This window comes from Coregonus clupeaformis, unplaced genomic scaffold, assembly GCF_020615455.1.
Source record: "Coregonus clupeaformis isolate EN_2021a unplaced genomic scaffold, ASM2061545v1 scaf0641, whole genome shotgun sequence".
Lineage (NCBI taxonomy): Eukaryota > Metazoa > Chordata > Actinopteri > Salmoniformes > Salmonidae > Coregonus > Coregonus clupeaformis.
The window spans coordinates 12,501-140,000 of NW_025534096.1; the positions used below are offsets into that span (position 1 = coordinate 12,501).

At 45.8% G+C, this 127,500-nt stretch overlaps 3 protein-coding genes and 1 pseudogene across 3 annotated transcripts; 3 read left to right on the forward strand and 1 right to left on the reverse strand.

The window, feature by feature from the left end:
- Positions 1-21,553: 21,553 nt before the first annotated feature.
- LOC121546385 (mitogen-activated protein kinase 6) lies at positions 21,554-46,660 on the forward strand. The gene is given in 9 exon segments (XM_041857623.2): positions 21,554-21,669; positions 28,477-29,381; positions 30,070-30,387; positions 43,688-43,832; positions 44,634-44,798; positions 45,208-45,403; positions 45,546-45,669; positions 45,768-46,379; positions 46,381-46,660. Coding segments are annotated over 8 exon segments (1,986 nt in total). The 5' UTR covers positions 21,554-21,669; positions 28,477-29,144; the 3' UTR covers positions 46,570-46,660.
- Positions 46,661-65,268: 18,608 nt separating this feature from the next.
- Positions 65,269-66,474, forward strand: LOC123485271 (putative ubiquitin carboxyl-terminal hydrolase 17-like protein 23). Its single transcript, XM_045216225.1, has 2 exons — positions 65,269-65,323; positions 66,231-66,474. The coding sequence occupies exons 1-2, from the start codon at positions 65,304-65,306 to the stop codon at positions 66,472-66,474; spliced, it is 264 nt and encodes an 87-aa protein (XP_045072160.1). The 5' UTR covers positions 65,269-65,303.
- A 523-nt stretch (positions 66,475-66,997) lies between these two features.
- Positions 66,998-72,598, forward strand: LOC121566656 (putative ubiquitin carboxyl-terminal hydrolase 50). The gene is made up of 5 exons (XM_045216226.1): positions 66,998-67,169; positions 68,666-68,893; positions 69,705-69,847; positions 71,072-71,204; positions 71,568-72,598. The coding sequence occupies exons 1-5, from the start codon at positions 67,059-67,061 to the stop codon at positions 71,754-71,756; spliced, it is 804 nt and encodes a 267-aa protein (XP_045072161.1). The 5' UTR covers positions 66,998-67,058; the 3' UTR covers positions 71,757-72,598.
- Positions 72,599-79,127: 6,529 nt separating this feature from the next.
- On the reverse strand, positions 79,128-106,042 carry LOC123485269 (annotated as a pseudogene).
- Between the last annotated feature and the right edge of the window lie 21,458 nt (positions 106,043-127,500).

Genomic DNA, 127,500 nt, shown 5'->3' on the forward strand with positions numbered 1-127,500 from the left:
CTAGAAACAGTATGGTTCATCACTAGAAACATTATGATTCATCACTAGCCTGTAGAAACATTATGGTTCATCACTAGAAACATTATGGTTCATCACTAGAAACATTATGGTTCATCACTAGCCTATAGAAACATTATGGTTCATCACTAGAAACATTATGGTTCATCACTAGAAACATTATGGTTCATCACTAGAAACATTATGGTTCATCACTAGAAACATTATGGTTCATCACTAGAAACATTATGGTTCATCACTAGCCTGTAGAAACATTATGGTTCATCACTAGAAACATTATGGTTCATCACTAGAAACATTATGGTTCATCACTAGAAACATTATGGTTCATCACTAGAAACATTATGGTTCATCACTAGAAACATTATGGTTCATCACTAGCCTGTAGAAACATTATGGTTCATCACTAGAAACATTATGGTTCATCACTAGCCTATAGAAACATTATGGTTCATCACTAGAAACATTATGGTTCATCACTAGAAACATTATGGTTCATCACTAGAAACATTATGGTTCATCACTAGCCTGTAGAAACATTATGGTTCATCACTAGAAACATTATGGTTCATCACTAGCCTGTAGAAACATTATGGTTCATCACTAGAAACATTATGGTTCATCACTAGAAACATTATGGTTCATCACTAGAAACATTATGGTTCATCACTAGAAACATTATGGTTCATCACTAGAAACATTATGGTTCATCACTAGAAACATTATGGTTCATCACTAGCCTGTAGAAACATTATGGTTCATCACTAGAAACATTATGGTTCATCACTAGAAACATTATGGTTCATCACTAGCCTGTAGAAACATTATGGTTCATCACTAGAAACATTATGGTTCATCACTAGAAACATTATGGTTCATCACTAGAAACATTATGGTTCATCACTAGCCTGTAGAAACATTATGGTTCATCACTAGAAACATTATGGTTCATCACTAGAAACATTATGGTTCATCACTAGAAATATTATGGTTCATCACTAGAAACATTATGGTTCATCAGTAGAAACATTATGGTTCATCACTAGAAACATTATGGTTCATCACTAGCCTGTAGAAACATTATGGTTCATCACTAGAAACATTATGGTTCATCACTAGAAACATTATGGTTCATCACTAGAAACATTATGGTTCATCACTAGAAACATTATGGTTCATCACTAGAAACATTATGGTTCATCACTAGAAACATTATGGTTCATCACTAGCCTGTAGAAACATTATGGTTCATCACTAGAAACATTATGGTTCATCACTAGAAACATTATGGTTCATCACTAGAAACATTATGGTTCATCACTAGAAACATGATGGTTCATCACTAGCCTGTAGAAACATTATGGTTCATCACTGGCCTGTAGAAACATTATGGTTCATCACTAGAAACATTATGGTTAATCACTAGAAACATTATGGTTCATCACTGGCCTGTAGAAACATGATGGTTCATCACTGGCCTGTAGAAACATTATGGTTCATCACTAGAAACATTATGGTTCATCACTAGAAACATTATGGTTCATCACTAGCCTGTAGAAACATTATGGTTCATCACTAGAAACATTATGGTTCATCACTAGAAACATTATGGTTCATCACTAGAAACATTATGGTTCATCACTAGAAACATTATGGTTCATCACTAGCCTGTAGAAACATTATGGTTCATCACTAGAAACATTATGGTTCATCACTAGAAACATTATGGTTCATCACTAGAAACATTATGGTTCATCACTAGAAACATTATGGTTCATCACTAGAAACATTATGGTTCATCACTAGCCTGTAGAAACATTATGGTTCATCACTAGAAACATTATGGTTCATCACTAGAAACATTATGGTTCATCACTAGAAACATTATGGTTCATCACTAGAAACATTATGGTTCATCACTAGAAACATTATGGTTCATCACTAGCCTGTAGAAACATTATGGTTCATCACTAGAAACATTATGGTTCATCACTAGAAACATTATGGTTCATCACTAGCCTGTAGAAACAGCAGGATCCTGATCACAGTACAGCTACTGATCTGATCCCCTTACATCAATGATCACATTCACACTCAAACCAACCAGCACAACACTGACCCTGACCTAGACTGACCCATACTGTACCAGGAACACAAGACAACACACACACACACACACACACACAAAATCAACAAACACACAAACACGCACATGCAAGCATTTGCACACACACAAACATGCATGCAAGCAAGCACACACATGCAAACTCAAACGCATAAACACTGGTCCACAAGCACACTCACAGACACATTGATAGATTAGGAGTGTGGTGTGTAGAGAGTTGGCATCCCACTCTGAAGCTTGTCCTGGGGCGATGAGCAGCCGGAACAGTTACATCACTGAGACAGGCTAGCACAGAACACAACCATCTCCTCTCCTCTCCTCTCCTCTCCTCTCCTCTCCTCTCCTCTCCTCTCCTCTCCTCTCCTCTCCTCTCCTCTCCTCTCCTCTCCTCTCCTCTCCTCTCCTCTCCTCTCCTCTCCTCTCCTCTCCTCTCCTCTCCTCTCCTCTCCTCTCCTCTCCTCTCCTCTCCTCTCCTCTCCTCCCCTTTGTCAGACCAGACACACCATAATAACCATGTTGTTGGTATAAACCACAAATGTAGAGGTTTATATTAACAACCACACTGACAGTGCGTGGATTCTAATCCGACCAAATCACGCAAAGCAGAGACACACACACACACACACACACACACACACACACACACACACACACACACACACAGAGAGAGAGCTGAGATCCTGAAGTGAACGTATTGTGCAGTTACTTATTTCTGCTGTAAGACTGCTATAACTATACAGCTGTGATGCTCTATGCGTGTATATGAGAGACTCTGCTGTGACCTACCAGTGCCCTGACTGCCCTGTGGCCTGGGGGAGAATGCAGTAGGATGCCTTTAGCTCTAGCTAGCATCTGCTCTGTAGCTTTAGCCTGATTAGCTTGTTTACTTTCTCCCTAGCCAAGGCCGAGTGCCAAATGGCACCCTATTCCATTTTATTGCGCAATACTTTTGATCAGATCCCTAGGGGCCCTGGTCAAAAGTAGTGCACGAGATAGGGAATGGAAGGTGCCATTTGGGACGCAGACCAAGTCTCATAGTGTCAGCTCGGGTTCCAAGACTGCACCCTATTCCTGCTCTCTCTCCTTGACCCCAGATCTAGGATCAGATCACTCCACCTCCAACCCCAGGCTCTACCATCTACCATCATATAGATCTGACCTTAGATCATTGATGGTTGATGATCTAAGGTCAGATCTGTACTCCTGAGTGGCGCAGTGGTCTAAGGCACTGCATCGCAGTGCTAACTGTGCCACTAGAGATCCTGGTTCGAATCCAGGCTCTGTCGCAGCCGGCCGCGACCGGGAGACTCATGGGCGGCGCACAATTCGTCCAGGGTAGGGGAGGGAATGGCCAGCAGGGATGTAGCTCAGTTGATAGAGCATGGCGTTTACAACGGCAGGGTTGTGGGTTCGATTCCCACGGGGGGTCAGTATAAAAAAATATATGTGTTCACTAACTGTAAGTCGCTCTGGATAAGAGCGTCTGCTAAATGACTAAAATGTAATGTCATGTTTAGGGGCGTGTTTATGTTATATTCCTTACCAATGATGAATGTGTCTAAATGACTCCTGTCCCTAGTATTACATAAGAGTGTTGGCTGTTGGCCCACTAACACCTAACCCTGAGTAACTTAGCTGGCCCACTAACACCTAACCCTGAGTTAACCCTGCGTAACTTAGCTGGCCCACTAACACATAACCCTGAGTCACTCAGCTGGCACAGTAATACCTAACCCTGAGTTAACCCTGAGTCACTCAGTTGGCCCAATAACACCTAACCCTGAGTTGGTCAGCTGGCACAAACATTTTACATTACATTTTAGTCATTTAGCAGACGCTCTTATCCAGAGCGACTTACAGTTAGTGCATACATTATTTTTTTATCGAACCCACAACCCTGGCGTTGCAAACGCCATGCTCTACCAACTGAGCTACATCCCCTGCCGGCCATTCCCTCCCCTACCCTGGACGACGCTGGGCCAATTGTGCGCGCCGCCCCATGGGTCTCCCGGTCGCGGCCGGCTATGACAGAGCCTGGATTCGAACCAGAAATACCTAACCCTGAGTTAACCCTGAGTTACTCAGTTGGCCCACTAACACCTAACCCTGAGTTAGCCCTGAGTTACTAAGTTGGCCCAATAACACCTAACCCTGAGGTAACCCTGAGTAACTAATCTGGCCCACTAACACTTAACCCTGAGTTACTCAGTTGACCCACTAACACCTAACCCTGAGTTAACCCTGAGTTACTAAGTTGACCCACTAACACCTAACCCTGAGTTAACCCTGAGTCACTCAGCTGGCCCACTAACACCTAACCCTGAGTTAACCCTGAGTCACTCAGTCAGTAGAACACACACGTAGGGCTCTGGTCAAAAGTAGCACACTATATAGGGAATAGGGTGTGCACTACTTTTGACCAGGGCCCATAGGGTCAGAAGTAGCACACTATATAGGGAATAGGGTGTGCACTACTTTTGACCAGGGCCCATAGGGTCAGAAGTAGCACACTATATAGGGAATAGGGGTGTGCACTACTTTTGACCAGGGCCCATAGGGTCAGAAGTAGCACACTATATAGGGAATAGGGTGTGCACTACTTTTGACCAGGGCCCATAGGGTCAGAAGTAGCACACTATATAGGGAATAGGGTGTGCACTACTTTGACCAGGGCCCATAGGGTCAGAAGTAGTGCACTTTATAGGGAATAGGGTGTGCACTACTTTTGACCAGGGCCCATAGGGTCAGAAGTAGCACACTATATAGGGAATAGGGTGTGCACTACTTTTGACCAGGGCCCATAGGGTCAGAAGTAGCACACTATATAGGGAATAGGGTGTGCACTACTTTTGACCAGGGCCCATAGGGTCAGAAGTAGTGCACTTTATAGGGAATAGGGTGTGCACTACTTTTGACCAGGGCCCATAGGGTCAGAAGTAGCACACTATATAGGGAATAGGGTGTGCACTACTTTTGACCAGGGCCCATAGGGTCAGAAGTAGCACACTATATAGGGAATAGGGTGTGCACTACTTTTGACCAGGGCCCATAGGGTCAGAAGTAGCACACTATATAGGGAATACGGTGTGCACTACTTTTGACCAGGGCCCATAGGGTCAGAAGTAGCACACTATATAGGGAATAGGGTGTGCACTACTTTTGACCAGGGCCCATAGGGTCAGAAGTAGCACACTATATAGGGAATAGGGTGTGCACTACTTTTGACCAGGGCCCATAGGGTCAGAAGTAGCACACTATAGGGAATAGGGTGTGCACTACTTTTGACCAGGGCCCATAGGGTCAGAAGTAGCACACTTTATAGGGAATAGGGTGTGCACTACTTTTGACCAGGGCCCATAGGGTCAGAAGTAGTGCACTATATAGGGAATAGGGTGTGCACTACTTTTGACCAGGGCCCATAGGGTCAGAAGTAGCACACTTTATAGGGAATAGGGTGTGCACTACTTTTGACCAGGGCCCATAGGGTCAGAAGTAGCACACTATATAGGAATAGGGTGTGCACTACTTTTGACCAGGGCCCATAGGGTCAGAAGTAGCACACTATATAGGGAATAGGGTGTGCACTACTTTTGACCAGGGCCCATAGGGTCAGAAGTAGCACACTATATAGGGAATAGGGTGTGCACTACTTTTGACCAGGGCCCATAGGGTCAGAAGTAGCACACTTTATAGGGAATAGGGTGTGCACTACTTTTGACCAGGGCCCATAGGGTCAGAAGTAGCACACTATATAGGGAATAGGGTGTGCACTACTTTTGACCAGGGCCCATAGGGTCAGAAGTAGCACACTATATAGGGAATAGGTGTGCACTACTTTTGACCAGGGCCCATAGGGTCAGAAGTAGCACACTATATAGGGAATAGGGTGTGCACTACTTTTGACCAGGGCCCATAGGGTCAGAAGTAGCACACTATATAGGGAATAGGGTGTGCACTACTTTTGACCAGGGCCCATAGGGTCAGAAGTAGCACACTATATAGGAATAGGGTGTGCACTACTTTTGACCAGGGCCCATAGGGTCAGAAGTAGTGCACTTTATAGGGAATAGGGTGTGCACTACTTTGACCAGGGCCCATAGGGTCAGAAGTAGTGCACTATATAGGGAATAGGGTGTGCACTACTTTTGACCAGGGCCCATAGGGTCAGAAGTAGCACACTTTATAGGGAATAGGGTGTGCACTACTTTTGACCAGGGCCCATAGGGTCAGAAGTAGCACACTATATAGGGAATAGGTGTGCACTACTTTTGACCAGGGCCCATAGGGTCAGAAGTAGCACACTATATAGGGAATAGGGTGTGCACTACTTTTGACCAGGGCCCATAGGGTCAGAAGTAGCACACTATATAGGAATAGGTGTGCACTACTTTTGACCAGGGCCCATAGGGTCAGAAGTAGCACACTTTATAGGAATAGGGTGTGCACTACTTTTGACCAGGGCCCATAGGGTCAGAAGTAGCACACTATATAGGGAATAGGGTGTGCACTACTTTTGACCAGGGCCCATAGGGTCAGAAGTAGCACACTATATAGGGAATAGGGTGTGCACTACTTTTGACCAGGGCCCATAGGGTCAGAAGTAGCACACTATATAGGGAATAGGTGTGCACTACTTTTGACCAGGGCCCATAGGGTCAGAAGTAGCACACTATATAGGGAATAGGGTGTGCACTACTTTTGACCAGGGCCCATAGGGTCAGAAGTAGCACACTATATAGGGAATAGGGTGTGCACTACTTTTGACCAGGGCCCATAGGGTCAGAAGTAGCACACTATATAGGGAATAGGGTGTGCACTACTTTGACCAGGGCCCATAGGGTCAGAAGTAGTGCACTATATAGGGAATAGGGTGTGCACTACTTTGACCAGGGCCCATAGGGTCAGAAGTAGCACACTATATAGGGAATAGATTGCCATTTGGGACACGGACTCAACCTTTTTGGAACCGGCACCAACTTGGTCTTCGGTCCTCACCCCTTCTGGTCCTCTGTGGTCCTCTTGGTCTTCGGTCCTCACCCCTTCTGGTCCTCTGTGGTCCTCTTGGTCTTCGGTCCTCACCCCTTCTGGTCCTCTGTGGTCCTCTTGGTCTTCGGTCCTCACCCCTTCTGGTCCTCTGTGGTCCTCTTGGTCTTCGGTCCTCACCCCTTCTGGTCCTCTGTGGTCCTCTTGGTCTTCGGTCCTCACCCCTTCTGGTCCTCTGTGGTCCTCTTGGTCTTCGGTCCTCACCCCTTCTGGTCCTCTGTGGTCCTCTTGGTCTTCGGTCCTCACCCCTTCTGGTCCTCTGTGGTCCTCTTGGTCTTCGGTCCTCACCCCCTTCTGGTCCTCTGTGGTCCTCTTGGTCTTCGGTCCTCACCCCTTCTGGTCCTCTGTGGTCCTCTTGGTCTTCGGTCCTCACCCCTTCTGGTCCTCTGTGGTCCTCTTGGTCTTCGGTCCTCACCCCTTCTGGTCCTCTGTGGTCCTCTTGGTCTTCGGTCCTCACCCCTTCTGGTCCTCTGTGGTCCTCTTGGTCTTCGGTCCTCACCCCTTCTGGTCCTCTGTGGTCCTCTTGGTCTTCGGTCCTCACCCCTTCTGGTCCTCTGTGGTCCTCTGTGGCTCAGTTGGTAGAGCATGGCATTTCTAACACCACGATTATGGTTAACAAAAACATGCACACATTTTCAAATGGGTGGCCCCCAGCGGGAATCGAACCCACGACCTTTGGCATTGCAAACGGCCTACCACCTGAGCCACACAGGTTCACTATACTCATGGATCTACACTCTGTTGTTCCAAGCTAGACGGGAGAGAGTTCTGTCTCTCTCTCGCTCTCTCTCTCTTTCACTCTCCCTCTCTACCTACCTACCTACCTACCTACCTACCTCTCTCTCTTCCTCTTCCTCTCTCTCTCTCTCTCTCTCTCTCTCCTTTCCTCTCTCTCTCTCTCTCTCTCTCTCTCTCTCTCTCTCTCTCTCTCTCTCTCTCTCTATCTCTCAACAGAAAACTGTGAAATACAATGGAGGTAATAACAGCACGGTAGAGATTCTTGTGTACTTTAATGTGACTGGGTAATGTAGGTTGAGTCAGTTACTTGACAAATACCATGTTGTTGAATCACTTCACTACATTTTTATGTTATAGAACATTAGATTAAAGTTACATTAAGTATGATCATACTGTACTATAGTTATTATATCTTAATGGTATATAGAAAGACATTATATGATGAAACGTTGCTGTGTACCAGCAGTGTGTATCGTTGTGTAATCTCTGTTATGTAAAGACTACAGTACTGTAGTTCATTAATCTCTGTTATGTAAAGACTACAGTACTGTAGTTCATTAATCTCTGTTATGTAAAGACTACAGTACTGTAGCTCATTAATCTCTGTTATGTAAAGACTACAGTACTGTAGCTCATTAATCTCTGTTATGTAAAGACTACAGTACTGTAGTTCATTAATCTCTGTTATGTAAAGACTACAGTACTATAGTTCATTAATCTCTGTTATGTAAAGACTACAGTACTGTAGTTCATTAATCTCTGTTATGTAAAGACTACAGTACTGTAGTTCATTCATCTCTGTTATGTAAAGACTACAGTACTGTAGTTCATTAATCTCTGTTATGTAAAGACTACAGTACTGTAGTTCATTCATCTCTGTTATGTAAAGACTACAGTACTGTAGTTCATTAATCTCTGTTATGTAAAGACTACAGTACTGTAGTTCATTCATCTCTGTTATGTAAAGACTACAGTACTGTAGTTCATTCATCTCTGTTATGTAAAGACTACAGTACTGTAGTTCATTCATCTCTGTTATGTAAAGACTACAGTAATGTAGTTCATTCATCTCTGTTATGTAAAGACTACAGTACTGTAGTTCATTAATCTCTGTTATGTAAAGACTACAGTACTGTAGTTCATTAATCTCTGTTATGTAAAGACTACAGTACTGTAGTTCATTAATCTCTGTTATGTAAAGACTACAGTACTGTAGTTCATTCATCTCTGTTATGTAAAGTCTACAGTACTGTAGTTCATTAATCTCTGTTATGTAAAGACTACAGTACTGTAGTTCATTCATCTCTGTTATGTAAAGTCTACAGTACTGTAGTTCATTAATCTCTGTTATGTAAAGACCACAGTACTGTAGTTCATTAATCTCTGTTATGTAAAGACTACAGTACTGTAGTTCATTAATCTCTGTTATGTAAAGACTACAGTACTGTAGTTCATTAATCTCTGTTATGTAAAGACTACAGTACTGTAGTTCATTCATCTCTGTTATGTAAAGACTACAGTACTGTAGTTCATTCATCTCTGTTATGTAAAGACTACAGTACTGTAGTTCATTAATCTCTGTTATGTAAAGACTACAGTACTGTAGTTCATTAATCTCTGTTATGTAAAGACTACAGTACTGTAGTTCATTCATCTCTGTTATGTAAAGACTACAGTACTGTAGTTCATTAATCTCTGTTATGTAAAGACTACAGTACTGTAGTTCATTCATCTCTGTTATGTAAAGACTACAGTACTGTAGTTCATTCATCTCTGTTATGTAAAGACTACAGTACTGCAGTTCATTCATCTCTGTTATGTAAAGACTACAGTACTGTAGTTCATTCATCTCTGTTATGTAAAGACTACAGTACTGTAGTTCATTAATCTATGTTATGTAAAGACTACAGTACTGTAGTTCATTCATCTCTGTTATGTAAAGACTACAGTACTGTAGTTCATTCATCTCTGTTATGTAAAGACTACAGTACTGTAGTTCATTAATCTATGTTATGTAAAAGACTACAGTACTGTAGTTCATTAATCTCTGTTATGTAAAAGACTACAGTACTGTAGTTCATTCATCTCTGTTAATGTAGCAGTCGCTGACAATGTTTGGACCTGCTTTGTGTTACAAAGGTACACACACACACACACACGCATGCATACACACACGCTTGAGACACACAGCATGTGCACGCGGACGTGCACACACACACACACACACAGAGGTCTTAGCAGGAGCAGCAGGGGATCTGAGTTGTGGAGGTTTAGGGGGAACAGAGGCTCCTTGGTTTTAATGAGGTCAACAATAGCAGCATTCACACAAACACACACACACACAAACACATACACACAAACAAACACACACACACACGTCAGTCTGTCAGTCTGTCTACTCCTGCTCATGTCCAGTCTATCAGTCTGTCTACTCCTGCTCCTGCCCTTGTATCTGGACTGATAAGATGGCAGTCTCAGCAGCGATGTCACAGAGGTGCTAGGGTGAGGATTACTCAGTATGATTCAGATTAGAGAGAGAGAGAGAGAGAGAGAGAGAGAGAGAGAGAGAGAGAGAGAGAGAGAGAGAGAGAGAGAGAGAGAGAGAGAGAGAGAGAGAGAGAGAGAGAGAGAGAGAGAGAGAGAGAGAGAGAGAGAGAGAGAGAGAGAGAGAGAGAGAGAGAGAGAGAGAGAGAGACAAACACCATTGTAAATACAACCCATATTTATGTTTATTTATTTTCCCATTTGTACTTTAACTATTTGCACATTGTTACAACACTGTATATATACATAATATGACATTTGAAATGTCTTTATTCTTTTGAAACTTCTGAGTGTAATGTTTACTGTTAATATTTATTGTTTATTTCACTTTTGTTTACTATCTACTTCACTTGCTTTGGCAATGTTAACACACGTTTCCCATGCCAATAAAGCCCTTAAATTGAATTGAAATTGAAATTGAGAGAGAGAGAGAGAGAGCTTCTGTTGTTTAGAACAGTAGATCTGAATCAGAGCCATGTAGTCTGAGTGTAGCTACGGTGCCTTTGACATTATGGGGTATTGTGTGTGTAGGCCAGTGACAAAATCTAAATGTAATGTATTTTAAATTCAGGCTGTGACAAAACAAAATGCGGAAAGAGTCAAAGGGGGGTGTGAATACCTTCTGAAGGCACTGTATGCAGGGCATTGGTTGACCTGGTGTTGTGTGTGTGTGTGTGTTGTGTCGTTGTGGAAAATAAACACCATACTTTATTTCAAATAAGGTCTTACAGAGTTTTTGTTGCATCAAGAAATGACTTTATTGAAAGTTTTTAACAAAGCCGATACCCGTCTGCAGAGGGGCACCCATTCTTAAGGTCTCCCTCCATCTTATATAGTCCTCTTCAGTTTTCCCGCTCTTTTATTGCTCCGCCCACTTCCTTTGTCCCTGAGGACGGCTGAACTATTACTCCAACCCAATCACCCGCTCCCTGTGCCTCACCCCCTCAACCTGTAATCAATCAAGAAGATACCAAGGAGACAAAGGTCTAGCCCAAACTCTATTCAACCCTGGTGCCGCTCCTCTTCACTGTGTTTGAAGAGAGAGACAAAAACAAACGGCCCAATTCAGTTAGCCACAAAGAATTTTAACTATATGTTCATGATTAACTCAATTTCATCTGATAATCCATTAAAAATACACATCACATCAGGAGGAAAAGTATATGGATATATTGAAGTTGAAGTTAAAGCTTGGTCGCAAATGGGTCTTCCAAATGGACAATGACCCCAAGCATACTTCCAAAGTTGTGGCTAAATGGCTTAAGGACAACAAAGTCAAGATATTAGAGTGGCCATCACAAAGCCCTGACCTCAATCCTAGAAAATGTGTGGGCAGAACTGAAAAGCGTGTGTGAGCAAGGAGGCCTACAAACCTGACTCCAGTTACATTAGCTCTGTCAGGAGGAATGGGCCAAATTCACCCAACTTATTGTGGGAAACTTGTTGAATGCTACCAAACGTTTGACCCAAGTTAAACAATTTAAAGGCAACGCTACCAAATACTCATTGAGTGTATGTAAACTTCTGACCCACTGGGAATGTGATGAAAGAAATAAAAGCTGAAATAAATAATTCTCTCTACTATTATTCTGACATTTCACATTTAAAATAAAGTGGTGATCCTAACTGACCTAAGACAGGGAATCTTTACTAGGATTAAATGTCAGGAATTGTGAAAAACTGAGTTTAAATGTATTTTGCTAAGGTGTATGTAAACTTCCGACTTCAACTGGTTATATCGAACCAGAACAGATACCACATGATAAAAGCAACTCCGCACTGCCCTTCACAAAATAAGAGTTTTATGGAAACTAATATGGTAGGATTATACAGCAACCTCACTTCTTATACTTGAAACTCTCTCTCACACATGCAACTAACACAATCGCATGAAGATAAGCAAGTCATAAACTCTGTGTTGTCAGGAAGCAGCAGAGAGAGAGAGAGAGAGAGAGAGAGAGAGAGAGAGAGAGAGAAGAGAGAGAGAGAGAGAGAGAGAGAGTAGAGATAGAGAGTATAACTGTGCAGTGGTCTAACAGGCAGTGTGGACACAGTGACAGATCTAACCATATTCAGCTTAGTCTCCTCCTCCTCTCTCTCCACTCTCCCTCCCCTTCCTCTCTCTCTCCTCCCACCTCTGTCTCCCCTCTCCCTCTCTCCCCCTCCCTCCCTCTCTCCTCCCCCTCCCTCTCTCTCTCTCCTACCTCCCTCTCTCTCTCTCCTCCCCCTCCCTCTCTCCCTCCCTCCTCTCTCCTCCCCCCTCTCCATGTCCAGCCTATATCTGCTCTTTCATAGAGCTCCACCTCACAACCCAGACCGACTCACATAGAGCAATACAACATATCACCAAGACTGTGACAATCCTATTTCTACACAGTACTGTATCACTCCACAGGCTACCAGTGGACTGTCTGTCTGTTCTAGCAACTGTCTACTTCCCTTTGCCTGGCTGCTGAAGGGCCTACTGCTAAGCCCTGTGGACTGTGGACTAGCTGTGCTGGTTCGTTGGATATTGGTCTCTTTCTTTAGTGCATAACTGTATGGATTAACTGCTGTTCTGTACCATGGCGTTCCTGACACTCCGGGAGGATTTCAACCCCTGGTAAGAGAGATAGATGGCTGGGGGGTTGATATAATGACTTGATTTGACTTGCACATAACGTTACAGAATAAGTTGAACAAGGCAGAAGAACAGTAGAAGTGAGCAGAGTGAGGAACTGAGTTGAAGTGTTCTATGGGCATGTAGGAGAGTCTAAGTGAGACAGGTGTGTTCTATGGGCATGTAGGGAGAGTCTAAGAGACATGACAGGTGTGTTGGCTGGGCAAGTGGCTGTGACTGTCTGTTTCAGCCGAATAGCAATTGAGTTTTTGACGATTTCTCTCTCTTTCTCTCTCTCTCTGTGGTGAGATATGGTGAGCTGGAAGCATGAGCAGAGGCTGAGGCAGGCAGACAGACAGACAGACAGACAGACAGACAGACAGGCAGACAGACAGGCAGACAGGCAGACAGGCAGACAGAAAGACAGACAGACAGACAGACAGGCAGAAAGACAGGCAGGCAGGCAGGCAGGCAGACAGACAGACAGACAGACAGACAGACAGGAGGAGGCAGACAGACAGACAGACAGACAGACAGGCAGGCAGACAGACAGACAGACAGACAGACAGACAGACAGACAGACAGACAGGCGGGCAGGCAGGCAGGCAGGCAGGCAGGCAGGCTTGTGAGAAGCTTCCCTTGATTATTCTCGGTGTCATCATCACAGCAGCAGAGCGGCAGACGGATGTAAACAGAATTTTCACATCTCCTTGGAGACACGGCAGTCAGAACCACTCTGAGGACAGAGAACATTCTTGTGCAGAGGAAATAACACTGAATGATGTCCCAAATGGCACCATACTCCATACATAGGGGCATAGGGGTGCCATTTGGGCCGCATTGGGACTCCTGAGAGGGGTTTCTCAGCCGTGAAAGCACCGATACAAAGGGGTTCTGTAGTAACAGTGTAGACACAGGTTTGTTGTCACTATGTGCATGATGATAGAGTTTCAATTTGATATCAAAGTCACAGCAGGGTTGTTTTGTCAAATACAGCTCCCACTATCAATGGTACTACTTCCTACTGACCATCTGAGTAGTAATATGGCTTCAGTTTCAACATTAGTTACATAAGCTAGTGTGATTGGTATCCTACGACTTTAGCTCCTCAGCATGTTGACACAATCATGTACAATAAATTTTTTGAGAGGGAGTCAAAAGGGCCTCATCAAATGATACTGTAGACTGACCTTGCAATAGAGGAGAGGAGGAGGAGGAGAGGAGGGGGAGGAGAGGAGGAGGAGAGGAGGAGAGAGGGGAGGAGAGGGGGGAGTGGAGAGGAGGAGGAGAGGAGGGAGGAGAGGGGAAGAGAGGAGGAGGAGAGGAGGAGGAGAGGGGGAAGAGAGGAGAGAGGGGAGAGGGAGGAGAGGGAGAGAAGAGGGAGAGGGGGAGGAGAGGGGAGAGGGGGAGGGGGAGGGGGAGGAGAGGAGGAGGAGAGGGAGGGGGGAAGAGGAGAGGGAGGAGAGGGAGGGAGGAGAGGGGGGAGGAGGAGAGGAGGAGGAGAGGGAGGAGAGGGGGAGAGGGAGGAGGAGAGGAGGGAGGAGAGGAGGAGAGAGGAGGAGAGGGGGAGGAGAGGGAGGAGAGAGAGGAGGAGGAGAGGAGGAGGAGAGGGGGAAAAAGAGAGAGAGGAGGAGAGGAGGAGGAGAGGGGGGAGGAGAGGAGGGAGGAGGAGAGGAGGAGGAGAGGGGGAGGAGAGGGGGAGAGAGGAGGAGGAGAGGGGGAGGAGAGGGGAGGAGAGGAGGAGGAGAGGGGAGGAGAGGGGAGGAGGAGGAGGAGAGGGGGAGGGGGAGGAGAGGGGAGGAGAGGAGGAGGAGAGGAGGAGGAGAGGGGGGAGGAGAGGGGAGGAGAGGAGGAGGAGAGGGGGAGGAGAGGAGGAGGAGGGGAGGAGGAGAGGAGGAGGAGAGGGGGAGGAGAGGAGGAGGAGAGGGGGAGGAGAGGAGGAGGAGAGGAGGAGGAGAGGGGAGGAGAGGAGGAGGAGAGGGGGAGGAGAGGGGAGAGGAGAGGAGGAGGAGAGGGGGAGGGAGAGGGGGAGGAGAGGGAGGAGGAGAGGAGGAGGAGAGGGGGGAGGAGAGGAGGAGGAGAGGGGAGAGGAGAGGGAGGAGGAGAGGGGGAGGAGAGGAGGAGGAGAGGGGGAGGAGAGGGGGAGGAGAGGAGGAGGGGGGGGGAGGAGAGGAGGAGGGGGGGGGTAAAGTGTGAGGACTACTACACTGGGGACATTTTCAGCAACTTTGATTGACCTATGTCATAGTTATTGATCTATGTATTACTGTAGTGATTGATCTATGTCTTACTGTAGTGATTGATCTATGTATTACTGTAGTGATTGGTCTACAGTCGTGGTCAAAAGTTTTGAGAATGACACAAGTATTGGTCTTCACAAATTCGCTGCTTCAGTGTTATGAGATATTTTTGTCAGATGTTACTATGGTATACTGAAGTACAATTACAAGCATTCCATAAGTGTCAAAGGCTTTTATTGACAATTACATTAAGTTTATGCAAAGAGTCAATATTTGCAGTGTTGACTCTTCTTTTTCAAGACCTCTGCAATCCACCCTGGCATGCTGTCAATTAACTTCTGGGCCACATCCTGACTAATGGCAGCCCATTCTTGCATAATCAATGCTTGGAGTTTGTCAGAATTTGTGGGGTTTTGTTTGTCCACCCGCCTCTTGAGGATCGACCACAAGTTCTCAATGGGATTAAGGTCTGGGGAGTTTCCTGGCCATGGACCCAAAATGTCGATGTTTTGTTCCCCGAGCCACCTTATGGCAAGGTGCTCCATCATGCTGGAAAAGGCATTGGTCATCACCAAACTGTTCTTGGATGGTTGGGAGAAGTTGCTCTTGGAGGATGTGTTGGTACCATTCTTTATTCATGGCTGTGTTCTTAGGCAAAATTGTGAGTGAGCCCACTCCCTTGGCTGAGAAGCAACCCCCACACATGAATGGTCTCAGGATGCTTTACTGTTGTCATGACACAGGACTGATGGTAGCGCTCACCTTGTCTTCTCCGGACAAGGTGTTTTCCGGATGCCCCAAACAATCGGAAAGGGGATTCATCAGAGAAAATGACTTTACCCCAGTCCTCAGCAGTCCAATCCCTGTACCTTTTGCAGGATATCAGTCTGTCCCTGATGTTTTTCCTGGAGAGAAGTGGCTTCTTTGCTGCCCTTCTTGACACCAGGCCATCCTCCAAAAGTCTTCGCCTCACTGTGCGTGCTGATGCACTCACACCTGCCTGCTACCATTCCTGAGCAAGCTCTGCACTGGTGGTGCCCTGATCCCACAGCTGAATCAACTTTAGGAGACGGTCCTGGCGCTTGCTGGACTTTCTTGGGCGCCCTGACGCCTTCTTCACAACAATTGAACCTCTCTCCTTGAAGTTCTTGATGATCCGATAAATGGTTGATTTAGGTGCAATCTTACTAGCAGCAATATCCTTGCCTGTGAAGCCCTTTTTGTGCAAAGCAATGATGAAGGCATGTTTCCTTGCAGGTAACCATGGTTAACAGAGGAAGAACAATGATTTCAAGCACCACCCTCCTTTTAAATCTTCCAGTCTGTGTTAACGAGAGAATCACTGACATGTTGGCAGCTGGTCCTTTTGTGGCAGGGCTGAAATGCAGTGGAAATGTTTTTGGGGGGATTAAGTTCATTTTCATGGCAAAGAGGGACTTTGCAATTAATTGCAATTCATCTGATCACTCTTCATGACATTCTGGAGTATATGCAAATTGCCATCATCAAAACTGAGGCAGCAGACTTTGTGAAAATTAGTATTTGTGTCATTCTCAAAACGTTTGACCACGACTGTATATATTACTGTGGTTATTGATCTATGTCTGACTGTAGTTATTGATCTATGTCATAGTGATTGATATCTGTCTTTCTGTAGTTATTGATCTATGTATTTTGTTTAGTTATTGATCTATGTATTACTGTAGTGATTGATCTATGTCTGACTGTAGTTATTGATCTATGTATTTTGTAGTTATTGATCTATGTCTGACTGTAGTTATTGATCTATGTCGTTCTGTAGTGATTGATCTGTCTGACTGTAGTTATTGATCTGTCTGACTGTAGTTATGATCAGTCTTACTGTAGTTATTGATCTATTTCTGACTGTAGTTTCAGAAAAGTCCTGCAACCTTCATGACAGCTAGGCCCAAGTCCAACCTTACAACATAACATGGTGATACGACACTAATGAAGAAACCTGGTGTGTGTGTATGTGTGTGTGTGTGTGTGTGTGTGTGTGTGTGTGTGTGTGTGTGTGTGTGTGTGTGTGTGTGTGTGTGTGTGTGTGTGTTTTGTGTGTGTGTGCATAGGCTATTTGTAGCATTGGTCAGAATTCCATTCAGCTATTTTCCTTTTCCCCTTTACATGGAACAGAGGTAGAGAACACTGAGCTGATCTGTAGCCTGCTCCTTTATATGGAACAGAGGTAGAGAACACTGAGCTGATCTGTAGCCTGCTCCTTTATATGGAACAGAGGTAGAGAACACTGAGCTGATCTGTAGCCTGCTCCTTTACATGGAACAGAGGTAGAGAACACTGAGCTGATCTGTAGCCTGCTCCTTTACATGGAACAGAGGTAGAGAACACTGAGCTGATCTGTAGCCTGCTCCTTTACATGGAACAGAGGTAGAGAACACTGAGCTGATCTGTAGCCTGCTCCTTTACATGGAACAGAGGTAGAGAACACTGAGCTGATCTGTAGCCTGCTCCTTTATATGGAACAGAGGTAGAGAACACTGAGCTGATCTGTAGCCTGCTCCTTTATATGGAACAGAGGTAGAGAACACTGAGCTGATCTGTAGCCTGCTCCTTTACATGGAACAGAGGTAGAGAACACTGAGCTGATCTGTAGCCTGCTCCTTTACATGGAACAGAGGTAGAGAACACTGAGCTGATCTGTAGCCTGCTCCTTTACATGGAACAGAGGTAGAGAACACTGAGCTGACCTGTAGCCTGCTCCTTTACATGGAACAGAGGTAGAGAACACTGAGCTGATCTGTAGCCTGCTCCTTTACATGGAACAGAGGTAGAGAACACTGAGCTGATCTGTAGCCTGCTCCTTTATATGGAACAGAGGTAGAGAACACTGAGCTTATCTGTAGCCTGCTCCTTTATATGGAACAGAGGTAGAGAACACTGAGCTGATCTGTAGCCTGCTCCTTTATATGGAACAGAGGTAGAGAACACTGAGCTGATCTGTAGCCTGCTCCTTTATATGGAACAGAGGTAGAGAACACTGAGCTGATCTGTAGCCTGCTCCTTTACATGGAACAGAGGTAGAGAACACTGAGCTGATCTGTAGCCTGCTCCTTTATATGGAACAGAGGTAGAGAACACTGAGCTGATCTGTAGCCTGCTCCTTTATATGGAACAGAGGTAGAGAACACTGAGCTGATCTGTAGCCTGCTCCTTTATATGGAACAGAGGTAGAGAACACTGAGCTGATCTGTAGCCTGCTCCTTTATATGGAACAGAGGTAGAGAACACTGAGCTGATCTGTAGCCTGCTCCTTTACATGGAACAGAGGTAGAGAACACTGAGCTGATCTGTAGCCTGCTCCTTTATATGGAACAGAGGTAGAGAACACTGAGCTGATCTGTAGCCTGCTCCTTTACATGGAACAGAGGTAGAGAACACTGAGCTGATCTGTAGCCTGCTCCTTTATATGGAACAGAGGTAGAGAACACTGAGCTGATCTGTAGCCTGCTCCTTTATATGGAACAGAGGTAGAGAACACTGAGCTGACCTGTAGCCTGCTCCTTTATATGGAACAGAGGTAGAGAACACTGAGCTGATCTGTAGCCTGCTCCTTTATATGGAACAGAGTTAGAGAACACTGAGCTGATCTGTAGCCTGCTCCTTTACATGGAACAGAGGTAGAGAACACTGAGCTGATCTGTAGCCTGCTCCTTTACATGGAACAGAGGTAGAGAACACTGAGCTGATCTGTAGCCTGCTCCTTTACATGGAACAGAGGTAGAGAACACTGAGCTGATCTGTAGCCTGCTCCTTTACATGGAACAGAGGTAGAGAACACTGAGCTGACCTGTAGCCTGCTCCTTTATATGGAACAGAGGTAGAGAACACTGAGCTGATCTGTAGCCTGCTCCTTTATATGGAACAGAGGTAGAGAACACTGAGCTGATCTGTAGCCTGCTCCTTTATATGGAACAGAGGTAGAGAACACTGAGCTGATCTGTAGCCTGCTCCTTTATATGGAACAGAGGTAGAGAACACTGAGCTGATCTGTAGCCTGCTCCTTTATATGGAACAGAGGTAGAGAACACTGAGCTGATCTGTAGCCTGCTCCTTTACATGGAACAGAGGTAGAGAACACTGAGCTGATCTGTAGCCTGCTCCTTTATATGGAACAGAGGTAGAGAACACTGAGCTGATCTGTAGCCTGCTCCTTTATATAGAACAGCGGTAGAGAACACTGAGCTGATCTGTAGCCTGATCCTTTATATGGAACAGAGGTAGAGAACACTGAGCTTATCTGTAGCCTGCTCCTTTACATGGAACAGAGGTAGAGAACACTGAGCTGATCTGTAGCCTGCTCCTTTACATGGAACAGAGGTAGAGAACACTGAGCTGATCTGTAGCCTGCTCCTTTATATGGAACAGAGGTAGAGAACACTGAGCTGATCTGTAGCCTGCTCTTGGGACATGGTCACAAAATGCTCACCTCACCATGTCTGTGGCATAACAGGCTAAGCATCCTTCCAGTCTCTCCATCCCACTAGCCTACATAATCACCCCAGGTAACGTTCTGCAGCATTCTCAGGCACATGGCTCTTTCACATGGTCTGCTGGCCATGCTGATGCACACTGCAGCTGATGGGAGCAAACCTACCATACTGCTCCTGCTGCTCCCAGGTCCCGCCTCCTCCGGTCCTCTCATTAAACTGGCGATTCTGTTGCTCGTTCATTCATCAACATATCCTACAGGTCTGGTCCATCCCCCCTTGCCTCTGCTCTCCCCTGCTCTGGTGCTGCCTATGCTGATGTTGTTACATCACTGGCTCACAGACTGACTGCTGAAGCTCCTGCAGAGCCGACAAGGACCCCAGACCAGCAGAATCTATCTGAATATCTCTGGATCCGATTTTTGGCTATTCTGTTTTATTTCTGTGTGATTTTTTAGTCGGAATATTAATTTCGGGAGGATGTAGGTAGATCGCAGTGCGAGAGATTCCACATACCGCTAGTCGAAAAAAAGGCGACAAAAAAAATACAACAGAAAAAGGCGACAAGCCCTGTGCATGATGACAGATGGACTATCTAAATCCTCACGCATCACCAGTAACCTTTCCGAGGGACTTTTCTCTCTAACGCGGCTAATAATGCAGTACTGTGTACCATAATCTGAAAATAGCATTTAGGCAACGCTGCCTTCTCAGAAAACACCGCATTGCCGCTGAAGGATGAAAACAACGGCAGCACTTCCGCAGTCCTCTGAAAGCAGAAGAATTTCCAAAACAAGTTCGTCTGTCTTGTCTTGACTGACTTGCTTGGCAGTTGACACCAATATTAGTCTCTCTCTTGAGTGTTAATATTGAATATTTATTTTGAAAACATAAAGGAATTGAAAATATAATTTTTAAAGGGAATTTTCTCCTTCGTCTCAACAGCTGTGTTTGACATATGTTCCGAACGTAAACAGGCATTGCACCTGTGCCCAGTCTATAACAGGTAAAAATACATGCGAGAGAAATACAGAAAACTATAGCTCATGATTGATTTTGATTTGAAGATACGTTTATACCGCCTATCGGTCCTTGTTTTACTTTAAGCTTAATACATGAGGATTTCTTTGAGACTCAACCGCCTAGTCTGTGTGTTTACTATAAACATAGCCTATAGGCTTTATATATAGGCTCAACATGATTGATTGTCAATTAGGCCTATAGGCTATGCATTATTTTAGGCTATAGGCTTTATATAGGCCTATAGGCTGAACATGATAGATTGTCAAGTAGGCCAATGCATTATTTTATATACAGGCCTACATCTAAAAACATTTACCTTTTGAATTAACTTAATCCTAACTGTCAACAGTTTAATAATGAATTTGATGTTAACTGTTTCAATGGACGTTAATTGATTGTAACTGTTTTAACGACTGTTACTTAATGTTTAACTGTTTTGCCTTTGAGGTTTCCCAAGGCTGCTTTGATCCTCCATTCAATAGTGATGACGGCCTATTAGTGTTTTTCCTTTGTATTGGGGCTATCTATTTAGGATAAGATCCTGCCTGGCTGTCAATAACTTTAGGGCCCACACCATAAAATAACACCGTTTATTCGAATACCAGGCTATTTTTAAACATAAGGGAAAAAAATCAAACAAACATTATAAAATAGAATCGCCCTAAATATTTACGTTTTATTCCGATGTTTTGAATTTACCGCCCGATTTTCCATACTCGCGATTCTCCACGTCTCTTGAATGACTGTGACGCAAGCAGCCAGCCAGTCTGAATGGCGGTTGTAACAGGCTCGCAGGGCAGAGCGAAAGGAGCGCAGCCCGACCTTATATCGCTGTGAAAAACATAGCTATATCAAATGAAACGGACGACAACAGTAAGTGATTCAATACTATTTCGGATAAGTGTACGGGTTATCTGGGAAGGTCGTGTTATGTTTTTAAACGGCAGATTCTGTTCACATTCGACGTCTGTTTGGCAACGGCTTTGTGTTAAGAGGGAGTAGGATCCGTCTTTTATACCTCAGTGGTACGACCACGTAGCCGACGAAGCTAGCTAGCGACTGGTTTGTGAGGTTAGCCAGCTAAGCTAAAGACCCTCAAGCCAACAACAGGCGCCTTTGTTCATGTCACGGGATCGTTGGCCAGCTCTGTATCAACCAAATATGTGGATAAACGTTAGTCATTTGATTCATTGTAATGTTATCTGGGTAACGTTATATCGAAGCCATTGGATGAATATCAATGACATTTCCTTTTACCTGTAAGCTAACTAGAAAGCTAACAGTCATTTCGGGGAACAGTCCCTAGTTATCTAGCCACACATAGGAGTCGGACTTCGCTCGCTCCGAGGTTCACGACTTTAATGGGGGGCGATCACATGGTTAACTTGGCTAGCAGTAGCCATCTGAAAAAGCCACAAAATAACATATAGTCATCAATACGGCGAATGTGTTTTGTTGGCTAGCTGCTATCGCCATGTTGTTCAAATTTAAACAACTCTGTGTGTTTTCTGGCTAGCTCCGTTTTGGATAGAAAGTGTGCAGTTAGCAACCTAACGAACGATGCTACAGTAGCTAGCTTGCTAGCAGGTTAAACTCAACTCCACGATCTACTATGGAGTTGAGCGGCGCGGTGTTGACAACTATTTTTTTTTAAAGGAAAGTAGCTTTTGTCCCTAGATAAACGTTTATGCTGTCCCTCAGTCCTCTCATGCGATGAGACATTCTCCAAAGCAAAACTAAATAGGATGATTGAAGGAGAACAAAAAGGACCCGATTAAATCATTAAAATGCACATAAAAAACAGTATAAAAAAATAAATAATAGTATACACTTTATTTTTTTACTTTTTATTATTGTTATTGTTTATGCCTTGGAGAGCTGTGGTGTCATTTAATAAGGAGCCGATTTAATAAATTAACTTCACTCGCTGCAGCAGAGGGGAGAGGACCGAGAGGCTGGAGGACCGAGAGGCTAGAGTGGGGCTACCTCAGTGGAGCAGAGAGGCAGGGGAAGAGGCAGCACAGCTGAGCTTAGCCAGGCGGGCACACAAACACGGAAGTCATTAACCAAAAGTCGCTGGGGCAGCCTTAAAAAGTAGCTACATTTGTCTCTACTCTTTTACCAATGAAAGTCGCTGGAAGGGTCTGAACTCGCTAAATCTAGCAACAAAGTCGCTAAATTGGCAACACTGGAGCGCTGACAAGTTTTTATGAAAAGCTACTGATTTCAGCCCCCAAAGAATAGCCTGCAATTACATACATTGTTCTGTGTAATTGCAGGCTAACGCTATTCTTTGGGTGCTGAAATCAGTAGTTTTTATAAAAATGTAATTTTATGTGAGGTCGGAGGTCCAGTCCGCCCACACTTAAGCCAGTACACTACACGACTTTGCCCCCCGATTTAGCTGTCCCCAGACTGGTCTCGTAGACTAGATGACGTAAAATAGTAAAAGTAAATCCGGGACACTCAAATTAGTATGATATGTTACGTTTGGTATGGTTACATAAGATGGGTTACTTAAGGCAAAAATGTAAGGAGCGTGGTTGGGTGGGCATGTAACGCAAACTTATAGCAACCCAAAGGTTGCATTTTAGCTAATTAGCTACTTTGCAACTACTTAGCATGTTAGCTAATCTTAACCCTTTTAGCTAACCTTTCCCCTAACCCCTAGAGCTAACGTTAGCTAGCTAACATTAGCGTTAGCCACCTAGCTAAAAATGACCACAACAAATTGGAATATCATGTTTAGCAAATTTGTAACATATTGTACGAATTGCAATTCCTAACATTGTACTAATTGCAATTTGTAACATATCATCCACAAATGAATGCATACCACACTAAACGTAACATATCATACTAAATGGAGTGTCTCGGATTTACGTACAGAATAATATGAAATACTCTGAGACCACATTGCTGTCCCAGACAAGTTTTTGAGATCGGAGACAAAATCCCCATGTTGTTGCCTACTCGGGGCGCGCGGCCGTCACCGACGCTCATTTAATGTGAGCGGGTCAGAGATGCAATCTGAGGGTTTCCGATCCCATCTTTGAGCAGTCCCAGACTTCCCAATATTACATTTTAACGGCACAAAATCTGCAAGGCTCTTGTAGTGTGAGATGTGCAACGACAAGTTTTGACTGAGAATGGTGATTAGCAATAGCCAATGAGAGCTCGCTAGAGAAGCCAGTGAGATGATGACGACGTTTCGCATCATCCAGAATGTGTAGACTCGAGCAGGAGCGATGACTACTACTAGTATGCGTTTGTATTTTCCCTTTAACCAAAGCTAAAGTGTAAAATCGTCTGAAGTTCACAATCAATGTTATTCAATTCAAAATGTTGGCTAGATATTTCAACTCTGTATGGAAAGTGTGAATGTCTGACTGAAAACATTTGAGGCTGCTTTGAGCCACAGCTCGTCCTAGCTACATTAACAATCTAATCACATAATTGTTTTCGCGAGACAGTGTGGTATGGAGAATCCTCACAACGAAGTGAAGAATTGTGTAGTGTGTGACCCCGTCTGCTACAGCATTTAGTGTGTCCACCACTATTTTGGCAAGACAAAGAAAACTACAGGAAAGACAGTTGTTTAATTTGAGGCTCAGCGATGTTAGGATTTTGAAAGTCATGTAGTGTACACCCGGCATTACACTAGTCTCCGCTCAACTTTTAGTGGACTACTAGCTAGCTAGCTAGCTAGCTAGCTAGCTAGCTAGCTACTGATTTGGCTCACTCTGCTATGTAAACATGGCATATAATAGGTAGCTAGTTAAGTATTTGAATCCTTAAGAGTCTAAGCCGGAGGGGTTAGGGGTTCTACTAAGCTAACATATGGAATTGTTTTAAGATGGTCCTACCAAGGATCATTTAGCTATTTGATTTAGAAATTTAGGACCCCTTTAGGTATAAAAATATATATATATATATATATACACTACCAGTCAAAAGTTTGGACACACTCAAGGGTTTTACTTTATTTTTACTATTTTTTACATTGTAGAATACTAGTGAATACATCAAAACTATGAAATAACACCTATGGAATCATGTAGTAACCAAAAAAAGTGTTAAACAAATCAAAATACATTTTATATTTGAGATTCTTCAAATAGCCACCATTTGCCTTGATGACAGCTTTGCACATTCTCTCAACCAGCTTCATGAGGTAGTCACCTGAAATGCATTTCAATTAACAGGTGTGCCTTCTTAAAAGTTATTTGTGGAATTTCTTTCCTTCTTAATACGTTAGGGGGTATACAGAAGATAGCCCTATTTGGTAAAAGACCAAGTCCATATTATGGCAAGAACAGCTCAAATAAGCAAAGAGAAACGACAGTCCATCATTACTTTAAGACATGAAGGTCAGTCAATCCGGAAAATTTCAAGAACTTTGAAAGTTTCTTCAAGTGCAGTCGCAAAAACCATCAAGCGCTATGATGAAACTGGCTCTCATGAAGACTGCCACAGGAATGGAAGACCCAGAGTTACCTCTGCTGCAGAGGATAAGTTCATTAGAGTTAACTGCACCTCAGATTGCAGCCCAAATAAATGCTTCACAGAGTTAGTCACAGACACATCTCCACATCAACTGTTCAGAGGGGACTGCAAAGAAACCACTACTAAAGGACACCAATAATAATAAGAGACCTGCTTGGGCCAAGAAACACGAGCAATGGACATTAGACCGGTGGAAATGTGTCCTTTGGTCTGGAGTCCAAATTAGAGATTTTTGGTTCCAACCGCAATGTCTTTGTGAGACGCGGTGTGGGTGAACGGATGATCTCCGAATGTGTAGTTCCCACCGTAAAGCATGGAGGAGGAGGTGTTATGGTGTGGAGGTGCTTTGCTGGTGACACTGTCTGATTTATTTAGAATTCAAGGCACACTTAACCAGCATGGTTACCACAGCATTCTGCAGCGATACACCATCCCTTCTGGTTTGGGCTTAGTGGGATTATCATTTGTTTTTCAACAGGACAATGACCCAACACACCTCCAGGCTGTGTAAGGGCTATTTTACCAAGAGAGTGAGTGATGGAGTGCTGCATCAGATGACCTGGCCTCCACAATCCCCCGACCTCAACCCAATTGAGATTGTTTGGGATGAGTCGGACTGCAAAGTGAAGGGAAAGCAGCCAACAAGTGCTCAGCATATATGTGGGAACTCTTTCAAGACTGTTGGAAAATCATTCCAGGTGAAGCTGGTTGAGAGAATGCCAAGAGTGTGCAAAGCTGTCATCGAGGCAAAGGGTGGCTATATATTTTGATTTATTTAACACTTTTTTTGGTTACTACATGATTCCATATGTGTTATTTCATAGTTTTGATGTCTTCACTATTATTCTTCAATATAGAAAATAGTACAAATAAAGAAAAACCCTTGAATGAGTAGGTGTGTCCAAACTTTTGACTGGTACTGTATATTTGATGAAACATTGAATTTGGCCTTACTGCTATTAGCATTGAATAACAAATACCTACATGGAAAACAGATAGTCCAAAAAGAAATCAAAGGTAAGTTTGTTTTTGAAGTGTCTGGCCTATATCTGATATATATATATATCTATATAAAAAAGAATTTGACCAATATTTAACCCCCTTTTTTTGGCACTAAACTACTTCCATATATACTTCCATACTTTAAAAAAAAACTGGTACCGGGCTGCCTTCAGACGAGTCTTGTTAGGCTTGTGGGCATCCTAGAGCAAAACCGACATGTTCGTTAGTCTCAACTTTCCGTAGAGGGTCCTATTAGTGTGTAGCCCAAACTGTTCGGATGCTACAGACAGAAGTTGGCAGATCGGATGTACCGACTTCACGAGTCCCGTGACACTTCTGGGGGTCGTAGAGCAAAATGGAGAACACCGTAGTGTTCGTGAGAGTCTCATCTTTCCATAGAGTCATCGTATTAGTTTGTATACCAAACCGTTCAATGTTTTTTGTGAGAATACCGATTTTCGGGATGTCTCATGGTCTGACAAAACACCGCTCTAGCTCGGCCAACTTCCACCGCGGATGCGGAAGGCCGCCATTGGCGGATGCGGTGGAATGCGACGCAGCCCATGCAGATGTCGAGCTTGAACAGGCGGATTTTGATGGGAATTAGTTTATTACGCTAATTAGATTAACGCAGGGGCATGGACCTCGACTCTAGGGGGTTAACTGGCTAATGTTTATAAGGTACACCAATTTTAATGCCGGGTCAGACCCCCCCCCCCTTTGCCTCCAGAACAGCCAGAATTCTTCGGGGCATGGAAACATTGCTCAATTGGTATCAAGGGACCTAACGTGTGCCAGGAAAACATTCCTTGCCATTCTCTTTCGACCTCATCAACGAGCTGTTTTCGCCCACAGGGGGGGAGGGCAGACTTGTTTCCTTCTCATGACATCCGAGAATGTTTAACTTTTCAGGGCTTTAGAGGCGCCCAGACGAGACGTTTAGTTAAACACCCACAAAATCAAAGGTTATCAATTATTTTCACACCTCCAATGTCTTTTCCAAAGTGGAGTCCATACATTCCATGGTTATAGCTGCTGTGTAGATCCGTGCATTAAGACACATCTGTAGGTCTTTCTTGAATCTGAAGTCCGTGGGGAAAAATTGGCACCACACTTTGCACTAATAGTGCCTAAGGTAGTCCTTCAACAAGAGATATAAAATGTCCTCTATAGCCAGGTGTCCATCCCACCTTTATATGCGTGTAAAGTACCTGTCGGATAACAAAATGTCATGACAAGCCTGACGGAAACAGAAAATGTGTCTAAACGTTCCAAATGTTGACTAAACTAAATACGCTAGACAAGGTGGGGTCTTTTTGTCGGTGCAATGTATTGTGGGAGAAATGTCGGTGGGAACGCTTTTATGTTCAAATATTGATATATAATAACAAATCCAAGTAAACTTTGAGTCGCACGATGACACGTGTGGTCCTCCCACTACGACTCGTTGGGAAAGCATGCAGTTTATTAGGCTACAGATTAAATAAATTATGATGAACTTCACAAGGTGGTGAAATTGCATGGTGATGAGCTTGATGCTCTTTTCCAATAAATATCAAGGTTCTTATTCTGGTGACATGATCATCGACGCTTAGCTGCCATTTGACAAATAAAGATAATCTCACTCTTTTGTCCATAATAATCTAATTGTAGGCTATACCCGCACTGTATCTGCGAGCTGTTGTCTAGCGCGCATGTGCCAATACCAGAATGGGGACACGCAATTCTTTTGGTGTGAAAACCATCAATAGAGTTGAAATTGTGATAACTCATTTAACTAGCATTGTTTTATATGGGGATTTAACCGCAAAATGTACTTTTATGCACACTGCATCATCACACACAAGTCAATTTGATGGAAACTCATCTCTGGTGGGAAAATGTGCATGTTGTTTTTATGCAGATGTTAGAATATTTGCATGAAAATCTTGTCGCCAATTGGACGGAAACCTAGTTTGTCACTATTGAAATGTATTAGCTAGCATTTCTCTCTGTGTATTTCTGTCTTGGGTCATCTTAAATTGGACAGTGACAGTCGTTTAGTCCATTCGACGTCAGGCTATAAAACGGTTTAATAGAAATGTGTCAAGTCAGCCAGCCATGGCAGTGTTACTATTGTCTAATTGCTGTCTGATTGCTGACCTAAAGCATTGTGTTGTTTGTCTGTTTCAGGTTACGCCCATGTAAAATGGAGGATAGCTTTGATTGCGACTGCGGTGAGCTTGAGCCACCCGATTGTTGAGGGGGGAGACTACTCTGTAAAGATTAAAAGGCAAGACACCATTTTGGATCAGCGGTGGTTTCAACAGGAAGAAGAAGATTTGAGGAAAATAAAAATAAAAGATTTTACAATTGTAGTGCTTTTTGGCACAATTAGAATCAATGCAGCTACACAGGATGGGTCTATCACTGAATGTATCTGCACTGTGAGGATGCGACGAGATGCTGTTGTAGTTTTTGAATTGGCCTCTGAGTTCATTCCATTACTGCTGGCTGTCAAACACTAAACTTCTAAAAACGGTTTAATAACCGGAGAAGCTATAAGAAAAAAAACGATTTGAAAAAGGAATTCAAATTAGGGGGAAAAACTGGCTCCATTTGTCAGACAAACATGACTTTCTACTCTGGTTGTGAGTCAGAGAGCGGTGTGGTTCTGTGAGGGTTAGACGGGGGGAAACAGTAGTCTTCTGTGTAAGGGTTATATCACCCACATTCACATTTTCACAATATAACACACCAGTTAAGAAATCTATAGATTATTATCAGTCAGTTCATCCATTTTGTATTGAACAATCCCAAAGTCAATAGAAACTTAGTCAAAAGTCCACACCAAATCCAAAATGGCGGAGAAGTTTGAGTCTCTGATGAACATCCATGGGTTTGACCTGGGCCCACGCTTACATGGACCTGAAGCCTCTGGGCTACGGAGGAACGGCCTGGTGTTCTCGGCCGTCGACACGGACTGCGACAAACGTGTGGCGGTGAAGAAGATCATCCTGACGGACCCTCAGAGCGTCAAACACGCCCTGAGGGAGATCAAGATCATCAGGAGGCTGGACCACGACAACACCGTCAAGGTAACACAGGAAATGCAGTAACGAACCATAAAATACCTTTATTGGCCACTCGTATGGAAATGTAATGTTGTTAGGACAGCAGTACAATGGGTCAGTTCCTAACACTGCAGACAGTGGGGGAATTCCCCGGCTCAAGTCACACTGCAACACCAAACTCTGCAGTCATATGACTTGGCCTAAGTAGAACACTACAAGTCACTTCCAAGTGTTGGACTACCTCACACTAATTAGTGCTAAAGCACTTGAGTCATGTACACAGTCAAGAACATACAGACAACGTACAGGTGTATCTGATCATACGAGTTCATATTAACATATTAACTCCTTCCCTCTCCCAGGTGTTTGAGACGCTAGGGCCCAGCGTTCGCCACCTAACAGATAATAGTATTCTCTCCTTCCCTCTCCCAGGTGTTTGAGACGCTAGGGCCCAGCGTTCGCCACCTAACAGATAATAGTATTCTCTCCTTCCCTCTCCCAGGTGTTTGAGACGCTAGGGCCCAGCGGTCGCCACCTAACAGATAATAGTATTCTCTCCTTCCCTCTCCCAGGTGTTTGAGACGCTAGGGCCCAGCGGTCGCCACCTAACAGATAATAATATTCTCTTCTTCCCTCTCCCAGGTGTTTGAGACGCTAGGGCCCAGCGGTCTCCACCTAACAGATAATAATATTCTCTCCTTCCCTCTCCCAGGTGTTTGAGACGCTAGGGCCCAGCGGTCGCCACCTAACAGAGGACATAGTCTCTCTGACAGAGGTGAACTCTGTGTATATCGTCCAGGAGTACATGGAGACAGACCTGTGTCAGCTCCTGGAGAGGGGTCTTCTCTCTGAGGACCACGCCAGGCTCTTCCTGTACCAGCTGCTGAGAGGCCTCAAGTACATCCACTCTGCCAACGTACTGCACCGAGACCTGAAGCCTGCCAACCTGTTCGTCAACACAGAGGACCTGGTGCTGAAGATAGGGGACTTTGGACTGGCCCGGATCATGGACCCTCACTACTCACACAAGGTAAGAGGCTAACAGTCATAACCGTCTGTAATAACCATGTGATGCCTACCTAGCGTTCAGGCTTTATTGCCCAGAAACCAACTGGGCTACTCCCTTGGGTGACGCTATCAGCCTATCACACCACACTGCACCACAGGAAGTAAACAAGGAGGGATGGTAGTTCCTGAAGTCGCGCCTCCGTTTCCCTTCTCAGAGGAAACGCTTCCGCTGAGAAAAGGGCCCTGGGAACCAATATTTCCGTTGAGGGGAAGGAGGCCGCATCCACATCCTGCCCCGGTGCTGGGGACAAAGAGTGTAGACTGCTGTTGACCAGACTGTGGGTTGTGACAGACTGCTGTTGACCAGACTGTGTGTTGTGACAGACTGCTGTTGACCAGACTGTGTGTTGTGACAGACTGCTGTTGACCAGACTGTGGGTTGTGACAGACTGCTGTTGACCAGACTGTGTGTTGTGACAGACTGCTGTTGACCAGACTGTGGGTTGTGACAGACTGCTGTTGACCAGACTGTGGGTTGTGACAGACTGCTGTTGACCAGACTGTGGGTTGTGACAGACTGCTGTTGACCAGACTGTGTTGTGACAGACTGCTGTTGACCAGACTGTGGGTTGTGACAGACTGCTGTTGACCAGACTGTGTGTTGTGACAGACTGCTGTTGACCAGACTGTGGGTTGTGACAGACTGCTGTTGACCAGACTGTGGGTTGTGACAGAGTCTAGGCTGTTGTTGACCAGACTGTGTTGTGGTGAAGAAGTCTATTCTGTAGTTTAGTTAGTGGAAGGCTTTCTTTAGCTTGGCTGGTGTCTCTGTCTCTATCTCGTCAGGCAGCACAGTGTTATTGAGGAGTCATCAAAGTCAATGCTGTCCTATTTATAACCCTTCTTATGTTCATTTTCAAGCTGGTTAACCTTCAACCTATATGTTGTGATCCAGTCTGGTGTTCAAACTTCAGAGAGATGGAGATTAGGCTAACCTAGTTGGATGAGGGGAAGAGATAGAGATTAGGCTAACCTAGTTGGATGAGGGGAAGAGAGATGGAGATTAGGCTAACCTAGTTGGATGAGGGGAAGAGATATGGAGATTAGGCTAACCTAGTTGGATGAGGGGAAGAGGAGATGGAGATTAGGCTAACCTAGTTGGATGAGGGGAAGAGAGATGGAGATTAGGCTAACCTAGTTGGATGAGGGGAAGAGAGATATGGAGATTAGGCTAACCTAGTTGGATGAGGGGAAGAGAGAGATGGAGATTAGGCTAACCTAGTTGGATGAGGGGAAGAGGGATATGGAGATTAGGCTAACCTAGTTGGATGAGGGAAAGAGATATGGAGATTAGGCTAACCTAGTTGGATGAGGGGAAGAGAGATATGGAGATTAGGCTAACCTAGTTGGATGAGGGGAAGAGAGAGATGGAGATTAGGCTAACCTAGTTGGATGAGGGGAAGAGAGAGATGGAGATTAGGCTAACCTAGTTGGATGAGGGGAAGAGAGAGATGGAGATTAGGCTAACCTAGTTGGATGAGGGGAAGAGAGATATGGAGATTAGGCTAACCTAGTTGGATGAGGGGAAGAGAGATGGAGATTAGGCTAACCTAGTTGGATGAGGGGAAGAGAGATATGGAGATTAGGCTAACCTAGTTGGATGAGGGGAAGAGAGATATGGAGATTAGGCTAACCTAGTTGGATGAGGAAGAGATATGGAGATTAGGCTAACCTAGTTGGATGAGGGGAAGAGATATGGAGATTAGGCTAACCTAGTTGGATGAGGGGAAGAGAGATGGAGATTAGGCTAACCTAGTTGGATGAGGGGAAGAGAGAGATGGAGATTAGGCTAACCTAGTTGGATGAGGGGTAGAGAGAATGGAGATTAGGCTAACCTAGTTGGATGAGGGGAAGAGAGATGGAGATTAGGCTAACCTAGTTGGATGAGGGGAAGAGAGATATGGAGATTAGGCTAACCTAGTTGGATGAGGGGAAGAGATATGGAGATTAGGCTAACCTAGTTGGATGAGGGGAAGAGGAGATGGAGATTAGGCTAACCTAGTTGGATGAGGGGGAAGAGAGATGGAGATTAGGCTAACCTAGTTGGATGAGGGGAAGAGAGATATGGAGATTAGGCTAACCTAGTTGGATGAGGGGGAGAGAGAGATGGAGATTAGGCTAACCTAGTTGGATGAGGGGAAGAGAGATGGAGATTAGGCTAACCTAGTTGGATGAGGGGAAGAGGGAGATGGAGATTAGGCTAACCTAGTTGGATGAGGGGGAAGAGAGATGGAGATTAGGCTAACCTAGTTGGATGAGGGGAAGAGAGATGGAGATTAGGCTAACCTAGTTGGATGAGGGGAGAGAGAGATGGAGATTAGGCTAACCTAGTTGGATGAGGGGAAGAGAGAGATGGAGATTAGGCTAACCTAGTTGGATGAGGGGAAGAGAGAGATGGAGATTAGGCTAACCTAGTTGGATGAGGGGAAGAGAGAGATGGAGATTAGGCTAACCTAGTTGGATGAGGGGAAGAGAGAGATGGAGATTAGGCTAACCTAGTTGGATGAGGGGAAGAGAGAGATGGAGATTAGGCTAACCTAGTTGGATGAGGGGAAGAGAGAGATGGAGATTAGGCTAACCTAGTTGGATGAGGGGAAGAGAGAGATGGAGAGGAGGCTAACCTAGTTGGATGAGGGGAAGAGAGAGATGGAGATTAGGCTAACCTAGTTGGATGAGGGGAAGAAAGAGATGGAGATTAGGCTAACCTAGTTGGATGAGGGGAAGAGGGATATGGAGATTAGGCTAACCTAGTTGGATGAGGGGAAGAGAGAGATGGAGATTAGGCTAACCTAGTTGGATGAGGGGAAGAGGGAGATGGAGATTAGGCTAACCTAGTTGGATGAGGGGAAGAGGGAGATGGAGATTAGGCTAACCTAGTTGGATGAGGGGAAGAGAGATGGAGATTAGGCTAACCTAGTTGGATGAGGGGAAGAGAGAGATGGAGATTAGGCTAACCTAGTTGGATGAGGGGAAGAGAGAGATGGAGATTAGGCTAACCTAGTTGGATGAGGGGAAGAAAGAGATGGAGATTAGGCTAACCTAGTTGGATGAGGGGAAGAGGGATATGGAGATTAGGCTAACCTAGTTGGATGAGGGGAAGAGGGATATGGAGATTAGGCTAACCTAGTTGGATGAGGGGAAGAGGGAGATGGAGATTAGGCTAACCTAGTTGGATGAGGGGAAGAGAGAGATGGAGATTAGGCTAACCTAGTTGGATGAGGGGAAGAGAGAGATGGAGATTAGGCTAACCTAGTTGGATGAGGGGAAGAGGGATATGGAGATTAGGCTAACCTAGTTGGATGAGGGGAAGAGAGAGATGGAGATTAGGCTAACCTAGTTGGATGAGGGGAAGAGAGAGATGGAGATTAGGCTAACCTAGTTGGATGAGGGGAAGAGAGAGATGGAGATTAGGCTAACCTAGTTGGATGAGGGGAAGAGAGATGGAGATTAGGCTAACCTAGTTGGATGAGGGGAAGAGGGATATGGAGATTAGGCTAACCTAGTTGGATGAGGGGAAGAGAGAGATGGAGATTAGGCTAACCTAGTTGGATGAGGGGAAGAGATATGGAGATTAGGCTAACCTAGTTGGATGAGGGGAAGAGGGATATGGAGATTAGGCTAACCTAGTTGGATGAGGGGAAGAGAGAGATGGAGATTAGGCTAACCTAGTTGGATGAGGGGAAGAGGGATATGGAGATTAGGCTAACCTAGTTGGATGAGGGGAAGAGAGAGATGGAAGGGTATAGCGGGCTGGTATAGGAAAGGAGAGCAGAGGAGGAGAGAGCTGAGGGGAAGAAAGGAGAGCAGTGGAGGAGAGAGCTGAGGGGAAGAAAGGAGAGCAGAGGAAGAAAGGAGAGCTGAGGGGAAGAAAGGAGAGCAGAGGAGGAGAGAGCTGAGGGGAAGAAAGGAGAGCAGAGGAGGAGAGAGCTGAGGGGAAGAAAGGAGAGCTGAGGGGAAGAAAGGAGAGCAGAGAGGAGAGAGAGCAGAGGAGTGGAGCAGTCACCAGGCAGCTACAGGTGTCTTAGATTAGTCATCACCAGGGCTAGTCTGGTGTGGGACTCAGCCCTCTGTCTATCTGGCACTGCACTGCACAGCACAGGACACACTCAGGACCTTTTACAGCTAGCTAGGCCTCACACTTTCTCTCTCTCACACACACACACACACTGCTCAGCCCCAAGACAGAGTTTTACAGCTGGACCACAGCTTCACACACTGCTCAGCCCCAAGCCAGAGTCTTTTACACACACTCAGTCCAACAGCAGCTGGTTTTAGTGGCTCATATCATATCGCAGATCAAGTGTTGACTCGCCACTCTCCAATGACACATCGCTGAACACACACACGCTCTCCTTTTGAATAGCAATCGTGCTGGGGACACGGCAGGAAACAGGCATTTCCACTGCAGTGTGTGTGTGCCGCAATTGCCTATTTGACTTTCAAGAGAGATTTTCTCACGATCTTCAGTCTCTGTAGCCAGCCACCCCTACATATTCCTCGCCCCCTCCTCCTCTCCCCCTCCTCCTCCCCTCCCCTCCTCCCCCTCCTAGCCCCTATAGCAGCTCTGCTCTGTTCTACTGTGGGTTTTTCCTATAAAGCAGGTTTTGTATTGATGAAATGGAGGCAAGGGAAGGGCCTATTGAAAAGACCCTCTGCTGATGTCAGCTCTTTTGTGTTTCTGTTTGACTGCAGTAGCTCAAGTGTGTGTGTGTGTGTGTGTGGACACGCTTCTCTCTGCAGAGAATCACGGCCATTTGGTGCCACATTCCATGTACCATCCAGAGAGCCTAGATAGACACTCTCACACACAGCCTGAGTGGACGGGGGAACAACCACTGGATTCCCGTGCCCCTGCCTGCCCAAGCTGCCCTGCTGTTGGGGTAGCTGGCTGGCGCTGCCTCTGTCGCTGTCTCTACCTCTCTACCTGCATGCATGCTGTTTGTACAGCTCAGTCTCTGTCTAAATAAAGAACCAGCCCATTTGCAGCAACTAACCTTGGTCTCTGTCTCTTTGGAACACTGCCAAGAACTTGCACACATCTATAGGTCTAAATGTGTAGATATTCTATAGTGTCTATAGATGCAATGTATATCCTTAGCTAGGCCTACTCCATTTCCTGTGCATGTGTTGTACATGACCAGCGATGGGCCCTGCCTGGCTTAGTATGGGCAGGATTTGTCTCTGGTTGGGTTTAGGTGATTGGGTTCTTATGGAGATTACACTGTCCATTTCTCAGACTTCCTTTAGGCTCTGTTGTATCCTCAGAATGTGTCCCATTTTTTTCCCCCTGTGTTAGAAATCGTAATGAACTTTGCTAGAGGATTGAGTGGTTGTGTGTGTATGTTGAGTGGTGGGTTAGAGCCTGTTGTGTGCTGAGTTTCTCAGAGCCTCCTCAGCCTGCGTCTGTGGGACCCACAGCAGTCAAACACCCAGTGGCCCGCAACCAAAAATGTCTGGAATTCACATGCAAGCAGGAATCAAGCCTCCTGTGCATATCCTTCTCCCCTCCCAGCCAGTCTGTGGGAGCCTTTCTCCAAGGCTAGAGCTGCTCTCAAGCTGCTAGCTTAGCATCATTTAATGTTGTAGAGCATGAACCTGCAGGATCGGGTCACCGCTTTGATGTTAGCGGAGAACGACAGGGTGTTGTCCAGGGTCACGCCAAGGTTCTTTGCACTCTGGGAGGAGGACACAATGGAGTTGTCAACTGTGATGGTGAGATCATGGAGCGGGCAGTCCTTCCCGGGAGGAAGAGCAGCTCAGTCTTGCCGAGGTTCAGTTTGAGGTGGTGATCCGACATCCACACTGATATGTCTGCCAGAGGCTAAGCATTTAGCTTAGCGTGCCCGTTGACTGACAGAAGCATGGGTTGGCAAAAGCATAGCGTTTGCGTCCGTTAGCTTAGCATTAGCAATAGCATCCCTTCGGCTTAGCACAGTGAGCATGGAAGGGACTCAGCCGGCTGTAGACCACAGTTAGCTTAGCAGTTAGCTTAGCAGTTAGCTTAGCAGCTAGCTTAGCTTAAGTGTGCCCTTCAGCAAAGTAGGGCAAGGGGCATGTCTGTGTAGACTAGCATTAGCTGAGTGATATGACATCTGCTCAGTGAAGCAACTTGACCTCCTATTTACAAGATGCAATCCAACCTTGAAGATTTCTTCATGCAAAATGGCCTTGACATAGTATAACTGGCATATAATAATATGCCAGTTAGCAGACGCTTTATCCAAAGTGACTTACAGTCATGTGCGCATACATTTTACGTATGGGTGGTCCCGGGGATCGAACCCACTACCCTGGCGTTACAAGCGCCGTGCTCTACCAGCTGAGCTACAGAGGACCACCCATACATACTGAGGGTTTGTTTATAGGAATATAAATGTTTTATTGAACCCAGTTTTGTTGTAGGAAGTTAGACAAAATGTAGACAATAACGTGACAATCTTTTACATGTGAGCAACAAGTGGTTTTGGGGTATGTTATTCTTAACCAAGCTAAGTTAGGCATTTTCCAAACAAGTCCTATTCATCTAAAAACCTCAAAAGACGTGTCATTGTGAATGAGCAATATATTCCCCTAAAAACCTCAAAAGGCCTGTGTGTCAGAGAGAGAGAGAATAAATTACCACCACCACACATGCTTCCTGCTGTAGCTCGGATCACTCCACCCCTGCTCCCATGACACACATTCTCACGTTGACCCAATTACCCAGCTGTAGCAACCCGCTCGCTCCAAGGTTCACAAGGCTTTAAAACGGCAGGGAAAAATGCACTTGACGTGTGTATTCTCGTTTTTAAGCAGAGTAACGGCGCTAACAGATCTAACAGTCGCTCTAATGAACACGTTTTATTTTTTACCCACAGAGCCATGCCTAACGCATATCTCGTGGGGGGATTAAAGCTGTGTGTGTGTGTGTGTGTGTGTGTGTGTGTGTGTGTGTATAAAGCCATGCAGTGCCAGTCAGTGAGCTTAGCTAGCTTCATGTGTTTCTCTGATCTGAGGAAATCTAGCTACTAATCCTCTGTGTCACCAGGTTCTCTCAGACAACCCTATAGTACTCTACACCTGCTGCCTTCCTCTCCACCCTCCCTTCCTCTTAGCTCCCCTCTTAGCTCCCCTCTCCTCCACCCTCTCTTCCTCCCTCTCCCACCCACCCTCCCTCTCCTCCCCCCACCCACTCCCTCTCCCTCTTTCTCTTGAATGGAAGTCCCACTAGTCTGCTAGTAAGAACAGCACACCGCTTAGTCTGTGACCACAGTGAGTGGAAACTGGGTTTCTTTCTCTCTAACGTCACACTGGGCTAGATAACACTGCCTCTCTGACTGTTGCAAACCTGGGGCTTTGGTCTGGCCTGAAGAAATGACTTACTGCGACACTCCGGCTGTCAGACGTGTGTGCGTGACGTGTATGAATTCTCCTGGTTGAAGTTAGGCAAAGCACTAGCTAGAATGTTCACTTGTTGTGTATCCTCCCCAGTAGGTAGTCTAGTAATCTGCTGTGGATTCTCAGAACCTCTGTCATATCCTGGACTACTTATGCAACATAATGGCTAGGCTGGTTGTTGCTAAACCTCTCTGTTGTCTGACTGCTGCTGGGAACTGCATGTTTGGTGTTTCCCCATTGTGATACTGTATTGACTGATTTCATGACATTCTGCTGATTGACTGGCTAACTGACTGACTGCTCTTTCAGTTGCTTAAAAAGCTGCTGATGCCAGAGAGTCACCTGGCCCTGGTTACGTGTGTTTCTTAGAATATCCACCAGCTTTTATTGACTAGATCATTATCCCCGTCTCTACATCTAGATCATTCTGTCATTCAACCCTAGATCATTTTCAGTTGGCCCACATGTCTCTTAGCCGCTAGCTGAGCCCTGTTGTGAGCTGAAGACATTACTGTCTAGTGTCTGACTATCCTACCTGAGCTAATCCGTTGAGTTATTGGTGTGTCCGTAATAAAGGATGACGTGGTTACAGGCTGGTGATCATTACACTGTAGAGGGTCAGCACAACCTGTGTGTCAGAATAGTATGATGATATTCTGACTGACATACACAGGTTGGTGTTTGTTTGTGTGTGTGTGTGTGTGTGTGTGTGTGTGTGTGTGTGTAGAATAACGTAGGGCAGGAATATGAGCCTTTCTAGCGTCAGAGACCGAAACAGCCAGCTCACCACTCTGACGTAGCAGGGAACCAAACAGAAGCAAATGGAACCCAACGGGGAGGGAAGTACCTGAATTTGTCCAATACAAACTGGTTTTCGTTGCAAAACGGTTTCCATTCGGTTTCCATTGCCTAGGTCAGAGGGTGTTTTACCCCTGTTATTTACAGTTGAAGTCGGAAGTTTTACATACAGTCGTGGTCAAAAGTTTTGAGAATGACACAAGTATTGGTCTTCACAAAGTTCGCTGCTTCAGTGTTATGAGATATTTTTGATAGATGTTACTATGGTATACTGAAGTATAATTACAAGCATTCCATAAGTGTCAAAGGCTTTTATTGACAATTACATTAAGTTTATGCAAAGAGTCAATATTTGCAGTGTTGACCCTTCTTTTTCAAGACCTCTGCAATCCGCCCTGGCATGCTGTCAATTAACTTCTGGGCCACATCCTGACTGATGGCAGCCCATTCTTGCATAATCAATGCTTGGAGTTTGTCCGAATTTGTGGGTTTTTGTTTGTCCACCCGCCTCTTGAGGATTGACCACAAGTTCTCAATGGGATTAAGGTCTGGGGAGTTTCCTGGCCATTGACCCCAAATTTCGATGTTTTGTTCCTCGAGCCACTTAGTTATCACTTTTGCCTTATGGCAAGGTGCTCCATCATGCTGGAAAAGGCATTTATATCTCCCGAGTGGCGCAGTGGTCTAAGGCACTGCATTGCAGTGCTAGCTGTGCCACTAGAGATCCTGGTTCGAATCCAGGCTCTGTCATAGCCGGCCGCGACCGGGAGACCCATGGGGCGGCGCACAATTGGCCCAGCGTCGTCCAGGGTAGGGGAGGGAATGGCCGGCAGGGATGTAGCTCGGATGGTAGAGCATGGCGTTTGCAACGCCAAGGTTGTGGGTTCGATTCCCACGGGGGGCCAGTATAAAAAAATAATGTATGCACTAACTGTAAGTCGCTCTGGATAAGAGCGTCTGCTAAATGACGTAAATGTAATTGGTCGTCACCAAACTGTTCTTGGATTGTTGGGAGAAGTTGCTCTCGGAGGATGTGTTGGTACCATTCTTTATTCATGGCTGTGTTCTTAGGCAAAATTGTGAGTGAGCCCACTCCCTTGGCTGAGAAGCAACCCTACACATGAATGGTCTCCGGATGGTTTACTGTTGGCATGACAGGACTGATGGTAGCGCTCACCTTGTCTTCTCCGGACAAGGTTTTTTCCGGATGCCCCAAACAATCGGAAAGAGGATTCATCAGAGAAAATGACTTTACCCCAGTCCTCAGCAGTCCAATCCATGTACCTTTTGCAGAATATCAGTCTGTCCCTGTGTTTTTCCTGGAGAGAAGTGGCTTCTTTGCTGCCCTTCTTGACACCAGGCCATCCTCCAAAAGTATTCGCCTCACTGTGCGTGCAGATGCACTCACACCTGCCTGCTGCCATTCCTGAGCAAGCTCTGCACTGGTGGTGCCCTGATCCCACAGCTGAATCAACTTTAGGAGACGGTCATGGCGCTTGCTGGACTTTCTTGGGCGCCCTGACGCCTTCTTCACAACAATTGAACCTCTCTCCTTGAAGTTCTTGATGATCCGATAAATGGTTGATTTAGGTGCAATCTTACTATCAGCAATATCCTTGCCTGTGAAGCCCTTTTTGTGCAAAGCAATGATGACGGCACGTGTTTCCTTGCAGGTAACCATTGTTAACAGAGGAAGAACAATGATTTCAAGCACCACCCTCCTTTTAAAGCTTCCAGTCTGTTATTCTAACTCAATCAGCATGACCGAGTGATCTCCAGCCTTGTCCTCGTCAACATTCTCACCTGTGTTAACGAGAGAATCACTGACATGATGGCAGCTGGTCCTTTTGTGGCAGGGCTGACATGCAGTGGAAATGTTCATCTGATCACTCTTCATGACATTCTGAAGTATATGCAAATTGCCATCATCAAAACTGAGGCAGCAGACTGTGAAAATTAGTATTTGTGTCATTCTGAACTTTTGACCACGACGAGAATATATATATATATATATATATATATATATATATATATAGTACCAGTCAAAAGTTAGGACACGCCTACTCTTTCTAGGGTTTTTCTTTATTTGTACTATTTAATACACTGTAGAATAATAGTGAAGACATCAAAACTATGAAATAACACATTGAATCATGTATTAACCAAAAAAAGTATTTAATAAATAAAAATATATTTGAGATTCTTCAAAGTAGCCACCCTTTGCCTTGATGACTGCTTTGCATACGCTTGGCATTCTCTCAACCAGCTTCACCTGGAATGCTTTTCCAAAAGTCTTGAAGGAGTTCCCACATATGCTGAGCACTTGTTAGCTGCATTTCCTTCACTCTGTGGTCCGGCTCATCCCAAACCATCTCAATTGGGTTGAGGTCTGGGGATTGTGGAGGCCAAGTCATCTGATGCAGCACTCATCACTCTCCTTCCTGGTAAAATAGCCCTTACACAGCTTGGAGGTGTGTTGGGTCATTGTCCTGTTGAAAAACAATTGATAGTCCCACTAAGCCCACACCAGATGGGATGGCGTATCGCTGCAGAATGCTGTGGTAACCATGCTGGTTAAGTGTGCCTTGAATTCTAAATAAATCAGACAGTGTCACCAGCAATGCACCCCCACACCATAACACCTCCTCCTCCATGCTTTATGGTGGGAAATACACATGCAGAGATCATCCGTTCACCCACACCGCGTCTCACAAAGACACAGCGGTTGGAACCAAAAATCTCTAATTTGGACTCCAGACCAAAGGACATATTTCCACCGGTCTAATGTCCATTGTTTGTGTTTCTTGGCCCAAGCAGGCCTCGTCTTCTTATTGGTGTCCTTCAGTAGTGGTTTCTTTGCAGCAATTCGACCATGAAGGCCTGATTCAGTTGATGTTGAGGTGTGTCTGTTACTTGAACTCTGTGAAGCATTTATTTGTGCTGCAATTTCTGAGGCTGGTAACTCTAATGAACTTATCCTCTGCAGCAGAGTTAACTCTGGGTCTTCCATTCCTGTCGTGGTCATCATGAGAGCCAGTTTCATCATAGCGCTTGATGGTTTTTGCAGCTGCACTTTAAGAAACTTCAAAGTTCTTGAAATTTTCCGGATTGACTGATGGACTTTCTCTTTGCTTATTTGAGTTGTTCTTGCCATAATATGGACTTGTTATTTTACCAAATAGGGCTATCTTCTGTATACCCCCCCTACCCTTGAATGAGTAGGTGTGTCCAAACTTTTGACTGGTACTCTGTGTGTGTGTGTGTGTGTACAAACACACACACACTTGTTTTTCTTTCCTCATGGGGACCTAAAATTTGATTTAAATTCAAAATCCTATTTTCCCTAACCCCTAAACTTAAAATAGCCTTTGTCCTCATGGGGGACGTGGGAAATGTCCCCACGATGGAGAATTTTACTTGTGTTTCTGTCCTAGTTTTACCGTCCTTGTTGGGACTTTTGAGGATGGAAGAACAAGACAGAGCAGTGTTTGGTGCCTTTTGTGTTGCGGGGCCTGAGGGCAGACTGGCAGACAGCGTATTGTTGCTGACTCTACTGTCCCAGAAGTGCAGACTGGTGTGAGAGCGAGGCGGGGGGATTATCCTGCTTTCTGTGGCTGCTGACTGGGCCTGCATGTCTCATCCTCTCTCTCTCTCTCCCTTTCATCCCTCTCTCTGTATTTATCTCTCCCTTTTCATCTGTCCATTTATGTCTGTGGCCAGGGCCAGGCTGTAGTGGCCAGGGCCAGGCTGTAGTGGCCAGGGCCAGGCTGTAGTGGCCAGGGCCAGGCTGTAGTGGCCAGGGCCAGGCTGTAGTGGCCAGGGGCCAGGCTGTAGTGGCCAGGGCCAGGCTGTAGTGGCCAGGGCCAGGCTGTAGTGGCCAGGGCCAGGCTGTAGTGGCCAGGGGCCAGGCTGTAGTGGCCAGGGCCAGGCTGTAGTGGCCAGGGCCAGGCTGTAGTGGCCAGGGCCAGGCTGTAGTGGCCAGGGCCAGGCTGTAGTGGCCAGGGCCAGGCTGTAGTGGCCAGGGCCAGGCTGTAGTGGCCAGGGCCAGGCTGTGGTGGCCAGGGCCAGGCTGTAGTGGCCAGGGCCAGGCTGTAGTGGCCAGGGCCAGGCTGTGGTGGCCAGGGCCAGGCTGTAGTGGCCAGGGCCAGGCTGTGGTGGCCAGGGCCAGGCTGTAGTGGCCAGGGCCAGGCTGTAGTGGCCAGGGCCAGGCTGTAGTGGCCAGGGCCAGGCTGTAGTGGCCAGGGCCAGGCTGTGGTGGCCAGGGCCAGGCTGTTGTTGTTGTAGGACTAAGAGGTGTGATTGAGCTCTGGCACAAACGTGTGTCATCACTGGGGTAATTGCAGGCAGGTCTAATGTGACGGGGCCTGAGCAGAGCTCTGGTAGCTTTGATCTACCAGGGTGGATGACTGGTCGTTGGGTAACAGAAAGAAACAGCTACAGTGCAAATGGAACCCTATTCCATTTATAGTGCACTACTGTTGACCAGGGCCCATGTAGGGAGGAGGGTGCCATTGGGGCCAAGCAGCTTGTTCTGTTGATACAGCTTTGATGAGTCTGCTTCTGAACCATTTAAGAGATCGTTAGCTAAATGCATTTAACAGATCAATGGTACTTTGAAGTCAATACAAGCCTGGACACACACGCACACTGCAGTACAGTAGGAGGACAACTGTTTAATCAACTGAAATTAATGGAAATAAACTAGTACGCTATGGGTCTGTGTTTTTAGGCGTATCTAATAAGAGCTGATAAACCAGTTCCAGTCACATTCTGTTTATTCATTAGTCATTCTGAGCAGAGAGAGAGGTTGAGTCATTCTGAGCAGAGAGAGAGGTTGAGTCATTCTGAACAGAGAGGTTGAGTCATTCTGAACAGAGAGAGAGGTCCTATGAATTCAGGTTTATCAGGCTCTTGCTCCCATTCAACTCCTCTACCTTTCTGCTGTTCACCTGCATCTTCTTCCTCCTGATTCCGTCAGTGGATACAGCATTGGAGCTATACACTTCGTTTAGTGTGCACTACTCAATAAAGACTTGTTAGCCCAACTCACCCTCCCTCTTTCTCTCTCTCTCTCCCTCCCTCTCCAGGGTCATCTTTCTGAGGGCTTGGTGACTAAATGGTACCGGTCTCCTCGCCTGCTGCTCTCTCCTAACAACTACACCAAGGCCATCGACATGTGGGCCGCCGGATGCATCTTCGCTGAGATGCTCACCGGGAAAACACTCTTCGCAGGTCAGTCACGCGCACTCTCATACTGGTGACCCGTGAGGCAGGTGACTGTGCCACTGAACTGTGGGGCAGAAATATAGGTCACAGGATTCATGGCACGTGTGTTCTGGCAGAGCTAACACACACACACACCTCACGCTCTCTGATTCACATAGCGTAACTGATATGGGGCAGGCAGTTTAAGTGGTGCCACAGGGTTTGGATATGGAGCTGCTAGTCTATATCAGTGTATTTAACTTGGGGGGGGTGTAACTTTGAAAGTTAGCTAGCTAGCTGAGGTAACATTGGGAGTTGGCTAGCTAACTGAGGTAACATTGGGGGTTGGCTAGCTAACTGAGGTAACATTGGGAGTTGGCTAGCTAACTGAGGTAACCTGGAGAGTTGGCTAGCTAACTGAGGTAAGCCGGAGAGTTGGCTAGCTAACTGAGGTAACTTGGAGAGTTGGCTAGCTAACTGAGGTAACATCGGAGAGTTGGCTAGCTATCTGAGGTAACATTGGGAGTTGGCTAGCTAACTGAGGTAACCCGGAGAGTTGGCTAGCTAACTGAGGTAACCCGGAGAGTTGGCTAGCTAACTGACTGAATCTTGTGCTTAATGACCAGACTGAGAGGAATCAGGTCCTGTTTTTAGAGTCTTTGGTATCACTCACTCGACTGGGGATCGAACCCCCAACCTTTCAATCTCAGGGTGGATACTAACCACAAGGCCACTGAGTTGGGTGATCCGACAGTTGGGTGTAAATGAACCCTGTGTTATCCTGTAATAACCTGTGTTTTTAACCCTGTCTGAACCTGTGTTCTGCAGGAGCCCACGAGCTTGAGCAGATGCAGCTGATCCTGGAGTCCATCCCTGTGCTGAGAGAAGAGGACAGACAGGAGTTACACAGTGTTATCCCCGTCTTCATACACAGTGACATGTCCCAGCCACACAACCCGCTGGACAAGCTACTGCCTGACGTCAGCCCACAGGGTGAGTCTAGACACACACACGCACACTTATGTAGACAAATACACAGTGACGTACACACACACACACACTGAACAAACTGCTGCCTGACATCATACCACCAGGTGAACACACGTACAGGGTGGCGCAGCGGTCTAAGGCACTGCATCTCAGTGCTTGAGGCGTCACTACAGAACCCCTGGTTCGATTCCAGGCTGTATCACAACCGGCCGTGATTGGGAGTCCCATCGGGCGGCGCACAATTGGCCCAGCGTCGTCCCGGGTTTGGCGGTGTAGGCCGTCATTGTAAATAAGAATTTGTTCTTAACTGACTTGCCTAGTTAAATAAAGGTAAAAATAAACAAAAAGACAAAACCGTAAAACCCCATACATGCCACTCTGTACCATGGTAAATACTAATCTTCCCTTCCAGCCCTGGACTTCCTGCAAAAGATCCTGACCTTTAACCCCATGGACCGTCTGACAGCAGAAGAGGCCCTAGCCCACCCCTACATGTCCGACTACTCCTTCCCCCTGGACGAACCCATCTCCCTGCACCCCTTCCACATAGAGGACGAGGTGGATGATATCTTACTGATGGACCAGGGCCACAGCCATACCTGGGACAGGTACATAGAGACATACTGTAGTATACAGACACTTCCACCTGGGCTCCATAGCTAGCTAGTTATAGAAGAGGCTTTCTTTACTGTGGATGTCAAACTCAGGGGTTTGTGCTTGGCTTGTCTAACTCTGTCTCTCCCCCATCAGGTACCGTGACAGCCAGCTTTCAGAAGGGGACTGGCACCTCCACACCCACAGCACTCTGGACACTGACGAGGTGCAGGTGGACCCTCGGGCTCTGTCTGACCAAACTGATGAGGAGGAGGTCCAGGTATGGAGAGAGACAGACACACACACACACACACACACACACACACACACTCCTTCCTCTAGTCACCACCCTAACCCCTGTCCCTCCTACCCCTCCAGGTGGACCCTCGTAAGTATGCAGACGGAGACAGGGAGTTCCTGGACGATCCATCCTACGGCTACTCCTCCCTCTTCACTCCCGATCGCTCGTGGCCCGACCCCGATGACGAACACCTCGACCTTCACCACGAGAACAAGTACTGTGACCTGGAGTGTTCCCACACCTGCAACTACAAGGCTGTGTCTCCGTCCTACCTGGACAACCTGATCTGGAGGGACAGCGAGGTCAACCACTACTACGAGCCCAAGCTCATCATAGACCTGTCCAACTGGAAGGAGCAACAGAGTAAAGAGAAACAGGCTGCAGGCAGAGACAAGGAGCACAAAGCCCAGAAGAGCAAGTGTGAGAAGAACGGCCTGGTGAAGGCTCAGATGTTTCTACAGGTAGAGAAGAGCCAGGGCCCGGTGGAGAAGGACTCCCAGCAGGAGAAGAACCAGACCCAGGCTACTCAACAGAACCAAGGCTTTGACTTTGACTCCTTCATCGCCGGCACCATCAAACTGAGCCTGCAAACCGAGCCCAGCGAGGTGGGACTCCTGAGCGAGGTGGGACTCCTGAGCGAGGTTGGAGTGAGCCTCCTGAGCGAGGTGGGCCTCCTGAACGAGCTCAACTTCGTCTGTGTCCCAGCTGGAGGCTCCGCGGTCAGGCTCCATGTCCAAATCCATCAGCCAGGAGAAGGAGGAGAAGTGTCTGGTGAACTTTGCTCAGGTCAGCAGCACCGTGGGGACCACTGGGTCTGGGGGCGCGTCCCGCTCACCCCTGGGAGAGCTTCGGAGGTGGGGGAGAGGGTGGAGGAGGTGAGAGGTGGGGGTCTGATGGACGAGGCGGGGCGCTGGGATGTTGGGAAAGAGGAGCAGCACCAGAAGGACAGCTCCTACACCAGCTACCTGGACAGACTGTTCAGCAGGAAGGACGAGGGGGGTGGGGAGAGTGCTGCTAGCGCCGCCGACACCCCAGAACCTGAGCCCTCGGAGGTGGGAGGGAGAGGGAACGGGACGAGGGGGCTTCCTGGCGCGGAACGGAGAAATCATGTTTAACATGCAGCTGGACTCTCTGGCGCTGCCGGGGTTCGACGCTACGACCGACCTGCCGCTCAAATCCATCCAGGCCTCCCTCGCTCCCTCCACTGTCAAATGCTCGCCTCAGATCGCCCACACAACCTACAGCAGCTTCTTCAAGCATCTGAATTAAAAACACATGATACAATACCATGCTCCTCACAGTGCAAGATCTCTAGGCTGGTTCTGTTCTGTTGTCCTTGTATTTTATTTCATTATGATAGTAATGTTATTTTACTTGAATCATTTCATACCTTATCGTATGGTTCCTTTTTAAAAAATACACTTTTTTGTTTTTTTTAGTTGTAGGAGTTTAAGGTAAAATAGACTGGGTTGAAAGTTGCTAAAAGATCAAACTTCAGAGTTGGTACCTCTGGGTCACTGGGCCCTACCTGAGTTGATCTCCTGAATTATCCCTCAGCATCCACAAACTGGCAGCATTTACACTGCACACTGAGTACTGTAGACTAAAGGAGAGGAAAGGAGGAGTGGGGAAGAGGGAGATGGAGAATTGGATAGGAGGTATAGAGGGATATGAAAAGTGGTGCTATGTTAGCAGAACAGCCTGTTCATCCTGCAGCCTTCCCCTGAGGGAGGTCATCACTGATCTAGACCTGGTTGGATAAGTGAAAGGAAGGTTTGCACCCTATTACTTCAACCGATCTAACCTTCTCAGATCAGTGATGTGGTCAACGAAGGAAGAGATGTGTAGAGATCCCATCTTTGTATCAGTGCCATTAGTGTCTGTGACAACATGGGCAGTGCCATTGAGGTTAGCTCCATTTTAAAGTAGTACATTTTCTTTTGATGTTTGAAAAGAGTGTAACGGTAATATTGGTGACTTACCGCCACATGCAATGCTGGACTCTTGAACCAAATCTTTATTTTGGCCACTAGATGGCGGTCATATAGCTTAAAGCCATTTACAAACTAGGCAAACCAATTTGAAGAAGACAATGCTCTGATCATCGGCTGATCGCTCCCAACCCATAGGAATCCCCACCCAGTTGAATACTTTAAAATGGTGGAAGCCCTCAATGTCCATGCAAAAAAACAGGTTATTTCCAAGTAATGATCTCTATACATCTCCATGGGAAGGATACATATCTTAGCAGGGCCAATGTGAGAAGATGGAGGGCATTGTATACTGAAGGAGAGAGGTGTATTGTGGGAGACGTAGTCTTACGAACGTCGCCATCGCTGTAGGCCTTTTCACTATTATTTTTACCAAGTGTTTAACTTATTTCTGTATCATTTCTCAAAAGAGGCTTCCTTAAACCCCCTCATTTCATACTGTAGTTTATTTGACACATGATGCCAGCAGCGAAGCATTATATGTGGACCTTTTTTGTAAATGTGTTATCTACCTCAAGGTAACAGCAGCGAGAGACACTCGAAGCTGCACTAGTGCTTTACACACACACACACACACACACACACACATACACACACACTGCATTGACATAGTGACCTTCTCTTCTGATTGACAGTCGTGTTTCCATCATTATTTATTTCTAGCAGATATTTATTTGAACGGGACAACGTGTTTATTTCAATGTAACTGTCCTGGACACCAAGGCGTTGGACGAGGGGGAGGGAGAGAGATGGAAGGACATCCATTTTCATTTTGTCACTATGTTGAGTATGTGGCTCATTTAGTTATGGTAGGATGCAAGTTAATAATTAAATCTGTTTTAAGTTATAGAAGCTTTCCATTTTCAATCATTTGTCATAATATTTTATTTATAGGTGCATTCTGTTTTTTGGGGGGGAAACTGCTTCATGAGAAGCGCCTAAAAGTCTTAATTTTTTTTAAATCTAAATGTAAATTGTTAAAATCGTGTGCATGGAAGAAACAGGAGGTACATTAAAACAAAGTTAATGGTGTACGTCATTACATTTTATTTTAAATGTACGTTTTTATTACATATTTTATTTTCCAAGCAAGCATGATACGATTAGGTTATGAAGGTGTAGCATGGACATTGTTTTGCCTTTAAAAGCTGCCTCTCCATTCTTTTGTAATCATCGGTTCCCCTGTTCTACGAAATATCTCATTAATAAACATGGCCAGCAAAGAGTTGGACTGTATTTTTTTCTTTCTCCCTTTTTAGAATGGTTTCAAATCCTATTGTTTCAAAGACAACTGTTGAAAAAGCGCTATGGACAAACACATGATCTTCATGCAACCTCTTCCTCTCCTCTGTCTCCCTTCTCTCTCTCCTCTCTCCCCTGTGTGTAAAGTGCGGACTGCAGTTCCCTATTGCAGTGTCCAGTTTTACAATGTCCCAGTAGACAGGTTTTATTACACTGCAGAGCAACTGAACCACCATGTAGATCTAGGGAGTGTCCCAAATGGCACCCTATTCCCTATATAGTGCACTACTTTTGACCAGAACCCTATGGGTCAAAAGTAGTGCGCTATATAGGGAATAGGGTGCCATTTGAGATGCACATTGGCCCTGATCTACACTACCAGATACCAGCGCTGTACCCAGCCCTACACCTCACTAGGATTGGGTTACGATATCACTGTTGCTATGCTTGTGATTATGACTGTGGTTCCAACACCCATTCCCACTTGGCCTAACAGTTCCAGAACACTGGCATAGTCATGGCCGTTCCTCTTCGTTGTTATAGTAACAACTCATCATAAGTCTACATATGAATGGTTTATGGGTGCTAGCCTGCTAGGCAGAGCCATATATATATTTACAACTGCCTCCTGTTTTGTCTGTTCTTATGCAGTAGTTTAGCCAGACAGCCTGAGAGTTTAGGTCTGACCCGTTTCACTTCCAGGGTTGTAAATTAAATGTCCCGAATTGGCTGTCATTTACAGTGGGTTCTGAACTTGACACCCTTGAAAAAGATGACTTAAGTAATGACCTTTTGACCCTCTAACTTTCTCACTCATTATTCACGATTCGTTCAGGATTATATCTCATTTACATAAGTATTAACATCCCTGAGTCAATACGTTGTAGAAGCACCTTTACCAGCGATTACAGCTGAGAGTCTTTCTGGGTAAGTCTAAGACCTTTCCACACCTGGATTGTGCAACATTTGACCAATTTTTATTATTTTCAAAATTCTTCAAGCGCTGTCAAATTGGTTGTTGATCATTGCTAGACAACCATTTTTAAGGTCTTGCTATAGATTTTCAAGTAGATTTAAGTCTCTAAACTGTAACTCGGCCACTCGGGAACATTCCCTGTCTTTTTGGTAAGCAACTCCAGTGTAGATTTGGACTTGTGTTTTAGGTTATTGTCCTGCTGATGGGTGAATTCGTCTCCCAGTGTCTGGTGGAAAGCAGACTGAACCAGGTTTTCCTCTAGTCTCCCAGTGTCTGGTGGAAAGCAGACTGAACCAGGTTTTCCTCTAGTCTCCCAGTGTCTGGTGGAAAGCAGACTGAACCAGGGTTTTCCTCTAGTCTCCCAGTGTCTGGTGGAAAGCAGACTGAACCAGGTTTTCCTCTAGTCTCCCAGTGTCTGGTGGAAAGCAGACTGAACCAGGTTTTCCTCTAGTCTCCCAGTGTCTGGTGGAAAGCAGACTGAACCAGGTTTTCCTCTAGTCTCCCAGTGTCTGGTGGAAAGCAGACTGAACCAGGTTTTCCTCTAGTCTCCCAGTGTCTGGTGGAAAGCAGACTGAACCAGGTTTTCCTCTAGTCTCCCAGTGTCTGGTGGAAAGCAGACTGAACCAGGTTTTCCTCTAGTCTCCCAGTGTCTGGTGGAAAGCAGACTGAACCAGGTTTTCCTCTAGTCTCCCAGTGTCTGGTGGAAAGCAGACTGAACCAGGTTTTCCTCTAGTCTCCCAGTGTCTGGTGGAAAGCAGACTGAACCAGGTTTTCCTCTAGTCTCCCAGTGTCTGATGGGAAGTCAGACTGAACCAGGTTTTCCTCTAGTCTCCCAGTGTCTGGTGGAAAGCAGACTGAACCAGGTTTTCCTCTAGTCTCCCAGTGTCTGGTGGAAAGCAGACTGAACCAGGTTTTCCTCTAGTCTCCCAGTGTCTGGTGGACAGCAGACTGAACCAGGTTTTCCTCTAGTCTCCCAGTGTCTGGTGGAAAGCAGACTGAACCAGGTTTTCCTCTAGTCTCCCAGTGTCTGGTGGAAAGCAGACTGAACCAGGTTTTCCTCTAGTCTCCCAGTGTCTGGTGGAAAGCAGACTGAACCAGGTTTTCCTCTAGTCTCCCAGTGTCTGGTGGAAATCAGACTGAACCAGGTTTTCCTCTAGTCTCCCAGTGTCTGGTGGAAAGCAGACTGAACCAGGTTTTCCTCTAGTCTCCCAGTGTCTGGTGGAAAGCAGACTGAACCAGGTTTTCCTCTAGGAGTTTTGCCTGGGTTTAGCTCCATTCTGTTTATGTTTCATCCTGAAAAACTGCCTAGTCCTTACAAGCATACCCATAACATGATGCAGCCACCACTATGCTTGAAAATATGTAGAGTGGTACTCAGGAATGTGTTGTATTGGATTTGCCCCCAAACATAAAGTATTTTGTATTCAGGACAAAAATATTAATTGCTTTGCCACATTTTGCAGTGTTACTTTAGTGCCTTGTGTTGCAAACCAGGATGCATGTTTTTGGAATATTTTTATTGACCCGTCTCAGGTGAAGGGCTGGAGTTGCACTATTAATGTCTGGGATTCAGAGATGGTAAGCTGATCCTAGGTCAACTCTAACCAGAGTAGGAGAGACAGACATTCACCAGCTGTGTCTTTGACCTCTTCAATGACCACTGCACACAGAATTGTAGATGGGTATGTCATTGCTTACACACCTTTAGCCAACTTCTCCCTCGAGACAGCTCCATGGGCTGATGTCACTAGCTGTCTGTTGTAAGTAGATAACTAGTTAACCCCCAAAAGCATTCCTGACACTAGGCCAACATATCTCTCTCTATCTTTCCTGGAAGACCAATTAAAACCAACGTGGCAATATTAGCGCCGGGTGGAAATGGCAGTTAAGGCTTCCATCTAGTAAGGTGCTAAAATAACTCCAATGGGCTGAGTGAAGGGAGGATGTGGACAAAGTAGGAGGATGACGACGTTTGGTAACTAAAATCTTACATGGATCACCTAAGAGCAGAATTCTGACATCTCCAAGTCTCACCTTGACATCAATCTTCTCTCTGAATTGATCCCTTAGTACACATTTATGTGTCTTTTATAATGTGAAATGTTTATGATGCTTCCTTAAATGTTATCTGCCCAGGGACTACAGAAGAAAACTAGCCAGCTGGCAAAATCTAGCGCATTTACAGAAATGTTCATTCAAATAAATAAATATATTTGTTTACCCAGCAGCCCATTTGGTAGGTGATGTTTGCTGTTTTGGCAGTACTCCATTTAGTTCCAGAACACTACAGTATAGGCAAGCTAAATCAGGCACACCTAAAGTATTTGGAAAACAAACACACACTGTTTGGAACCAGCAGGTCTGTTATGTGTTCTGTCCATCCAGCTGACTCCAGAACAGCCCTGAGCTGAGAGGGACTGGACAGGGGCCAGAGAACACTAGGCTGCTATATTACAAAGTGCTCTTATAAATAGATATGTTTAGCTCTCTCTCCCTGTCTTTCCATTCCACTCCCCCCCTCTGCACCCCCCCTCTCTGACACCCCTCCCCCTCTCTGCACCCCCCTCTCTCTGCACCCCCCCTCTTTGCACCCCCCTTTCCAACAACCTCCTGGTTTGACATCAAAGTACACGGTCAGGGACAGGGTTTCCTCATCAGGTGAATTACATTGCAATGTGTATTTCTTTGCTTTTATTTGACCAGCTGAGTAATTGAGAACACATTCTCTTTTACAATAATGACCTGGAAAAACCGGAACAAATCTCTGCACACTTCCAGTCAGATTATTATTTTAAAATACACGTGCATCTGACTGGAAGTGTGCAAGAGACTTGTTCCTGTTTCTCCAGTTTAGCATTTTGCCTCCAGCACCTTCACTAATGGGTTTTTGGGTGTGGTGGATTCTACCTGTTATCTACAATAATGACCTGTACAACATACCTTAAAGTGGTTTATCTTCAGTCCAACCAGGTGCTCCCATTACACAGTGGGTTCTTTAGAAACCCAGTTAGTATATTACAAAGTGCTCTTATAAATAGATATGTTTAGCCCTCTCTCTTTCTCTCCCTGTTTTTCCATTCCACTCCCTCTCTCTGCACCTATCTCTAGCCAGTGGGTTTATAGAAACCCAGTTAGTTCAGACAGGTAGAAAAGACTGGGTTTGGTGCGAGTGACTTTGTGAAAGTCATTTTTTGTTCTCAGTAATGTGTTTGTGCTGCGTACGTGCGTTCACTGCCATGTATTTGCTGAGTCCGTTGCCCTACCATAACCCCTCACCACCGTACTAAATGGACAACAAAGAGATGATATGTCAGTGAGTGCCTCTCAACAGTCTGCAGCCAATCAGTGGTCGCCACAGGGCCCTGATTTAGTGTGGTGTGTGTGTGTGTGTGTGTGTGTGTGTGCGTTGACAATCATAGCATTAACAAAACACCACAAACAATGTTCTCTCTACATTGTCCTGTGTCTGTTTTCTAGTGTTGTGCTGAAACTCTCAGAAGTGTGTTCCAGTTCCATTGGTGGGCTTATTGTACATCTGGACATTGAACTTGGTGTTAATCAGGTACACTACGGTAGTGATAACAGCAGGGATCTCCCCTCTCCAGCTCTGCGAGAAAGCTGCCAATCCAACTCTGCCTGTCTGACTAGTCTGGTAGTATCATGAGCGAAGCGAGAGCGAACATACTCTATATCACTCAGGGATCACACTGGAGAGAGAGAGAACATACTGTATATCACTCAGGGATCACACTGGAGAGAGAGAGAGAACATACTGTAAATCACTCAGGGATCACACTGGAGAGAGAGAGAGAACATACTGTATATCACTCAGGGATCACACTGGAGAGAGAGAGAACATACTGTATATCACTCAGGGATCACACTGGAGAGAGAGAGAACATACTGTATATCACTCAGGGATCACACTGGAGAGAGAGAGAACATACTGTATATCACTCAGGGATCACACTGGAGAGAGAGAGAGAACATACTGTAAATCACTCAGGGATCACACTGGAGAGAGAGAGAACATACTGTATATCACTCAGGGATCACACTGGAGAGAGAGAGAACATACTGTATATCACTCAGGGATCACACTGGAGAGAGAGAACATACTGTATATCACTCAGGGATCACACTGGAGAGAGAGAGAACATACTGTATATCACTCAGGGATCACACTGGAGAGAGAGAGAACATACTGTATATCACTCAGGGATCACACTGGAGAGAGAGAGAGAACATACTGTATATCACTGAGGGATCACACTGGAGAGAGAGAGAGAACATACTGTATATCACTCAGGGATCACACTGGAGAGAGAGAGAGAACATACTGTATATCACTCAGGGATCACACTGGAGAGAGAGAGAGAACATACTGTATATCACTCAGGGATCACACTGGAGAGAGAGAGAACATACTGTATATCACTCAGGGATCACACTGGAGAGAGAGAGAACATACTGTATATCACTCAGGGATCACACTGGAGAGAGAGAGAACATACTGTATATCACTCAGGGATCACACTGGAGAGAGAGAGAACATACTGTATATCACTCAGGGATCACACTGGAGAGAGAGAACATACTGTAAATCACTCAGGGATCACACTGGAGAGAGAGAACATACTGTATATCACTCAGGGATCACACTGGAGAGAGAGAGAGAACATACTGTATATCACTCAGGGATCACACTGGAGAGAGAGAGAACATACTGTATATCACTCAGGGATCACACTGGAGAGAGAGAACATACTGTATATCACTCAGGGATCACACTGGAGAGAGAGAGAGAACATACTGTATATCACTCAGGGATCACACTGGAGAGAGAGAGAACATACTGTATATCACTCAGGGATCACACTGGAGAGAGAGAGAACATACTGTATATCACTCAGGGATCACACTGGAGAGAGAGAGAGAACATACTGTATATCACTCAGGGATCACACTGGAGAGAGAGAGAACATACTGTATATCACTCAGGGATCACACTGGAGAGAGAGAGAACAACAACATACTGAGAGCGAGGCCCAGGGACATGTCCTAGTCTGTGGTGACCTAAATGCCAGAACTGGACAAAAACCTGACACTCTCAAACACCTACCTGGAGGTGACAGCATTCCCTCCCCTATATGCCCCCTTAGACACAACTACGACAACATAACCAACTAAAAAATGGGTCCCAACTCCTGCAGCTCTGTCACACGCTGGGTATGTACATAGTCAATGGTAGGCGTCGAGGGGACTCCTATGGTAGGTACACCTATAGCTCATCTCTTGGCAGTGGTACTGTAGACTACTTTATCACTGACCTCAACCCAGTCTCTCAGAGCGTCCACAGACCACAGCAAAATCACAATCTACTTGAACAGAGCAATAATCAACCAAGATGCATCGAAGCCGAACAAACTGCATACTATTAAGAAATGCTATAGATGAAAGGAAGGTAGTGTAGAAACCTACCAAAAAACTATTGGCCAACAACAAATCCAATCCCTTTTAGACAACTTCCTGGACAAAATGTTTCACTGTAGTAGTGAAGGTGTAAACCTGGTAGTAGAAAACCTGAAGAAAATTAACAATGACAAATTGTTTGATGAAGAATGCAAAGACCAAAGAAAGAAATTGAGAAACCTATCCAACTAAAAACATAGAGACCCAGAAAACCTGAGCCTACGCCTTCACTATAGTGAATCGCTAAAACAATACAGAAATGCACTACGGAAAAAGAAAGAACAACGTCAGAAATCAGCTCAATGAAATCCATAGAATCTAACCACTTCTAGGAAAATTGGAAAACACTTAAACAACACGAAGAGTTATCTATCCAAAACGGAGCTGTATGGATACATCAATTATCCAATCTTTTTGCCCTATAACAAAGAACAAACAGCAAAAACATGATCAAACACAAATCTTAGAATAAACTATTAAAGACTACCAGAACCCACTGGATTCTCCAATTACATTGAATGAACTACAGGACAAAATACAAACCCTCCAACCCAAAAAGGCCTGTGGTGTTGATGGTATCCTAAATGAAATTATAAAATATACAGACCACAAATTCCAATTGGCTATACTTAAACTCTTTAACATCATCCTTAGCTCTTGCGTCTTCCCCAGTATTTGGAACCAAGGACTGATCACCCCAATCCACAAAAGTGGAGACATTTGACCCCAATAACTACAGTGGAATATGCGTCAACAGCAAGCTTGGGAAAATCCTCTGCATTATCATTAACATCAGACTCGTACATTTCCTCAGTGAAAACAATGTACTGAGGAAATGTCAAATTGGCTTTTACCAAATTACCATACGACAGACCACGTATTCACCCTGCACACCCTAATTGACAAAGAAACAAAACAAAGGCAAGTCTTTTCATGCTTTGTTGATTTCAAAAACGCTTTTGACTCAATTTGGCATGAGGATCTGCTATACAAATTGATGGAAAGTGGTGTTGTGGGAAAAAAATACGACATTATAAAATCCATGTACACAAAGAAGTATACAGTTAAAATTAGCAAAAAAACACACATTTCTTTCCATAGGGCCATGGGATGAGACAGGGATGCAGCTTAAGCCCCACCGTCTTCAACAGACAGTACCAGTCAAAAGTTTGGACAAACCTACTCATTCAAGGGTTTTTCTTTATTTTTACTATTTTCTACATTGTAGAATAATAGTGAAGACATCAACACTATGAAATAACACATATGGAATCATGTAGTAACCAAAAAGTGTTAAACAAATCAAAATATATTTTAGATTTGAGATTCTTCAAATAGCCACCCTTTGCCTTGATGACAGCTTTACAGACTCTTGGCATTCTCTCAACCAGCTTCATGAGGTAGTCACCTGGAATGCATTTCAATTAACAGGTGTGCCTTCATAAAAGTTAATGTGTGCAATTTCTTTCCTTCTTAATGCATTTGAGCCAATTAGTTGTGTTGTGACAAGGTAGGGGGGTATACAGAAGATAGCCCTATTTGGTAAAAGACCAAGTCCATATTATGTCAAGAACAGCTCAAATAAGCAAAGAGAAATGACAGTCCATCATTACTTTAAGACATGAAGGTCAGTCGATTCGGAAAATTTCAAGAACTTTGAAGGTTTCTTCAAGTGCAGTTGCAAAAACCATCAAGCGCTATGATGAAACTGGCTCTCATGAGGACAGCCACAGGAAAGGAAGACCCAGAGTTACATCTGCTGCAGAGGATACATTCATTAGAGTTAACTGCACCTCAGATTGCAGCCCAAATAAATGCTTCACAGAGTTCAAGTAACAGACATCTCAACATCAACTGTTGAGAGGAGACTGCATGAATCAGGCCTTCATGGTTGAATTGCTGCAAAGAAAACACTACTAAAGGACACCAATAAGAAGAAGAGACATGCTTGGGCCAAGAAACACGAGCAATGGAAATTAGACCGGTGGAAATCTGTTGTTTGGTCTGATGAGTCCAAATTTGAGATTTTGGTTCCAACCGCTGTGTCTTTGTGAGACGCATAGTAGGTGAACGGATGATTCTCCGCATGCGTGGTTCCCACAGTGAAGCACAGAGGAGGAGGTGTGATGGTGCTTTGCTGGTGACACTGTCTGTGATTTATTTAGAATTCAAGGCACACTTAACCAGCATGGCTACCACAGCATTCTGCAGCGATACGCCATCCCATCTAGTTTGGGCTTAGTGGGACTATCAATTGTTTTTCAACAGGACAATGACCCAAAACACACCTCCAGTCTGTGTAAGGGCTATTTGACCAATGAGAGTGATGGAGTGCTGCATCAGATGACCTGGCCTCCACAATCACCCGACCTCAACCTAGTTGAGATGGTTTGGGATGAGTTGGACCGCAGAGTGAAGGAAAAGCAGCCAACAAGTGCTCAGCATATGTGGGAACTCCTTCAAGGTTGTTGGAAAAGCATTCCTCATGAAGCTGGTTGAGAAAATGCCAAGAGTGTGCAAAGCTGTCATCAAGGCAAAGGGTGGCTACTCTGAAGAATATAAAATATAAAATATATTGATTTGTTTAACACTTTCTTGGTTACTACATGATTCCATGTGTTATTTCATAGTTTTGATGTCTTCACTATTATTCTACAATGTAGAAAATAGTAAAAATAAAGAAAACCCTTGAATGAGTAGGTGTTCTAAAACTTTTGACTGGTACTGTATATATCAACGAATTGGCGAGGGCACTAGAACAGTCTGCAGCACCCGGCCTCACCCTACTAGAATCTGAAGTCAAATGTCTACTGTTTTGCTGATGATCTGGTGCTTCTGTCCACAACCAAGGAGGGCCTACAGCAGCACCTAGATCTTCTGCACAGATTCTGTCAGACCTGGGCCCTGACAGTAAAACGGTGTTCCAAAAACGGTCCAGTTGCCAGGACCACAAATACAAATTCCATCTAGATACCGTTGCCCTAGAGCACACAAAAAACTATACATACCTTGGCCTAAACATCAGCGCCACAGGTAACTTCCACAAAGCTGTGAACAATCCGAGAGACAAGCAAGAAGGGCCTTCTATGCCTTCAAAAGGAACTTAAAATTCGACATACCAATTAGGATCTGGCTAAAACTACTTGAATCAGTTATAGAACCCATTGCCCTTTATGGTTGTGAGGTCTCGGGTCCGCTCACCAAACAAGAATTCAGAAAATGGGACAAACTCCAAATTGAGACTCTGCATGCAGAATTCTGCAATAATATCCTCAGTGTACAACATAAAACACCAAATAATGAATGCAGAGCAGAATTAGGCTGATACCCGCTAATGATCAAAATCCAGAAAAGAGCCATTAAATTTTATAACCACCTAAATGGAAGCGATTCCCAAACCTTCCATAACAAAGCCATCACCTACAGAGAGATGAACTTGGAGAAGAGTCCCCTAAGAAAGCTGGTCCTGGGGCTCTGTTCACAAACACAAACAGACCCCACAGAGCCCCAGGACAGCAACACAATTAGACCCAACCAAATAATGAGAAAACAAAATGATAATTACTTGACACATTGGAAAGAATTTACAAAAAAACTGAGCAAACTAGAATGCTATTTGGCCCTAAACAGAGAGTACACAGTGGCAGAATACCTGACCACTGTGACTGACCCAAACTTAAGGAAAGCTTTGACTATGTACAGACTCAGTGAGCATAGCCTTGCTATTGAGAAAGGTCGCCATAGGCAGACCTGGCTCTCAAGAGAAGACAGGCTATGTGCACACTGCCCACAAAATGAGATGGAAACTGAGCTGCACTTCCTAACCTCCTGCCAAATGTATTACCATATTAGAGACACATATTTCCCTCAGATTACACAGACCCACAAAGAATTCGAAAACAAATCCAATTTTGATCAACTCCCTTATCTACTGGGTGAAATACCAGAGTGTGCCATCACAGCTGCAAGATTTGTGACCTGTTGCCACAAAAAAAGGGCAACCAGTGCAGAACAAACACCATTGTAAATACAACCAATATTTATGTTTATTTATTTTCCCTTTTGTACTTTAACGATTCGTTACAACACTGTATATGGACATAATGAGATTTGAAATGTCTTTATTCTTTTGGAACTTGTGTGAGTGTAACATTTATTTTCACTTTTGTTTATCCATTTCACTTGCTTTGGCAATGTAAACATATGTTTCCCATGCCAATAAAGCCCCTTGAATTGAATTGAATCGAAAAAGAGAGAGAGAGCGAGTGAACATCCTGTCTATCACTCAGGGATCACACAGACACGCACGCGCACACGCACGTCATAGTATGTTCCCACACTCTGAACAAGCTCGGCATGCTCCTCTCTACATGTTCTGTTCTTGCTACAGCACGTACTTTACATATCTGTCAGAATATGAATTGTCACCAGGGTAGAAACTAGACTAGAGGCATAACATAGACTCAATCAAATAAAGATAAGCAGTTACATCAAAATGTTCCACTCTCTCATGGAAAACTTCCTGTCTTGATGGAATGCTATGCTATGCAGTCCCCTGTGTGTCTGTGTGGAAACACACATTACTGAGCCAGAAAACATACTTTTATTAGTTCTGTATAGCCGTTCCTTAGGCCAGGGTTTCCCAAACTCCATCCTGGCGCACCTGGTTCACCTGACTCACTAACACACATGACTCACTAACACACCTGGTTCACCTGACTCACTAACACACCTGGTTCACCTGACTCACTAACACACCTGGTTCACCGGACTCACTAACATACCTGGTTCACCTGACTCACTAACACACCTGGCTCACCTGACTCACTAACACACCTGGCTCACCTGACTCACTAACACACCTGGTTCACCGGACTCACTAACATACCTGGTTCACCTGACTCACTAGCACACCTGGTTCACCTGACTCACTAACACACCTGGCTCACCTGACTCACTAACACACCTGGTTCACCTGACTCACTAACACACCTGGCTCACTAACACACCTGGTTCACCTGACTCACTAACACACCTGGTTCACCTGACTCACTAACACACCTGGCTCACCGGACTCACTAACATACCTGGTTCACCTGACTCACTAACACACCTGGCTCACCTGACTCACTAACACACCTGGTTCACCTGACTCACTAACACACCTGGCTCACCTGACTCACTAACACACCTGGCTCACCTGACTCACGAACACACCTGGTTCACCTGACTCACTAATACACCTGGTTCACCTGACTCACTAACACACCTGGTTCACCTGACTCACTAACACACCTGGCTCACCGGACTCACTAACATACCTGGTTCACCTGACTCACTAGCACACCTGGTTCACCTGACTCACTAACACACCTGGCTCACCTGACTCACTAACACACCTGGTTCACCTGACTCACTAACACACCTGGTTCACCTGACTCACTAACATACCTGGTTCACCTGACTCACTAACACACCTGGCTCACCTGACTCACTCACACCTGGTTCACCTGACTCACTAGCACACCTGGTTCACCCGACTCACTAACACACCTGGTTCACCTGACTCACTAACACACCTGGTTCACCTGACTCACTAGCACACCTGGTTCACCTGACTCACTAACACACCTGGTTCACCTGACTCACTAACACACCTGGTTCACCTGACTCACTAACACACCTGGTTCACCTGACTCACTAACACACCTGGTTCACCTGACTCACTAACACACCTGGTTCACCTGACTCACTAACACACCTGGCTCACCTGACTCACGAACACACCTGGTTCACCTGACTCACTAACACACCTGGTTCACCTGACTCACTAACACACCTGGTTCACCTGACTCACTAACACACCTGGTTCACCGGACTCACTAACACACCTGGTTCACCTGACTCACTAGCACACCTGGTTCACCTGACTCACTAACACACCTGGCTCACCTGACTCACTAACACACCTGGTTCACCTGACTCACTAGCACACCTGGTTCACCTGACTCACTAACACACCTGGTTCACCTGACTCACTAACATACCTGGTTCACATGACTCACTAACACACCTGGCTCACCTGACTCACTAACACACCTGGTTCACCTGACTGTATCAGAAATGAATCAGGAAGAAGGATGAAGTTTGTCCTTGCTGAGACACATGTCTGAGCTCAGTTTTGTGATAGGGGTGCGTCCCAATAATATCTCCTTCCTCCTGAAGTGTACACTTGTTCACTACTTACCACAAATCTAAAAGCATTGGATTGGTAAAGGCATAGGCTGGTGGGAGTTCCCATCATTTCTTATACAAGTCATTTCCTCTTAAATCAGTGAAGGGTAGTGAACACTTGGGAGGAAGGGGAGATAATTGGGACTTAGCCTAGGACTGGTAGAGCAGGCAAGCTGATCCTCGATCTGTGGTAGAGCAGGCAAGCTGATCCTAGATCTGTGGTAGAGCAGGCAAGCCGATCCTAGATCTGTGGTAGAGCAGGCAAGCCGATCCTAGATCTGTGGTAGAGCAGGCAAGCTGATCCTAGATCTGTGGTAGAGCAGGCAAGCTGATCCTAGATCTGTGGTAGAGCAGGCAAGCTGATCCTAGATCTGTGGTAGAGCAGGCAAGCTGATCCTAGATCTGTGGTAGAGCAGGCAAGCCGATCCTAGATCTGTGGTAGAGCAGGCAAGCCGATCCTAGATCTGTGGTAGAGCAGTGAGGCCACACAGAGGAAACTGTTATCGTCTGAGAACAGAGTCAGCAGATTTAGTTTTGGAAACTGTTACGACTGTGGACATGTATACAGGCTCTGGCGTGATACAGTCATGGAAAACTAACCACTATTGAAAAGAAAGGAGAGATCAGAACAGATAGGTGGCCAATCACTTACATCTTTTCCTTTCCTCATGTTCCATACCTCGTACCAAACCAGAGCAGTATGCCTACAGTGGGGAAAATAAGTATTTAGTCAGCCACCAATTGTGCAAGTTCTCCCCACTTAAAAAGATGAGAGAGGGCTGTAATTTCCATCATAGGTACACGTCAACTATGACAGACAAATTGAGGAAAAGAAATCCAGAAAATCACATTGTAGGATTTTTAATGAATTTATTTGCAAATTATGGTGGAAAATAAGTATTTGGTCACCTACAAACAAGCAAGATTTCTGGCACTCACAGACCTGTAACTTCTTCTTTAAGAGGCTCCTCTGTCCTCCACTCGTTACCTGTATTAATGGCACCTGTTTGAACTTGTTATCAGTATAAAAGACACCTGTCCACAACCTCAAACAGTCACACTCCAAACTCCACTATGGCCAAGACCAAAGAGCTGTCAAAGGACACCAGAAACAAAATTGTAGACCTGCACCAGGCTGGGAAGACTGAATCTGCAATAGGTAAGCAGCTTGGTTTGAAGAAATCAACTGTGGGAGCAATTATTAGGAAATGGAAGACATACAAGACCACTGATAATCTCCCTCGATCTGGGGCTCCACGCAAGATCTCACCCCGTGGGGTCAAAATGATCACAAGAACGGTGAGCAAAAATCCCAGAACTACATGGGGGTACCTAGTGAATGACCTGCAGAGAGCTGGGACCAAAGTAACAAAGCCTACCATCAGTAACACACTACGCCGCCAGGGACTCAAATCCTGCAGTGCCAGATGTGTCCCCCTGCTTAAGCCAGTACATGTCCAGGCCCGTCTGAAGTTTGCTAGAGTGCATTTGGATGATCCAGAAGAGGATTGGGAGAATGTAATATGGTCAGATGAAACCAAAATATAACTTTTTGGTAAAAACTCAACTCGTCGTGTTTGGAGGACAAAGAATGCTGAGTTGCATCCAAAGAACACCATACCTACTGTGAAGCATGGGGGTGGAAACATCATGCTTTGGGGCTGTTTTTCTGAAAAGGGAGCAGGACGACTGATCCGTGTAAAGGAAAGAATGAATGGGGCCATGTATTGTGAGATTTTGAGTGAAAACCTCCTTCCATCAGCAAGGGCATTGAAGATGAAACGTGGCTGGGTCTTTCAGCATGACAATAATCCCAAACACACCGCCCGGGCAATGAAGGAGTGGCTTCGTAAGAAGCATTTCAAGGTCCTGGAGTGGCCTAGCCAGTGTCCAGATCTCAACCCCATAGAAAATCTTTGGAGGGAGTTGAAAGTCCGTGGTGCCCAGCAAAGCCCCAAAACATCACTGCTCTAGAGGAGATCTGCATGGAGGAATGGGCCAAAACACCAGCAACAGTGTGTGAAAACCTTGTGAAGACTTACAGAAAACGTTTGACCTGTGTCATTGCCAACAAAGGGTATATAACAAAGTATTGAGAAACTTTTGTTATTGACCAAATACTTATTTTCCACCATAATTTGCAAATAAATTCATAAAAAATCCTACAATGTGATTTTCTGGATTTTTTTTCCTCATTTTGTCTGTCATAGTTGACGTGTACCTATGATGGAAATTACAGGCCTCTCATCTTTTTAAGTGGGAGAACTTGCACAATTGGTGGCTGACTAAATACTTTTTTCCCCACTGTAGATGCCAGGTCACATGGCTTATACACAACTGTAGCCCCCTGCAACTGTGGCACCTTGGCAGAACATCTGGCAGAACATCTGGCAGAACATCTGGCAGAACAGGTGCGTTCCATGTCAGCATTTAGACCAGTCACATGTTATTAAGCCTCCTCCTACATGAGACAGGCTAGAAGACTCCAATTATCGTCAGTTTATTTTGTCCCAGTCTGTCACTGTGTGGGCACCATGCAGAACAGAACAGCCTGAATCACTTCATAGTCATTAGACCATAGCCTATCAAAAGCCTGGGCCTTAGTCTGGGTTTCTAGACTTGGTTCTATCCTGGGTTCTAGCCTTGGTTCTACATTCTTAGAATAAAAAGGAACCCTTTGAAGAACCCTTTTTTGGTTCCAGGTAGAACCCTTTTGGTTCCATGTAGAACCCTATTGGGTTCTATGTAGAACCCCTTTCCCCAGACAGCCGAAGAGTGCAGTCTGGGTTCTAGTCTGGGTTCTAGCCTGGGTGCCAGACTGATCCTCCATCTAAAAAAACATTACGTCGCCGTCTTGTCTTGTTTGGCAAAACAGGGAAAAGTGAATGTCTCTGTAGCAGAAACAGACCAGCACCACGGCTAATCAATAGCCTGAGGGTTAGAGAGAGGAAAGCACACATTGTATCTGTAGCCTCTAATTAGGAGCTGAACGAGGCTAACAGCTTTGTTCTCTACACATGACCATATTCTACACTGCCTGGTGTGGATAACTGGCCATATTCTGTGTCCCAAATGGCACCCTGTGACCTAAATAGTGCCCTTTGGGCGCTGGTCAAACGTAGTGCAGTACAAAGAGAATAGGTTGCCATTTGGGACCATGAAAGTGGATTTGGTTTATGTAACAGAGCAGAGCTGGCTGTGCTGGAGGCTTGTGGGTAATTGCGAGGTCCCTGGCTGCCGTGCCAGAGAGAACACTGTGTGGGTGATTGTTGTCACGACGACTCGCCTGCTGTTGCTGGATCTAAATTAGCCATGGTGCTTCACGCCTCCTCCTGAGGAGGGAGGCACACTAAATATTGTTAGCCTGTTTCTCTCTTTCTGCCTTTCCTTTTGAATGATATAATGCTTTGCTGTGCTTTCATCTGTCATGTCAGCAATGTTGCCAAAGCAGGTAGTAGGAAGACAGACGATTAGATTCAACAGCAATCAATTAATACTTGATTTATCTAATTGATCAGAAAACCCATCAAATACAAGAAAATAACAAAGTTGGTTTTGAGTCAGAGATTAGATTGCTATGATGTCATATATAGAACCTGAACAAACCAACAGAGGACTTGGAGGCCTTAGATTTCTATGATGTCATAAAGGTCAGTCATGTATCAGAGGGAAGTGTTCTCTACAAGCCATGAAGCTACATGGTTGATGCCAATGGGAGGTGAGTTCACATCAGGTCAGAACTGACTGCTTTAAACTATATAGCTTTGACTATCCACCTTCTCATCAAAACACCTCAGAATAATTTGTGTTTTTGAGAGTATTTCCAGTGCACAGCAGTTTGAATATGTACTGCATGATCATGATAAAACATGACTGAGACAAGAGACTGCGCTTGATGTCAGTGTTGATGGATTGCTAATACACTGTCATCTAGCTGAGTTCTCTCTCACGCACGCACGATAATTTGTCTGAATTGAGAGTAACGCAGAACACAGTCTCAGACTCCCAGCATTGTGAGAAAGACACACAGAGCACGGAGGCACAGTTAAGACTGAGTTGAGATGAGGCCCAGGGCCTTGTCTGTCTGTCTGTCTGTCTGTCTGTCTGTCTGTCTGTGAGTCTGAGTCATGCATGTGTGAATCTGAGCCTGTGTGAGTGGACGGTGTTGACTGCCCCCTAGTCGACATGGTTAGACAATACCTCAAGCCTAAGCTGCATCCCAAATGGCATACTATTCCTTATTTAGTGCACTAATTTTGGTCAGAGGCCCTGGTCAACAGTAGTGCACTAAATAGGGAATAGGGTTCCATTTGGGATGTAACCTTGGTCTGCAGGCTGGCAGTGAGGTGATGGAATAGGGTTCCATTTGGCCTGTCTGGTTCTGCTCTCTCTAGCATGATGACACCATAGGGAGCAGAACCAGACAGGCATGTATCTACTCAATCTCCCGAAAGTGAAAGTGAAAAGTAAGCGCTGGTGAAAAGACGCAAAAGACAGGGCATTTAAATGAGCACCACAAGCAATAACTTCCCCACCAAGGTTTTCCAGCACACAGCCTTGACGCCTGCCTGCTACAGTACTGACCTTTCACCTCTGTCGCTCTGTCTCCTCTCATTGGTCCCCAGTGCAGCCAATTCCAGCGGTGGTCAGGGTCAGGTGATGCCCATGGATGAGTGGGGGTGTAGCTCAGGGTGGTGGGTGAGGGAAAAGCGGGGGAAGAGAGAGGACAGGCGGCTGGCGGGCGTGTGTGGTCTGGCTAACAGCGGTAACTCCTGCTACATGAACGCTGTGCTGCAGTGTCTCTTCTCCACCGTGCCGCTGGTGGAACACCTCCTCAGCTCACACAGACACACCCAGCTGGCCAAGTAAGACCCTGGCTGGCTGGCTGGCTGGCTGGCTGGCTGGCTGGCTGTCTGTCTATCTGGCTGTGTTTCTGGCTGTCTGTCTGTCTGTATTAGATTTTTTAATAGTACTTTTTACCAGGTGCTCCAAGCACTTTACATTAGATGGGGGAAACTTACATCCTCCAATGCCTCTCCTCCTTCCTCTCCTCCCTCCCCTCCCTCTCTTCTCCCTCTCCTCCTTCCTCTCCTCCCTCCCCTCCCTCTCTTCTCCCTCTCCTCCTCCCTCCCCTCCCTCTCTTCTCCCTCTCCTCCTTCCTCTCCTCCCTCCCCTCCCTCTCTCCTCCTTCCTCTCCTCCCTCCCCTCCCTCTCTTCTCCCTCTCCTCCTCCCTCCCCTCCCTCTCTTCTCCCTCTCCTCCTCCCTCCCCTCCCTCCCCTCCCTCTCTCCTCCTTCCTCTCCTCCCTCCCCTCCCTCTCTTCTCCCTCTCCTCCCGTGCCCTCCTCTCCCTCCTCCCCAGGCGTAACAGTCCTGTAAGCGGGGGGTGTTTGTGCGCCTCCTCCAGGAGGTGTGGCAGGGTCAGGGGGGTACCAGCTTCACCTCCCCAGGGGAGATGAGGGCCTTGGTCTCCTCCCTGCACCCCCAGTTCAACAACCAATCACAGCAGGACGCCCAGGAGCTGCTCCTCCTCCTGCTCAACGCCCTGCATGACGACCTCAAGGAAGTACACACAGACACACACAATCCTGCCACAACACAGCTCCATCCACGCAGCTCCATCCACGCAGCTCCATCCACACAGACACACACAGTCCTGCCACAACACAGCTCCATCCACGCAGCTCCATCCACGCAGCTCCATCCACACAGACACACACAGTCCTGCCACAACACAGCTCCATCCACGCAGCTCCACCACGACGCAGCAAGCTCCATCCACACAGACACACACAGTCCTGCCACAACACAGCTCCATCCACACAGACACACACAGTCCTGCCACAACACAGCTCCATCCACGCAGCTCCATCCACTCAGCTCCATCCACGCAGCTCCATCCACACAGACACACACAGTCCTGCCACAACACAGCTCCATCCACACAGACACACACAGTCTTGCCACAACACAGTTCCATCCACGTAGCTCCATCCACGCAGCTCCATCCACACAGCTCCATCCACGCAGCTCCATCCACACAGCTCCATCCAAGCAGCTCCATCCAAGCAGCTCCATCCACGCAGCTCCATCCACACTGCCTCATTCTCTTTCTTGATTCCCTCGTCCTCTCTCCTTGCCTCCTCCTCAAAACCCATTGGAGGAGAAGGTCAGAGAGGAGTGAGGAGGAAAGGAAGAATTTGAGAAAGAGCCATAAACCTAAGATCTGGGCCTCTATGGCACAGCTGTGTAAGGTTAGAGTAAGGTTGGAGTAAAAGCCTGCACACACCCAGTACTAGCTGTCCAGGAATATGGTTGGCTGCCACCATTAAAGTTGTGTTCCCATGGAGAAGGGGGAGAGGAGATGGAGCTGCCACCACATTGCTTACACCTATCCAATCCTTCCAGATCTACACAAGTGTCTAGTGTCTAGGGGATAGGGGATAAGTGTCCAGGGGATAAGTGTCTAGGGGATATGGGATAAGTGTATAGGGGATAAGTGTCTAGGGGATAAGTGTATAGGGGATAAGTGTCTAGGGGATAAGTGCCTAAGGGATAAGTGTCTAGGGGATAAGTGTCTAGGGGATAAGTGCCTAGGGGATAGGGGATAAGTGTCTAGTGGATAAAAGGATAGGGGATAAGTGCCTAAGGGATAAGTGTCTAGGGGATAAGTGCCTAGGGGATAGGGGATAAGTGGATAGGGGGATAAGTGGATAAGTGGATAAGGGGTAAGTGTCTAGGGGATAAGTGTCTAGGGGATACGTGTCTAGGGGATACGTGTCTAGGGGATAAGTGTATAGGGGATAAGTGGATAGGGGATAAGTGTCTAGGGGATAAGTGTCTAGGGGATACGTGTCTAGGGGATAAGTGCCTAAGGGATAGGGGATAAGTGTCTAGGGGATACGTGTCTGGGGATAAGTGCCTAAGGGATAGGGGGATAAGTGTCTAGGGGATACGTGTCTAGGGGATAAGTGTCTAGGGGATGAGGGCTAGGGGCTGATTTGGTATTCAGATAGTGTGTTTATCCTTTGTGTGTATGTGTATATGATTCCCTTGCTACAGAAGGGGGAGAGGCGTCAGACACGTTCTTCCCAGCGGTTGTGTCTGGGCAGGAAGTCCCTCAGCTCGGCGCCAGCGGCGGGGGATTCTACGGTGGTGACACGTCTCTTCGAGGGACAGCTCAGCTACCAGATGATGTGTCTGCGCTGCGACAGACACTCTCACAGCAACCAGGTCTTCACCATCCTGTCTCTGCCTATACCAGCTGACTCATTCAAGTGCTCCCTACAGGTACAACTAACCACATACAGACTAACCACGTACAGACTAAAAACATACAGACTAAACACGTACAGACTAATCACACAGACTAACCACATACAGACTAAACACATACAGACTAACCACGTACAGACTAAACACATAGACTAAACACGTACAGACTAACCACGTACAGACTAACCACGTACAGACTAAACACGTACAGAATAACCACGTACAGACTAACCACGTACAGACTAAACACGTACAGAATAACCACGTACAGACTAAAAACATAGACTAAACACGTACAGACTAACCACATAGACTAAACACGTACAGACTAAACACGTACAGACTAACCACGTACAGACTAACCACGTACAGACTAAAAACATAGACTAACCACGTACAGACTAACCACATAGACTAATCACGTACATACTAACCACGTACAGACTAACCACGTACATACTAACCACGTACAGACTAACCACGTACAGACTAAACACGTACAGACTAACCACATAGACTAAACACGTACAGACTAAACACGTACAGACTAACCACGTACAGACTAACCACGTACAGACTAACCACGTACAGACTAAACACATACAGACTAACCACGTACAGACTAAACACGTACAGACTAACCACATAGACTAAACACGTACAGACTAAACACGTACAGACTAACCACGTACAGACTAACCACGTACAGACTAAACACATACAGACTAATCACATACAGACAGACAGTACAATACTTCTTTCAGATAAGGCCAGCAACCACACTCTCTTCTCCCGCTCTCTCTCTCCCCCTTCCTCCTTCCTGTAGGACTGCCTGTCGCTGTTCTTCCAGCAGAGTACATTGACGTGTGGAGACCAGAAGTTGTGTCCAGAGTGTGGAGTGAAGAGAGACACAGCTGTCCTCACCAGCATGGCCAAACCACCTGAGATACTGGTGCTGCACCTCAAACGGTGGGTAGCTGCCAACCCAGCCCTCCCCACGGTAGTCACTAGATGGCCATGCTATCATGCTATAGTACAGATGTATTAGTGCTAATGTAAAGGACGTCACGCTGCTTGCTTAGCGAGTACCGCTTCCTCCTTATTCGGCTCACACAGAGGCTCCAACCCAGAACCTTTGCCTTGCTAGCAGCACACGTGACCACCCTCCTGAAGCGTCTAACCCGTCGGTGCCACGCGGAGAGCTAGCTTATCGCAAGTGGGTACACCTCAGGCTGAGAGTACGTTTCACACGTCCCCATGTGCTCCACTAGCGGCGGTTTTAACCACATTAACATTTAACCCTAACTAGAGGTCAATGTAACCCTAACTAGAGGTCAATGTAACCCTACCTAGAGGTCAATGTAACCCTAACTAGAGGTCAATGTAACTCTAACTAGAGGTCAATGTAACCCCAACTAGAGGTCAATGTAACCCTAACTAGAGGTCAATGTAACTCTCACTAGAGGTCAATGTAACCCTAACTAGAGGTCAATGTAACCCTAACTAGAGGTCAATGTACCCTAACTAGAGGTCAATGTAACCCTAACTAGAGGTCAATGTAACCCTAACTAGAGGTCAATGGCAGTAATAATGTAACACTTCATTAGAAATACACTACCGTTCAAAAGTTTGGGGTCACTTAGAAATGTCCTTGTTTTCGAAAGAAAAGCAATTTTTTGTCCATTAAAATAACATCAAATTAATCAGAAATACAGTGTAGACATTGTTAATGTTGTAAATGGCTATTGTAGCTGTAAATTGCTGATTTTTTATGGAATATCTACATAGGCGTACAGAGGCCCATTATCAGCAACCATCAGTCCTGTGTTCCAATGGCACGTTGTGTTTGCTAATCCAAGTTTATAATTTTAAAAGGCTTATTGATCATTCGAAAACCCTTTTGCAATTATGTTAGCACAGCTGAAAACTGTTGTGCTGATTAAAGAAGCAATAAAACTGGCCTTCTTGAGACTATTTGAGTATCTGGAGCATCAGCAATTGTGGGTTCGATTACAGGCTCAAAATGTCCAGTAACAAATAACTTTCTTCTGAAACTCGTCAGTCTAATCAACAGGAAAGAAATCAGCTTCACCTCTGCTGCTGCTGCTATCATGCATGTCAATGAGACAAACCTGTATAAATAACGGTTCATTATTTAAAACGAAAAACCGCTGACCCTGTGTGACATTACAGTTTTGGTTGCCATGGGAGCGAGAAGAGGAAGTTGAGGACCAATGTGTTGTTCTCATTGGACAGTTTGGACCTAACCCCCTTCCTGTCAAGCCCCTCAGCCAATCACACCAGCTACTCTCTCTACGCGGTGGTGGTGAGTTTCTGTTCACACACAGGCACGCACACACATATCCACCACAGGAGGCTGCAGAGGGAGGACGGCTCATTATAATGGCTGGAACGGAGCAAATGGAACGGCATCGAACACATGGAAACCATGTGTTTAATGTATTTGATACCATTCCACCTATTTCGCTCTAGCCATTACAACGAGGCTCTCCTCCCCAATTAAGGTGCCACCAACCTCCTGTGATATACACCCACACACACACACACCTACACATGTGAACGCACATACACACATTCATGCACCTGATGCTCCTGTCTCGAAAAACACACAGATAACCATGAACACACATGAATCCACCGGTGTGTGTGTGTCTTCACCCCACTCCAGAACCACACAGGAGACCTAGACATGGGTCACTACACAGCCCTGTGCCACAGTACCCTGTCCAGCAGCTGGCACCACTTTGACGACACGGCCGTGAGCGAGGTAGTGGACTTCTTGGTGCAGTCTCCTAACGCCTACATTCTGCTGTACAGCCGTCAGCCCTTCCACAGAGCCACCATACCCCGGACCTGACCCACCACAGACTCACCATACCCCGGATCTGACCCACCACAGACCCACCATACCCCAGGCCTGACCAACCACAGACCCAACATACCCCGGATCTGACCCACCACAGACCAAAACATACCCAGTCCCAGGATCTAACTAGGACCCATGCTCTCCTAGCCACCATGGCTCTAGGCCCAGCATACCTTCTGAGACCCACCACAGACCCAACTTACCCAACATTTCCCAGATCTGACCCACCACAGACCCAACTTACCCAAATCTGACCACCACAGACCCAACTTACCCAACATTTCCCAGATCTGACCCACCACAGACCCAACTTACCCAACATTTCCCAGATCTGACCCACCACAGACCCAACTTACCCAAATCTGACCCACCACAGACCCAACTTACCCAACATTTCCCAGATCTGACCCACCACAGACCCAACTTACCCAACATTTCCCAGATCTGACCCACCACCGGCCCAACTTACCCATCATCCCCCCATATCTGACACACCACAGGTCAAAAACATACCGTGGCTCTTAGACTCACGCTGGTTGAGCCCACAGAGCTAGCCCACAAAGTGCCAAGCCAACCCCTAGTCTAGCCCATAGCCCGTTCATGTTTGCAGATCAGAGGGAAATGGATAGATGACGGCTCCATTTCGCTGTCCAATGGGCTTAGTGAAGCTTCCTCCGACCCAGTTAGGTGGGCTTGGGGCTGGTCCAGGACATGGCTACAGACCAACCTACAGAAGGTGCTGGGTGAACTATCAGAACCCCTCTGGAGTGTGCGGGCCACCCAGAGAAAACGGATTCTGGTGTTTCTGCAATTCTTCAATAAACGTGAATGAATGCAAGGCAACGTGAATGAAATGTGAATGAATGCAGGTTCCCATGGATACGCAGAGGCACCAGGGAAATGTTCAGAGGATGTAACGTTACAGAATGTCCTGATAGAAATGTATCATGTAGAACAGAAGTGATTGTCTTTCAGACAGGATAGGGAATCGTGCCAGATCTATTCATTCTATTTCTATCTGCAACATTCAGAGCGTTTCCCATCCCTGAATACACCCCAGGTAAGCTACTACTAGGAAAATATTACTGTGGTTCACTGTAGCTCAGTTGATAGAGCATGGTGCTTGCTAAGCAAGCACAGTGGGTTCAATTCCCGGGAACACCCATACTTAACAATTGTATGCAGACATGACTGTTAGTCTGCTAAATGGCATACATACATTACTTGGACCCAGATTCCGCCAATATAATATATATATAGTGCCATCTAGTGGCAGAGAGGGAAAATGACACGCAACACCAGGTTTTCTACTTTATTTGGAGGATTTTGATAAATAGCTACATTTTCATATGTTTGAGGTTAATACAAGTGTTATTGGAAACTTCATAGCAATAAAATAAAAATTGAAAATCAATCAACATACAACACCAGAAAATAAGAAATACATTAGAATTATTTCATGCCAGGAAATGCTTTTCAGAGGGACATTTTAAGTGATATCTATTTTTGTCACATTTAAGATTTCTATTAATCTCCCCCTAGAGGGCGACTGGGCCAGTATTCATTAAGTGTCTCAGAGTATAAATGCTGATCTAAAATCAGTTTAGCCTTTTGGATAATAATGTACAAGATTATATGGACAGGGGGGGACCTGATCCAGGATCAGCACTCCTACTCCAAGACAGGCCCTGAAGTGTGATTTGTGCTTCCTCCAGACTTAATCTGTGAGGAGGTAGATGTTGCTCCTAACCGATGGTCCAGGATCAGATCTATCTACATTCCCTTTATGGTTACAGTTAGGATTTCGAGATAGAGTTACCTGATCCTAGATCTGTGGTAAGAAGCAACTTCTACCTACCTTGAGTGATCTATCTTTAGGATGCATCCCAAATGGCACCCTAGGGTTCCAATAGACACCCAGAGGTCTCCGTTCTAAAGTAGTGCACTGTGTAGGGAATAGGGTGCCATTTGGGACTCGAACGTAGAAACGATTTGGCTCCAATGTTCACGGTGATGTTGTAACGTAATCTTGGGACTGTTATGATGTCACCCCCTCCCTTCCTTCTCTACCTCCCCAGCCCCCTCCCTCTCTCCCTATTGAATGTTGTGCTTAAACCTAGACCCCCAGACAGACCAACACGGAGAGAACAGTCTCTAACCCCCAGACAGACCAACACGGAAGCAGTCTCTAACCCCAGACAGACCAACACAGAGAGAACAGTCTCTAACCCCCAGACAGACCAACACAGAGAGAACAGTCTCTAACCCCAGACAGACCAACACAGAGAGAACAGTCTCTAACCCCCAGACAGACCAACACGGAGAGAACAGTCTCTAACCCCCAGACAGACCAACACAGAGAGAACAGTCTCTAACCCCCAGACAGACCAACACAGAGAGAACAACAGTAATTCAGCTCGAGACATGTTTTAAAAATGTCAAAATCATAAGCGTACATACATCCCCACTGGAAGATGCTTCTTCCAGGACCAAATAGAGAAAAGAAGAGCGACATATCACAAATAACAATCAGTTGACGTTGTCAAAACAACCAGATAATGACAATCTGATACGGCTTAACCTATACAAGTATTTATTATAGATCTCCTTAACATTGGTATTGAAGGTAAAGTCATGTATTGATTATATATTTCCTTAACATTGGTACTGAAGGTAAAGTCATGTATTGATTATATATTTCCTTAACATTGGTACTGAAGGTAAAGTCATGTATTTTAGTCAGGTATTTTAGATCAAAACAAGTTTTTTAATAGCAAGGGAGTGCAGTAGACTAGAGTACACTGAAGAGGTTATTTTCCAGGTTAGTTAAATGACACTGATTGATTACATTATTGATTAGGCCAAATGATTTATGTCTCAGTATCAGGCTCAACCATTTTCAATACGTCCCAAAAGGCTACGTGTGCACCCCAAATGGCATCCCATTCCCTTAATATTCTCTGGTCTAAAGTAGTGCACCATTTGGGAGACACCCTACAAATCAAAAGTCTGTTGGTCGATTTACTAAATTACTGTGTTCTATAACAGGAATTACTGTGTTCTATACAAACACCGTTGACTGAATTACTGTGTTCTATACAAACACCGTTGACGATTACTGTGTTCTATACAAACACCGTTGACTGAATTACTGTGTTCTATACAAACACCGTTGACTGAATTACTGTGTTCTATACAAACACCGTTGACTGAATTACTGTGTTCTATACAAACACCGTTGACTAAATTACTGTGTTCTATACAAACACCGTTGACTAAATTACTGTGTTCTATACAAACACTGTTGACTAAATTAATGTGTTCTATAGAAACACCGCAAGTGCATTGTGCTGTTGGTTTCCATAGAATGTGTCCAGTATAAACAAGCTAGAACTCCCTAAACTCAAAAGGGTCAATCTGAAATGACACCCTATTCCCTTAATAGTGCACTACTTTAGATCAGAGCAGAATGGGCCCTGGTCAAAAGCAGTGCACTGTGAAGGGAAGGGTTTTTAAACCTCTCGTCCCCTCTCCTATAAGAGCACACTAAAAACATCTGAAACACATCACCAGGAGAAGGCTGAGTCTCAAATGACACCCTTTTTCCCTATAAAGTGCACTTCTTTTGACCAGAGCCCTGTCAAAAGTAGTGTAATTTATAGGGAATAGGGTGCTATTTGGGACACACACTTAAGTATGTAGTCTAGAATCCTCCTTCATCAAATAGTTATTCAATCAATCATGCCAGCTGCCTCTCTCACAAAGAGAAAATAAAGGTGTATTTGGGGAGTTTATAAACAGAGGAGAATCCCCCTCTCCTCGGCAGCATGTTCATGTACAATGTGTTTCATGTTTCATGTGCAACATCAGCAGAAAGCTGTTCATATTACTGGACGTACAGATAAGTCACGCTTCCTAACTAAACGTCCCTATACGTACATTTACAGTGCCTTCGGAAAGTATTTAGACCCCTTGACTTTTTCCACATTTTGTTACGTTACAGCCTTATTCTAAAATGGATTTTTTTTTAAAAATAAGAATCCTCAGCAATCTACACACAATACCACATAATGACAAAGCGAAAACAGGTTTTTAGAAATTTGTGCAAATGTATTAAACACAAAAAAATGAAATACCTTATTTACATAAGTATTCAGACCCTTTGCTATGAGACTCGAAATTGAGCTCAGGTGCATCCTGTTTCCATTGATCACCTTCAGATGTTTCTACAACTTGATTGGAGTCCACCTGTGGTAAATTCAATTGATTTGACATTATTTGGAAAAGCACACACCTGTCTATATAAAGTCCCACAGTTGATAGTGCATGTCAGAGCAAAAACCAAGCCATGAGGTCAAAAGGAATTGTCCGTAGAGCTCCGAGACAGGATTGTGTCGAGGCACAGATCTGGGGAAGGATACCAAAAAATGTCTGCTGCATTGAAGGTCCCCAAAAACACAGTGGCCTCCATCATTCTTAAATGGAAGAAGTTTGGAACCACCAAGACTCTTCCTAGAGCTGGCCGCCCAGCCAAACTGAGCAATCGGGGGAGAAGGGCCTCGGTCAGGGAGGTGACCAAGAACCTGATGTTCACTCTGACAGAGCTCCAGAGTTCCTCTGTGGAGATGGGAGAACCTTCCAGAAGGACAACCATCTCTGCAGCACTCCACCAATCAGGCCTTTATGGTACAGTGGCCAGAGGGAAGCCACTCCTCAGTAAAAGGCACATGACAGCCCGCTTGGAGTTTGCCAAAAGGAAACAAGATTCTCTGGTCTGATGAAACCAAGATTGAATTATTTGGCCTGAAAGCCAAGCGTCACGTCTGGAAGAAACTTGCCACCATCCCTACGGTGAAGCATGGTGGTGGCAGCATCATGCTGTGGGGATGTTTTTCAGCGGCAGGTACTGGGAGACTAGTCAGGATTGAGGGAGAGACAAACAGAGCAAAGTACAGAGAGATCCTTGATGAAAACCTGCTCCAGAGCACTCAGGACCTCAGACTGGGGCGAAGGTTCACCTTCCAAACAGGACAACGACCCTAAGCACACAGCCAAGACAACGCAGGAGTGGCTTCGTGACAAGTCTCTGAATGTCCTTGAGTGGCCCAGCCAGAGCCTGGACTTGAATCTGATCGAACATCTCTGGAGAGACCTGAAAATAGCTGTGCAGCAACGCTCCCCATCAAACCTGACAGAGCTTGAGAGGATCTGCAGAGAAGAAATGGGAGAAACTCCCCAAATACAGGTGTGCCAATCTTGTAGCATCATACCCAAGACTTGAGGCTGTAATCGCTGCCAAAGGTGCTTTAACAAAGTACTGAGTAAAGGCTCTGAATACTTATGTAAATGTAATATTTCCATTTTTTGTTGTTGAATAAATTAACAAAAATGTATAGAAACCAGTTTTTGCTTTGTCATTATAGGGCATTGTTTGTAGATTGATGAGGCAAAAAAAAACAATTTAATCAATTTTAGAATAAGGCTGTAAAGTTACAAAATGTGGAAAAAGTCAAGGGGTCTGAATACTTTCCGAAGGACGTTCTATAATGTGTTATACGTCACTCTTCCTAACTCTTCACTAGAAGATTCACAATACAGGGAAGTTTAAATAAGGTCTGTGTATACTAAGTAAAGGCCGTCCACTCCACACGGAGACTCAACTGAAACCCAGAAATAGCAGAATTCCAACGTTGCTGATTTAGAACAGGGTTTTCCAGTACATTACATTATTACATAGAACAGTATTGAAGTCTGGGTGATGGAAGCGTTAAAGGAACCCTCTCCCTGCTCTCTGTTGTAATATGAATAGATGTTGCGTTTTAAAAGCTATTGGAGTCCCCTATGAGCTGAAGCATTTGAGTGCCTGCATTTCTCCCTCTCCTTCTCACTCACACACAACACCCTTCCACCACACACTATATCCCTATCTTTCCAAACGTCCACCTCTTGTCAGTTCAGTTAACCAAAACCTAAAAAAAAACCCCAAAAAACTTGCGGGGCCATACTTGCGAACTTTTGCTTAGACTATGATTTAAACCATTGGTCTAAAATGGCTAGCTGATAGCTTTTCTCATAAGCCAACCTGGACAAATTAGCCACGATGCTGAGGACGGCCAGCTGAGCAGATAATTATATCCGGTAACAAATTCCGTCTCAGCCAATTAAAATCGTCCACGTAGTTGGACGCGATACAACACTTTAACACTGAAGCATCACATGCAAGAATGTGTCTGGACAACGATCTCACAGTATAAAAACGCCTAGTTCCTGACATTTCTCACCACTTGCAACGTAAGTTGGAAAAAAAACCCGCGGGGTCATCATTTTATCCTGACATATGGAATTGCATTCATTTTGGTATTGTGTTAAGAAGGAAAGTGCAGTCATCCCGTTAGAAATTAAGATTAAGAATGAATTTCTTACCATTCACACCAGATAGTGTCCTCCTTGCTATAACCTATTGCATATGGGACTGCAGTGTAGCCTACACTTCAAATATGTATTAAATCTACTCTAATTGTGGTTGTATTGTGAATGGAAGAGCAGGCATCATGTAGTAAATATACAGCCTAATACCCAAATATTAGTCACTACAATGAGCACAGGCGAAATGACATAGATGTGTACACTTCATTGTATAAGGCTTTATTTATTAGCATTTTTATTAAATCGTCTACTTCGTCACATTTGGCTATTTCACTCGAGGACCAGCAGTGGGAGGGTTTTCTCCTTAAAAATAATCTTGCCCCCGAATGGTATTCGAACTCACAGCCACCATATGCCGACACCGTGGAGTAGATCACACTAGTGGATCACGTCACCACTCCGGCTAGCGGTAGAGGGTAAATCACGCCACCACTCCGGCTAGCGGTAGAGGGTAAATCACTGCTATTTGACAACACCGCGAGTCATCGCCTTTGACTTTTACAATGTATGAATAACAAAGTTACAATATAATCCTCCTGCATTTTTCAGTGAAAGTACATGGATGTGTGTTAAATGGATAAGCAAAAATGTGTAATTTGGTCATATATGCGAAAAGCCGTCATTTTGCATGATGCCAGTTGCCTAGTCAAGGAAGCATCATGCAAAAATATATTGAGTAACTCCACTTACACCATGGGTAACAAATTAAACCAAGCAGTTGGAAGCAAATGTACCTATTGAACAAATGTGATTGGATGGTGGCTCTACCGTTTAAGTTCTCTGATAGGTTGATTCGTTATTTTGCTACCGGATATAATTATCTGCTCAGATGGCCTTCCTCAGCATCGTGGCCAATTTGGCCAGGTTGGCCTGAGAGAAAAAGCTAGCAGCTAGTCATTTTAGACTAATGGTTTAAACCATGGTCTAAGCAAAGTTCACAAGTATGGTCCCTGGCAGTTCAGTTCAGTTAACCGAAACCGCCAAACCTCGCCAGTTCAGTTAACCAAAACCTCCACACCTCGCCAGTTCAGTTCACCAAAACCTCACACCTCGCCAGTCAGTTCAGTTTACCAAAACCTCCACACCTCGCCTTCAGTTCAGTTTCCAAAACCTCCACACCTCGCCAGTTCAGTTCCTTTCTCCCACCAGCAGAGGAAGCTGAGTCAAAGCAGCCTGTATGTTAGTTAGCCTGTATGTAGCCTCATAGCTCCGAGCAGCGCTGCAGCTCTCCCTCACAGGGAGGAGTAGAAGAAGATGTAGGCTGTGGAGGACTCTCCCTCACAGGGAGGAGTAGAAGAAGATGTAGGCTGCGGAGGAACTCTCCCTCACAGGGAGGAGTAGAAGAAGATGTATGCTGCGGAGGACTTGACGGTGGAGGTGGAGATTTCGGAGACTTCGTGGTCGTCAAACTTGTACCAGCGCTGTTTCACGGCGCTCTTACAGTAGGCTGTGTAGTGACCACCATCCAGACCCCCATAATGGTTCTGTTACAGGGAGGGAGGGACACAGAGGGTTAACGGCCTGTTTTATATATATCTAACAATCACACAAGATAAACACATCTGATAACTCCTTCAGACCTGGTGAAGTACATGTCAAACACTTTTAAAGCTTGGGAGTTTCTGGACTTTTTCCATTGGCTCCATTGTAATAAGTCAAGCACTGATTAATTATGTGTCATTAATATACACTACATGACCAAAGGTATGTGGACACCTGCTTGTCGAACATCTCATTCCAAAATCATGTGCATTAACATAGAATTGGTCCCCCTTTGATGCTATAACAGCCTCCAATCTTCTGGGAAGGCTTTCCACTAGATGTTGGAACATTGCTGCGGGGACTTGCTTCCATTCAGCCACAAGAGCATTAGTGAGGTCGGGCACTGATGTTGGGCGATCAGGCCTGGCTTGCAGTTGGCGTTCAAATTCATCCCAAAGGTTGTGGTCAGGGCTCTGGGCAGGCCAGTCAAGTTCTTCCACACCGATCTCGACAAACCATTTCTATATGGACCTCGCTTTGTGCACGGGGGCACTGTCATGCTGAAACAGGAAAGGACCTTCCCCAAACTGTTGCCACAAAGTTGGAAGCACAGAATTGTCTAGAATGTCATTGTATGCTGTAGCGTTAAGATTCCCTTCACTGGAACTAAGGGGCCTAGCCCGAACCATGAAAAACAGCCCCAGACCATTATTCCTCCTCCACCAAACTTTACAGTTGGCACTATGCATTCGGGCAGGTAGCGTTCTCCTGGCATCTGCCAAACCCAGATTCGTCCGACGGACTGCCAGATGGTGAAGCGTGATTCATCACTCCAGAGAACGCGTTTCCACTGCTCCAGAGTCCAATGGCGACGAGCTTTACACCACTCCAACCGATGCTTGGCATTGCGCATGGTGATCTTAAACTTGTGTGCGGCTGCTCGGCCATGGAAACCCAGTTCATGAAGCTACCAACAAACAGTTATTGTGCTGACGTTGGTTCCAGAGGAAGTTTGGAACTTGCTAGTGTGTGTTGTAAGTGAGGACGGACAAGTTTTACCCGCTACGCGCTTCAGCACTCGGCGGTGCCGTTCTGTGAGCTTGTGTGGCCTACCACTTCGCTGGCTGAGCCGTTGTTGCTCCTAGACGTTTCCACTTCACAATAACAGCACTTACAGTTGACCGGGGGCAGCTCTAGCAGGGCAGAACATTTGACAAACTGACTTGTTGGAAAGGTGGCATCCTATGACGGTGCCACGTTGAAAGTCACTGAGCTCTTCAGTAAGGCCATGCTACTGCCAATGTTTGTCTATGGAGATCGCATGGCTGTGTACTCAATTGTATACACCTGTCAGCAACGGGTGTGGCTGAAATAGCCGAATCCACTAATTTGAAGGGGTGTCCACATACTTTTGTATATATATATATATATATAGCGCATGTAATTTACCATAGGCTTTTATCCAAAGTGACAGTAGCGTATGGGTGGCCACAGCGGGAATGGAACCCACGACCCTGGCGTTGCAAGACCCATGCGCTACCAACAGAGCCACACAGGACCAGAAGCCACACAGGGAAGTATTTGACTGCAGTGTTTCCAGGCAGGTGTAAGATGCTTCAGTACTTACAGACACCCCAAACAGGTCGTATCTCTTGAGGCTGGCTCTGGGTCCGATGACGTACTGACTGACGTCTAGATTCTCCAGAGGGAAGTCCACTGTCGTCTGCAGCTTCTGCTTCCAACGGCCCTCGAACGAGAACCTACATGAGACAGCAGCACTGGGGTTAATACACACTGTTATCGTTGGTGTGTGTGTGTGTGTGTGTGTGTGTGTGTGTGTGTGTGTGTGTGTGTGTGTTGTGGCCTTATACAGTTGAATCTGAAGTTTACATACACCTTAGCCAAATACATTTAAACTCAGTTAGGATCACCACTTTATTTTAAGAATGTGAAATGTCAGATTAATAGTAGAGAGAATGCTTTATTTCAGCTTTTATTTATTTCATCACATTCCCAGTGGGTCAGAAGTTTACAAACACTCAATTAGTATTTGGTAGCGTTGCCTTTAAATTGTTTAACTTGGATCAAACGTTTCAGGTAGCCTTGTGGTCTGCCCACACATTTTCTATAGGATTGAGGTCAGGGCTTTGTGATGGCCACTCCAATACCTTGACTTTGTTGTCCTTAAGCCATTTTGCCACAACTTTGGAAGTATGCTTGGGGTCATCGTCCATTTGGATGACCCATTTGCGACCAAGCTTTAACTTCCTGACTGATGTCTTGAGATGTTGCTTCAATATATCTACATAAGTTTCCTTTCTCATGATGCCATCTATTTTGTGAAGTGCACCAGTCCCTCCTGGAGCAAAGCACCCCCACAGCATGATGCTGCCACCCCCGTGCTTCACGGTTGGGATGATGTTCTTCGGCTTGCAAGCGACCCCTTTTTTCCTCCAAACATAACGATGGTCATTATGGCCAAACAGTTCTATTTTTGTTTCATCAGACTTTTCTCCAAAAAGTACGATCTTTGTCCCCATGTGCAGTTGCAAACCGTAGTCTAGCTTTTTTATGGCGGTTTTGGAGCAGTGGCTTCTTCCTTGCTGAGCGGCCTTTCAGGTTATGTCGATATAGGACTCGTTTTACTGTGGATATAGATACTTTTGTACCTGTTTCCTCCAGCATCTTCACAAGGTCCTTTGCTGTTGTTCTGGGATTTATTTGCACTTTTCGCACCAAAGTACGTTCATCTCTAGGAGACAGAACACGTCTCCTTCCTGAGCGGTATGACGGCTGCGTGGTACCATGGTGTTTATACTTGCGTACTATTGTTTGTACAGATTAACGTGGTACCTTCAGGCGTTTGGAAATTGCTCCCAAGGATGAACCAGACTGAACCAGACCATTTTTTTCTGAGGTCTTGGCTGATTTCTTTTGATTTTCCCATGATGTCAAGCAAAGAGGCACTGAGTTTGAAGGTAGGCCTTGAAATACATCCACAGGTTCACCTCCAATTGACTCAAATGATGTCAATTAGCCTATCAGAAGCTTCTAAAGCCATGACATCATTTTCTGGAATTTTCCAAGCTGTTTAAAAGCACAGTCAATTTAGTGTATGTAAACGTCTGACCCACTGGAATTGTGATACAGTCAATTATAAGTGAAATAATCTGTCTGTAAAGAATTGTTGGAAATATTACTTGTGTCATGCACAAAGTAGATGTCCGACTTGCCAAAACTATAGTTTGTTAACAAGAAAGAGTGGTTGAAAAACAAGTTTTAATGACTCCAACCTAAGTGTATGTAAACTTGCGACTTCAACTGTAGGTGCCATTTCAAATGGACATGGTGTTCTAAGTAGGTACCGTTTTAGGTGCACCAGTATGATGGGCGGGACCTTCCAGATCTCCAGTTTCTTGATGGAGTCTCTGAGAGCTTTACAGTGTCGACAGAACACCTTGTTGTTGTCGGTCAGCTTCTCCTCTTTAGAAAACAGCTTCAGACAGTCCTGGAACACAGTAAAACATGGTTAGATTAGACAGCTTCAGACAGTCCTGGAACACAGTAAAACATGGTTAGATTAGACAGCCAGACAGTGAACACAAATTAGATAGACAGCTCAGACAGTCCTGGAACACAGTAAAACATGGTTACGAAGCCGGAACACAGTAAAACAGGTATATATATATATATATATATATATATATATATATATATATATATATGTGTGTGTGTGTGTGTGTGTGAGTGAGTGAGTGAGTGAGTGAGTGAGTGAGTGAGTGAGTGAGTGAGTGAGTGAGTGAGTGAGTGAGTGAGTGAGTGAGTGAGTGAGAGAGAGAGAGAGAGAGGGAGGGAGAGAGAGAATAAGGAATAGTTTCACCATATTAAAACGAGAGTTCAGTTCATGTAAAAGGTTTGACCTTAAAATGAGGGACAGACATTTCATGGTATTAGATTAATCACATGAAATTAATAATATTAATAATCTTCAAAGCAATAAAATAAATGTTGGGGTTTAATGGGTTAAAATTCAAAATGCCAAATTTTGGCATTTAGCTAGTCTTTATTCATATAAACAAAAATGTATTTATTGAATTTTCCATATGGGCACTTAATTTAATATAACAGGCTTTTAAAATGCAATATTTCTGCCCAATTTCTACTTAAAAATATCAAAGGGACAGAAAAGGTCCTCATCTGGTGGAACGACCCGTATGTGTCCACGTGTGTGGTCTTACCTGCAGGGAGCACTTGTTGGTCGAGGCCAGCGGCAGGGTCAGGTACATGAAGGTCTCGAAGGTGCGTGACTTCTTGTGGCAGGTGAGACACTGAACAGTGCTCTTAAACTGTCCCTGGAACAGCGCTACGATGATAGACTCGTTGAGCATCTTGTGTTTGTTCCAGGCCTGGTCAGCAGCCCGCTGGTCATCCAGATCATCATTGTCCTCCTCCGTGTAGCGCTTACGGTTATCAGCCTTCAGAGGGAGGACAGGTCAATATAACATGCAGACAGAGAGAGAGAGAGAGAGAGAGAGAGAGAGAGAGAGAGAGAGACAGAGAGAGAGAGAGAGAGAGACAGAGAGACAGAGAGAGAGAGAGAGAGACAGACAGACAGACAGACAGACAGACAGACAGACAGCGAGACAGACAGAGAGAGAGAGAGAGAGAGCGAGAGAGCGAGAGAGAGAGAGCGAGCGAGACAGAGAGACAGAGAGAGAGACAGAGAGAGACAAAGTCTATACTATCAGCTTCACTCATGTCCGGTACGGTATGGTGGGGGAGAGGTTCAACAGGCACATGAGTTAATTAACTAATTAATATTACATTAATTAGTGTTGATGTGGAGACAGACGGAGTGTGCGTCCTAAATAGCACCCTATTCCTGCTATAGTGCACTACTTTTCACCAGAGCCCCCATAGGGGACCATTTGGGACGCAGTCAGGGTGGTCTGGGGCTGGGCAAGGCTGATGATGTCACAGACACATCCACAGGTCACACGGCAGGATATGATGTCATGAGATGAGCACACTACAAAGGGCCCTGTTCCAATTCAGTCCCTAAACCCTTCCCCTTCTGGAGTATGAAAGGGGGGGTGTAGGTGCTAGGGGTGAAATGGGACTGGGCCACAGACACCAGTAAAGAAAACCTGTCTCCTCCCCCTTCCTCTTCTCTCACTCTCTCACTAAATCTCCTCTTCTCTCTCACTCCCATCTCCTCTTCTCACTCCATCTCCTCTTCTCTCTCTATTTCTCACTCCAGCTCCTCTTCTCTCTCCATTTCTCACTCCATCTCCTCTTCTCTCTCTATTTCTCACTCCAGCTCCTCTTCTCTCTCTCCATTTCTCACACCATCTCTTCTTCGCTCTCATTTTCTCACTACCCACACTTATCCCTCTATCCATCTTTCTCTCCTCCATCTCTAGAACATTAACTCCTGTAGACCATGAAGACGGCACAGGACCAGGACAGGTCAGGTCCTTCTGTCTCTAGAACATTAACTCTTATAGACCATGAAGACGGTACAGGACAGGACAGGTCCTTCTGTCTCTAGAACATTAACTCCTATAGACCATGAAGACGGTACAGGACAGGACAGGACAGGACAGGACAGGTCCTTCTGTCTCTAGAACATTAACTCCTGTAGACCATGAAGACGGTACAGGACAGGGACAGGACAGGTCCTTCTGTCTCTAGAACATTAACTCTTATAGACCATGAAGATGGTACAGGACAGGACAGGACCTTCTGTCTCTAGAACATTAACTCCTATAGACCATGAAGACGGTACAGGACCAGGACAGGACAGGTCCTTCTGTCTCTAGCACATTAACTCTTATAGACCATGAAGACGGTACAGGACAGGACAGGTCCTTCTGTCTCTAGAACATTAACTCCTATAGACCATGAAGACGGTACAGGACAGGACAGGACAGGACAGGACAGGACAGGACAGGACAGGACAGGTCCTTCTGTCTCTAGAACATTAACTCCTGTAGACCATGAAGACGGTACAGGACAGGGACAGGACAGGTCCTTCTGTCTCTAGAACATTAACTCTTATAGACCATGAAGACGGTACAGGACAGGACAGGTCCTTCTGTCTCTAGAACATTAACTCCTGTAGACCATGAAGACGGTACAGGACAGGGACAGGACAGGTCCTTCTGTCTCTAGAACATTAACTCTTATAGACCATGAAGACGGTACAGGACAGGACAGGTCCTTCTGTCTCTAGCACATTAACTCCTGTAGACCATGAAGACGGTACAGGACCAGGACAGGACAGGTCCTTCTGTCTCTAGCACATTAACTCCTGTAGACCATGAAGACGGTACAGGACAGGGACAGGACAGGTCCTTCTGTCTCTAGAACATTAACTCTTATAGACCATGAAGACGGTACAGGACAGGACAGGTCCTTCTGTCTCTAGCACATTAACTCCTGTAGACCATGAAGACGGTACAGGACCAGGACAGGACAGGTCCTTCTGTCTCCAGAACATTAACTCCTGTAGACCATGAAGACGGTACAGGACAGGGTCAGAACAGGACAGGTGATGAAGCATGTTCTGGTTCACATGCAAAAGGGTTCTGACTGACACAGCATCAAACTGGACAGATGCAAACACAAAACCGACACCCTCCCTCCCCCGACATACGAGGCAACACACACAGCTTCAGGACAGACGAGACACAACAAACGTACTTACTCTCTAATTTTGCCATCAAAATGAAACCCAAAAACAGAGAGATTAGAAATTGATAATAGAATGTAGTCAAGTGAATGAACATCAATACAACTAGCCTCAATACAAGTCCCTTCACCTTTAACCATTTTAAAGCTAAACCAGTGCTGTGCTCAAAAAGTGTTTTATATCCAAAGATAGAATGTGCTTCTCTATTTCCAACTGATCAGAAACTGCACTGACATCTCCATAAATTACAAGTTAACTTTAATAATATTATATATGCCATTTGGCATACGTTTTTATCCAAAGCAACTTACAGTCATCCGTGCATTAAATTGTACGTATGGGTGGTCCCGGGAATCTCACCTATGATCCTGGCGTTGCAAGCGCCATGCTCTCCCAACTGAGCTACAGAGGAGCACTTTGCAGTACAATTACTACTGTAGTCAACCCCAGCTGAGCTTTAACTAGGCATATTTGACTAACAACTCTTGCAGGAGGGAGTTCTCATCGTTCCATTCCAGAATTCTACACCATTACGTAACTTTTGGAGGCACTAGGTAATCTTCAAAACTATTTTCTTTCTTTCAATCAATTTCCTTCCTTTTTCTCCTGCTCGCTCTCCAGTCTCCCTACCTTGTTGAGGTCCTCGTGCAGTCCGTCCATAAGGAACAGCAGTAGCTCCTGGGAGTCCTGCTGTTCAAAGCCAGAGAACGATTCATTGATCTTCCCTATGGTGATCTTAAAGTCGCGGGGGCTGATAAACTTATACAGGCCCGACCACAGAGCCTTCATGATCACACCAAACTCCTCCGCTACCTCGCCCCTATGACCCAGGATATTAGCCCTGTCGGGGGGGAGAGGGTGGCAGAGAGAGAGAGAGAGAGAGAGAGAGAGAGAGAGAGAGAGGGTGGCAGAGAGAGAGATCTTTTTAAATATATATTTTTTTTAAGCAGACGCTTTTATCCAAAGCGACTTACAGTCATGTGTGCATACATTTTTACGTATGGGTGGTCCCGGGGATCGAACCCACTACCCTGGCGTTACAAGCGCCATGCTCTACCAATTGAGCTACAGAGGACTTATCTTATCTTGGTAGTCATTTTTGTTGAAGTGGTATTAATACATTATCAATAGAACTACATTATAATAATAATAATAATATGCCATTTAGCAGACGCTTTTATCCAAAGCGACTTACAGTCATGCGTGCATACATTTTTGTGTATGGGTGGTCCCGGGGATCGAACCCACTACCTTGGCGTTTCAAGCGCCGTGCTCTACCAGCTGAGCTACAGAGGACCACATTATCATCTGATTGATCTGTAGTCAGCCATGGCCGGGTTGTTACATTATAATCACTACATTATCATTACTACATTATCATTACCACTACATGACTGATCTGTTGATATCCTCCTGATAGTAGTTCTTGTTGAAGTAGTCAGCCATGGCCGGGGTGTTACTACATTATAATCACTACATTATCATTACTACATTATCATTACCACTACATGACTGACCTGTTGATATCCTCCTGATAGTAGTTCTTGTTGAAGTAGTCGACCATGGCCGGGGTGTTGCAGAGACACTGCAGGATGGAGTTCATGTAGCAGGTGTTGCCTAGGTTACGCAGGCCGGTGAGCGACGCGCCCAGACCGCCGAACACAGGGTTCAGGTTACGGATCTTAGCCGCAGACGGACGGGCAATCTCCACCTTGGCATAGACGTTAGCAGTGGGGGGTCTGGAGGAGGTATGGCAGTGAGAGAAGTTAGAAACAGTACAGTCGAATACACCGTATTATAAAGCAGATAGCTAATGGGATTTAATCAACTTTCATCTGGAAATGTGAATTAAATACTTACGTGTTTCAAACATGTTAAATCAAGTTCTGTCATAATCCAATAGTATTTTTTAAATCATATCCATGAATCCAAATTATCTAGATACATTTAAATGCAATTTAGTCCAAGGGTTGATTTTATCTGAGTGTAAATCCTAAAGTCACGTTTCCCCAGACTCAGATGAAGTGTAGTCCAGGGGTGTATTGATAGTCCAGGGGGTGTATTGATTAGTCGGATTTCGTTGCAAAACATTTTGCTACGGAAACTGTTACTATTGGACAAATTCAGCTAGGTCCCTCCCCCGTTTCGTTCCGTTTTTTTCTCTGTTGGCTTTCGTTTGGTTCCTAGAGTAAACGGTTTCCGTTGCGAAACGTTTCGCAACAGACAAAACATTTTGCAACGGAATCCAACTAATGAATACACCCCAGGATTTAAAAACATTCTTAGTGGAGATTAGTGAAAAATAGCTTCTTAGTCCAGGACTAGGCTTAATCTGAGTGAGTGAAACCTATATATTGACGAGGCCCATCCATGTGATGATGATGTCACCTACTTGGTCTCCCTGTTAAAGGTTGGGGCAGCAGTTATGGGGGCGGTAACCTTCTTTAGCCCCTCCTCCCTCAGGTCCTGGGTGATGTCTGGAGAGGAGTAGGAGCGTTTCAGTTTGGACTGCTCCTGGTCGCGGTCCATGGTCTTGTCTGGCTCAGCGGGGCGGGGCTGCTTGTGTTTGGCCGTAGGGGGGGTGGAGGGGGGCGTCTGGGGCACGCTGACCTCAGGGGGGTAGAGGTGCACCCGGTTGGTTGGGGAATGGTAGTAACGGTAGGTACCGGTTACCGTGTCTAAGAACTGGTGGAAAGAGGATAGAGGGGAGGTTTTTTTCCTTTCTCCAATTTTATTTTTCCTCACAATGATGGTTGTGTGTGAAAACACTCTCCATTGTATTTGCGTGAAATGTAGTTATCCATTTACGCTGATAGAATATGTCCACTTCAATGCTTTCCCCTTGCTGGCTACTTAGCAGTTCTCTTTGAACATCAAGAAACGATGGGTTAAATAGTTTGATGTGTCAGTTTAGTGTTCGTTTGTTTACCTTCATCCAGCCGACAGGCAGGCCTGGTACACGTCTACCCATCTCCTCACTCCTGGCTCTGGTCAGGAGCTCACGCTGTGGGACAACAGACACATTACACACAACACATACATGTTACACACACACATATTACATACACGTTACACACACAGCGTACAGCCAATGTAAGGAGAATTCTGCCCAGTCAAAGGGGGGGGGGTAGCTAGCAGTAGTATTTCAATGCAGGGTTCTTCTGTTGCTTCACTAGAATGTTCTGGGCAGGCGATGGTAGAAGAACAAAAAATGAACTTGCAAAACTTCGGGGTCAAAACGTCCCAAGTGCCGTTTGTGTCCCACAATTTCCAAGCGGTCGTGAACATGCACTCTGGATGCGGAAATAAAAATACCACTGAAGCTTTTTATAAAACAACAACATGCCATGATGAGCAACACGTTGGGTTGTTTTGAGTGTTGATTATATACCTTGGGTATGTCATAGTCATCAGCTGTTCTGTGGTTTAATATCCCAGTCTGATAGCTCCTCCTCTTTCCAGCACTACTAAGCTTCATGGGGGAGGGGGCCTGGGGGTTGGGAGGGAGGGAGGGACACAACACAGCTCACATCATTTGACTATGCAGATTAAGCTATATGGGTATCGGTGAGATTGAATTGGCTGTATATTAGGACAGTCGTTCTCCAACCTCTCCTCAGGAACCCCCAGACGTTTCACAAGTGTATTGTAGCCCTGAACTATCTCAGCTGATTCACCTAGTCAAGGGCTTGATGATCGATTCACCTAGTCAAGGGCTTGATGATCGATTCACCTAGTCAAGGGCTTGATGATCGATTCACCTAGTCAAGGGCTTGATGATCGATTCACCTAGTCAAGGGCTTGATGATTGATTCACCTAGTCAAGGGCTTGATGATCGATTCACCTAGTCAAGGGCTTGATGATTGATTCACCTAGTCAAGGGCTTGATGATTGATTCACCTAGTCAAGGGCTTGATGATCGATTCACCTAGTCAAGGGCTTGATGATCGATTCACCTAGTCAAGGGCTTGATGATCGATTCACCTAGTCAAGGGCTTGATGATTGATTCACCTAGTCAAGGGCTTGATGATTGATTCACCTAGTCAAGGGCTTGATGATTGATTCACCTAGTCAAGGGCTTGATGATTGATTCAACTTGTCAAGGGCTTGATGATTGATTCACCTAGTCAAGGGCTTGATGATCGATTTACCTAGTCAAGGGCTTGATGATTGATTCACCTAGTCAAGGGCTTGATGATTGATTCACCTAGTCAAGGGCTTGATGATCGATTCACCTAGTCAAGGGCTTGATGATCGATTCACCTAGTCAAGGGCTTGATGATTAGTTGACAAGTTGAATCAGGTGTGCTAGCTCTGGAATAGATCAAATCCATGGAACGGCTGGGGGTCCCCGAGGAGAGGTTTGGACCGGCTGGGGGTCCCCGAGGAGAGGTTTGGACCGGCTGGGGGTCGCAGAGGAGAGGTTTGGACCGGCTGGGGGTCGCAGAGGAGAGGTTTGGACCGGCTGGGGGTCGCAGAGGAGAGGTTTGGACCGGCTGGGGGTCGCAGAGGAGAGGTTTGGACCGGCTGGGGGTCGCAGAGGAGAGGTTTGGATTGGCTGGGGGTCGCAGAGGAGAGGTTTGGACCGGCTGGGGGTCGCAGAGGAGAGGTTTGGAACGGCTGGGGGTCGCAGAGGAGAGGTTTGGAACGGCTGGGGGTCGCAGAGGAGAGGTTTGGACCGGCTGGGGGTCGCAGAGGAGAGGTTTGGAACGGCTGGGGGTCGCAGAGGAGAGGTTTGGAACGGCTGGGGGTCGCAGAGGAGAGTTTTGAGAGCCAATGTAGTAGGATATGGGTTGCACATGGGATGGGCTTATCAAATGTCCGCTGGTCATTGGGGACAGACGACTTATTAACTGGTGGCTAATGGATAGTATTAACTTCTGGATATTATCAGACGGGTGAGATGGATGGCTATTGGATAGTATTAACTTCTGGATGGATGGATGGGGTTTATATTAAGAGATGGGTTGGATATGGGCTTATTGGTGTTGGGCTGGAAAGGTACAGTAGTGACTGGGAGAAAAGGTACAGTTAAGACTGGGAGAAATGGTTAGATGCTTTGGGAGAAATGGTTAGGCGCTTTTAACGCCAAGGTAGTGGGTTCGATCCCCGGGACCACCCATACACAAAAAATGTATGCACGCATGACTGTAAGTCGCTTTGGATAAAAGCGTCTGCTAAATGGCATATTATTATTATTATATTAGATGCTTAGCGGCTTTTTCAGCATCACAGAAACACACAGACACACTGCCACAGACAGAATGCCAGACAGACTGCCACAGACAGAATGCCAGACAGACTGCCACAGACAGAATGCCAGACAGACTGCCACAGACAGAATGCCAGACAGACTGCCACAGACAAAATGCCAGACAGACTGCCACAGACAGACTGCCAGACAGACTGCCACAGACAGACTGCCACAGACAGACTGCCACAGACAGACTGCCAGACAGACTGCCAGACAGACAGACACACTGCCACAGTGTACATCACTTGGGTCAAGCTTCCTGCCATCCAGGACCTCTATATCAGGCGGTGTCAGAGGAAGACCCTAAAAATGGTCAAACACTCCAGCCACCCTAGTCATAGACTGTTCTCTCTGCTACCGCACGGCAAGCGGTACCGGAGCGCCAAGTCTAGGTCCAAAAGGCTTCTTAACAGCTTCTACACCCACGCCATAAGACTCCTGAACAGCTAATCATGGCTACCCGGACTATTTGCATTGCCCCCCCACCCCCTCTTTTACACTGCTGCTACTCTGTTTATTATTTATGCATAGTCACTTTAACTCTACCCACATGTACATATTACCTCAATTACCTCGACTAGCCGGTGCCCCTGCACATTGACTCTGTACCAGTACCCCCCTGTATATAGCCTCCCTACTATTACTTTATTTTACTGCTGCTCTTTAATTATTTGCTATTTTTTATTTAACACTTTGTTTTTCTTTTCTTAAAAACCGCATTGTTGGTTAAGGGCTTGTAAGTAAGCATTTCACTGTAAGGTCTACACCTGTTGTATCCGGCGCATGTGGCAAATAACATTTGATTTGATCTCCAAAAGTCCTTAAAGTTGGTGGAGTTGGTGCCTCTAGGGCAATTCAGGCAGATGTTAGAGGGCCTTTTAACTGAAGAATGTGGTGTTCTCAAACGATTGGGTTTTGCTTTTTCGTGTTTGCTTTTATGTACAGTGCATTCGTAAAGTATTCAGACCCCTTGACTTTTTCCATTTTGTTACTTTACAGCCTTATTCTAAAATGGATTCAATTGTTTTTTTCCCCTCATCAATCTACACACAATGCCCCATAACGACAAAGCAAAAACTGGTTTTTGACATTTTTGCAAATTTCTTGGGTATGACGCTACAAGCTTGGCACACCTGTATTTGGGGAGTTTCTCCCATTCTTCTCTGCAGATTCTCTCAAGCTCTGTCAGGTTGGATGGGGAGAGTTGCTGCACAGCTATTTTCAGAGATGTTCAATCGGGTTCAAGTCCGGGCTCTGGCTGGGCCACTCAAAGACATTCAGAGACTTGTCCCGAAGCCACTCCTGTGTTGTCTTGGCTGTGTGCTTGGGGTCGTTGTCCTGTTGGAAGGTGAACCTCCACCCCAGTCTGAGGTCCTGAGCGCTCTGGGGCAGGTTTTCATCAAGGATCTCTGTACTTTTCTCCGTCCATCTTTCCTCGATCCTGACTAGTCTCCCAGTCCCTGCCCCTGAAAAATATCCCCACAGCATGATGCTGCCACCACCATGCTTCACCGTAAGGATGGTGCCAGGTTTCCAAAGAGTTCAATCTTGGTTTCATCAGACCAGAGAATCTTGTTTCTCATGGTCTGAGAGTCCTTTAGGTGCCTTTTGGCAAACTCCAAGCGGGCTGTCATGTGCCTTTTACTGAGGAGTTGTTTCCATCTGGCCACTACACCATAAAGGCCTGATTGGTGGAGTGCTGCAGAGATGGTTGTCCTTCTGGAAGGTTCTCCCTTCGCCACAGAGGAACTCTGGAGCTCTGTCAGAGTGGCCATTGGGTTCTTGGTCACCTCCCTGACCAAGGCCCTCCCCCGATTGCTCAGTTTGGCTGGGCGGCTAGCTCTACGAAGAGTCTTGGTGGTTCCAAACTTCTTCCATTTAAGAATGACGGAGGCCACTGTGTTCTTGGGGACCTTCAATGCTGCAGAATTGTTTTTGGTACCCTTCCCCAGATCTGTGCCTCGACACAATCCTGTCTCGGAGCTCTACGGACAATTCCTTTCGACCTCATGGCTTGGTTAATGCTCTGACATGCACTGTCAACTGTGGGACCTTATATAGACATGTATGTGCCTTTCCAAATCATGTCCAATCGATTGAATTTACCACAGGTGGACTCCAAGTTGTAGAAACATCTCAAGGATGATCAATGGAAACAGGATGCACCTGAGCTCAATTTCGAGTCTCATAGCAAAGGGTCTGAATACTTCTATAAATAAGGTATTTCTAAAAACCTGTTTTCGGTTTGTCATTATGTGGTATTGTGTGTAGACTGATGAGGACTTTTTTTATTTAATCCATTTTAGAATAAGGCTGCAACGTAACAAAATGGGAAAAGGTCAAGGGGTCTGAATACTTTCCGAATGCACTGTATAGTGTAATTGATGTGAATATAGTTGTGTATTGTGTATATGATGTGTATAGTGTAATTGATGTGTATAGTGTAATTGATGTGTATATAGATGTGTATAGTGTAATTGATGTGTATAGTGTAATTGATGTTTATTGATTTGTTTGAAAGGTCGTCATTGTAAATAAGAATCTGTTCTTAATTGACTTACCTGTATTAATAAAGGTGACACTACCACAGACAGACAGACTAGATTCCCATTCTCCCAAAGTGTTCACTCCCCCTCATGGCTTTAAAAGGAATGGACTGGTGTGAAGGATATGGTGGAAACTCCCTCCTCCCATGCTTGCACCAATCCAATGCTTTGAAATGCTATGAGGAGGAGTGAACGACTTCTATGAGAAGGGTAGAGAATCGGAACGCACCCACAGACAGAGTGCCAGACAGAGAGGCAGACAGAGAGGCAGACAGAGAGGCAGACAGAGACACTGACCTTAGTCTCAGTGACGATATGGTTGGGAGCTGGCGAGTCCAGAGAAGCACTCTTTGTCGGCGTATCCTCCCTCTCCCCCTTCTTCTCTCGCTCCTCCCCAACCCCGTTCTCCTTCTCCTTCCTCCTCTTCTCCTCCTCCTCCTCCTCCTCATTTTCCTTCTCAGGCCTCTCCTGCTCTTCTTTCTCCTGGTTTTCCCGCCGTTCCCTCTCTCTCCACTCCTCCTCGGTGCGGCGTTCCTGTTTGCGTTGTTCCTGCTCTCTCCGGGCCTTCTCCATCAGAGCAGCCGTCTCCGTGTGGATCTGACTGCGTTCCTCATCCGTCAGCGGGACCGAAGGGTCAAAGGCCGGTTTGACCGAGCGGTTGGGTTGGGGTACAAACAGGCCATTCTGGGAGGAGGGGGGCAGGTCCCTTGGGAGGGCATCCAGGGGGGGTTTAGACCCGTCTGAGACCCTGACTGATGGCTTCTTGGTGCGGTCGATCTGGGGGAGAGAGGAAGACGAGGACGGGGAGGATTAAGCGTTTAATTCAACATTTGAAGAACAATAAATGGAAGTGGTGACAGTAACAGTCTTTCTTCACTATGACAACTAGGAAAAACCTAATTGTGGATTGCAGTCCTACCTTGTCCATAGACTGTTGACAGGGGAAGGAAACCAATGTCAGTTTGTAATTTAGGTCAACTATCCCTTTAATATATTTAAAGATAAATATTTATTGAATTTTTTTTATTTTTTATTTAACCTTTATTTAACCAGGTAAACCAGTTGAGAACAAGTTCTCATTTACAACTGCGACCTGGCCAAGATAAAGCAAAGCAGTGCGATAAAAACAACAACAACAACAACAACACAGAGGTACATGATAAAACAAACAAATACATGACCTCATGCAGTTACCTGTGGGATGTGCTTGGCTGCCCCTCCAGGCTGGCTGGTTGTGCCTGGTCCTGATCCAGGGCCCTTCTTGCTGTGGCCCACTCCAGGCTGAGTGGGCCCTGTGCGGGGTGAGTCTGTGGCGTCAGCCTCCATCCCTGTGGAGGGGGTCTCAGGGTGGGAGTGGGCCAGGTCCTCCGGGGGGGCACCGTTCACCTGTACGCTACCCAGGGAGGCAGGGGGAACCTGGGGTTCAGGGTCCGGCTCGGGGGGGGGGGGATGGAGGTTTGGGCTCCTCCAGTGACGGGTAGCTGAAGTTCACTGCTCAACAGAAAACATGAACTGGTAATGTTACAATAACTATTACATTAACTACTACTGAGGTTACGGTTTAGCTCTCAAACCGAGTCCAATGGAGGACTACAAACCTACCCTGGGTTCATTTACACAAGGAGAAAAATGAGATCTCAAAGTTAAACACCACGCTAACACGGAGCTGAGCTAACCGACACCCTGTGGGATCAATTCCATCAAACCTACACTGCACCATGCTGAAGTAGCATATCAACTTCAAGGAAAGATTCACTCATTTTGAATGTTATATCCTATTTGTGCATCTCTGAGCGATGTTCTATCGATTGCTGGGGTCATGTTTTCATGTGTATCTGAGCTATTCACCGTTCAAGCAGGCAGCGTCATACCAGCTGTATTTCTGCCTGCTTGAACGGTGAATAGTTCAGAAATGAAATAAAATAATGTGTTTTGGGCACTGTGATGTGTTTGGGGTACAGACAGAAATGTGTGACTGTGGTACTCTGTGGGAGGGGGTTGTAGTTGTGTGTTCAGGGGGTTAGGGTGGGGGTTAAGGTTAGGGTGAGGGTTAAGGTTAGGGTAAGGGTTAAGGTTAGGGTAAGGGTTAAGGTTAAGTATAGGGTAAGGTTAGGGTTAAGGGGTACTTACACTGTGGGAGGGTGTTGTAGTTGTGTGTTCGGGGGGGTTAGGGTGAGGGTTAAGGTTAGGGTGAGGGTTAGGGTTAAGTATAGGTTAGGGTTAAGGGGTACTCACTCTGTGGGAGGGTGTTGTAGTTGTGTGTTCGGGGGGTTAGGGTGAGGGTTAAGGTTAGGGTGAGGGTTAAGGTTAGGGTTAAGGGGTACTTACACTGTGGGAGGGGGTTGTAGTTGTGTGTTCGGGGGGTTAGGGTTAGGGTTAAGGTTAGGATGAGGGTTAAGGTTAAGGGGTACTTACACTGTGGGAGGGTGTTGTAGTTGTGTGTTCAGGGGGTTAGGGTGAGGGTTAAGGTTAGGGTGAGGGTTAAGGTTAGGGTGAGGGTTAAGGTTAGGGTGAGGGTTAAGGGATACTTACACTGTGGGAGGGTGTTGTAGTTGTGTGTTCGGGGGGTTAGGGTGAGGGTTAAGGTTAGGGTGAGGGTTAAGGTTAGGGTGAGGGTTAAGGGGTACTTACACTGTGGGAGGGTGTTGTAGTTGTGTGTTCGGGGGGTTAGGGTGAGGGTTAAGGTGAGGGTTAAGGTTAGGGTGAGGGTTAAGGTTAAGGGGTACTTACACTGTGGGAGGGTGTTGTAGTTGTGTGTTCGGGGGGTTAGGGTGAGGGTTAAGGTGAGGGTTAAGGTTAGGGTGAGGGTTAAGGTTAAGGGGTACTTACACTGTGGGAGGGTGTTGTAGTTGTGTGTTCGGGGGGTTAGGGTGAGGGTTAAGGTTAGGGTGAGGGTTAAGGTTAGGGTGAGGGTTAAGGTTAAGGGGTACTTACACTGTGGGAGGGTGTTGTAGTTGTGTGTTCGGGGCGGTCTGACTTTGGCGTTGGATGTGTACATCGGGTAGAAGAGGAGCCAGCTCTCATAGCCTCCCTCCAGGACCATGGGCTCACTACGCAGGATAGTGGCACTGTCCCACTGTGGAGCACACAGTACCTCAATGGATAACACACTGACTGAGGAAACACACATTACCTCAATGGATAACACACTGACTGAGGAAACACACATTACCTCAATGGATAACACACTGACTGAGGAAACACACATTACCTCAATGGAAAACACACTGACTGAGGAAACACACATTACCTCAATGGAAAACACACCGACTGAGGAAACACACATTACCTCAATGGAAAACACACTGACTGAGGAAACACACATTACCTCAATGGAAAACACACTGACTGAGGAAACACACATTACCTCAATGGAAAACACACCGACTGAGGAAACATCGCAGGGAACACACATTCCTATGTTATTTACCTTGTAGAGAGCATCTTTGAGGCTTTGTAAGGTGGTTCCCAGTTTGAGGTCAGTGACAGAGCTGAACCAGTCCAGCAGGATGATGTAATCTACAAACCCCCGTCTCTTCCACGTCTCTCTGGATGCATCAGGTAGATTGGCCTCTATCTGGTTCACTGTGATGCTGTGGGAACAGAATAACAACATGTTAGCCTTGAGCAGGGGTTCACAACACACAGCCTGCTGGCTGAATGGCCCCAGAGAAGACAGCTTGTAGCCCCGATATACAAGGGCAGAGTGGAGACCTGGATCAACCATAAATGTAACAACCCTCCCCCCAACTCCCTCCCTCCATCCATCCATCGCTCCTTCCGTACCCAGGGTTGATAGCCTCCTCTGGGACACTGATGACAGTCTGTGTGGGGACCTGGATCTGTGAGTCCTGGAAGTCTTGGAGGCAGCGAGCGTCCATCACAATGACCGTAATGGCCTGGTCCTTCATCATCTTGAACAACCCCTCTGCTGTGATCCCTCCTGCTGGCACTGCAGCTAGGGAGGGAGGGAGCGAGGTAGGGAGAGAGAGAGGGATGGAGAGATGGAGGGAGGGAGGGAGGGAGGAGGAGGAGGGAGAGAGGGATGGAGGGGAGGGAGAGAGGGAGGGAGGGAGGGAGAGAGGGAGGACGGTACGGTGGTAGGGAGAGGGAGGGAGGTAGGGAGAGAGGGAAGGAGGGAGAGAGGTAGGGAGAGAGAGAGGGATGGAGAGATGGAGACATGGAGGGAGGGAGGGAGGACAGTACGGTGGTAGGGAGAGAGGAAGAAATATGGAGAAATCAATAAACATCAGCACCAATCTGCTGTGTAAAACAATTTATACGCATGTCAAAACTTCAGATTACCTCAAATTCTCACAGCGTAAAAACAACTTTTTTAAAAGCCTCGTTTTTTAGTCAGTTTACTGGTCACCATCTTTACCTTTTGAAGGTCCATTTTTCAACTCCTTCTGCTCCTTCACCTGGGACACAGAACATTACAACTGAGATCACAGCGTCTTAAAATACCATCTCTCAACCACAATAACTGGAGCTGGCAGGGGTGGTGTAAACGTTCACCTCAATAACACACAGAACAGAAACATGCTTCACCAGGCTTTCACTAAACTGGGATCTGTTAAGGTGTCTTTCAGTTGTGACATCTAAAATGTATTTATATTCAACAGCTGAGCACATTACTGGAGTTAATTCAAGCTGATTACAATCTATTTATTACAGTGTAATAAACATTAACCTTTGGATCCAAACATTGTTTTTAAAAGGAATAAAATTGATCCACTTTCATCTGTGTCATCCGCACAGGAAAAACACTCACACACACACACACACACACACACGTGTGAACATACTCATTTCAGGTACGTGGGAATTATGAGATCATGAATTAACAGAAAAGATCAACCAGGACACCGCGTTTCCCAGTACCACTTGCTTCTGTATCGGCCTCTCAGCCTTGGGTCAGAAGCTTTTCTGTCCTTGTCATCATTCATCATTCAGGCACCTACCTTCTTGTTCTCTTTCCCTCCTTTTGGAGACGCCCGCCCTCCTCCTTTCTCCGTCCTGTCCTCCCTCCTTTTCCTCTCCTCTTGTCTCTCTTTCTCCTCAAGTTTTTTGCGAACCTCGACTTCCTCGTACCTTAACACACACACACACAGGAAAACAGAAACCGTGACCCGTAGAAACATTAGGCTTGACGGAGAGATTCTATAGCTTCAAAATCAACGTATCTCCGTCTTCGGCAAAAGTCAAATGGTCTTCTTCAACCATTCATGGGGTATTGAAGTTCAGCTAAAAACCTATGCCATCAGAATACCAGTTGATTTAGGTGACATTCAGTTACAAAGTGCACAAAGTGAATGTAATGTCTGTGAATGAATGACATCAACACAGAGGTCAGGGCACCAACCTGAGCTTAAGGCTTTCAGAGAGCTTCTCGGCTTCTTCTATGGCTTTTTTAAAGCTGGTGGGCCCCAGCATGGACAGGAAAAACTCCTTGGACAACAGAGAGAAAAGGTGCTTTCGATGGCAGCATTCTCAAGAACAACAGAAGCAGGCTAGCCTAAAATCAATACATCGTGTCATTGCCAAACAGAATGAAATTTCACAAGTCAGTGAAATCAAGTACATTTACTTATTGATCGTTAACGTGTCACTTGCAACATCCACCTCAACTAAGAGAGTACAATTCTATCACCCGTCGGAAAATCAATAGTCAGTGCAGTAAGTTTATTCTTTGTATGGTTTGAACCCTCACTATGGCCAGTATCATAACAGTCCCGTGTGGGAGTGTTGCGCATAACTAGTTCTGCAGTCTCCTTAGCACACATAGCCCATGTCGGCACGGGGTCGAATCCCTCCTCACCCACTAATCCCTGTTCTCCCCTCCACCTGCTGTGTCCCCCATTACATTCCTACTGTCTGAAAAATCATTAAATACGTGGGGAGATCGGAGCTCCCAGTCTCCTTTAAAATACATTGCATGGCTTGAACCCTCTCGGTGGTCTGAGTAGCAACACATGGGTGGTGTTCACTAGGCACCAAATGGAAGAACAGGGAGGGTCTAACCTGAACGTGTCTAATAAGAAAGGCTTGTATTGGTTTAGCTACATCTTGGTGCGGTGTGCGCTAATGGGCCATGGTTGGTACCTGTTGCTGCTTGAAGTCGGGCCTCTTCTTGATGAGATCATAGACTGTCAGGTATTTCATGTAGAGAACGTAGGACTTCTCCTCGTCTCCGTCCAGACGACACTCCTCCGCAGCCTTGAAAATCTTACAGGCACTCTGGACATAGCTGCAACACAGAATAGAACATCTTACAGGCACTCTGGACATAGCTGCAACACAGAATAGAACATCTTACATACACTCTGGACATAGCTGCAACACAGAATAGAACATCTTACATACACTCTTGGACATAGCTGCAACACAGAATAGAACATCTTACAGGCCCTCTGGACATAGCTGCAACACAGAATAGAACATCTTACATACACTCTGGACATAGCTGCAACACAGAATAGAACATCTTACAGGCCCTCTGGACATAGCTGCAACACAGAATAGAACATCTTACATACACTCTTGGACATAGCTGCAACACAGAATAGAACATCTTACATACACTCTGGACATAGCTGCAACACAGAATAGAACATCTCACAGGCCCTCTGGACATAGCTGCAACACAGAATAGAACATCTCACAGGCCCTCTGGACATAGCTGCAACACAGAATAGAACATCTCACAGGCCCTCTGGACATAGCTGCAACACAGAATAGAACATCTTACATACACTCTTGGACATAGCTGCAACACAGAATAGAACGAGTTAGGGAAACCCTTATTTAGACCACCAGTTTTCAGGTCATTATTTTAAAACCAAACTGCCATTTGAATGACATCCATGTCAGAACAATAGCCTACCTCCTGGTGTTGATTTTGTCAGGCTTGACTTCAGCTTTCTTGTTGAGGTCCCCCAGATTAGTAGAGAGGTACAAGCCCTTCACCCCACTGGACACTGCAGGCATCTTCAATGGTGGGTTATATATCAAAAGATCACCAGCACTGTACAACGTTCACATATTCCAGTCCTCACATCTCTGGAAAGACAAAAAACTACCTTTAGCTCCTATTGATGAAGAGCCCAGACGTTCGGTCTGAACGGTAACATGCATCGCTTGTGGTACACTTTTGGAAACTTAAGGAACTGCTCTTAAACACTAGTAAAACTAAATGCATGCTCTTCAATCGAACGCTGCTGGCACCCGCCCACCCGACTAGAATCACCACTCTCGACGGGTCTGACCTAGAGTATGTGGACAACTACAAATACCTAGGTGTCTGGTTAGACTGTAAACTCTCCTTCCAGACTCACATTAAGAATCTCCAATCCAAAGTTAAATCTAGAATCGGCTTCCCTATTTCGCAACAAAGCCTCCTTCACTCATGCTGCCAAACATGCCCTCGTAAAACTGACTATCCTACCGATCCTTGACTTCGGCGATGTCATTTACAAAATAGCCTCCAACACTCTACTCAGCAAATTGGATGTAGTCTATCACAGTGCCATCCGTTTTGTCTCCAAAGCCCCATACACTACCCACCACTGTGACCTGTACGCTCTTGTTGGCTGGTCCTCACTACATGTTCGTCGTCAAACCCATTGGCTCCAGCCCATCTATAAATCACTGCTAGGCAAATCCCCGCCTTATCTTAGCTCATTGGTCACCATAGCAGCACCCACCCGTAGTCTGCGCTCCAGCAGGTATATCTCACTGGTCATTCCCAAAGCCAACACCTCCTTTGGCCGCCATTCCTTCCAGTTCTCTGCTGCCAATGACTGGAACGAATTGCAAAAATCTCTGAAGCTGGAGACTCTTATCTCCCTCACTAACTTTAAGCATCAGTTGTCAGAGCACCTTACCGATCACTGCACCTGTACACAGCCCATCTGAAATTAGCCCACCCAACTACCTCATCCCTATATTGTTATTTATTTTGCTCTTTTGCACCCCAGTATCTCTATTTGCACATAATCTCTTGCACATCTAGCATTCCAGTGTTAATACTAATTGTAATTATTTTGCACTATAGCCTATTTATTGCCTTACCTCCATAACTTGCTACATTTGCACACACTGTATATATATTTTCTGTTGTATTTTTGACTTTATGTTTTTTGACTCTGTGTTGTTGTTTTTATCGCACTACTATGCTTTATCTTGGCCAGGTCGCAGTTGTAAATGAGAACTTGTTCTCAACTGGCTTACCTGGTTAAATAAAGGTGAAATAAAAATAAAAAATAAAAATATATTTTTCATATCAGTGGGAAAAAAACATAAAAAAAAAAAAAAGGTTAAATTACTAGACACTTTTAAAGAGTTCGGGTTCCCACACGGCCATTTCTCCATGTTACAGCGCATGTTTCCAGAAGACAGAGGCGACCACCTGTGCTAATTACCTATCTAGCATACTCAGAACCTGTGTAACCTGTGTATGATGGAAGAACGCCACCAGAAACACGTTGTAACTGAAAAATACTGTTGGTTGCAACTGTGATGAACCTGGTGGTCCTGGGCTGGGTTTCTACTAAACTAACATATGGATTTTTTTTAAGATGGTCATGCCAAGGATCATTTAGCTATTTGATTTTGAATTTCAGGACCCCTGTAAGTACCCCAAAAATGATTTGATGAAACATTGAATTTGGCCTTACTGCTATTAGCCCATAGAAACACATTGAATAACAGATTCATAAATGGCAAAACAGATATTCGAAAAATCATCAAATGGAAGTATGTTGTTTTGAAGTGTCTGTGTCTGAGAGACATAAGTACGATCTGGACTTTTTGGGTATTTTTCTTTACAAATATTTAACCACTTTTTTTTTGCACTAAAGTACTTCCATTCACGTTTTAACTGGTACCGGGCTGCCAACAGACACGTCTTGTGAGGCTTGTGGGCATCCTAGAGCAAAACAACCGACATGTACGCGTTTCGATGGTGGAGTCATGTGTGTGTAGCCTAAACTGTTTCGGACGCTACAGACAGAAGTTGGCAGATCGGCGATACCGACTTCAGATGAGTCCCATGACTCTTGTGGGGGTCATAGAGCAAAACGGATTAGTTAGTCATATTATACTGAACAAACAAATAAATGCAACATGTAAAGTGTTGGTCCCATGTTACATGAGCTGAAATAAAAGATCCCAGAAATGTTCCATACACACAAAAAGCTTTTTCTCTAAAATGTTGTGCACAAATTTGTTTACATCCCTATTGGTGAACATTTCTCCTTTGCCAAGATAATCCATCCACCTGACAGGTGTGGATTATCAAGAAGCTGATTAAACAGCATGATCATTACACAGGTGCACCTTGCGCTGGGGACAATAAAAGGCCACTAAAATGTGCAGTTTTGTCACACAACACAATGCCACAGATGTCTCAAGTTTTGAGGGAGTGTGCAATTGGCATGCTGACTGCAGGAATGTCCACCAGACCTGTTGCCAGAGAATGTATAAATCCTCCATATCTACAGAAATAAGACTGATCCTGCTTATTGTATTTTGTTTGTTTTTCTACCCCCTTTTTCTCCCCAATTTCGATCTTGTCTCATCGCTGCAACTCCCCTTACGGGCTCGGGGGGCGAAGGTCGAGTCATGCGTCCTCCTAAACATGACTCACCAAACCGCGCTTCTTAACACCCGCCCGCTTAACCCGGAAGCCAGCCGCACCAATGTGTCGAAGGTAACACCGTTCAACTGATGAACAACGACTTGCTAACCCTAACCCTAACCCAAGTAAAGCCCCCCTGGCCAATGAGAATGAGACAGTTTTTAGTCTTTGCTGTAACAAAGGCTTTACAAAAAAATTACAACAGACTCTCTGGTATGCTTATAATTGATTTAGTGTTGTTTACATGGTTCCAAACGGTCAGAAATTATTGTAATCTAACAGCACCTGTTTGGCCACATAATATGCAGCAGCGCTCCTTACCTTCTTTCTCTTGATCTCCAGTATTTTCCACAACTAGTCAAATTTATTCCACACATCTGACTTCCCCTTTACCTCCTGAGCAACCAGTAAACATGACCCTGTTTTGAGTTTATTTGTAATGTCCTCTGCATCAATTTTAATGTCACATGTGTTCGGAGTTTGTTATAACCAATTTATTGATGTGATTATGATATGCTATAGGTCAGGCCCTATTGATCACGTGCATGCGATGCATACATGTGTCACGTAAAGAGAGCAAGGGTTGAGGTAACAGAACTTTTCAGTCAGAAATGGCTGTCATTATGTTTCAGCTTCAGCAACATGGACAGCGTGATAAACACTGTTTAAGTTCTGTAGTGGTCAATGCAGCATGGAGAGAGAGACAGGCAATGGGTGCTAGTCACACAGTCACTCGCTGTCTTTTTTTTTTAACACAGCAAGTCTGAGCACAATCAAATCAATTGCGGTCGGACTCCCTCTAGTCATTTGTGTGTCTTAATTATTTCATCAAACAGTGCGCTTAAAGCATCAGACAAGCTCAGTGCATATGGTTGATTTGATTAGAACACATAGGATGTGTCTATATATGGAAAAATACGTTGTAAAATGTAGACCAACCGATTGGTTGAAAGAACAGACGACTCTCGGTTGACCAAGTTTTTTTATATGTCGGGGACAGCCCTAATGATAAATGCATGGCCCCATGTCGCAAGGATCTCTACACAATTCCTGGAAGCTGAAAATGTCCCAGTTCTTCCATGACCTGCATACTCACCAGACATGTTACTCATTGAGCATGTTTGGGATGCTCTGGATCGATGTGTACGACAGCATGTTCCAGTTTCCGCCCATACGCAACAACTTCGCACAGCCATTGAAGAGGAATGGGACAACATTCCACAGGCCACAATCAACAGCCTGATCAAATCTATGCAAAGGAGATGTGTTGTGCTGCATGAGGCAAATGGTGGTCAGACCAGATACTGACTGGTTTTCTGATTCACGCCCCTACCTTTTTTTGTTTTTAAAGGTATCTGACACCAACAGATGCATATCTATATTCCCAGTCATGTGAAATCCATAGATTAGGGCCTAATGAATTTATTTTAATTGACTGATTTCCTTATATGAACTGTAACTCAGTAAAAAAAAAAATGGTTGCGTTTATATTTTTGTTTATTGTAGAACCTTGTCCAATAGGTTTTTGACGTTTTTGTTAGTTAGCAGTTGTAAGCGAATGGCCAAGCAATGTACTGTATTGTGATTCGTATCCCTGCTGGTCAATTTCCAGTGTACTCGTGATTATCTTTGGCAGTTCCGCTGGAGTAATCCATCCGAGCAAGATGTAAACATGAACTGCGAATTTAGCAAGGCTTTCAAAAACGAAACCACAGATAATATCTTTGACGAAATTGTAAATATAATATATGTGACATTGGACTTGCTACTAGCTAGCACGTTCGCAAAACTGTAAATTAACAAGCCAGGTAGCTTTCCATACACACAAAAAGCTTATTTCTCTCAAATGTTTACCCAGGAAGTCCAGTAGCTAGCCTACCCCCCGTTTGTCAAGTTAGTTTGTTAGCAGGATAGCTAGCTTGTTAGCTAAGCTATGCTAGCTTTCACTGTAGTTGTTTATTCAAACAGGCTCTGTCAGCTCAAGGATGTTTAGCTATGTAACGACAGAGATATTATAACCATAAATATAACGGCGAATAACCTCCGACAGTTATTGCAATGATGAGATAGCAAGTGAATACGTTTGAAAGGAGGAAATAATACAACTTACAATAACGTTGCACTGTTGTCTTGTTCAGCTTTTTCTAGACAGTGTTTTCCGCCAGTTACCACAGCCACAAAGTCAAAATTGGCTATATCGTAAAAGTTTATGAAAACAAAAATGTGCTTTTGGGGCTTGATTATAGATTAGTGTTAGCAGTGTGGTTATGGTTACGGTTAGGTTTACAATCACATTTTAAGAAGATACATTTTAGAAACAGGCGGGGTTTATGACTTTGTGGCTGTGGTAACTAGTGACGACCCCTAGACAGCTGACTCCTGATTCACGGAAGAACTCAAGGGGGCGTATTTGTTCAAAACGGCCAAGCTTTATCAACGATTAAAATACAACACTGCTAGAAAACACCAAACATTTGCTACGTGAGGCTTATTTGATCGAATAGAAGTTTCGTAATGGTTAAGTTGTTATGAATGCACTGATTGAAGTGGACGCGGCATTTCGGCCACTTTGTTATAAAAAAAAACAAGCATAACTCTTTCTATCCGAGTTATGCTTGTTTTCTTAAGAGATAGATAGCGCTTTCTGGTGGCAGGTCTAGTGTAAAAATACACCCCCCACACTGTCTGCAGCCATTCTACGAGAGATGTAGGGTGCTTTATTTTGCCCCACTGGATGTGGAAGTTGGATCGCTTTCGGTTGTAAAAAAAAAATGCTTCCACTTCCCCCGGAAGCTAGATCATTCTTGTGATTTCCTGTTTACAGGTTTTCAAAACTACGAACAAGTGCTAAGGCGCTAGCTATGTCTTTGTATAATGATTTTGCAGTTGAATTTATACCTCTTAAGACTAAAGCTCCCGATTTACTGGTAATTACGGATAAAGTGTTTACATGACATGATTTCCCACCGTTTTATAAGTCAGAACACAAAAAAATTGAGGAATATATTATATAGTCATGCGTGACTCCCAACAAAATAAAATGGTGGCTGGGATCTTGGTTGAACAAGAGGGAGAAATCTCTACACCCTGCGCAGTCGGTGCGCTGCAGAGTTGCGGGTTTGCATTATGGTTTGCATGCAAGCTCCCCTGCTGTCGAAGTGCTGTCTGTAGTGGATTCTCTATGTTAGTCTATTTGCACATTCCTTTCCAGTAGGCTAGTAGAAGCCTAGTAAGCTAGACTAGAAAGATTGACAAAAAAGAAGGAACAACATCTGGTTATTCCTTCTCAGATTTATTTTTGTTGCAACATAGGTCCCGTGTAGCTCAGTTGGTAGAGCATGGCGTTTGCAATGCCAGGGTTGTGGGTTCGATTCCCACGGGGGGCCAGTGTGAAAATGTATGTACTCACTAACTGTAAGTTACACGGGGGCCCCTCAGGGGTGCGTGCTCAGTCCCCTCCTGTACTCTCTGTTCACCCATGACTGCATGGCCAGGCACGACTCCAACACCATCATTAAGTTTGCCGACGACACAACAGTGGTAGGCCTGATCACCGACAACGATGAGACAGCCTATAGGGAGGAGGTCAGAGATCTGGCCGTGTGGTGCCAGGACAACAACCTCAACCTCAACGTGACCAAGACAAAGGAGATGATTGTGGACTACAGGAAAAAAAAGAGGACTGAGCACGCCCCCATTCTCATCGACGGGGCTGTAGTGGAACAGGTTGAGAGCTTCAAGTTCCTTGGTGTCCACATCACCAACGAACTATCATGGTCCAAACACACCAAGACAGTCGTGAAGAGGGCACGACAAAGCCTATTCCCCCTCAGGAGACTAAAAAGATTTGGCATGGGTCCTCAGATCCTCAAAAAAATTCTACAGCTGCACCATCGAGAGCATCCTGACTGGTTGCATCACCGCCTGGTATGGCAACTGCTTGGCCTCTGACCGCAAGGCACTACAGAGGGTAGTGCGTACGGCCCAGTACATCACTGGGGCAAAGCTCCCTGCCATCCAGGACCTCTATACCAGGCGGTGTCAGAGGAAGGCCCTCAAAATTGTCAAAGACTCCAGCCACCCTAGTCATAGACTGTTCTCTCTGCTACCGCACGGCAAGCGGTACCGGAGTGCCAAGTCTAGGTCCAAAAGACTTCTCAACAGCTTCTACCCCCAAGCCATAAGACTCCTGAACAGCTAATCATGGCTACCCGGACTATTTGCACTGCCCCCCCACCCCATCCTTTTTACGCTGCTGCTACTCTGTTAAGTATTTATGCATAGTCACTTTAACTCTACCCACATGTACATATTACCTCAACTACCTCAACTAGCCGGTGCCCCCGCACATTGACTCAGCAACGGTACCCCCCTGTATATATAGCCTCCCTACTGTCACTTTATTTTACTGTATATATAGCCTCCCTACTGTCACTTTATTTTACTTCTGCTCTTTTTTCTCAACACTTTTTTTGTTGTTGTTTATTCTTACTTTTTTTTTTTTTTTTTATAAATGCAATGTTGGTTAAGGGCTGTAAGTAAGCATTTCACTGCAATGTCTGCACCTGTTGTATTCGGCGCATGTGACCAATAAAATTTGATTTGATTTGATTTGATTTGATTTAAGTTGCTCTGGATAAGAGCGTCTGCTAAATTACTAAAATGTAAAAATATACAACAGCTTTTGTAGTGCACAAAATCCTTATAGGGATAGTTCACAATTTTTAGCATTATCGCAATGACTGGAAGTTTATTGTTATCTGCTAGCAGTCATTGTGCTTATGCTAGTTAGCATTGGCTTGCGAAACTACCTCTAACTTTCCTTCATACTGGACACAGACACATAAATATGGTATCCACAAGTTCATCTGACTCTGGGAAAGTACATAAAGGGCCTCAAAATCCCAAAGTATCCCTTTTTAAGTTCCATCACTGCTAGTATATTAATAAATATCCCATCCACTCCTTCACAACCCGGGTGCCTGCTGTGCTGTCTTTTCCACTGATCATTCTTTATGTAACAACATCTTTGGCTTTTAAACAAATTCATGTGAACTTTTTTTTAATTGACAAACATAACATTGTGTCCTATGTTATTCTAATAAGACTATTACATTGAATTACCAAATCACTAGTAACAAAGGAAGTTCCTCCTCTCCTCAAAGTCCCTGGTTCCCCAATGCTCTCCCTCTCTGCCCAGGGTCCCACAGCGGAGGTGTTGGGTGGGGCAGCCTGAGCCAGCCTCCTCCCAGTCCAGGCCTGGTACTCCAGGGGTCCCCGTTCACCCACAGCCAGAAGCCACTGAAAAAGCGTAGACCGGTCCACACATGGTCTGTCTGGGCCCCCTTTGAATTCATAATTCTCTGGACCTGGAGCTGCTCATTCTCAGACAGCAGGCTGGTGAGGTCAGTGTAGTTCTCCCTGCAGTGCTCCAGAGCCTCCTCCCATGTCTTGTTCTCCTGCACCAGGATCACGTTCAGATCAAAGCACAATCAATTATTTTTCTGATTGCACAGCCCATCAGCCATCTCACCCTGCCTCACACCGACACAGTCATCGTTGCCATGGTTAGTTAGACAGACTACTCCAAGACCTGAATGTTGAGTTCCACCCTCCAGACCACTTCCACTCTGTTGGGTCAACGCAACGGTATCTTTGTACAGACCGTTCCAAGCCAAAGCAACTGATGATATGTTAGAGGAGTTCTCTGCTTCCTCCTGGTTGCTGATGAAGGCCATGTCAGTTTAATGCTCTCTGCAGTACTGCTGAGCTTCTGGACTTGTATTATTTTATAGAGTGGAACTGTTTGGTCAGACCACAGGAGACCACTAAACAGTGTCTAAGGCCGCAGTGCCTACTACTGCGATTTCGAAGTTGACGTCGGCAACCCTCCATCCCTGCTCTGGATCGAGTGGGGCTTTTCCATCTGTTGGAGGCCTGCACCAGGCGCCGGGAGCAATGGGCTCAAGTTATCCTGCCTCTCGCCCGTCCATAAAGGGTTCTCCGAATCCTGTAAAGCGTGGGAGTTGGCGGATTTCCTCGTCCTTCTCATCAGCCGTGATTTTGGGCAGCTCCATGGTAAGAAATGTGACCGTTCCTGGTGCAAAATCAATGTCCTATCCCGGAGCTTGAGTAAATGACATGGAAATCGATTCTATCGTAGTCCATGTGGGTTTTAATGACATTATAAAGGGCAGCTCTGAACAGCTGAAACTGGATTTTAAAGAGCTGATTGACTCTCTGCTAGACACTAAGAAAATACCCATCATATCTGGCCCTGTGCCCTCTCTGAATCGTGGCATTGAACGCTTTAGCAGGATTCTTTCTCTTCACAACTGGCTACATGATTATTGCAGCTCAATGGGTGTAACTTTTGTTGACAATTTCAATACCTTTTCGACACAAAACACATTTTCTAAGGAGGATGGGATCCACCCAAATCATTTGGGTTCCTGGATCCTTTCACAGCATTATAAGGCTGCGTTAAGACAATGACTTATCAATGACCCAAGCCCAGCTCAGCTAATCCCTACCATTGTGACGCAGAGTTGTCATAATGCTTCAGCAAATGTACATTACACCAGGGGCGTTGGTAGACACAATGTAAGTTACCTAATGTATGTCCCTCTAACTGCCCTGAATGCCTCTGCTGATCCTACAGCTATTGTATGCAGTAATCATGTGCCTGTGAACCAGATTTATACTGTTAGCACTGAGCCGGTGTGCCCTAGGAGGATGTTCACTGTGTGCAGCTCACCCTGCACTAACATAAATAACATGAGCATATCTACTTCTGCTAAGCTTCCCAGTAAAGCAATGAAAACAAGTAAGCATCCCAGAAGAAAAGTGCTCAAAATAGCCCACGTTAACATATGTAGCTTAAGAAACAAGGTTCATGAAATCAATAATTTGCTAGTAACAGGTTACATTCATATTCGGACTATCTCTGAAACTCACTTAGATAATACCTTTGATGATACAGTGGTAGCAATACAAGGTTATAATATTTACAGAAAATATAGAAATGTCAATGGTGGAGGTGTTGCTGTTTATATTCAGAACCACATTCCTGTGAAGATTAGAGAGGATCTCATGTTAAATACTGTTGAAGTAATATGGCTACAGGTTCACCTGCCTCACCTAAAGCCCATTCTGGTGGGAAGCTGCTATAGACCACCAAGTGCTAACAGTCAGTATCTGGATAACGTGTGAAATGCTTGATAATATATGTGATATTAACAGAGAGGTATATTTTCTGGGTGATTTAAATATTGACTGGCTTTCATCAAGCTACCCACTCAAGAAAAAGCTTCAAACTGTAACCAGTGCCTGCAACCTGGTTCAGGTTATCAGTCATCCTACCAGGGTAGTTACAAACAGCACAGGAATGAAATCATCAACATGTATTGATCAAATCTTTACTAATGCTGCAGAAATTAGCTTGAAAGCAGTATCCAAATCCATTGGATGTAGTGATCACAATATAGTAGCCATATCTAGGAAAACCAAAGTTCCAAAGGCTGGGCCTAATATAGTGTATAAGAGGTCATACAATAAGTTTTGTAGTGATTCCTATGTTGTTGATGTAGAGAATATTTGTTGGTCCGTGGTGTGTAATGAGGAGCAAACAGACGGTGCACTTAACACATTTATGAAATTGCTTATTCCAGTTACTAATAGGCATGTACCCATTAAGAAAAGGACTGTAAAAACGGTTAAATCCCCGTGGATTGATGAGGAATTGAAAAATTGTGTGGTTGAGAGGGATGAGGCAAAAGGAATGGCAAATAAGTCTGGCTGCACAATCGATTGGCAAACGTACTGCAAATTGAGAAATCATGTGACTAAACTGAAAAAGAAAACTACACTATGAAACAAAGATAAATGACATAAAGAATTATAGTAAAACGCTTTGGATTAAATGAAAATTTTGAGGAAAAGGCAAACTCAGCTCCATCATTCATTGAATCAGATGGCTCATTCAGCACAAAACCAACTGATATTGCCAACTACTTCCACTGAGTGTGGAAGAGGTGAAAAAAGTATTGTTGTCTATCAACAAAGACTAGCCACCGGGGTCTGACAACTTGGATGGAAAATTACTGAAGATAATAGCGGACGTTATTGCCACTCCTATTTGCCATATCTTCAATTTAAGCCTACTAGAAAGTGTGTGCTCCCAGGCTTGGAGGGAAGCAAAAGTTATTCCCCTACCTAAGAATAGTAAAGCCCCCTTAACTGGCTCAAATAGCCAACCAATCAGCCTGTTACCAACCCTTAGTAAACTTTTGGAAAAAATGGTGTTTGACCAGATACAATGCTAATTTACAGTAAAGAAATTGACAACAAACTTTCAGCATGCTTATAGGGAAGGACATTCAACAAGCACAGCATTTACACAAACGACTGATGATTGGCTGAGAGAAATTGATGCTAAAAATATTGTGGGGGCTGTTTTGTTAGACTTCAGTGCGGCTTTTGACATTATCGATCATAATCTGCTGCTGGAAAAACGTATGTGTTATGGCTTTACACCCCCTGCTATATTGTGGATAAAGAGTTACCTGTCTAACAGAACACAGAGGGTGTTCTTTAATGGAAGCCTCTCCAACAAAATCCAGGTAGAATCAGGAATTCCCCAGGGTAGCTGTGTAGGCCCCTTACTTTTTTCAATCTTTACTAACGACATGCCACTGGCTTTGAGTAAAGCCAGTGTGTCTATGTATGCGGATGACTCAACACTATACACATCAGCTACTACAGCGACTGAAATGACTGCAACACTTAACAAAGAGCTGCAGTTACTTTCTGAACGGGTGGCAAGGAATAAGTTAGTCCTAAATATTTCTAAAACTAAAAGCATTGTATTTGGGACAAATCATTCACTAAACCCTAAAACTCAACTAAATCTTGTAATAAATAATGTGGAAATTGAGCAAGTTGAGGTGAATAAACTGCTTGGAGTAACCCTGGATTGTAAACTGTCATGGTCAAAACATATTGATACAACAGTAGCTAAGATAGGGAGAAGTCTGTCCATAATAAAGCGCTATTCTACCTTCTTAACAGCACTATCAACAAGGCAGGTCCTACAGGTCCTAGTTTTGTCGCACCTGGACTACTGTTCAGTTGTGTGGTCAGGTGCCACAAAAAGGGACTTAGGAAAATTGCAATTGACTCAGAACAGGGCAGCACGGCTGGCCCTTGGATGTACACAGAGAGCTAATATTAATAATATGCATGTCGATCTCTCCTGGCTCAAAGTGGAGGAGAGATTGACTTCATCACTACTTGTGTTTATGAGAGGTGTTGACATGTTGGGTGCACCGAGCTGTCTGTTTGAACTACTGGCGCACAGCTCGGTCACCCATTCATACCCCACAAGACATGCCACAAGAGGTCTCTTCACAGTCCCCAAGTCCAGAACTGACTATGGGAGGTGCACAGTACCAGAGGTGTGGACTCGAGTCATGTGACTTGGACTCGAGTCAGACTCGAGTCATGAATTTGATGACTTCAGACTCGACTCGACAAAATGTACAAAGACTTGCAACTCGACTTGGACTTTAACATCAATGACTCGTGACTTGACTTGGACTTGCGCCTTATGACTCGAGAAGACTTGCTACGAGGACTTGTAATGACTTGCAAAGGCTTGCTAAGAGGACTTGAAATGACTCGAAACTAAAATGTAGGACTTTGGACTCGACTTGAGACTTGATGGCTTTGACTTTTGACTCGACTTGGGACTTGCCTCATCTTTGACTCGACTTGACTCGGGACTCGAGGGCAAAGACTTGAGACTTACTTGTGACTTGCATAACAATGACTTTGTCCCACCTCTGCACAGTACTACATAGAATCAGATTGAAAAAACAGATAAAAATACACCTTATGGAACAGCGGGGACTGTGAAGCAACACAAACATAGGCACAGACACATGCATACACACACACGATAACATACGCACTATACACACACGTACACATGGATTTTGTACTGTAGATATGTGGTAGTGGTGAAGTAGGGGCCTGAGGGCACACAGTGTGTTGTGAAATCTGTGAATGTATTGTTTTAAAAAACGGTATAAACTGCCTTAATTTTGCTGGACCCCAGGAAGAGTAGCTGCTGCCTTGTCAGGAACTAATCCATAATAAATACAAATCCACAGAGCCGTGATGAGGAGCCCAGTGAAGCTGCTCTTCCTCTGTATGATGCCTCAGTCGCAGAGTTTCTAAATCCAGAGGCGCAGCATCGCCAGACTTGCGAAGCAGACACGCAGATCACGGTTGCGAAGCAGACACGCAGATCAGGCCCAGGTTTGGGGTTTGAGAAGTGAATGAGAGAAGTAAAAAATTATTCTAAATTCTTCTTGAAATCTAAATGCACAACCTACACTGAACAAAAATATAAACGCAACATGTAAAGTGCTGGTCCCATGTTTCATGAGCTGAAATAAAATATCCCAGAAATGTTCCATACGCACAAAAAGCTTATTTCTCTCAAATTCTGTGCACAAATTTGTTTACGTCCCTGTTAGTGAGCATTTCTCCTTTGCCAAGATAATCCGTCCACCTGACGGGTGTGGCATGTCAAGAAGCTGATTAAAAAGCATGATCATTACACAGGTGCACCTTGTGCTGTGGACAATAAAAGGCCACTCTAATATGTGCAGTTTTCACACACAACACAATGCCACAGATGCCACAAGTTTTGAGGGAGCATGCAATTGGCATGCTGACTGCAGGAATGTCCACCAGAGCTGTTACCAGATAATTTAAAGTTAATTTGTCTACCATAAGCCGCCTCCATCGCCGCTTTAGAGAATTTGGCAGTACGTCCAACCGGCCTCACAACCGCAGACCACGTGTAACCAAGCCAGCCCAGGACCTCCACATCCGGCTTCTTTACCTGCGGGATCGTCTGAGACCAGCCACCCGGACAGCTGATGAAACTGAGGAGTATTTCTGTCTGTAATAAAGCCCTTTTGTGGGGGAAATACTCAATCTGATTGGCTGGGCCTTGCTCCACAGTCTCCCAAGTTGGTGGGCCTATGCCCTCCCAGGCCTACCCATCGCTGTGCCCCTGCCCAGTCATGTGAAATCCAAAGATTAGGGCCCAATTAATTTATTTAAAATGACTGATTTCCTTATATGACCTGTAACTCAGTAAACTCGTTAAAATTGTTGCATGGTGCGTTTATATTTTTGTTCAGCGTAGACTCGAGCCAATGTCTTAAGTAGTTGAACATGTTATTACTCCAACCTTTGTGAAAGTGACAAACATTTTCATCAAGGGTCACTTCCCTTCCCTCTACATTCCATCGTTAGGTAAATCTCTCTGCCTCTCAGTCAAATGTTTTTCAGTCATGCAAAAAACCCTTCAGACCTTTTCAGCCAAGCCTGGGTTGGGCAGCCAAGCCTGGGTTGGGCAGCAGTACAACAGGGAGGATGTCCCCAAGTGAATTCCCCAAGGTCATGGATCATAGTCTTTGTTCACTCTTCCTGTTGTCGTATTGTGCTTACTTGATCTGTCAGTAATGTAGTTGGGTTACAATATTTTGGAAGCAGGAGCCAGAGGGTGTGTCTACAGGGTGTTTTGTGGGGAGAATCTGATAGAATATAGTTGTAGCTACTGTTAATATAAGTCTGGCTGATACCAAACTTGAAGTCCTCCTTTGAATTTCCAAACAATGAGAGGTCTCCCACCAGGGAAAAATATATATTTCAGAGAACCAATCAATGCGTCCGCTAAATTTCTGAGCGAATATTGCATTAACAAACGGCCTCCTTTCTAGGCCAGTGAGTCACAGCTCTTCCTCGCTGTGTGGTCACGTCAGCCAGGCTAGTTCAATATATCCATCCAGAGTTGAGATCAATCTGGATAAATATGGCGTCAGATTCCTATAAGACCCAGGCTACTGTAGGGACTTTGCCATTGGGAAACAACCCCTGCCAAGTGGGTTTACTTTACCAGAACAACATTGACTATGTACACAGAGCTTGCTACATGTGGGCTAAGGAAGCAGTAGCGGTGCGTGGGTAAAATCACAGGGGAAGCCAAGCCAGGAAAAAAAAAGCCATATTACAATCTATGTGTTGTAATAATTGCGTTGTTTGCTCTATAACCTGTTAGTTCAAATGCCTTGCCACCGTGATATATAGGCCGAGACAATAAGAAGACACAGTGGCAGAATAAATTCAACCAAACCTTTGTTTAATCACAAAACCGGAGAGCAACATTTATCTGGTGAAGTCCACAAAACGTATTGCATGTAACAAACAGTTACATGGCCAACAGCATGGTCAAGCAAGTTAATGTTTCCTACATTTTTGGACTACAAAAAAACTATTGATTAGAACCACAGAGAGTTACCGCAAGTCGCAAAGAAAACAGACGTTGCCTCCACTATTCCAGCATCATTTCAACTTCAACATCATTTACATTTACATTTACATTTTAGTCATTTAGCAGACGCTCTTATCCAGAGCGACTTACATATATATATATATTTTTTTTATACTGGCCCCCTGTGGGAATTGAACCCACAACCCTGGCGTTGCAAACGCCATGCTCTATCAACTGAGCTACATCCCTGCCGGCCATTCCCTCCCCTACCCTGGACGACGCTGGGCCAATTGTGCGCCGCCCATGAGTCTCCCGGTCGCGGCTCTGCCGGCTGCGACAGAGCCTGGATTCGAACCAGGATCTCTAGTGACACAGTTAGCACTGCGATGCAGTGCCTTAGACCACTGCGCCACTCAGGAGTGGTCACCTATGCTTAGTCTATTTCAGTGACAACTAAAAAATTCCTAAAACAATTTAGTCCAATTAACATAAGCTAAATACAGTGAGGGAAAAAAGTATTTGATCCCCTGCTGATTTTGTACGTTTGCCCACTGACAAAGACATGATCAGTCTATAATTTTAATGGTAGGTTTATTTGAACAGTGAGAGACAGAATAACAACCAAAAAAAATCCAGAAAAACGCATGTCAAAAATGTTATCAGTTGATTTGCATTTTAATGAGGGAAATAAGTATTTGACCCCTCTGCAAAACATGACTTACTACTTGGTGGCAAAACCCTTGTTGGCAATCACAGAGGTCAGACGTTTCTTGTAGTTGGCCACCAGGTTTGCACACATCTCAGGAAGGATTTTGTCCCACTCCTCTTTGCAGATCTTCTCCAAGTCATTATGGTTTCGAGGCTGACGTTTGGCAACTCGAACCTTCAGCTCCCTCCACAGATTTTCTATGGGATTAAGGTCTGGAGACTGGCTAGGCCACTGTCATGCTGGAATACCCATCCACGACCCATTTTCAATGCCCTGGCTGAGGGAAGGAGGTTCTCACCCAAGATTTGACGGTACATGGCCCCGTCCATCGTCCCTTTGATGCGGTGAAGTTGTCCTGTCCCCTTAGCAGAAAAACACCCCCAAAGCATAATGTTTCCACCTCCATGTTTGACGGTGGGGATGGTGTTCTTGGGGTCATAGGCAGCATTCCTCCTCCTCCAAACACGGCGAGTTGAGTTGATGCCAAAGAGCTCCATTTTGGTCTCATCTGACCACAACACTTTCACCCAGTTCTCCTCTGAATCATTCAGATGTTCATTGGCAAACTTCAGATGGGCCTGTATATGTGCTTTCTTGAGCAGGGGGACCTTGCGGGCGCTCCAGGATTTCAGTCCTTCACAGCGAAGTGTGTTACCAATTGTTTTCTTGGGGACTATGGTCCCAGCTGCCTTGAGATCATTGACAAGATCCTCCAGTGTAGTTCTGGGCTGATTCCTCACCGTTCTCATGATCATTGCAACTCCACGAGGTGAGATCTTGCATGGAGCCCCAGGCCGAGGGAGTTTTACAGTTATTTTGTGTTTCTTCCATTTGCGAATAATCGCACCAACAGTTGTCACCTTCTCACCAAGCTGCTTGGCGATGGTCTTGTAGCCCATTCCAGCCTTGTGTAGGTCTACAATCTTGTCCCTGACATCCTTGGAGAGCTCTTTGTGTCACGGTTTACTAAGCCAGAACCCAGAAGCAGACCAGGACAAGGTAAGTGGTGTCAAAGGTGAGTGTTTATTTAACTGATCCACGAGTGCTGCTGAATAATCCAGGGAACAGAGCGGGCGGCGTGGATGAGTTGTTGAGGGTGCAGTAGTTGGTCCAATGATGGCTCGGCAGCCGCCGACCATCAGGCAGAGGTTGGGTGAAGGTTCCGGACGAGTGACTGCAGGGAGAACAAAACGGAGGTAAGCATACAACAAGCAAACAAGGTGCAAAACAACAAAACTAATGCTCTAAGCTCTAAGACTGATCCGCTGATAAACATACTGTTCATGGCTAACGATCCGGCAGGGAATGGATGTTAGGCCAGAGCCTAAGAAGGGTGATGATCAGGACCAGGTGTGCAGATTGCTGATGGGATGCAGGTGCGGAAATCAAGAGAGCTCCCGCCTAGCAACGTTGCCCGGCAACCAGGCAGGGAGCGTTCCAGAACCCTCGGGAAACTGGAGATCACGAGCAGAAAAACTAGTACACAGACAGGACCCGACTCAGACTGCCGGGATCGTTACAGTACCCCCCCTCCGCCGAAACGCCACCGGGCGGACTCCCCGGAGCGCCAGGATGGAGGCGGTAGAAGTCACGAATGAGGTCAGCATCTAGGATCTGTCGCCGCGGAATCCAACTCCTCTCTTCAGGACCATACCCCTCCCAGTCCACGAGATACTGGAAACCCCGGCCCCGCCGTCTGGAATCCATGATGCGTCGCACCGTGTAGGCAGGACCACCTCCGATCATCCGAGGAGGAGGAGGAGGAGGCGGAGGAGGCAACAGAGGACTGAGGAAAACAGGCTTGAGGCAGGAGACATGAAAGGTAGGATGGACTCTGAGCGTCCTCGGTAGTTTGAGTCGAACTGCCACCGGATTGATCACCTTCTCCACCACAAACGGACCAATGAACTTCGGTAACAACTTCCTAGACTCAGTCCGTAAAGGAAGATCCCGTGTGGCCAACCAGACCCTATCTCCGATGGTATAGGTGGGAGCGGGGATCCGGCGACGATTCGCCTGGAGCTGATACCGGTCCGAAACTCTAAGGAGTGCCTTTCTGGCCCGATGCCAGGTCCGGTGGCAACGACGAATATGGGCCTGAACAGAAGGCACTGAGAGCTCCTTCTCCTGAGAAGGGAACAAGGGAGGTTGGTAGCCATACAGGCACTGGAAGGGAGACATCCCAGTGGCAGATGTAGGGAGAGTATTGTGGGCATACTCAACCCAAGGCAACTGAGAGACCCAGGAGGTGGGGTTGGACGAGACCAGGCAGCGTAGCGTGGATTCCATCTTCTGGTTGGCTCTCTCCGCCTGACCATTAGATTGGGGGTGAAAACCAGATGTGAGACTGACTGTAGCTCCAATGGCCAAACAGAAGGACTTCCAGACAGCAGAGGTGAACTGAGGGCCACGGTCGGAAACGATATCACTGGGCAAACCGTGGACCCTGAAAACCTCCCTAACCAGGATCTCGGACGTCTCCGAGGCAGAGGGAAGCTTGGCAATTGGCACAAAGTGGGCGAACTTGCTGAATCTGTCCACGATAGTCAGAACGACCGTGTTCCCCTCAGAAGCGGGCAACCCAGTGACAAAGTCCAGGGCCAGATGCGACCATGGTCGCCGGGGAATAGGAAGGGGGGTGAAGTAGTCCAGAGCTGGGCCGATTGGTACTCTTATTCTGCGCACACACTGGACAGGCAGCAACAAAACCCCGAGTATCCTCGGCCATGGCAGGCCACCAAAAACGTCTGCGAAGAAACGCCATCGTCCGAGCCACGCCAGGGTGACAAGCCATCTTGCTGGCGTGGGACCATTTGAGGACAGCAGGACGAACCGACTCAGGCACAAACAACCGACCGGGTGGCCCGTTACCGGGACCGGGCTGCGTCCGAAGGGCCGCCATCACCTCCTCCTCAATCTTCCACCTAACTGCTCCCACGACGCAGTTCCGGGGGAGAATTGTCTCGGTCTTGGACCCACTCTCTTCCGTCTTGGAGAACATCCGGGACAAGGCGTCCGCCTTGCCGTTCTTAGATCCAGGTCGGAACGTCAGGGAAAAAATTGAATCGTCCGAAAAACAACGCCCACCTGGCCTGACGGGAGTTGAGACGTCTAGCCGATTGCACGTAAGCAAGATTCTTGTGGTCAGTCCAGACAATAAACGGTTGCTCCGCCCCCCTCCAACCAGTGGCGCCACTCCTCCAAGGCAAGTTTCACCGCGAGAAGCTCCCGGTTACCCACATCGTAATTCCTCTCCGCAGGCGAAAGGCGACGAGTAGTAGGCGCAGGGATGGAGTTTACTGTCCGTGGAGCATCGCTGCGACAGGATGGCGCCAACTCCCACATCAGACGCGTCCACTTCAACGACGAACTGACGGGCCGTGTCCGGTTGAGAGAGAATCGGTGCGTTGGTGAATCGCCTCTTCAAATCCAGAAACGCTCGATCCGCCTCCGGATTCCACTTGAAGGTCCTGATACTGGAAGTCAAGGCAGTTAACGGAGCGGCCACACGGCTGTAATCCCGGATGAATCTGCGGTAGAAATTCGCAAACCCCAAAAATCTCTGGAGCTGCAATCTCGTACCGGGCTGGGCCCATTCCAGAACCGCTCTAACCTTCTCCTGGTCCATCCTAATCTCTCCCCTGGAGATGATGTACCCGAGAAAGGATGTCGTGTGGGCGTGAAACTCGCACTTCTCGGCCTTCACGAACAGGCGATTCTCCAACAATCGCTGCAGAACCTGCCGGACATGCTGGACGTGGTTGGAAGGTTCCTTCGAGAAGATCAGAATGTCATCCAGGTAAACAAACACAAAGAGACCGATCATATCTCTCAGGACGTCGTTCACCATACTCTGGAATACCGCTGGAGCATTGGTCAGTCCAAACGGCATCACCTGATACTCGAAGTGACCCATCGGTGTATTGAAACCCGTCAACCACTCGTCCCCCTCTCTGATCCGGACCATGTGATACGCATTGCGTAGGTCTAGCTTGGTGAACACCGTAGCACCCTGTAAGGAGTCGAAGGCAGAACTCATCAAGGGCAGGGGATACTTGTTCTTGACCGTGATGTCATTCAACCCCCGATAATCAATACACGGTCGCAGAGAGCCATCCTTCTTACCCACAAAGAAGAATCCTGCCCCCAGGGGTGATGACGAGGGACGAACGAGACCAGCAGCTAGGGACTCCTTGATGTAGGTCTCCCAAGCCTCACGTTCAGGTCGGGAGATACTGTATAACCTTCCCTTGGGGTAGACAGCTCCAGGGAACAGGTTGATGGCACAATCATATGGTCGGTGGGGAGGGAGTGACAGAGCCTTCTGCTTACTGAACACTTCCCCAAATCGTGATATGTCTCGGGAACCAGGGACAAATCTGGGGGTTTAGCCTCAATCACCTGACTGGGAACCGAATGGGGACAGGCAGTCTTGAGACAGTTAGCATGACAATCAAGGCTCCAACTCGTTACCTTGCCCGTCACCCAATCGAACGTGGGATTGTGTTCCTTCAGCCAGGGGTATCCAAGGACCAGAGGAACATGGGAAGACGGCAGAATGAAGAATGAAATCATCTCAGAATGATTCCCCGACAACAGCATCTTAACCGGTTCAGTCCTCATCGTGATACGTGCCAGACTACTGCCGTCCAGAGTGGTAGCTTCAATGGCTTCCGGCAATTGCTCCTTGGAAAGCCCCAGCTGTTCCACCAACTCGGCATCAAGAAAGCTTCCATCGGCACCTGAATCGATAAAGCGTTAATCGCTAAGCTCTGATTCCTGTTCATAAGGGTAGCCGGGAAACGGGGTCTGACAGAGGTATTGAGAGGTCGAAACTGGCTCGCTAAAAGTCCTCCCAACTTTAGCGAGCCGCGCAGTTTGACGACCGCCGGGAACCAGTGGCGAGGTAATGTCCCGAACCACCACAGTAGAGGCAACAGTTAGTCCTACGTCTGTGTTGGCGCTCCTCCTTGGTTAACCCGTGCCGCCCCACTTGCATGGGTTCAGAATCGGGAGACAGGACCTCTCCACTAATCCTGTGTGGTGGACGATGATCGACGTATTCTGGTCCAATCCCCGACCCGACTGGAACCTGAGAAGCTGATCGGTTGGACGGGACCCATTGCTTCTCCCTCCTTCGCTCTCGGACTCGATTATCCACCCGAATAGACAAGGCTACCAAGCTGTCCAGGTCACTAGGCTCCGGATAGGAGATCAACTCATCCTTGAGCTGCTCCGACAGACCCTGGTAAAGGCCGCTTGCAGAGACTCCTCATTCCACCCACTCTCCACAGCCAACGTCTTGAACTCGATCACGAAGTCGGCCACGCTGCGAGTTCCTTGGCGAAGCGAAAACAGGCGCCTAGCTGCGTCCCTCCCTCGGACGGAATGGTCGAAGAGCTTCCTCATCTCGGCCGTGAACCCCTGGTATGAAGCCATGCAGGGATCCTGTCGTTCCCAAACGGCTGAAGCCCACTCCAGCGCTCGACCACGCAGCAACTCAATCACAAAGGCTATCCTAGCTTTGTCTGTGGCATAAGAGTAGGGCTGTAGATCGAACACTAATCCACACTGCATAAGGAAGGAACGGCATCTTCCCAGCTCCCCCTCATATTTATCCGGCGTCGGAACCTTGGGCTCACGGAAGGACACAGCTCCAGAAGCGGCAGGCGAGATGGGTGAAACCGGTAGTGGATCCTCCACCGGAAACTTGCGCTGGTTCTGGACCTCCGTCAGACCGGTAGAAAGGTTCCGAACTGACAACGCGATCTCCTGTAGTACCGTGCTATGATGGCCCAACATCTTCTCCTGATGGGTAATGGCATGGCGAACAGAGTCCAGGTCCGCTGGGTTCATTACTGGCCGGATCGTTCTGTCACGGTTTACTAAGCCAGAACCCAGAAGCAGACCAGGACAAGGTAAGTGGTGTCAAAGGTGAGTGTTTATTTAACTGATCCACGAGTGCTGCTGAATAATCCAGGGAACAGAGCGGGCGGCGTGGATGAGTTGTTGAGGGTGCAGTAGTTGGTCCAATGATGGCTCGGCAGCCGCCGACCATCAGGCAGAGGTTGGGTGAAGGTTCCGGACGAGTGACTGCAGGGAGAACAAAACGGAGGTAAGCATACAACAAGCAAACAAGGTGCAAAACAACAAAACTAATGCTCTAAGCTCTAAGACTGATCCGCTGATAAACATACTGTTCATGGCTAACGATCCGGCAGGGAATGGATGTTAGGCCAGAGCCTAAGAAGGGTGATGATCAGGACCAGGTGTGCAGATTGCTGATGGGATGCAGGTGCGGAAATCAAGAGAGCTCCCGCCTAGCAACGTTGCCCGGCAACCAGGCAGGGAGCGTTCCAGAACCCTCGGGAAACTGGAGATCACGAGCAGAAAAACTAGTACACAGACAGGACCCGACTCAGACTGCCGGGATCGTTACACTTTGGTCTTGGCCATGGTGGAGAGTTTGGAATCTGATTGATTGATTGCTTCTGTGGACAGGTGTCTTTTATACAGGTAACAAGCTGAGATTAGGATCACTCCCTTTAAGAGTGTGCTCCTAATCTCAGTTCGTTACCTGTATAAAAGACACCTGGGAGCCAGAAATCTTTCTGATTGAGATTAAAATGCAAATCAATTTATAACATTTTTGAAATGCGTTTTTCTGGATTTATTTGTTGTTATTCTGTCTCTCACTGTTCAAATAAACCTACCATTAAAATTATAGACTGATAATTTCTTTGTCAGTGGGCAAACGTACAAAATCAGCAGGGGATCAAATACTTTTTTCCCTCACTGTATCATGTGGTTGTCCATGGCACTGGTTTCTGTGTGTGTGTGTGTGTGTATGTGTGTGTGTGTGTTTGTGTGTGCGTAAGTACAAAAAACATGTTGACTCTCCCTACTTGTAGAGAAAAGCCAATGCCATCCTCCTCTCGTTCATGTTGACGAAACGGTTTATGACTCTGTCATACAGTACATGCTTTTAGTTTTTGTTGTCCTAGGCTACCAGGCTAAAATGCATCTAGCTACATATTGAACTTCCATCCTCTCAGGCCAGAGAGGAATTTATGGTTGGATCAGAATCGTCGTTATAATCATTGGCCAGTACGGAGAATTAAGTAAAACCATGTCCAAATCCCTATCTCCATCCATGGCTAATTTAGAAATGGCCAGTTTTAGCTAGCTAGCTAAATGACGTTTGGCTTGATGTGATGTGATTGGTCTGAAGCCAAATCCAAACTGGCTTCCCTTGACACATTTTTTTGGTGCACCAGGACCATTCACAGTTGGGCTCACTCAGTTTAGCTCAACGCTGATTGGCTATTATTGTATAATTTATTTTATCAAGGTAGGCCAGATGCTCGCTGGCTTCCCTTACGTTCAATGCGGCAACAATGTCATACTCTTTCTGACCAGACAGCATCAGATAGATGGGCTACACATACGGAGACAGAGGGGCGCTGTTTCGTTCACTTGGATGCTTTCTCCGGTGAGATACATTCAGCCTCTTGCGAATTCAAGGAAAATTATGAAACACAGAGAGACGAAAGATACATCATTTTCCTTTTTTCTTGGTAAAAAAAAAACAAAAAAACAAAAAATACATTTTTTTTTATATATAAATATATATACAGTGGGGAACAAAATTATTTAGTCAGCCACCAATTGTGCAAGTTCTCCCACTTAAAAAGATGAGAGAGGCCTGTAATTTTCATCATAGGTACACGTCAACTATGACAGACAAAATGAGAAAAAAAATCCAGAAAATCACATTGTAGGATTTTTAATGAATTTATTTGCAAATTATGGTGGAAAATAAGTATTTGGTCAATAACAAAAGTTTCTCAATACTTTGTTATATACCCTTTGTTGGCAATGACACAGGTCAAACGTTTTCTGTAAGTCTTCACAAGGTTTTCACACACTGTTGCTGGTATTTTGGCCCATTCCTCCATGCAGATCTCCTCCAGAGCAGTGATGTTTTGGGGCTGTCGCTGGGCAACACGGACTTTCAACTCCCTCCAAAGATTTTCTATGGGGTTGAGATCTGGAGACTGGCTAGGCCACTCCAGGACCTTGAAATGCTTCTTACGAAGCCACTCCTTCGTTGCCCGGGCGGTGTGTTTGGGATCATTGTCATGCTGAAAGACCCAGCCACGTTTCATCTTCAATGCCCTTGCTGATGGAAGGAGGTTTTCACTCAATCTTACGATACATGGCCCCATTCATTCACTGTATATATATATTGTAAAGTGGTTGTCCCACTGGCTATCATAAGGTGAATGCACCAATTTGTAAGTCGTTCTGGATAAGAGCGTCTGCTAAATGACGAAAATGTAAATGTAAATGTTTACCCTTCAATACATGCCACTGTTAAAGGAAGCCTCTCTGATTGGTGGGCTGGGTGTACAGATGAGCTAAGGAAGCCTCTGATTGGTGGGCTGGGTGTACAGTTGAGCTAAGGAAGCCTCTCTGATTGGTGGGTTGGGTGTACAGGTGAGCTAAGGAAGCCTCTCTGATTGGTGGGCTGGCTGTACAGGTGAGCTAAGAAAGCCTCTCTGATTGGTGGGATGGGTGTACAGGTGAGCTAAGGAAGCCTCTCTGATTGGTGGGCTGGCTGTACAGGTGAGCTCAAACCAAACAATACAGTCACTCTGATCAATGACCTGGGGGAATGAACTGGGGACAATTCTCTCTGTTGTTCTGCTGCCCAACCCAGACCAACCCAGACCATACCAACCCAGACCAACCCAGACCAACCCAACCCAGACCAACCCAGACCAACCCAGCCCAACCCAACCCAGACCAACCCAGACCAACCAAACCCAGACCAACCCATACCAACCCAGACCAACCCAACCCAACCCAGACCAATCCAGACCAACCCAGCCCAGACCACTCCAACCCAGCCCAACCCAGGGTCTTTGCATGGCTGGAAAGATTTGACTGAGAGGCAGTGAGGAGATTTACCTAAAGAAGGAGTGTAGAGGGAAGGAAAGTGACTCAGAGAGAGAGAAAGAAAGAGAAGGGGAGGGGAGGGGGCATCCAGTGATGGAAATCAAATGAGCCCGTCACCCAGTAAGAGAGGGAGGGAGAGAGGAGAAAGAAGAGAGAGAGAGAGACAGAGAGAGAGAGAGAGAGAGAGAGACGAGAGAGAGACCGAGAGAGAGACCGAGAGAGAGACAGAGAGAGACAGAGAGAGAGAGAGAGAGAGAGAGAGAGAGAGAGAGAGAGAGAGAGAGAGAGAGAGAGAGAGACAGAGAGAGAGACAGAGAGAGAGAGAGAGAGAGAGACAGAGAGAGAGAGAGAGAGAGAGAGAGAGAGAGAGACAGAGAGAGAGAGAGAGAGAGACAGAGAGAGAGAGAGAGAGAGAGAGAGAGACAGAGAGAGAGAGAGGAGAGAGAGACAGAGAGAGAGAGAGAGCGAGAGAGAGACAGAGAGAGAGAGAGAGGAGAGAGAGACAGAGAGAGAGAGAGAGGAGAGAGAGAGGAGAGAGAGAGAGACAGAGAGAGAGAGAGAGAGAGAGCGAGAGACAGAGAGAGAGAGGAGAGAGAGAGGGAGAGAGAGAGAGAGAGAGAGAGAGAGAGAGAGAGAGAGAGGCAGAGAGAGAGAGGAGGAGAGAGAGAGAGAGAGAGAGAGAGAGAGAGAGAGAGAGAGAGAGAGAGAGAGAGAGACAGATATGTGGGTAGTGGCAGCAGAAAGCCCAGTGTCTACAGTTGAGTTAGGGAAGTGTTCTGATTGGTGGGTTGGGTGTACATGTGAGTTAATGAAGCCTCTCTGATTGGTTTGCTTTGTGTTTAGAGGTGAGCCAAGGAAGCGCCAGGTAGTTGGCGGTCATAAGAGATGCAGCAGGGTCAGCTCAGCTCCACTCCACACTGACTGAGTACTGGGACATCATGCAGAGGAAGAGCAGCTTCACTGGCCTCCTCATCACTGCTCTGTTTGCAGTAGCCTCTGGTCTGACTAAACAGTTATACTCTGTGGATAAAAAACTGACCTGGCAAGAAGCTCAGATGTACTGCAGAGAGAAGTACATTGACCTGGCCTTCATCACCGACCAGGAGGAAGCAGAGCAGTTCCCCAACATCTTAACTTCTGAAGAATTCAACTTGTTTGGTTTGGCTTGGATCGGTCTGTACAGAGATACCAATGTCTCAACAGAGTGGAAGTGGTCTGGAGGGTGGAACTCAACGTTCAGGTTTTGGAGTAAAGTCCAGCTAAACCAACCTGTTGTCAACCAGGACTGTGTCAGTGTGAAGCAGGGTGAGATGGCTGCTGGGCTGTGCAATCAAAGAAACTCTTTCTTCTGCTTTGATCTGAACGTGGTCCTGGTGCAGGAGAACAAGACATGGGAGGAGGCTCTGGAGCACTGCAGGGAGAACTACACTGACCTCACCAGCCTGCTGTCTGAGAATGAGCAGCTCCAGGTCCAGAGAATTATGAATTCAAAGGGGGCCCAGACGGACCAGGTGTGGACCGGTCTACGCTTTTTTCAGTGGCTTCTGGCTGTGGGTGAACGGGGATCCCCTGGAGTACCAGGCCTGGACCGGGGGGAGGCTGCCCCACTGCCCCGCCCAACGCCTCCGCTGTGGGACCCTGGGCAGAGAGGGAGAGCTTTGGGGAACCAGGG

What these genes read in the sequence shown, in the direction of transcription:
- LOC123485271 (XM_045216225.1), top strand. Translation starts at nt 65,304, where the DNA reads ATGGTTGATGCCAATGGGAG. An exon ending in ATGGTTGATGCCAATGGGAG is followed by an intron (nt 65,324 to 66,230) that starts GTGAGTTCACAT and finishes ATTGGTCCCCAG; the next exon opens with TGCAGCCAATTCCAGCGGTG.
- LOC121566656 (XM_045216226.1), top strand. Translation starts at nt 67,059, where the DNA reads ATGAGGGCCTTGGTCTCCTCCCTGCACCCCCAGTTCAACAACCAATCA. An exon ending in CATTCAAGTGCTCCCTACAG is followed by an intron (nt 68,894 to 69,704) that starts GTACAACTAACC and finishes TCCTTCCTGTAG; the next exon opens with GACTGCCTGTCGCTGTTCTT. An exon ending in ACTCTCTCTACGCGGTGGTG is followed by an intron (nt 71,205 to 71,567) that starts GTGAGTTTCTGT and finishes ACCCCACTCCAG; the next exon opens with AACCACACAGGAGACCTAGA.